The sequence below is a fragment of the Aulostomus chinensis genome, chromosome 3, assembly GCF_037954235.1.
Source record: "Aulostomus chinensis isolate RoL2024-O1b breed Wild chromosome 3, RoL_Achi_v1.0, whole genome shotgun sequence".
In the NCBI taxonomy this organism is placed as follows: domain Eukaryota; kingdom Metazoa; phylum Chordata; class Actinopteri; order Syngnathiformes; family Aulostomidae; genus Aulostomus; species Aulostomus chinensis.
Window position 1 is genome coordinate 12646692 of NC_141322.1, and position 138563 is coordinate 12785254.

At 42.8% G+C, this 138563-nt stretch overlaps 14 protein-coding genes and 2 non-coding genes across 29 annotated transcripts in view; 9 read left to right on the forward strand and 7 right to left on the reverse strand.

The window, feature by feature from the left end:
* The window catches only part of pcsk1 (proprotein convertase subtilisin/kexin type 1), a 13372-nt gene extending 11324 nt beyond the window's left edge, over positions 1-2048 (forward strand). The window contains exon 14 of the mRNA XM_086198735.1: positions 31-2048. Within this exon, the coding sequence (XP_086054861.1) occupies positions 31-453 (423 nt within the window). The 3' untranslated portion in view covers positions 454-2048. The remainder of the gene's footprint in view (positions 1-30) is intronic.
* Positions 2049-3520: 1472 nt separating this feature from the next.
* On the forward strand, positions 3521-7525 carry LOC147267714 (globoside alpha-1,3-N-acetylgalactosaminyltransferase 1-like). The gene is made up of 3 exons (XM_086198738.1): positions 3521-3775; positions 4847-4909; positions 6175-7525. The coding sequence occupies exons 1-3, from the start codon at positions 3742-3744 to the stop codon at positions 7146-7148; spliced, it is 1071 nt and encodes a 356-aa protein (XP_086054864.1). The 5' UTR covers positions 3521-3741; the 3' UTR covers positions 7149-7525.
* A 4346-nt stretch (positions 7526-11871) lies between these two features.
* On the forward strand, positions 11872-28081 carry ell2 (elongation factor for RNA polymerase II 2). The gene is made up of 12 exons (XM_086198736.1): positions 11872-12227; positions 15113-15160; positions 16736-16860; positions 16967-17130; positions 19652-19911; positions 20178-20302; positions 20389-20461; positions 20534-21239; positions 22518-22590; positions 23392-23563; positions 23892-23936; positions 24029-28081. Exons 1-12 carry the CDS (start codon positions 12096-12098, stop codon positions 24143-24145), a joined length of 2040 nt encoding a protein of 679 aa, XP_086054862.1. The 5' UTR covers positions 11872-12095; the 3' UTR covers positions 24146-28081.
* Positions 28082-29333: 1252 nt separating this feature from the next.
* Positions 29334-34952, forward strand: glrx (glutaredoxin (thioltransferase)). Its single transcript, XM_086198753.1, has 3 exons — positions 29334-29643; positions 30188-30317; positions 33604-34952. Exons 1-2 carry the CDS (start codon positions 29437-29439, stop codon positions 30299-30301), a joined length of 321 nt encoding a protein of 106 aa, XP_086054879.1. The 5' UTR covers positions 29334-29436; the 3' UTR covers positions 30302-30317; positions 33604-34952.
* rhobtb3 (Rho related BTB domain containing 3) lies at positions 31248-61218 on the reverse strand. The gene is made up of 13 exons (XM_086198737.1): positions 60656-61218; positions 59943-60174; positions 59045-59237; positions 55630-55787; positions 54863-54971; positions 52674-52869; positions 52402-52598; positions 46161-46270; positions 41288-41393; positions 40614-40787; positions 35801-35967; positions 35588-35684; positions 31248-33744 (listed from the first exon to the last, which is right to left on the reverse strand). Coding segments are annotated over exons 1-13 (1860 nt in total). The 5' UTR covers positions 60658-61218; the 3' UTR covers positions 31248-33625.
* Positions 60815-70295, forward strand: nudt2 (nudix (nucleoside diphosphate linked moiety X)-type motif 2). Of its 9 annotated transcripts, none has more exons than XM_086198745.1 (3): positions 60815-61034; positions 69333-69463; positions 69541-70295. In XM_086198745.1, exons 2-3 carry the CDS (start codon positions 69334-69336, stop codon positions 69861-69863), a joined length of 453 nt encoding a protein of 150 aa, XP_086054871.1. In that variant the 5' UTR covers positions 60815-61034; position 69333; the 3' UTR covers positions 69864-70295. The 9 variants fall into 9 exon arrangements, with proteins under 9 accessions (XP_086054871.1, XP_086054873.1, XP_086054874.1 ...); XM_086198747.1 differs by lacking the exon at positions 60815-61034 and adding an exon at positions 61271-61369; XM_086198748.1 differs by lacking the exon at positions 60815-61034 and adding an exon at positions 68063-68162.
* On the reverse strand, positions 63995-66570 carry rfesd (Rieske (Fe-S) domain containing). 2 transcript variants are annotated; one of them, XM_086198752.1, is made up of 4 exons: positions 66422-66480; positions 65301-65446; positions 65035-65069; positions 63995-64766 (listed from the first exon to the last, which is right to left on the reverse strand). In XM_086198752.1, exons 2-4 carry the CDS (start codon positions 65440-65442, stop codon positions 64479-64481), a joined length of 465 nt encoding a protein of 154 aa, XP_086054878.1. In that variant the 5' UTR covers positions 65443-65446; positions 66422-66480; the 3' UTR covers positions 63995-64478. The 2 variants fall into 2 exon arrangements, with proteins under 2 accessions (XP_086054878.1, XP_086054877.1); XM_086198751.1 differs by having other exon boundaries at positions 63997-64766; positions 65301-65455; positions 66422-66570.
* A 2036-nt stretch (positions 70296-72331) lies between the features above and the next one.
* On the reverse strand, positions 72332-85262 carry ube2r2 (ubiquitin-conjugating enzyme E2R 2). Of its 2 annotated transcripts, XM_086198750.1 has the most exons (7): positions 84992-85262; positions 84597-84683; positions 84121-84310; positions 79637-79723; positions 79302-79399; positions 78667-78801; positions 72332-76973 (listed from the first exon to the last, which is right to left on the reverse strand). In XM_086198750.1, the coding sequence occupies exons 3-7, from the start codon at positions 84295-84297 to the stop codon at positions 76688-76690; spliced, it is 783 nt and encodes a 260-aa protein (XP_086054876.1). In that variant the 5' UTR covers positions 84298-84310; positions 84597-84683; positions 84992-85262; the 3' UTR covers positions 72332-76687. The 2 variants fall into 2 exon arrangements, with proteins under 2 accessions (XP_086054876.1, XP_086054875.1); XM_086198749.1 differs by having other exon boundaries at positions 72396-76973; positions 84597-85216.
* Positions 85263-86585: 1323 nt separating this feature from the next.
* Positions 86586-96000, forward strand: ubap1 (ubiquitin associated protein 1). Its single transcript, XM_086198754.1, has 7 exons — positions 86586-86758; positions 89448-89496; positions 89616-89740; positions 90728-91534; positions 91646-91804; positions 92756-92857; positions 93001-96000. The coding sequence occupies exons 2-7, from the start codon at positions 89457-89459 to the stop codon at positions 93139-93141; spliced, it is 1374 nt and encodes a 457-aa protein (XP_086054880.1). The 5' UTR covers positions 86586-86758; positions 89448-89456; the 3' UTR covers positions 93142-96000.
* Positions 96001-96733: 733 nt separating this feature from the next.
* Positions 96734-108099, forward strand: dcaf12 (DDB1 and CUL4 associated factor 12). Of its 2 annotated transcripts, none has more exons than XM_086198760.1 (9): positions 96734-97155; positions 101008-101298; positions 102116-102394; positions 102729-102789; positions 102909-103102; positions 103549-103614; positions 104503-104665; positions 105816-105994; positions 106137-108095. In XM_086198760.1, exons 1-9 carry the CDS (start codon positions 97096-97098, stop codon positions 106293-106295), a joined length of 1452 nt encoding a protein of 483 aa, XP_086054886.1. In that variant the 5' UTR covers positions 96734-97095; the 3' UTR covers positions 106296-108095. The 2 variants fall into 2 exon arrangements, with proteins under 2 accessions (XP_086054886.1, XP_086054885.1); XM_086198759.1 differs by lacking the exon at positions 96734-97155 and adding an exon at positions 99430-99552 and having other exon boundaries at positions 106137-108099.
* A 174-nt stretch (positions 108100-108273) lies between these two features.
* ubap2a (ubiquitin associated protein 2a) lies at positions 108274-119852 on the forward strand. 2 transcript variants are annotated; one of them, XM_086198756.1, is made up of 27 exons: positions 108275-108427; positions 110413-110550; positions 111428-111505; positions 111727-111837; positions 112437-112599; positions 112738-112818; positions 112899-112962; positions 113085-113182; positions 113344-113402; positions 113497-113567; positions 113759-113942; positions 114026-114296; positions 114393-114694; positions 114822-115054; positions 115185-115467; positions 115801-115840; positions 115938-116112; positions 116512-116557; positions 116763-117078; positions 117219-117310; positions 117534-117584; positions 117688-117781; positions 117858-118274; positions 118385-118489; positions 118562-118629; positions 118724-118915; positions 119068-119851. In XM_086198756.1, the coding sequence occupies exons 2-27, from the start codon at positions 110455-110457 to the stop codon at positions 119161-119163; spliced, it is 3786 nt and encodes a 1261-aa protein (XP_086054882.1). In that variant the 5' UTR covers positions 108275-108427; positions 110413-110454; the 3' UTR covers positions 119164-119851. The 2 variants fall into 2 exon arrangements, with proteins under 2 accessions (XP_086054881.1, XP_086054882.1); XM_086198755.1 differs by having other exon boundaries at positions 108274-108427; positions 118385-118629; positions 119068-119852.
* Positions 119853-120515: 663 nt separating this feature from the next.
* Positions 120516-127650, reverse strand: nop56 (NOP56 ribonucleoprotein homolog). Its single transcript, XM_086198757.1, has 12 exons — positions 127537-127650; positions 126796-126885; positions 126599-126713; positions 125903-126067; positions 125519-125717; positions 124234-124421; positions 123786-123937; positions 123500-123600; positions 122673-122821; positions 122336-122457; positions 121975-122094; positions 120516-121030 (listed from the first exon to the last, which is right to left on the reverse strand). Exons 1-12 carry the CDS (start codon positions 127537-127539, stop codon positions 120713-120715), a joined length of 1722 nt encoding a protein of 573 aa, XP_086054883.1. The 5' UTR covers positions 127540-127650; the 3' UTR covers positions 120516-120712.
* On the reverse strand, positions 122176-122242 carry LOC147267725 (small nucleolar RNA SNORD57). The gene has a single exon (XR_015112337.1). It is a non-coding gene; the product is annotated as a small nucleolar RNA SNORD57 (small nucleolar RNA).
* On the reverse strand, positions 124015-124134 carry LOC147267726 (small nucleolar RNA SNORA26). The gene has a single exon (XR_015112338.1). It is a non-coding gene; the product is annotated as a small nucleolar RNA SNORA26 (small nucleolar RNA).
* Positions 127651-129409: 1759 nt separating the features above from the next.
* Positions 129410-131576, forward strand: mlnl (motilin-like). Of its 2 annotated transcripts, none has more exons than XM_086200647.1 (5): positions 129410-129562; positions 130051-130171; positions 130956-131057; positions 131231-131336; positions 131451-131576. In XM_086200647.1, exons 2-5 carry the CDS (start codon positions 130052-130054, stop codon positions 131456-131458), a joined length of 336 nt encoding a protein of 111 aa, XP_086056773.1. In that variant the 5' UTR covers positions 129410-129562; position 130051; the 3' UTR covers positions 131459-131576. The 2 variants fall into 2 exon arrangements, with proteins under 2 accessions (XP_086056773.1, XP_086056774.1); XM_086200648.1 differs by having other exon boundaries at positions 129426-129553.
* Positions 131577-132049: 473 nt separating this feature from the next.
* The window catches only part of LOC147267728 (retinol dehydrogenase 12), a 9470-nt gene continuing 2956 nt past the window's right edge, over positions 132050-138563 (reverse strand). The window contains exons 2-6 of the mRNA XM_086198761.1: positions 136630-136869; positions 135741-135830; positions 135417-135605; positions 134868-134977; positions 132050-132679 (exon numbers count right to left, since the gene is read on the reverse strand). Coding sequence (XP_086054887.1) covers positions 132500-132679; positions 134868-134977; positions 135417-135605; positions 135741-135830; positions 136630-136869 — 809 coding nt within the window. The 3' untranslated portion in view covers positions 132050-132499. The remainder of the gene's footprint in view (positions 132680-134867; positions 134978-135416; positions 135606-135740; positions 135831-136629; positions 136870-138563) is intronic.

Consider the following 138563-nt stretch of genomic DNA (forward strand, 5'->3'; position numbering starts at 1 on the left):
TGTCTGATGTCTGTGTGTCTGGTGATGCAGGAGCCCACTCAGGCTCATCCACATCCAAAGACTGAGACTGCACAAGCCTCTGCTCCCTCTGAGCCAGAGAAGGAACCCCTAAAGCCCTCAAACTCCCCCCACTCCCCCACGCTGGCCTTGCTGCGCCTCCTACAGACGGCCTTTAACAGGCAGACCCCAGTCCTACAGCGACCCGCATCTATAGCCAGGGCCTCGACTGCCTGGAGGAAGGAGCAGCCAGGCAGGAGTCTCTCTCCCCCTGCAACAAAACTCCCCCCGCAGAAGCTGTACCAAGCTCTGGACCTGATCAACAAGTACAGAGGCCCTGAGGACAGTGTCTACAGTGACTATAGCGATGGCTTCTACAGCACCAAGCCATACAGGCACCGAGATGACCGTCTGCTGCAGGCCCTGTTCCAGATGATAGAGGATGACCTGAAGTAGAGAGGAGAGGGGAGGAGAGGAAAGGAGAGGAGAGGATAGGAGAGGAGAGATAGGAATCATAGTTACATGTTGGTTTGGAAAAAGAAAAAAAAACAAGGCTGAAAAGGAGGAGTGGAGGAAAAAAATCAAGAAAAGGAACTTTTCCCACTCAGTTCTCTTTAGTTCCCCCAAATGCTGCATATCTGATAGCCTACCCTCATTAGCCAGTTATCATAAACACTTCACAAATGAATTCATCCACGGGAGTCTGCACGAGTCTCAAAGCAGTTAAAGCAGTTAAACCCTAAGGAAGGAGAGGTCTCCTTTCTCTCCTGTCTCCACTGTGTCCCCGTGCATGTCACCGTTTGTAATTATACTATTAAAGACAATGATTGTAGCATGGTTTTAAAAAGAAAAAATCCTATTTCTAATCATACTTTACATTCCTCATATGTCCTTCATATAATTTTCATTGGGTTTCACACTCTTTGTGACATTTAGATCCATTATTTTAGATAAATTTACACTCTTTGAGACCTTTAGGGGGCAAATTTATCCAAAATAGTCCGTTAATTGGAGTTCTCTTACACTAAAACAAAGACTGCCCCGCTATCTGACAAGTTTGAACTGTGTTGACAGATGATTTATTCTCAGGGTGTCAACAAAGCTCAGTCTTCTAAGTATTAAGAGAAACAGCATATAGAATATGAGAGATATTATTTACGCTAACAATATGCAAATGAGACTATTGGAGAAGAAAACTTAACCAACCTCTGTTTCAGTAAAAAGGAGGACAGAAGGAGCACTGGGAAGTCTTTCACCAAGCGAGAGGGGAAAAATAAAAAACACAAATAAATGTTTTTCGTGTGCAATTTGTTTAATTTTGTATAAGTACAATGCTGCATTAAATGAAATATTTTTCTAAGAATCCTCATAGTTTATGGAAATAATATATTCAGTATCAAATATCCCTCGACGACTACAAAGTTATAACTCTACCGATGAACACTGCCAAATCCTTTTCCATCAAGCTTCTGTGTATTTCAAGGAAGGTGCAAATGGCTGATATGTTGTTTGTTCATCATTTGTAACATGTCAACTATAATATTATCAAGCATTGATATTTGCAACAGAAACAGGTTTTGGGTATTATTTATTAGGTATTATTGGACCTATCGTGCTTTGGAAGCCAATCTCTGTAGAATAGAAGCTCTGCACTGCAACCCTCCAGCACATTCATCATCTTGAACGCCTTAATTGATGTACGCTGTAAGAAATGTGCATATTCATCTTTACGTGAAGTAGGTCCTTTTACAAATGCTTGTGTTAGTGTTTCTTTCCTGTGAATCCTCCATGCAGAGTCTCTATCCTCCAGGGTGGAACCGCTCCTCTGCCAACAAGGTGACAGGGAAAGATGATGTTTCGATGGGGAAAAAAGCTTCACGCGCACCCTGTAATTTATCCATTCGTCAGTGTAGCTGCCTGTGCTCTTCTCTTTATGTTTTGGACTGATATTCCAATTCAGAGTTGTTTACACAAACCAATATTATGTTGCATTTTCTTGTATGGCTATACATATAAGAGATTTATCGTAATAAACTGCAAAGTGACCTCTGGAGTCTGTTTGATTCTCTATCGGTTGGTAGTTGACTTTAGTGTGACCGGCTCTGTTAGAATGATAAAAATGTAACTTGTAATGTTTTTTAGAGATTTCTCTGAGCTGAAACAGACCATATTTCGATCACGCAGTAGTAAACATCCATAGATCTGTGAGAGAACACATTACGTTTATTCAGCCATTCTCAATATTTACTAAAATCAACTATTTTGATTGATAGTTGAAGTATTTCAACATACCGAATGAATGGCGATGACAGTTCCTCTTGATTTTAGTGATGCCCTGACTTCCCAGCCTATCCCAGCAGCTACATGCGAGAGGCAGGGTTCACCCTGGACAGGTCACCAGTCCATCTCAGGGCCAACACATAGAGACAGACAACCATTCACACTCACAGTCACACCTACGGTCAATTTAGAGTATCAATCAGCCTCGTCCCCTCTTGATGTCTTTGGACTGTGGGAGGAAGCTGGAGTACCAGAGAGAACCCACACAGGAACAGGGAGAACATGCAGACTCCACACAGAAAGATCCTGTGATGGAGCCGGGACTCGAACCTGGAACCTTCTTGCTGTGAGGCGACAGTGCGAACCGTGAACCATGAACCGTGCAGCCTTAGTGAAATTACTTGTCATTGAAATTCATTCTTAGTACCTAGAGAATGAATACTTTCAGTTCATCCTTGACTCTGCATGAACATTTATCTGCATTCCTGAGTCACAATGAAGTGAGGCAGCGGAATAAAGATAAAAATGAATGAATAAGAAATACATTTACAGTATGCACTTTTTTGGGTGAAAGTATGAATTTATTGGTATGTAAAATATCTATGTTGTTGTTCTCAGACTGCCTGCACAAGTGTATAAAAAGTCCTCTAATGACATATAATGAGACAAAATAGAATTTTGACTTGAAAAGAATTCAACACCACTGTTTGTTTTTTTCAAATGAGAGCTTCAATTACATATTGTTCAGGAACAACGTGAGGTAGATGCTGTTATATTCTTATATAATTCACAAATTATGTATTTGTCAATATGTCTTGACTTGTTTGTTTGAATTCTTTGTACTTAAGATTACTTCAAAATATTAAGCAAGGAATTATATTATTTGGATAGATATTTCTTTCTGTGGAGTGCCTTTATGTTTAGTGATGCCTCGCAATGGAAGTTTCCATTGTATTTTCTATTGAGTGCCTCCACCTTGTGGACAGAAAAATAACAACACCCTGCTGACAAATAAAACAAAAAACAATTGTTTTATAATTCAGCTTTACGTCTCTCTACGTCCTACTTTGTGTTTGTTAATCTACTTCTTTCTTCACGGTTTATATAACTTTATCTTCTTTTTTCATTCCCTTCTCTTGATCCTACTCTCCACATTCACCTCCTCCAAATTCCCCAAACATCTGGTTACTTTGGTTTGGCCCCAGAACTGAATACTGCACGAGCTCGGGGTGGGGGAGAGAAGAAAAGGGAAGAGGAGGGAGTGGAAAATATTTGATTTTAAAAAAAGAAAAACATGGAAAAGGAAGAGAAAGAGGGAGCAACATAAAAAAAATTATAACCATTGACAGAAAACTGAGTTTACCAGCAAATTTCAGCAGGACAGTGAGGGAGGTAAAGATAGTTTTGGCCAAACTAGTAGCCTCAGACAAAGATTTGTGTGTTTATCCAGCAGAAGGTCACAGTATGGCGCTGTTCCCATTCTGCAAGACATACGCAGGTCAGTACAACCTCAGCCACAGCTCCACTACTTCTTCTCGTGTCATAGCTGGTTGTTTACTCGCCATTGATCTGTCACTGCAGTACTTGTACATGCTCAGTTAAAGCAGTTGCCTTTACGACAAAGAGAGTTAAGCAGCGTGAGGTTCAAACACTGTTCTCTGAAATTTGCGTAATGGGAATGAGTTATTGAAAACGTGTCGAGGAACACGACTTGAGTTCCTGATTAATTCAAGACATGGTTCGCGTTCATCTTTAATCTTTTGGCTGGTTCGTGAAAAAAAAAAAAACACAGACATGCATGCTTATTCCAAACCACCTAAATTACAACAGAATATTAACAATCCGACCTCACAAAGGGATTGAAACATGAACTTTTGTAGGCTGGTGAAAAATGCATGGTTTTTCGATAGTTGTGCATATACTGTACAAAGATGTGTGTATCTCCCTCAACTGGTTTGTGCAAACGAGACCATACACTCACAATATGAAGACAAACATCTACATTCACTCACTTCTGCTTCTACGTATCTGAAACCAGTTTTTCTATGTTTCCCTTAAAACCACTCGCACATTTGTCGTGGTTTTCCTGAGTTCCGTTGCTCAGCTGTCACTGCATTCATTTCAAGTATCATTTATTTCTCATCTCGGTTATTTTACCACCTCGAAAATCAGACTCGACTTTGGTTGAGTGTTATGTGATTATCTTTTTTTTTTTTCTTTTTTTTTTAAAGGAATCACAGTCTTGAGTTCTTGGTATAAACTAACGCTGAAAGCATCATGACACCGTTTAGCCTGTAAAAGTCATGGAAGTCATATGTAGTGCTCCAAAGCAAAGTGTCACTATCATTCATGCAGTCACCGGTTGCTGCAGTTCCTTTCATTCACAGAACATTCTTTTCATTCCAGTAAGCTTCACACTGTCTGCATAAAGTTCTGCAACTATCACTTTCTGTACCTTTTTTGCAGTCACCTCTGTGTAAATATTCTAAATATTCTGTGTGTGCGTGCGTGCGTGCGTGCGTGCGTGCGTGTGTGTGTGTGTGTGTGTGTGTGTGTGTCTCCCAAACAGGGGCAGTCAGAGTGACCAGAATACAGCTGGTCCTGTACTGTTTTATACTGATTCTTATCATATGTAAGTGCACAAAAGAATTTGTTCACTTTATTTGCCAAAGACACATAAAGTTGTGTTGTTTGTGACAAAGTGTGTTGAATAGATCTTTGCTGTTCTAGTTCAAAGGTCACCTCAGCTGTTTCCTACCTTCAGCACATCAAATAGCACCAGATTATTATTATTAATATACAGTATTTCCTCAAAAATATTTCAAACATACAATTACTTTTTTTTTTTTAGCTAATTGTGAAACTAATGACATGACTCTTCCAAAAGGTTATGCTGCAAACAGAAAAATGCTTCCTGAAACACCACCAGAATTTCACATGTGCCAAACACATGTGCCTCCGAAGAGCCGAAAACATGTCTTTTGCCATTCAACTCACAAATGTTTTTTTCTGCTGCATCTTCTTTGTGACTCCAGAATGCAAAAAAAAAGAAGAAGAAGAAGAAGAAGAAGAAGAAGCCAGCCATATACATTTAGCTTGAAAGAAATGGGGCTTTGTGGCCACAAAACAGAACAAAAAGCAGCAAATGGTTAAAATGTTTTTGTTGTTGTTGTTGTTTTTTGGTCAAATGGAAGTGTGTGGATTACTGAGCTTGGATATGCTGTATATCGGACGTTCTGCTTGGGAGTTTGTAAAATGAAACTTGGATGGATGCAGGCATGTTAGCCGTCAGTGGCCTCTGGCCTCAAGCTAAACATACGTGGTGGACTCTTTCTGCATTCCTGAGTCCCAAGAGAGGTGCAAGAAAAAAAAAGTCTTTGTGAGCATAAGACACCTAGTTCAATACGTGAATGGCAAAATACACTTTTTGCTTCTTTTTTTTTTTTAAGTTTCTAACTCATTTTTGCACATCCTTCCCCTCTAAAGTCATGAGCCAAACTCAGAGAATATTGAAGGAACTCTGGTTGAATGCTCCCCAAAAATATACTTAATACAAGGGCAAGGTTTTGATCCCAAACTTATCTTTGTATTCTCACATCGTCCCACTCATCAATGAGCACTCGGCCCCACCTAGTGGTAGGGGCTGAACTTGAAGATAGTTGTGTTAAAAAGTTAAAAACAGACGCCATAACTCCAGCCTCGTATGATCTGACAAAGCGGCATTTGGGATTCAACAAGAGCTGAAAGCTGCCCTTCAAGTTTTCAAAAACAAGAGCCCCACATGTGGGAACATCTATTTTTACATGTAAACAAAACAGGGAATTTTTGTGGCATTTTTTTTGTTAGGGAAAAATGGTTTACGTTGAAAGTGTAAAATTGTATGTTTTCTGTCCTCAGACATCCTGCATGGACGTAAAGCAAGTGTGAGTGTTAGGTCACCACGTCCGAAACACCCATACTTTCACTCCGTGGAAACGACCACGGAGAGCAACAGAGTCGACCTACTGGATGTGAGGGCGGCAGCAGCAGCTTCACAAGCTCCTTTAGAGACACCTTGGGGTGCTCCTTTGGTGTGGGGTGACACCCTAAACTCAGCTTGGCGTAAAGCTGAATTTGCACAGCAAGGAATCCGGATAGGCCTCCTAGCTCTTGTGGTGGGAACGTATGCCAGGTTTGTGCGAACTTTCCTCACTTCAGCGGAAACTTTCTTCCTCCCTGGGCAAATGGTCACATACTACATTCTCACTGATAATCCTCATTCTGTGGATCCCTCGATCCAGCTTGGGGCTGACCGGCAGCTGAAGTTGGTTCCTATTGCAGAGCTGCCCGGGTGGGAAAGGTTGGCCTACCGCCGCATGGTTCTGCTCGCTGACGCTATCCGAGACCCAATCAGCAGCGAGGTCGAATACATCTTCTGTGCTGACATTGACCAGGAGTTTTTGGCCACTGTGGGAGAAGAAATCCTTGGGGACCTGGTGGCTACATTGCACCCAGAGCTCTATGGAATGCCCCGAACTGCTTTTCCTTATGAAGTTGAAGAAGTGTCCTCAGCTTGTGTGGAGGAGGATGAAGGCGACTACTACTACACCTCTGAGTTTTACGGCGGGCTGGTTACTGAGATGTACAGCCTGGCTCGTGCTTGTTCAGTGCTTATTCAGAGGGACCAGGCTAATGGTGTAATGGCCAGAGGACTTGAGGAGAGCTACTTGAACCGATACCTGATCAATCACAGGCCCACATGCGTTCTATCACCAGAATACAACTGGTTTAACTCGGGCTTGGCTGTGGATGTGCCCGTGATGAGGCTGGTCTCTTTGGGTAGGCAATGTGAGGCTTTGGACATGCAAAAAAGAGAGCAGCACAAATGTTGAACGGATGGACTGGAGGTTTGTGTGTTCCTGAGGGACAGCTGTGTCGGGGTTACATTTTTCTCGGGAGGGCTCCTAAAACATCAACGAGATGAAAGGAAGGAAAACATGAGGAGAAATGACAGGTTTGCATTGTCTGTATTCAATTTGCACTTTTTGAAATTGCCAATAAATGAAGGCTGCAATCACGCAGAGCCATGCTGCACAATCTGGTCTCAATTAAAGGCCCATTTGTGTGAACAGTGTTTCCGAGCGCTGACTATCTCTCCGTAACCAGACACAAAAAAGAAAAAAAATAGAATGACCTGTCTCTTTAAATGAAGCACTGTCCTCTCCATTAATGTCAGCCTGGAAGATACTGCTCCAGCGGCTTTGTGGTCAGCTGCGATAAGAGTCAACAGTGTAAGTGCACACTTTCACTGCAGTGGCCAATCATTAACTGGAAGTGCTGCTGTTTCAAGGTCTTTAAATGCCAGGTGGGTGGTGCATACAACATGATGCTGTTTCTCCAAGCTTCACATGTGCAGTAGCAGCCAGGTTTCAGCAAAAACAAATACTGTTTTGAAACTTAACCTGAATAAATCTTCCATTAAAATGTTACCTGCCCCATAGTTGAGGTAAAGAAGAAGGGTGTTTAAGTGAATCTGCTTCTTTCTCTTTCTCCCTCTTACAAACACGCTCTCACGTTCACCCTATGCTTCCCTTCCTTTTAATGGGAGGGTTAAACAGCAGCAGATGGTTCTTTCTCACTGCCAACAGAATGTTTCCTCAGGGCCAGATCGCCACGTGGAGTAAAGTTGGTGGTGAACTTCAGCTAATTCTAAGTAGCTAATTTCCATATTGTTGCCAAAAGACAGGTCTAATTATCACCGCTCGCCATACCCCACGCAGACTACCTGATCCATGCTGACTGCCCTCTTTTCATTCCATAATGCAAAGCAGTTTAAAGAATTATTGCTTTAATCCCTGTCATGTGTTTACAACAGTATAACACAGAGGAAGAGAATAGAAACCTTTAACATACATGTTGAAATGCACTGTTTCCAAGACTGATTACTACAGGTCAAAGAGGTCAAGGAGGTCAAAGAGGTAGGTAAAAACAGAATAAAGGACGAAGTGAAATGCTTATGATTCATAAAGCAATTTCATACATGAGGTTGTATTGAGGAGACAAAGTCAATTCTAGAAAAAACAAACAAACAGCTGTCCCAGATTTGTTGTATTTTGTTGGTCTTATCAACCTTGTTTTAAAGCAACAATCCCTAAAATTACTGTTACACCAGCCAACGCTCTGTCAACAAGCTGCAACACTGAAATCAATGCTGATAGATGAAGGTAATTCTGAGCTGCTCAAATAAAACTATGAGTCCCTTCAGTTATCATATCATTTTTAATGCAACTTACTGGTAGCGTGTGCCACCCATAATGAGATATATGTTGTTGTTTTTTTTATTGTGCGTGTCTCTCAGTTCGAGACATCACAAGAAAAACTGAACTAATTTTAAGTGGTGGAGGGTTGGAGCCTGTGTCGAGACAGAACCCATTAATTTGTAGGTGGATCCGTTTAACGTCACCAAAATGCCATTTATTAGTTTATTGCTTATTTATTAGTCATATCATGGCTAAACATGCTGACACTATGTGAGTCTGACCTTTCAGCAGCTAATCTAAAATGTTAAGCTGGTAAATGGGTCATTTATGGAGGACTAAAGCAAAGCCAATTTATTGCCCAATACGTATTTAATCTCACTTTAGGTACCTTTATGGTGCAGCCATATTGTTAGGTCTGTTTTAAACAAAACACTGAGAAAGTTTATTCCATACTTGGCCTGCATGTCTAGCAGGAGAACATGTGCCAGTAACTTGTTCGTGGCACCAAAAAGAAGCACAAGCAAGTAAAATGATTCTATTTTACCCGGAAATAAGTCCTGGATGCTTCTGAGCATGAGGACTACTTGGCAGTTTCATCCTGCATGTGTTTAGCACTGGAGGAGCATCTGGATAAAATCCAACTCAGGATGTTGCTGCAGGGCAACATTTCTGGCTAATGAGCTGCTGCTCCACCGCTGAGCATGCTCACTAGCCTCAATGGCAGGTCACTTACAGGTAGAGTGTTCCTGATGATGGTGCAGTTACTCAGTGGAAGGGAGGTGACAATGATTCCCCCTCACTTTAAACACTGTGTGCTATTACCTTCCATTGCTGCAACACAAATGCATGTTAAATGTCCATAATCAATATGATAAAAATGCATTAATGTAAACTACAAATGCTTATGTCACAGCATTTGTAGGAAAAAGTCTTTAGAAAATGACTATCCAGCTCTGCAGCATCCCTCGGCTTTACATTTAGTTGTTCAGCTGCAACTCTGCTGTTTGGGTTGATTCTCATGGAGTACCAGTAATTTTTGGCTGCAGGAAACAATGACCGTTAGTGAGTAGCTGGTGAACATAGTGGAGTATTTATCAGATAAAAAGCTGGCTGGTGGGGGCAGGAACATGACTTTTGATGTGTAAATAAACAACTTTGTTCTGAAAGGCAGCTTAAATAATGCCTGCCTTGTTATAACTTCTTAAATAATCTGCTCATCTAGTTCCCATTTCTAGTGTTTCAGTTATGCTCCAATTAATTTTCTTAAATAAGCATCTAATTTCAACCCAGCTCCACTTAAAGTGACCCAGCTTTGAACTTGGGCTAAATGCGTTCAATCAGTACGTCTTCACTTCAGTATGAAAAACAGTGTATGAAGTAACATGCTAGCTGTGTAAAAAAAGGGTCCAGTGTTTACAATTCAACTGTATATGAATGTAAAAGTATATGAGAAGGTATAAAACGTCAGTGCAATTGGCTTTAATTTCTTCTCTTCAAAGAAAACATCAGAATATATGATCGAATACTACATTCACCAAAGATAACTTAAATTACCTGTTAAGCAACAAAGTGTGCATTAAAGAATATTTTATTCATATAAAAACCATTCACCTGAAGGACTCGACAAGGAAAAAAATGTCTGTAGTCGGCGCATGGGTGGCACCACTTGTCTGCATTATTAGCAACATAGTGGGAGATCACATGAGAGATGAATCTGATTCGGAGAAGAAAACATCAACTTTGAATGAGAACTCTTTGATCTTTTAAGAAAAAGAGCGATTCATCGCTGTTCCTGATTTTAGATTCCGAGATCAAAACATATAAATATGTGGTTCTGATAAGCCTGGCCAAATAGTACTTTTACGATTGATGATTAACATCTCGAGTCTCTCAGATCAATTAGAAGAAATCTCTAGATATAATAAAGTGATTATCAAAACATGAGAGGAATTATTAAAAAAAAAAACCCCAAAAACATTGGATGTTGAATAACTGTGCTTGCCACACTTTCAGAGTAACTAACTGTATCTTCTATGTGGCAACCCAGCAAAACAAGCAAGCAAGACCTTTTCATTTAAATTACCCATAGTCCTCTTGGATTTAATGCTTAACCTTAAACAAAGACTGTGTAATTTTAACTTCTTTTTTGCTCTTTAAGCTTCCATCAGGTGACACCTTTAATGCTTCTGTAAACACAAAAGCTCTAAAACCCATGAGAAATACCCCCCCCCCCGAATCTTTTATGTGATTGTTTGCATAGTAGCCAACCTGTCAGACAAACCAGAGCACCTCCGGAATTAAACACTCAACATTAGCATGCATTCAAACAAAGAGCAAATGCAATTCAGGTAACGCAGGTCTCTGAGGCAATACTGTCGAGATCCTGCACCGCTGATGTTCCTGGTTGTAGCCGACAATCTCAATTTATATTGCCTGACTGTAAAAATTGACTTCTTATCCTCACAGCATTGCTTAGCTCGTTTGTGTTTGTGTTGTTATTTTGAGAAAGAAGGCAAAAAAGGGCAACCTGCCCATGTGGCCAAAGTATTTCTTATGTAGGGAGATAAAAACAATCCTACAACACAGAGACTCCAAAAAGTTAATAAGTAAATATTAGGGGGAAGAGTATTAGAGCCACGTTACGATTAGCCTAGTAATTAATGTAATTGCTCTTAAATGGTGGGAACACAAGTGTGTGTTTATGTGTCAGGGGAATGGGTGGGGTGAAGATCCAGGGTAATCTGCTGGATTCACAAGGGCCACTTCACGCCCCGCCTGAGGCTGTGCCACACCAAAACATGCTAGCCTAATCACTAGGTCAAGCGGACTGACACTGGGAGATAGTGAAGGTGCAACTCACTGCGGGACTCATTATGTTCATGTATTGAATGAATGTATTCCAACGAATGACACACAAGGTGACAATGTGTGGGGAATAAAAAAAAAATACAACATCTAATGGATTCATGCATAAACAAGATATTTTACAGAAGAGTTGAAGATTATGTTTACATGTATTATTACTAAACTGTCTTTACACAAAAGTGAGTTGACGCTATGGTATAGCCTACAAAAGCCACCTTCAACAGTTTCAGCAGCTAGAAATAGTTTTACCATGTCAGCAGAATGGTGCTGGCAGAGGCAGGTTTGCCAAGAGGTAACAGTGTGTGTGTGTGTGTGTGTGTGTGTGTGTGTGTGTGTGTGTGTGTAAGTTTAAGAGAGTCTATAGGCTCATACATTAACTAGATGGGAGGTATTTGTTGTAAAATAAAGCTTTATAAAGACTTATGGCCCTGGGTTCTACAGGTTTATCGGGCTCAGTTGTGGAAATAAGGCCCTCTTTGTAAGCCCAGTTATTTTTTAAGCGCTGTAGCATTTGCTTTATTAAAAGTTCAGCTACTATGATAGACCAGTGTGGTTAGAAAGAGAAACGTAACAAGCTAGCGGGTCAGGACCAATCCACGGTAGACAGCCCTGTCAGCAGCAGCTGTAGTCCCTCCCCGGGCCGGAGAGAGCACAGGGGAGCTGGGCTGCTAAAGGTGTCAGCCTCAGAGGGACGATGGTGGAGGGCTGGTAAAGATGGCGGCGCTCTCCGAGGATGGGAGGTACGGATTAAATTGTGGCCAACAGAGCGCTGATAGAGTCACCGTTTTACACGTCAAATTGACAGAGACAGCACTGAGAGCGATAGAGAGCTACCAAAATTGCATGGTGAGTAAAACTCCTTTTTATTTCTTTTAAAATTAGTCAAGAACTGCCAGGCTGACACCAGTTATGTTAGCTGGTGAGCCCGACTGCCACGCATAGCTAAAGCTACAAAGTTAGCTAAGCTGTTGATGGACCAGATTTCAGGCTTTTTTTTTTTTAAATAATATTGCTCATGTGCCATTAAATTAACCAACACAGTCAGATAAATGAAGATTTGGACTTGTGCTCTGACCAGGTTTTATGAACTGACAAATGCTGTTTAACCTACAAACCCTGCTGGTAAACTAAGGTACTCTGGCTAGCTATCGTTAGCACTTGTGTGGTTTGAACCGTCTGTGCTGTGCTGGCCAGCCAAGTCCATTTTTTTTTCTTGCCAAACTAACGTTACTTTGACCAAATTAGGAAAGTGGTAATGCCATGTCCACGAAGACATCCGTCATCTGAGAATAAAATCAATGAAACTTTAAAACTCGATTATTACAGTCTTTAAACGTGACCCTTAAAACTTTATGCTGGTAACTTGTTAGCTGACAAACACGAAGTTTAATTCGATAGGTTGTGGTAGCGCTATCAGCTTGAAGGATACGAAATGAGACAAATTTTACTTCATTGACTTTATTTACCAGCTTAACCGTATGTTCGTAAATTTCTACCTCGTCTATTATCTAAATAAAAAACAAAGAAAAACACGGAGGAGAAACGAAGCTAAAAGCCTGCTAACTTAAGCTCTCAAGTTAATCATAAAATGTCAACGTACTCATTCTAGCTAGGTGCTGTAGCTGTTGAAACCCGTCCCCTGGGGTTTACATAGACAAACATTTGATTCTTAGTGTTTTTATGGATTAATTGATCCATATTGGCCAGTAGTTACATGTACATGTTGGCTAGTAGCAGTTCTTTCAGACTAACAAAGATATGTGGAGAAATACCGGTTGTGTGGTTCAAATTACCCTGTATTTACATACTTCGCTTGCAGTGAACTACTTTATGAAATGGTCTAATGTTACCTCAGACATGGCCACTACTAGTTAATGAGAAGCTGTGGAAACTTGGTGTCCTGATAGGGTGCAGGCAGCATACCTGAGGAGATTAAATATAACTTGTTAATCTTGTTGAGGTGCTGCACAGGTGAGCTAATCTGGAGCCTCCTCTGCAGGTTTGAGTTGTGGAGGCCAAGTAACCTGACCTCAACTCTGCCAACAACGAGGCTGTTACGTAACACCTGGGCCTAGGTCTCCAGTAAAGGCTGAGTTAGCTTAGCATTGAGCTTAAGTGTCCAGGGGAAAACACTTTTAATGGCACATGTTTGCGTACATATGATCACTATGGATCGTCTCTGTCTTTGGTGAGAAATGAAGGTCAAAGCCGTTATTAAATCGCCTAATGAAAAATTAGTTTGGATCTGACAGCTGGCAAACAATCATCAGTAAGTTGAAGGAATTCTTTTGTGACGGCCTATGCTACAACCTTTTTGGATGTGGTAATGTTGTCCTGCACGCTGCATTGAAGGGCTTGCCATCTCTTGCTGACTGGGCAGCCAAAACTGCCTGCTTTTTGTTTCTCTCCCTCTCGGTAATGTGTGTTGTAGCTGAACCAGTCATCGAACTATGGAGGCTGGCTATCTTTGTCTTTTTGTGGTGATGTGAAATGTGATCAGAACTGTGTGTGTGTGTGTGTGTGTGTGGTGGGGGAGGGAATCAGTCAGTCAGTGGCTTGGGAGTAGCCTAGCTTTTAACAACCATGACATGGTTCTTTTTAGACTCGTTTAAAATTCACATTTTCTCCATTCCTTTGCATTCTTCATCTCATTTCGTGTATGATTTGGCAGTTTTATCTTCACATGCCAGAATGTCGAGAAACTGTTTAATAAAGTAACACGAAACACACATTCCCCTCAAATTGACGCAACATTGTAGAAATCTATAATCAAGCCAACTGGTTCTTCAGTTGGCTTCAGCTGTGTAAGAAAGCACACAGCACTGTGCTCTCCTGTCCTCTGCATATTTGTGGTTGACAACTCTGTTTCAAGAAACTACTTACACAAACCTGCAAATCTACACAAAACAAACATGTTTCCGAAATAACCTCTGTAACATGCTCCCTGTATGTGAGTTGGGTCCAAATTAAACTACTTGTGTACACACGTGTAGCATTTAAGTGTATCTATCAGTAACACCTTCATGAAATGAAACAGTTTGTCAAGTACTCTGTGTGTTTTATAGCACTCGGTATTGCATGGAGGCAACCGTAGCTTCTTTTTTCACAATGCAGAATCTTCAGGGGTTGTTTATTGGGTTTGATTTGGGCACTATGAATACAGATTGTTGACTAGTTTGAGAGGTCTTATTGGTGCAGTGGGACCCTCAGGCTCTGGAACTTGTGTAACCAAATGTATCAAGTGTCTTTGAAATAGTATAACATGTCTTGCAAGATCCTTTTTTTTTTTTTTTAATTTTATTATGTGTTGCTGGTCTCTGCCCTGCAAGACTAGAAGTTCTAAAAACATTTACATTATAGGGCTGCACAATGAATTGAAATTGCAATATGACCTGCAAATTTCAAATTGCAGGAAGGCAAAATATTCATTCAAGTGTGTCAAAATGCCCTTTTTAAATCTAACATTTTGAGGCTGCCTACTCATGACGTTCTACAAATTTAGTGGAACATCTTTGTTTGATACAGATTCCCACAAATATCGCACATTAACATTTGAATGGGTTTTTCAATGGAAATTACATAAAGTTAACATTTCCTTGAATACTGCAAATTGTATTGCAATCAGTATCAGTCAGAATAATTGGAATTAGATATTTTTCCAAATGGTGCTGGCCTCTTACATTCTTGTGATGTTGATCAATGTTAACCTTTTTGTTTTTCTTCCTTTTCAGAATGTACCCTCTTTGCGGCCAACGATACAATTCAAGGGACTCCAAGGGGTAAGGACTACTTTCCAAATTCTGATGAGAAATGAATAAGAATGTAGTGTAATGTTTCAAGTTAATCGCAGCAAGTCTAATTTCTAATATTAATAAAAACTAATCGAACTATTTTAATTGAGTGTTTTTATGTGCAAAGTGTAATCATTATTTGTGAAGAATCATGCCCCACACACATGACCTCGAACCAAGAAGGCTACTGATTTGATCACTTTCTGATTTAGTTAATCCACACTGATACTGCTCAGGTCCTGATGATCATGCATGATCAGTTGTGTTTTTTGGTTGAGTAAACGGATTATAAATTTATTGGAGTATAAGATTCAGTACTAAATATAGTATGAAATAGGCTAGAAGATATCATCTTAAGGTCTTTCGTCATTCGTCAGTTCAGTTAATTCCATAACTCCCTACTTAAACAGAAAATTGAACTGGACAAAATGTTATGTTATAGAAAAATATACAAAAGTAGTATGCTCACACTTCCCCTACGAAAAAGTTTTGTCCTGCCTTAAGAACTGTTTGTCATGTTAGAATGTGGTGGACCTTTAAATTTTGTAATTGCATGTGTAGTTGTCAGAGGTGGCTTTGCTATAGTAGTTGATCAATTATTTATTTAAAAAAAAAAAAACAACCTCTCCTTAAATGTTTACTCAAATAGTGCCCAAACACTGATGCACTGCTCAAAGTCCAGGATAGGCATGACACAAATACAGTGTTTGTCATTGTCAAGGAGGAGTCCTTCTCATGAACACATTTTTAGGATGCTACGTCATTGCATTCAGCTGAAGGACTCTTCCAATATCTGTCCGCTTTAATGTTCTCAGGGAAATAAACACCCAGCGATGAATATATTTTCCTTTTGGTGTAATACATTTTGATCTTGGAGATGAAAAGGTTGATACTGCAGGAGTTATTGCATGAGGGTGAAATTCAGATCCCTGTTTTCATTGGATAGTAAAACGGCACTGCCACCATAGATTTTGGAGTGCTTGTATTTATGTACATTTGCACACACAAACACAAGTGAATTAATGTACTTAAACAAAATCAACTGCTGTGTGTTCTCTGAATGGCAGGAAGGAGTCCAACTTAGCCTCTAACGCAGGGTTTCCCAAAGGGGTCCTCCCAGATGTGTAATAATAAGAATGGAAGACTAATAATACAAATAAAAAAAACACTGTTAATCCTTCTTCATGCTGTTCCTTTTCTGTGAGTTTAAAATGCTCTGTAAAGGTGTAGGGTCCCTTCTTCTGTTCAGATGGATGAGGCAGCAGATGAAGGATTTCAGGCCATTGGTCATGCACTGCATGGCTGGATTAATCACCAATATTATGTTCTGCATGGTGGTTTCCATCACTTCATTCACTTGAATCATTGACCTGTAGTGTAATTAAATATATTATAAAACCACCCTTAAGGATCAGTTTTGGCCCTCCTAAAGGAAAACTTTTGGACACCCCTGTTCTAGCTCCTTTTGACGGCTCAGTGCAGGGGTATTGTGTCACTCTAACACCAGTCTGCATAGAAGTGCACAAGTTAAGTTGTACCCATTTGTTTGTGAATATTTTTCAGCGTATTAAAATTCCCAAGACAGATTCCTCCTCAGACACCTCCCACAGCTTTGATTTCTACCTGTCTAATGTGGGCAAGGACAACCCTCAGGGAAGCTTTGAGTGCATCCATCAGTATGTGTCGAGGTATGGCACTCACCGGTCAACTGAATCGCTCTCTGTTAGCACACGTTGCTCCCAGTAACTCTCCCTTTCCTCACATCTCTGTCTTATACTCCCTCATTGCCTCCAGCTCAGGGGCCTCACACTTGGCGTTGTTGGCGACGGTACAGGACAAAGTCACAGTTTGTGCCACTAATGACTCCTACCAGGTGACCCGGGAGCGCATGACCCAGGCTGTAGAGGACACGCGAGAACGCGGGACCAAAGTCATCAAACCTGGGGGCCAGTACAGAGGTTAGTTAAACCATCAGACGTGAGCATCTCCCACAGCATGGCCGGCATGGCTCAGGGGTAGAGTGGCCGTCTAGCAACCGAAGGGTCGCTGGTTCGATTCTTGACTCAGGTCACCATGTCGACGTGTCCTTGAGCAAGATACTGGACCCATAATTGCTCCTGATGAGTAGGTTGGTGCCTTGCATGGTAGCCTCCACCATCAGTGTGTGAGTGTGTGTGTGTGTGTGTGTGTGTGTGTGTGTGTTAATGGGTGAATGAGATGACACTGTAAAGCGCTTTGAGTGCCGCTAAGGTAGAAAAGCGCTATATAAAATTGAGTCCATTTACCATTTACAGTCACATGCCAGGTTTGATCTCTGCACACAGATACATTTTTAGGGGCTGATTAGGTGAAAGCTGACTCCATTCAAAGTCATCACTGCTACTGACTAAGCCGTTCTGAATTCTCACTCTTTTTCAGATTAATAGTCTGACACAGATACGATACAGAAGTCTGTTCTGAGATGTCTCAGAACATGGCATCTGAATTCTTTTCATGTCTCCCTCATATAGCATGAACTTTAACACATAAAGACAAGTGTCTTTTGTTCAAGGCACCAGTCACTCCCTGGATTTGATTCAGACTGTACAGTGAAAGTAATCTTTGATAATCTAATTTGGCTCGTCACTCTCTCTAGACTCACTAATGTCTTATTCAACGCAACACATGTAGGACAACAAAACAGCTCTCTGATGTAATGTTTCACACTAAGTTTGCTCCTCTCTAGCCTCACACTAATATAGTAATAAACTAGAAGGGCTCTGCCAAGGCCAATGTAAAAAAAAAAAAAAAAGGAGTTTAAGGTGCAGCTCTGCCCTGAAATATAATGGGTTCTTCTGCAGCCCGTGTGGCACAACTCCACACAATAATGTTTAAATCAGCCTGGTGTAATTTTGCCTACAGCCAGCCAGAGAGACACAATATCAGTGCAACTGTCATCCAGAGTGCGTCCATTATAATCAGTTAGATCTGCTGTACTGATCATGGGAGTTGTGGCCTCTCATGAGCCTTACACAGGAGATCTTTTTTTGTCGTTTTCCTTCAACGTGCAGCAGCACAGCCCCCTGGGCTTGTAAGAGGAAAGATGACGGTGTATACAGAACTCAATAGAAAATGAACGTGATGTTTATGAATTATTAAAATAGCTGATGATATCTGTAAAATATTGTCAATGCGAACAGCAGAACTCTTGAGTATCCTGATTAAAAACTCCTCAGAGCACACAGAACAGATGGAGCTGGTGTAGGAGGTAAAACAAACCTGTGCCTGCAACAGGATGGGTCGCGGAGGTGCTTGGTGCAGTTCAAGAGTCAGCCCTTGTCCAACACTACATGAAACAGCTTTACAAGTCAAGCTCACACCCAAATCTGCAAAATCAGCTTCACAACTCCCTTGGCCTGTTTGTCTGGGCCCTGGGGATGGATTTGCATTCGTTGGCCCAGATAGAAACCGTGAAACGAGAGGAGCACCAGTGAAAGGGGATGGGACAGACGCTCATAGCAGCTGGTTTGGCGTTAACACCCTATTAACTCATGCAAAAGGGGCCTTTAGTTTCTTTGTTTCACAGGCTGGTGATAGCATAAAGTTACAGTCTGTCACTGGTAGTTTTTCCTCAGCTCGTTTGCAGAGAGCTGCACAATTCTCGTTACTGATAGAAAGAATGCAGTGGAAATGAGCCAGTTGCATGTCGGTGTGCTAGTAAGTTGCTATACCCAGACAACAGAAACCGTTTAAGCTCACTTTGTTGCTAGTCTCTGCTTTTTGACCAGGAGGGAGGGGGGCATTTCCTTTCTCTTCCCCTCTTTAACCTTAATCTCATAAAGAGCTTTTAATTTCATAATGACTGAAGCAGTGTAGGCAAATGTTCAGGCACCCTGACCAAGCACATGGCTCAGCAGCATCACCTGGACATCACCATAGAGATCCATTTTCCCAATGACTTAATTAATACTAGTTATGGAATGTAATTTGAAGTTAACTAGAGGACAATTGAGTCCTTGCTTAAAAAAAGATGATTAGCACTACAATAAAAGAGTTGATGCCTTTTTTTTTTTATTCGTTAAACTGAAAAATGGGGAACCCGTCATAATGTCACCTCCTGTCGGTGTGTTTCATTTGTACTACTTCACGTTCTTAATAGTTTAGACTTTGTTCAATCACTCAGTGTTTCTAATGGCAGGCCACGCAGGGGTTGTGGCATCATGAATCCGGTGACACGGGTAATTTCTGCTTTATGAGCTTAGAGACGCCAAGCTGATGGGTGGGAGCTGACTCCACTCTTCCTTAGGCTCCCATTTCTATTTTCAGGGGGTGAGCATGATGTAAATATATTTGAGTTAAGTGTCACAAGGTCAGTTAAAGATCCCAACAGACTCTACTTGACTGCGAACTGAATGACAAATTTATCATGGTCCCAAGTAGCTTGCGTATGTCACTGCAGAGAATAGAAGGTGGTCAACGTTAAACACCTTTTGTCCCCAGGAAAGCAAGTACATATCCGGAAGCCAGCGCTATCAGCCCCAGAAGTGGTCCCAGAGCGCAAGCGATCCACTCCCATCAACCCAGCCAACACTATCCGCAAGTGCCTTTCCAACAACCCCGTATCCCAGCGGCCGTTCCGGGACCGCATCGTTCACCTTCTGGCGCTGAGGTCCTACAAAAAGCTGGAGGTACTTGCCCGTTTGCAGCGGGATGGAATCAACCAGAAGGACCGCAACTCCTTGGGGACCACCCTGCAACAGGTAGTGTGAAGTGCCTCGCAGTGTTGTTAGAGCAATAAAAGAGGTGTGACCCAGTGTTTAGTATTCACACAAGGTTCATTAAACACAAGTCCAGCAATAATAACTGTGTTCAACACCTGTGTTCCCATCTCAGAATTACCCAGAGGTTTCCAAATTTGATTTGCGTGTACAGATGTTTGGCCACCACAGGAAATGTGTAGTTTCTTAACATTTTGTGTATGTTTCATGTCGTCATCATAGTTTAATTTTGAAAGTGTGTGTGACAGGTGGCAAACATGAACCCCAAAGACAACACATATTCATTGAAGGACTTCATTTATCGTGATGTCCAGCGTGACTGGCCTGGTTATTCTGAAGATGAGAAGACCCAGGTTGATCGGATCCTTGCTCGGTACTACAATTGGTCTTTAAGCATGGTTAAATTTGATATGTTCAGTCTTGTCACATTCTCTGCTGACAGTTTTCTTTCTTTAACAGCAAACTAGGTCTTCCCACTGAGGCCCTCTCATCAAGCATTTCTCCCAAAGACAGCATCCCCTCGTCCCCATTGGTAACTACACACACACACGCACACACACAAGCTAGTCAACAACTGTCCCCTAAAATCTGTTTTTCCTTTCAGAAGCGCCAGCCAGATTTTGACTTCATAGATCCACTGGCGCCAAAGAAAGCCCGCATCTCCCACCTCAGTAATCGAGGGCCTTTATTATCCTCCTCCTCTGACCGCCGAGAGGATGAGGGCAGCCCCAGCTCTAAAAGCTCGTCCTTACCCTCCAATGTCACCTTTGGCCCTCCCAGCCATCTCCCGATTTCATCTCACCCTCCTGCACCCTCTCACCAGCAGCCCAGCCCAGCCTCCAGCTCCAACTCACCCAGCACCCCGGAGGGCTGTGGCACACAGGACCTGCCCATGGACCAGAGTTCCTCCTGCAGAGACCCTTCCCCAAGTCCCTTCTCTTCTGATAGGACCCTGCAGGAGCGCTATCGTCATCCCATCCCAGTCCCCAGACCAGCTGCTTCCCCCAGCCCTCCTCCTCTTCCTCCTCCTCCTCCTCCCCCTCCTCCTCCTCCTTGCACATCACTTACAGTTACCTCCACTGTCATCAGCAGCCCTCCCTCTTCCAGTAGTGCCAACAAGAAGTCTAAGAAGAAATCCAAAAAGCACAAAGATAAGGAGCGGGAGAGGGACAAAGGGAAACGAACAGAAAGAGTCATCAGTAGTCCTCCCCACGTAAAAGAGCAGGCTGAAGAGAGTCATAAATCTAAGAAGAGGCAGAGCGTGGATGAGAAGAGAGACATCATCGACAAGAATCCTCAGAAAGATCAAGGTGGGTCTTTGTCCTGTTGATCATCTTTATCAATGATTTGACCATAGCAGTATTTCTCCCATCACAAGTTTCATCCCATGTTTACATAAAAAGAACTCCTGCGTCTTCCTCATGTCACATTTCACCTAGGTGTACCAGATTTGTCCAAGCTTGTGTCAACTCTAGATGGTCAAACAAGTTATTCAGTGTCCTAACCTAAAGCCAACAGGAAGTCCTCCATTTTGAATTTAGTTTTCCTTTATTGCCAGTTATTGATGTCATATCTCGACAAACATGTCCTACAATCCAATTGTGAAGATAAGTTGTGAAGCTTCTGATCTGTTATTAAAGGTTGTGTCTACGGCGAGGCAGACAAACGACATGATTCACAATGAAACATGTGCTTGCTCTTGTGGTTTGAACCATCTGTGGTGCTCGGGGTCATTTGCATGTTTCACCATGAAAGATGTAGTTGTAACATGAGTGTACATAATTCAATAGTTCAATCTCACAACCCCAAAATGACTCTTACCAACCAATGGGATTCTGAATATGCTGGCGGCCCGCTTGATGCATGTCACTGAGCCATAAATGTAGGTCTTCAAGGATGTCAAATTGTCCATAAATTACATGGAAATAATACATTTGAATCTCTGTTTTGCACATTATATCTATTAAGAAAAGATCAACTCTGAGTCGTGGTTGCTCGAATAATAAATAATGATTGGGAAGTATTAATGTAGGCCGTGGTGCAGCGTGAAACTGACGTCTACTGATGTGTGTCATCATTTTTCAGCACAAGTGGCTTCACATGTAATGTTCAGGTGCATCGTTTAGCGTAGTAACACGTTTAAGAAGTGACCAGAGCTCTGCACGTTTGTGGTGATCGTGAAGCATCATTGCGGATACAAGATGTACATTATTTTGTTTTGGGTCAGTCAGGTCGATGTATTAGTTCAGTCTTGATTTAATGAGCCAGGAAGGGTATAAAAAAGTGGATGTTTCTTTAGTGTCTGAAAACAATCCTAGCAGCATCTGAAGCATCCACTCTTTCCTTTGACCATCAGGGGGCAACTCCACTGGTTGCAAGAAGAAGTCAGATGGTAGCTTTTGAGTCACATTGTCTTTTTAATGTTGTTATGATTTGCCACAGCTGCAACACTGGATATACAAATGAATATTTTGTGCATTTCAGAGTGCTGTTCAGTGTAGTCGTCCATCTCCATGGGAGTTTGTTTCTGTCTAATGTGAAGTTTCCGTGCAATATTGACATCTTAATATTTCACTATTTCTTCTCAGACTCCTCAGACAAAGAGAAGCCGGTCAAAGCTACTGAATTCTCATCCACAGCCGAGATGCCTGACTATGTAGTGTGAGTAAGCTTGATGCACAGAACCTTAACGGGCCTGTTATCCCACAGTACCACCATCTTTGTCTCTCCAATCTCTCTAATTTGAAGCAGATTCAAAACACAATCTTCTGTTCCCTCCTGTTCTGCCACATGACAGCGTAATTGAACCTGATTGGTTCTCAAGTGACACCTGAAAGTACAGTTACAAATAAGGAGACAAAAAATCTTCCCTTTTTAAAAAACAAAAAAACAAAAAAAACACCTCACACATTGTAAATAAATTGCCACAGAAAAGGGTCGGCTTTTGAAGCCACTGACATGAGTCCGGATTCAAGGTCCACAAACAGTGCTTAAGCACTATTGTAGAGGTGACTGAGTCTGTTTGACGTGAGCTGGAGGGAGACACAATGTCCTCAACCTTGGCCTGTACAATTGAAGATGATCTGTCTGTCTCCTGACAGATGTATTGGAGGGTGTATGATTGGTCAGGCCAGAAGGAGCTCCTCCCATATTAAAGTTTCTGATTGAGGTTTCTGTGAGGACACATGTGTTTCATTTGTACATTCTGGTATTTTTTTGCTGCACCAGAACTGTTTTGTTCTTTGCAAACCACTGCACTACTGCAAGGAATGTGTGGTCCACTTGACATCAGACACTGGATGTGAATCTGTTCTGTTTAAATCCCACCAACTTCTAAAAGATGTACAATGATTAAAGTAAGATAACGTTAAGCTCATGGTGGCGGGCTGGTTTTGGTCTTCACATGACACTGGAGCTTCATATGCCCACGTCCAATTCCACATCCGGCATCTGTGCTTACAGGAAGTACACGCCGTTGGTGTCCATGGACCAACGACAAGGCTACAAGGAAGACTTCAATGCAGAGTATGATGAGTACCGCCTGCTGCATGCCCGCGTGGAGAGCATCACTCGCCGCTTTACCCAGCTGGATACGCAGTGCCGGAAGCTGGCGCCTGGCACCAAAGAGCATCAGGTCACATGGAAACAATTAGTGGAACCGTACTGCTGTTTGAAATAGCTACATAGTTGTAGTTTCTTCTATACTGTACAATCCAAAAAGTGTCCATTTGTAGTACAGGACTCCTTCAGACAGCATGTGATCTTAAGAAAGTATCTTCTGTCACTGGAATTGTAACAGAACAGTGCTGGCCTCTGCTATGGTGGCAAGCTATCACATGAGAATGGCATCGGTTGAAGCGTGAGCCTTTGTCCTGTAACTATGGGAACATGATGGGTGTTGCCCAAGTGTTTAGACCTGATGAGGCATTTTCATTAAAACTCACCTTTGTCTTCATTTACAGAAGGTGCAAGAAGAAGTCTTGAAAGAATACAAAAAGATGAAACAAGTAAGTAGCTCCCCTTTGGATCGGCCATCTTGATTGACGCCATGTTTAAATCAGGAGCAGTCTGATATTGTCTGCATGCTTCATCTTTACAGCATAGCCCCAGCTACCATGAGGAGAAACAACGCTGTGAGTACCTGCACAACAAGTTGGCCCACATCAAGCGGCTAATAGCTGATTTTGACCAGCGCCGCGCCCAGACCTGGTGCTGAGAGCAGCCCACCGGGCCTCCTCCTACATCTTCACTCATCAGTGTTGTGAACCAGAAAGGGGGGGTGGGGGGGTGGGGGGCGTGTCCAACTGGCTCTTATTTATTAACACCCCGCAGTTGCTGCCTCCTCCTCCCTTCCTTGCCCTCTTCCCATTCGCCGCCTTCATTCCTTCCTTTTCCAATCTTTGATTCCACAGGCGTCATTGTTGCCTGTAAGCTTTAGAATCTCACTCTTCTCCCCATCTCTTTGCTTTCTCTCTCTTTTTTTTTTCTCAATGAGCTCCTGTGGAATTTCTTACCACTGGACCAGTGGAAGGGGCTACATGAGGTGTGAAGGGGTCACGGGGGAAAAAAAAACGTTCCACTCTTCTAACCTTTGAAGGACTTTATCTGGCAGGAAAAAGAACAACAGTATTTTTGAGCATAAGAGAAATATTAACATGTATTTAAGTAAAAAAAAAAAGAAAAAAAAGAGGGAGATCTATTTATTTTGGGACTCGTAGCGCTAAAGAGTCAGCAGATGATATATTAACTTTTGTTGAAAATGATGCAAAAAAAAAAATGACCGCGGGCCTTATGTGTTTTAACATTGTGAAGCTATTTTGCACGCAACATCCATATGTCATCTCACAGCGAAGATGTCTCTCCTGCTTCATTTCCTGTTTCCTACCCTGGACAGGAAGTGACATGAGCGGAGAGAGCAATGAGAAGCAACAACAATGTGTGCATGGATTGTTAATGTAGTTGTAATGGCCACGTGGGGTGTTAACTGAAGGAGTATGACCCCCGTTTAGTAGGGGCTGTATTCCCTGCACCAACGGTGGTTTATGTCCATGGTGCATTATGGGTGCCTTAAGGTGTTTACACTCAAACGTCAAGTTAGGCCGGCCCTTAGGGTCTATCAAAATGAACTACAACTGCCTGGGAACAGGCTGTGTGTGTGTGAGAGGACAGAGAGAGAGAGTGTGTGTGCGTGCGTGCTTGTGTGTGTGTGTGTGTGTGTGTGTGTGTGCGTGTGAGAGAGAGAGGGAGATAAGTGGAGGGAGGAAGGGATGTGAAGTCTGGAAGGTGTTACAAATGTGTGTGTGTGTGTGTATGGTGGTGCATCATGTGGAGTGAAAGGTAAAAAAAACAAACAAATGTGGAGGAAAAAAAAGTGACAAACTTGAAAAGAAAAAAAAAAAGCTGCTATAGTGTTTGACTAGCCAGAGTGTTCAGGATCCACCTGGCTGGAGTAACGGAATCTGATCCAGATTCAAGACATGTAAGACCTGAATTTTCCAGAGCGCTTCATCTCGAAACCTCGACGAGTCGGGGTCCTCTTCATCAGCTTCATCCAGCACCGAGTCTTTTTTCTGTTTAGAAAGGTCACCCACCAGAGGACAAACTTGTGTTACGATGTCAAAAGTATTTGATCACTTTGAGTTCTCTTGAGAGCATTTGAACGATTTAAGAGTAGATTTTTTTTTTTTCCCACATTGATGAGTATTGGTAGTATTCGATGAATGGATGAATGCGTTCTACGAAAAATATATTTTTGAGTCTTTATTTTAACAAGGGAAAAATTGTTTACAAAACCTGTGTTAGAATATCAGCCATTAAATGCTTCTCTGGTGCACTCTCATGGAGGAAGATTTCTGATTGGGATTAATTTGAGTTTGTATACTGGAACACACGGCTCATTCGCTGGAGAAGTCCAGTTGTGACTGGGTATGTGAAGAGGAACTTAGTCACTGTGCCTCTCGAGAGCAACTATCGAGGAGTTGGACATTTTTGTTCGCTACAAAAATGGTCTGAAAAGCTTATAGACAGTGAGGAAAATAATGCACACACACCCTGAAAATGGAAATTATAGCAAATATTGTCCAGGTCGTCTTTTGGTTGTGAATTCCTGCCAGAAAGTTGGTCTCTGCAGAAGGCCGGCTCTCCTGGTTGCAGGTGGGGGTGTGGGGGATCACAATCTACGTCACACATTTATGTGTGAGATTTCTCTCAAATGATATCGGACAGAAAATCAGCACTTTTATCTCGAAGGTGTCACAACAGTGACTACAAATGGGTCTGTGTTTGCTTTATTGTTCTGATCTGCTACAAAAGGGTTGATCAAGAGTCTTAAAGAGGAAGTGACGGTGTTAAATGTGCCCTGGCAGGATTTGGATAGTGGACAAACACTGAGAATCAAGTGAATTTTTGAGTGAAATCTGATCCCGCCCACCTGAAAATGTACAAGAGATTTCAATAAAAATCAACCTAGTTTTACCTGGACCGCTGTCTCGCTCCTCTTTATCCTTTCAGCTCCTCTCCAGCTGTCTGAAACCTCTGAAATGTGACCTCGTTATTCTTTCTACTTCTTCGTAAGCCAAGACCAACAGGTCCAGAGAGCGAAACCACTCCTCAGTCTGGTGGCTGGAATCTTTCTGGATCAACTCAACAGCAGAATCTTGTCTGCTGCCCTCATGATGAGACACCGCTGAAAGCTCAGCCTGGCTAAAGAAAGATGTGGTCCTTCATCGGTCTGTCTGTCGCTGTGCATGAGAGCCAGCATGAAAAGTTCAACAGAGCTTCACTCAAACGGTTAACTTTCATTGAAGTTTATTATAAACTATAAGACATCCGCCTCCCATTACATAGCTGTGTCGTTAGGTCTTGATTATTAGGTTTGAGGGATCATTGTGGAAGAAATATTGCATGACAATTTTTGATATTGTTAACTTGATACAGGTATTACTGTGTGTGTATATACAGTCTAGCCTGAAATTATTCATGCCCCCCTGACAAATTTTGACTTTGTTTTATTAAACCAGCAATTTTTTTCTTGATTGGAAATAACACAGGCGTCTCCCAGGAGATGGTGAACAAGTGGAATCGTGGTGGAAAACAAAGATTTCTCAGCTTTTATTTACATTTGAACAGAAAGTGGCATGTCCAAAATGATTCATCCCCTTTAAAGCCTTTCTTGGCTATCAAAGCAATCAAACGCGTCCTTTAATTGCATGTCTCCAGTGATAAGACATCTTTAGCGGTGATCTCCAACTCTTTCAGGTTGGAGGGTCTCCTTGCCATCACCCTGATCTTTAGTTTCCTCCACGATTGGATTCAAGTCAGAACTCTGGCTGAGCCGCTGCAAAACGTGTACGTTTTGTCCGCCAACCATTTCTTCACCGCTTCTGCTGTGTGTTTTGGGTCGACGTCGTGCTGAAACGTCCGCTGGAGCCCGAGGCCAAGTCTCTCTGCGGGCTGCTTGATGTTGTTGAGGATCTTGATGTCTTGCTCTGTTTTCTGGTGCTGTTTACAGTGATTAGGTTCCCTGGTCCATTGGCTTCAAAACATCCCCAAAGTATTTGGTTCCCACCGCCATGTTTGACAGAGGGGAAGGTGTTCTTAGGGTTGAAGGCTTCTCCTTTCCTACACCAAATGAAGGATGCATCATTGTGGCCAAACACTTCAATTGTTTCATCCGACCATAAAACAGGAGACCAGAAGTCTTCCTCTTTGTCCAGATGAGCATTTGCAAAGGCCAAGCGGGGTTTCGTGTGCCTTTACTGGAGAAGTGGCGTCCTCCATGGTCTGCGTCTGTGGAACCCAGCAGTGTCCAGTGTCTGTTGGACTGTTTGCTGTGAGACGTTGCCACCAGCAGAGTCACCAGGATGGCCTGGGAGGAATCCCCAGGCGAGGGTGTACAATGGCCGAAACACCCAATGATGCTAGGGGTCCATTGCTGATGAAGCGTCCATGTGGCTCTGGGCCGGGAGCGCCCTGTATTGGATGTTGTGTGGGTAGTAAGCAGTTGGTATGAGGGGGTGATTCTATCGGATTGGACGGAAGAAAGAGGAGGCTGCGCCGTGAGGGAAGCAAAGAGAGGCGAAGACAGAGAGGGGAATACCCAGTAAGGTCACCTCTCTTCCACTCTGACCACCAAACAAGAAGCTGTGCTGACGATTGGGGGATTGTACCATTTCGTCCTAGAAGCAATACTGAAATCGACAGAATTGTCATTGAGTAGCAACCCCCCCCCCCCCCCAAAAAAACCCAACTTACTTCCTGATATCAATTTCGGGCCCCAAAACCCTGAATCTGTCAGCCATTAGTGGAACTCGTTCTTCTGAGTCGCATGAGGAACGTTCATGAGTGGTTGAAGGTGGTTTGTTCTAGGACGTCAGGAGCCTCGTCTGCTATCGACTCAGGTCTGAGTCATTGGACACCACTCAACTGATGCCTTTGTTCATCAGGTTTTGCTTTCACACATCCACTGACCACTTGAAGCATTTAACACCGACCTAAACTCTTGTTTTAATTGCCCTGATTAAAAAAAGCACAATAGTTATTTAAAAATGATCCCAGAGGCTTTGGTGCATTTCTTCCTGCCGTGTGGAGTTAAGGCGGCGTTCACGTTGGTGACTGCAGGCGGCTGAAGCAGCAGATTGTCAGATGCCAGAAGGACGATGAGTGGAATTCTGTTTTTGTCTTTATGGGAATGATGTTCATAACTGATATGAGAATGGCAGGAAGTCCAAGAGTGCTGTTTTGTTTCTTTGCTCTTTATTCAGGAAGGAAGCCACTCAATGACTCGTATTATCTCAGGATCACAGGTTAATCATGTCATTGTCTCTGATAATTGAGGGTTTGGTGATTAAGAGTAAAACTGTCTCGTTATCTAAAGAAAAAAATGTCCTTGAAGTAATAGTGCAGCCCAAAGTGAGGCCCTGGGGCCATCATAAATACTTAAAATTTTAAAGTAACAAAAAAAATGTAGAAAATTATTGTTTAAGGTTCATGTTTTTGTAAAGTAAAATACTCCTTAAACAAGTAGAATCCTGAATATTTAATTATTTCTTCACAAGGTGATCAGACAGCAGGGTGACACTTCGCTTAGGGTGTGAGTCTACAGTGGAATGTGGACACCAGACATTGACCTTTAACCTGCAGCACAGCCTCCAGTTTGAGGTCTGGTTTGGTCATCCTGACTTACGAAGAAACACATAATAAATCAGACGCACACATAATTTGCGATTGCAACAAATAATGACAAACAGTCGTTCTTAGCTTCCATACATCAAGATACTAACGGTTGTTTTTTTTTTTTACAATGGTAGTAAAACAATATTTGTATTTACGTCATCCCGTCACATAGAGGGGGTTCTAACCGACGCGGGAGTCCTGCTGCCTCCAGTTCCAGGCCAACAGGAAATGATCAAAGGCAGCAGCATCCCCCTCTGTGGTCCAGACTCCTCCCCCCTCGTACCAGCTCTTCTTCGGTCTTCTCTTCTCTGTCCACCGACCGGCGGCGCAATCATGGCGCAACAGTTTGTGCAAACCAAGATCAAAGGAGACAAAGTGGTGCTGTTCATCAAGCCCACGTGTTCCTACTGCGTCATGGCTAAGGACGTGTTGTCCCGGTACAAGTTCAAACCCGGACACCTCGAGTGTATTGACATCAGTCAGCGCAGCGACATGGGCAGCATGCAGGACTACTTCCTGGAGCTGACCGGAGCCCGCACGGTGAGACCACGCACACTCACCTCGTCACGCACAACAACACCGACGGAAGGTTAGCTTACGCAGTGAAAGCACCGGCGGCTGTGCAGGTGGTGCTAGCATCTAATAATGTAATAACCTCCTTCGGAAATGAAAATGACGCTTAACTATGAAAGAGGCACTGCGCATGCTCGTGACTCAGCAATTGTAGCGATTAAAGGAACGACGTGATTGAAGTATTTCCAGATGCTTGCCGGTTTACGGTGTGTCCCACAATGCCCGGAGCCTTAAATCTGCATTATTTATATATTACGCCTGTGTTTACTCTGCTTAGTCTTCTTGGTTATGCATAAAAATAATACAATCATTGATACATTTGAAATGCAGCATCACCTCGAATTTACAAACTTGAACTGCCATCAAATAACAAACAAGTAGTTTTCGCAATAACAATGTTTTACCAAATTGAATGAATAGCAGTAATGATAAACTAAAGGCATTTGTGCTCCTCTTTGCAAAATAGTTTTGAAGTAACTTCATACTTCTCTTCTCGGGTGTTTGCGCGCAGGTGCCACGTGTGTTCATCGGGGAGGAGTGTGTCGGAGGCGGCAGCGACGTAGCAGCTCTGCATGACAGCGGGAAACTGGAGGGGATGCTGCAGTCCATCGGGGCCCTGCAGTGACCCGCCAGACCTCCAGGTCGGTAGAGGACAAACACATCCTTGTACTTATATTTTTGTGAGGACTTTCATTGACTTAATACATCCCCTAGTCCCTCACCCTAAACTTAACCATCTCAACTGACTGCCTGACCCTAAACTTGACCCTAAAACCAAGTCTTGACCTTCAAACGGCCCTTTGATGATGTGAGGACCGGCTAACATGTCCTCACTCTGTTGGTCAAATGCGTATTCTAGTCCTCAATATGTAGCAAGTACAAGAACACACACACACACACACACACACACACTTCCTGTGCCTCAGTGCTCACTAGAAGTGTCTGACAGGCAAACACACACACACCAGTAAACAGAACTATCCCATAAACACATAAATGCATTGCTGAGACCAAAGAACTGGGCACACAACACCCAAGGCCCCGTAGGAGCGATTTCCTCCTCAGCTCACATCTGAAGCTACACAAGGTTTATTTCAGCTGCGCTCAAGAAACTCTGAATTCAGGGAGAAAAACTTGAAGGGTGTCTGACGTGGAAGTTACCGTCGGGAAAGTCTTCAGAGCTGTGGCTCGATGTCGCCTCATAAGAAATGGCGGCCTTCACCCTCTAATCTTAAGAACATAGTTGTTGTTCTGGAGCTCTGATGTCCAGATAGTCTTGAACACAGAATTTGAATCACATCTTTTTACTTGAAGCAGGAGTTCAACACGGCATTAATGAAGGCGCTGCGCAAACCAGAGCAGAAGCTCCATTCGTACGCAGCTGCTGTGAATTATCATGTGATTTTTGTTGATGAAGAGATAGTGTAGCTCAGCTGGTGTGCGTGTGTAGATGATTGTTCAATAATTAAATCTCCAACACCAGCTGTAGCTAACACCCGACTGTTACCGCGCATGCTGTACGTGGCTGAAATGACAATGGAGCCAGTCTACCTGCACACACACACACACAGTTCATTCAAAAACATGTCTTTATTTAAAGTCAGACGTCATGTGATCTACAGTTTGTACAGCAGGCTCCGAGGAGCCACATGTCTCTGGGAGGGACTTGGTTTTACACTCCAGTGTTTCAGCTGCTGACTCTGGTTTTCTTTCCATCAAGATTTCTTGGTGAACACACTTGTTGTGAGGGAGCAGGAATCTGTTGGCATTGTGGATAAAAGCCCAAACAATCGCCAACTGTTCAATGCACACTCATCACCAGGAGGAGGCAGCATATTAAAATGCACGGTAATGAACCACAGCAACGTCACTGAGTGTGGCGCTGCTCCTTAAATGTGGACAGTTGATCTGGTAGTTGCACCGACCACAGCACACAAAGAACTCCATCTTTGACTCAAGACTTGTGGGCTGGGACATCATTTTGATCTTTTCAATGGATGTACAAAAGTTCTGTGTGTGTGTGTGTGTATATATATTTTAGCTTGCTAAATTCAATAGCTTTCAACGCTGTTAGTTCCTCCCATTCTGTTGATAATTTTAGTTGACTTGTTGAATATTTTCAACTAAACTACTTAAATACAGAACCTTTTTAAAGGGATCATTTGTAAGTAAATCATTTCCACATCATTGTACACAAGCTAGTGCCGTCTATCCTGTAATGTCATCCAAGAAATGACACTTTTGTGAAGGACCTTTGGTTTACTAGAGGACTGCTGTGCCTCTACTCATGGAGTTACGGTAAACTACCAGCCACACTAAAAGGCTTTTCTGCTTCAATATGCTCATTCTTTCAACCATTAACACAACTTGTGATCATTTGATGAGAATCTGACATCAATTGACGAGCAAATTTCGTAGTTCACTCCAGCTCACGCCATGAAGTCAGCGTTTCATTGTTTCTTTCAACAGGAGCAGACGCAGCAACTCTCTGGTAATATGCTGCCCCCCCCAAACCACTTTGGTCTGTAGTGTGGATGATGAAGCACTAATGTGTTGTACCCTCAGTACCTTTACACTGGTATCACCTCTAAATCTGCTCCTTGTCCTATAAATCCAGCCTGCAGGGACCAGATAAATCTGCTACATACTGTTTTATTTCTCTCACAGCCGATGATATCTACAGTATGTCACTGTTGTTTTGTCTTCCTCAGTAATTATTCCATCTCTATGTCTCTCAGCTTCAAAGTAAATACCAGTGAAACAGTAGATTGTCAAACAAACTCACCCAGCCGTCCCCCACGAATGTAAAAAACCAAAACAAACGACACTATAGTTTACAAAAATAATTGCAGCACCAATAAATCATAATCTTATTATGATTAAAAAGAGGATAAAATAAATAACATATTCATCACCCAGAGGCATTGTGGTTTTAGTGTACCAACTTCTGTTCGGTTATGGATATTTCTCTTCTGTACACGCAAATGCTACAAAAGGCTTTAGCCAGAAACGGAGCGTTAATTATTGCAGCCAGTCGAGCTCATACGCTGTCAAATAAAATAACGATTATTGTTCTAGGTTTGGTGTTCAGAGCAGAGCGCTGGCTTTATGTCGTTTTTTTTTTATTTGAAGCCATTTGTGAATGGGAGTACAACGGCCTTGTTTGACACAGACGATGAGCAGAGTGAATCGTCATGTGCTAATAAAACCAGCTGCATTCTACATCTGAACGAATCTAATAAATCTGTGCAAAGGAATTAGAATGAAATTGGTCCTGCCGGTAAGCATCGCTGAGTCTCTGTTAGATTACAGATGGAAATAGGAGCGGTACCACCACGCCTCCCAGGTTCTCTGGTAATGTAGGTCGCTGCTCAGCCTAAATACTAATGGAGCCACCTCGATGCTGGAGCTGTTTCAGTAGAGAACCCATGAGTGAACGCTGGCTCACGTAGTCCACGCTTTACTGTGTCCACATACATCCTGACGTCAGGCGGCGAGTAGAGAAGAAAGTCAGAGTTTCCACCTGAAGTCATTTTATTGGATCTTTCCAGCACACCAGAGGTCTGGTTTCCAGCAGACTGGGGCTGATATATCACCATTTTGTGTCACTGTTCATCCTTGAAAGACATTTTCCACTGAACCTTCGGACCAGCAGTCTTGTTCTTTTCCTAGTTTGTGTTGCCCAAGATGGAAATAGTCATTATGCAAGAGAGGACGCACAGTCGTTCCTCTGGGGTAAGAGAGGTGTGTCCTAGCGGTGATGACGCTGTCCTGTGGGAGTCTTTGGGAGGTTTTCTCTGCACCAGTCAGAGTCACACCAGCAGGACAGGCTACAAAACACTTTGTCTCTTTCTGTCCTCGTGTGTTGATCACCCATCTTTCTCTCTTTGTCTTTTTTCCCCTGGACTCCCACTGCTCTCCCCACAGGGACTTGGCGTCCAGGTGGGGGTCACATGACTATGCAGCGGGACTTACGCAGTTTGCGTCGCCGCTGCTGGTACTCGCTGAGCTCCTGCAGGTAACCTCTGGATGGCCACCGGAGCCTCTCCACCTGCTCCCGCTCCTCCTCTGGAACACACACATGAACACAGTCAAGGCATGTTTACCGCACGTGGCACATGATCACACACACACACACACACACACACACACACACACTACAAATTCCTGGATATCTGCCATCAACACGGCTGAAATAGCTGATAGGAATCTGTTTAATCTGCTACGTTGTAATCTATTACTAGCTGCCACTGCCTTATTTTGGCCTCTGACTTTAGCTTGTGCCCTTCAATACCCGTCCAATGAGCTGCATGACTAATGATGATAATAAAAATGCTACGGCTACTAACCACACCGGTTTCCCTGTCTCCTCTTTTGTTAATTCAGCTACTTTCATGACTAACAGTGACAACAACCAGCCAGAAGTGTAACGCTCCTCATATACATCAGCAGGATTTCCTCTGATGGGTTGACTGACAGGTCACAGGCTTGCTGGTGTAAAAAGGCTTTCCACTCACTGTCCACACTAATAATCTGTGTACTGATGATTTGTATGAAGAAAGGAAAAAGTTCCTTTTTGTTTGTTCTTTTTTACAGCCTGGCAGTACGAGAAGGTTCTCTCCTACAGACTGAGGTCAATCTCCCAAATTTTGTTTCTAAAAGTAGTTATAATTAAGACTTTTTTTTTTTTTAAAAGCCTGCATTGAGGCCAAATAGATTCATTTCTCAAAAACAAATACAATCTCTTATGAGGACATGATGCATCCAGCTGGCCAGACTACTGCTCTCTCTGAAGTTCAGTGATTTGTTATTGTCTGGTAGCAGGGAGAGTTCCAGTAACTCTGATGAAAGTTAGCGGAGGGGTGGATTACAGGCCATGCAAGAGTCATGTTGGAGCAGATCCAATCTTGAAAGAGCGGGTGACAAATTTCATTCTTTTTTTTTGCTGACAAATGTGAAAGATTTCTAACTTTCTCAGGAAACACACTTGCACAGGAGTAACGTTCAACTGCCACAGTGATTCCAGTGTGGAAAAGGTCCCATGTGTAAGAATTAGTCCAGCTTTGAATTTAAAGATGGCAGCCCCTCCCCCCACTCTTCTACCAGGAAACACTACGGCAGCTTGCAGGGTCATTCATAAAACGCTAATTGTTTCCAGCACCGCCAGCAAAATAAGGAAGGACGGAGCAGAACACTCCACTAAGGGACTGGAGCTGGAATGGCTCGTGTCCAGCAGAGGAGGACGTGAGACGCTCCATAGAGGGCCAGTAAAAAATACATTAGGTCTGTAAATCATGCAAAGCTGCTCTAATGGAGTCCCAGAATAAAAACAAATGGAGGTGTGCGTGTGTCTGTGAGTGTGATGGACGCATGGACTGGAGTGTCTCTGTTTCAATTCCCAGAGGAGGACAAATCTAGGTGGTGGAAGTGAAGATCATGACCACCACCTGTGCAGTACCATACTGAGGTACAGAGGTTGTCACAGGTGTTTAACAGCCAAGTTGGACCTCTAAACTCATAAAAAATGGTCAAGTGAAGAGAGATTATGTACTTTTTAAGTAAAAAAAAAAGTAACGGTAGTATTTGTTTTCACATCCCCACTGACAAATGGACACCTTAAAAACACCTCATGACTTCGGCAAACTGGCAGCTAACTGCTTCACAAGGAAACTAAACTGGCATTCACAGCACTTTTCTGACTAAGACGTAATCTAACCTACTTAGAATGAGCAGAGAAACAGCCTGGAGGCTCTGTGACTCTGTAATTACTTTAAAAAGTCTGCAGTGTTCAGCCCCATGAAATCAGTACTAGTACAGTGTTGCTATCAATCTATGCGGCAGCTTTACTTTGCACAACCACTCATACAGCTTTATTTAAATGCAGCCGTTAATTTCAAATGTCCACGCTGACCTGAGAGCTCCAGGAAGTCCGGCTTGTGACTGAAGATCAGGTAGTTATTGGCGATGAAGTGGAGGAGCCACACATAGAGCTGCTCGGCGTTGTGGCACTGAGTCAGCAGAGAGGGAGGGATTAGTTTTTCCACAACACATGGCGTACGGTTAGCTTTTACAACATGAGCCATTTATTGGCTGATAAACGAAGACGTAACAAAGTATCTCTGACCTTCGCTCGGCGGAGAAGTCGAACCACGCTGATGCCGGTGGACGCCAGCTCTCTGCTGGGCATGCTCTGAAGGTAGGCACACACACACACCTCACACAGGTGCTGCAGCCGTTTCACCTGGTACATCTCAGCGCAGACCAGCACGGCCATGGCCTGCAGCACACTGGCTGGAAACACCAACACACACAAGCTGCTTATTGAGTCTGTATAGTTACGGAGATTCTCAATTTAGAGAGGAAAAGGTGGGAAGGTTCCCAAGATCCAAATCTTCATGAATGTTTAAAAATGTACATTTGATCAAAACAATGCTATGATTGTCATTCATACTTCAAACATCCTTTGAAGAATTTTCCTCCTTTTGCAACAGTCAATAACTCATATATAATCTCTAAACGCAGATGAACATGGTGGAGCTACTAGCAACTTTGCTGACGGAGACTTCAGACTGACGACTGGGAGTCATTTGTCGCTTGCAGTTGTTTAGTATTGATTACTGATAATAGTGTCTTGTTTAGTTATCTTGAGTTAACGGAGCCTGTGACGAGAGATCAGCGGTGCCATGCAGTAGACGTCATGCTTCACAGGTGTGTGGTGGGGGTCACCATGCATGGTGGGGTCAGGCTGACAGTCTCGCGATACTAATGTTGATAGCAGAGACGAGTTGTCTTCTCATCTTTTGCGACCATAAGACAAGGTTTTAATGATGCATCAGCACATTTGTGCCTTGCCACGGTCGTGACGGGGACCTGGACTCAGACGCCGTCGAGTGAACCAGAGCGCTACGTAACGATCCTGTGACTTCAAGGAGATGGAGACCATTTTAGAAATACGGACATTCTTGCCTTTAGTATGCAACAAATGTGCTGTGACTCCTATTATGTAATGTCAGGGTGATGACTACACCTCCTCGTGATGTAACTGACTCCAGTCATTTACGTCAGTCAAACACCACCTTCTTCACCGTCCTATATGCACTGATTCCCTGTCTATTTCTCAGGCAAGTTTGATTCCATCTCCGCTGAGATGCAGGTTTTTAATTCTCTATCCTGAGAACAACAATCAACAGCAGCAGTATTTCCCCGTCATGCCTGCAATATTTATCGGACCGAAATCATGCGACGCCTTTGAATCCTGCTTAATATTTGTTCACTGGCGGGGTGACCTTGCTTTGACCTTGAGTGCTTACATAAGAGCGCCGCGGCTGCAGCCTGTAAAGCCGTTTCATGGCTTCCAAAGACTCAACATGCAACTGTAAGTCTTTGGACCTACGCTGGATCTTACGACTTGTTGGTTGAAGTTTTCTCTTTTTTTTTCTCAAAAGCAGCAAGCTGTCAGTAATGAGCAGGGAATAGTTTAGAGCTGATTATTCAGGGCCTTTACATCATCCCCTCAGCACGGTAAAATATGACTCTTTCAAATCTATCCAGTGACATAAATCAGCTGCTCCTTCTGAATCTCTAATCATCTGAAGATGTGAGACTCCAGAGGACTGCAGTTGTGATATGTGGATGTCATGAAAATACTCGCACACACTGATAGTGGTGCAAAGCCCTCTAGCTGCATTAAGCAATTTCTACCACTAGAGGGCAGAAAGGCTAAAAAAAGGAGTTTCAGTATGTGTTCTTCCATCACTGTCTTGATTTTGCAGACGGAGCAGCAGCTCATGAGCAGCAGCTGCCAAACATTCTGTCTGAAGAGGAATTATCTGAATTGAAAAGGAGCTGAATGCAGACGGACAGCCTCATCTTCCTCCTTACAGTGCTAATACACTCAAAGATTAAACTTTACAGGTGTAGAAGACACCAGAGAGAATTAACAGCACTAATTACAGTGACAGAGTGACAGAACAACAACAACAACAACAACAACAACACATTGGGGGCCTGTGATCTGGCGCCGGTAAAAGCAGATGAAGCAGAGATGCCACGGGTAGATTTTGTCATCACTAAATCTAATTTTCATTTTTAGCTTGGCGCTGTTCTTTGCGCGCCTCCAGGGACTGACACAGGCAGCATGTCGCAGTCACACAGATGGCTGATGGGACTTGTCATCTGTGTTTGTGTTTTAGGCTGCGTTCAGTGAGCGAGGCCTCCAGGAAAACACTGCTGTACCTCTTGTCAAGTGTGCTTTGAGTTGGGACTGCAGCGCTACATTAAAGCTATATCAAAGGATAACCCCGCTGTCCTCCTAAAATAGACTAAGACTGGAAATACTGCTTGTCACAATGACCTTGATTGTTGACCTATGACCTACAGCATTTTTAAGGTAATCTTTTTGGTGGATTTGGAGAAATTCCCTGAGACAGACAGACTGATGGATAACCCCAAAACACGTAGCTAACAGTTGAATTGATTATTGAATTCTGTAAAGCTAATAAAGCCTGCGTGGTGCATGTTTACAGATAAATAATCCCAGCTGGCTTCAGATGCCTTTAAGGGTAAAGCAAAGACTGTAACCTACTGGGAATGTCTTGAACTCAAAAATATTGTTTCCTATGAGCTTTAATGATTGATGTGTCATCCACAGGATTCACGGATGAAGTTAAAGTTGGTTGCCACAAGTTGATTGTTGGGCATTTAGCACGAATAGCATATTAGCTAATCATCAGGTGAAAATGAAGAGCAAACTCAGTAATTGTCACAGGCTTCCCAGAGCAGCTTAATTTTAACATTCGCGTACTGGGTAGAAAAATCTGGACAAGAAAACATTTCATTCATCATTGTCATGCTTTTCAAAGCATCAAACAGAATAATAATACCATTTTAATTAACAAAACATATTATAAATTGGTCAGAAATCAAATAGGGGGGAAAAAAATCAAAAGCTAATGAGAAAAGGTTGCACGACTTAGTTATGACATCTGCACATCCAAAATTAGATTTCTTTAGAGGATTAACACCAACCCTCTAAAAATCCAATATCTTAATTCGCTTAAAGCTGAAATTTTTCAGACTTCATAGGATTTATGTCAAATGCAAGCAAATCATGCATTCATACATTTGCATATTTCAATTATGCCAATAAGGAAATGTTGTAGGAGTTGGTTATGTTAAGAATTGAGTTTCTGGACATCAAACATAGACTTGACCTCTCACATCACCTTTCTAAATTAACTACAATCCAACTTAGAACCATTTCCACTTTTTGGCAATTAACTGCCTCATTATGCTAATTACTCAAATTCCCCAACGTGTTACTCTGGGCAACCAAGCTTAAGCTCATTTGCTAAGCCTGTAGACGACATTTTAATCATACAAGTTCATAGGAAACAACATTTGCTGGGTTTCATATGGGCCTTGTAGGGGTTCAGCTGCCAAGAATGAGATTAGTTTTTGAAAATACGGAATATTATGAGTGTGTGCTGTCATCAGACTTGCTATTAATAGTGAAAAAACACAGATTAAACATATCAGAAAACAAGGTGTTCAGCAAAAAAAAGAAATGTTTTACAGTACACTTTGCCTCCTCCTATAAATATCCTGGCTTTGCCTTCAATGAAAACCAGAGTTTTTCACAAGAAAGAAAGGCACTGGCAGAGTCAGCAGGAGGAGAGTTAAGGTCAGGGATGAGTAAAATGAGAGTTCGTACTAATCCTATTAATTCATTTATTTTTTTAAAAACTTTCAAAACTCTATGAGCCCATGGTTGGCTCAGTTTTATATTGAGCTGCAGGCGCAAGGGGTTGGGGGAGTGTAAGTCGGAGACCAGCCGTGAAGTCAGAGGGCGACTATTGAGGGAGGCGCGGGGTGCGAGACGTCTTGTGAAGCAAAGATATGAAGCGGTTCATTCATGTAAATTGGAAAAAGATCGACCGAAAAGATCTTTAACTGGGACTGAGCTCGCCATATTCTGAGCTGTCCAACATATTTTCTGACTTACATATAACTTTTAGGAATAATTTGCAGTGTAGTATAAATAAAAACAACAAACAGAAAAGTACCAAAGATCAATAACGTTGCCTTCTCAAAATGATCGCTTGAGTCAATTTTTTCAACATTTTCAGAAAAAAAAAAACTGGAGAGAAAACATCATAAGGGTCTGAATAAGGCAAAAAAAAAAAATCATTTTTGTCAAAAAATGATTTAGGTAGTTATTTTAAGAACGTGACGATAAGGAATAATGGAGGGAGGAGATGAGGAGGAAGTCCAAACTCAGAAGGTAACACTGCAGAGCCGTAACGCTTCATTTTAAGACAGGGCAAAGGCCTCGTGTTCTCAGTTTGGATGTGGTGCTTTACTGCCGGCCATGACAGGAGGCAGATTTTAAGCTAATTATAAAGAAACGCATCTATGTTATCGTGGAAGGTGAATTTCATTTTGCATTTGTTTTGGGACAACTTATTTGAGAGAGAACCTGGATCAGTTCAGGTTGTCTGAAGTTCATATGTTGATTTGGCTTTTTGGGAAGTTCTTTTTTCCTTTTAGCAACATTTATAGAAAATGCATAGCAACTAAAACAGAAAACATAATCTCCAATATAGTGGGATACTTATGGTATGTTCATTACGTAAAATTGCTTTTTTTTCTGTCAAAATATTTTGCTTTTGAATTTATAGAGGTGTTTACTATGTTTAGTCATTTTGTCTTCCTTGCTACTGATATTTTCTGGTGTCTTGTAAGCTCACGCGGGCTGGACACCATTATGGTTTATGACACTCAAATAAGAACACTGATCAGTCCGTATTGTTCAATGAATGTTAAGTCTTGCATCAGTTTTGAATTAAATGAACCACCTGAGATAATGATGACGAGCGTGCGTGTGTGTGCATCTGTGTGTGTGTGTGTGTATGTGTGCGTGCGTGCGGTTAACCCACCCGGACAGCAGGAGTCAGTGTAGAGGTACTCCAGGAAGGACAGGAAGGTATCTGATGAGACACCATGGATGGGCACCACTCGACTCCGAGCTTCAGCATACTTTCCACTAAACATGGCTGCCATGACGTCACAGCGTGCTACCAGCACTGCTCGGTGGGCCGGCAAAACACTCCCTAGAACCCACATGGTCAAATCAATACGTAAATGTGGATATTAGCATCTGAGGGGGGAGCATAATGCACAAGAGTGTAAACAAGTTAGAACCAGTGTTGAATCTTGAGTGGTAATGACAGAATGAATCATTTACAAAAAGTAATACAGTTCAAATATCAAATCTCCTGTTTGCTTCATTGCAGAGGAAAGCAGGCTAAAAGTGGCTCAGTATTACTTGAGTTATGAGTAACGATCCGTCATAATGAGTCGTTTAAAAGAACAGGAAAGGCCATGTCAAGCCTCAACAAGAGTCCTGACAGCTCTTTTGACTCCCCATGATGCAAAGAGAAACAAACATTGATAAAGAAAAGCTGTGGTGCATCATTTCTTGACGTTTGACCACTTAAAGACTCACAATTAATTGCAGCCCATCCTTCAGATCGTTATTCTAGAATTGGATGAGCAGAACGATCAATTCTAATAACATGTGACCTTCCTCTGCTGATCAGCATCAACCCACCTTGTACCATGAAGATGACGTCCGAGTACAGAGGGGAATTGAAGAGGTTGACCAGAGTCTGAGGGCCAAGCTGAGCTGCCCGTGCACTTGGGGTGTCTCTGGGGCCCTGCACGCACGCACGCACACACACACACACACGCACACACACACACACACACACACACACACACACACACACACACACACACACACACACCCCCTTTGTTTAGCAATAATGGAAGCGACCTGTCATTGACATAATGACGTTATCTTGAAGGAATCTGCCAGCTTTTAGGGAAATTCACTTACTGTCCATCATTTTTAGTTCCAGACAATCTGATGGATGCCGTTCTCTCCTCTCTGTGTGTATCACAGAGCTCCAGACCCCCACTGGATGGCTGAGTGCTAGTTAGCTTAGCTACAATGGACACTAGCAGTAGGGCATGGTAGCATATCGTCTCAGAAGTAATCAAAATTACTTTTCTCTAAAATGGTATTTGATTGCATTATTAGAACTGCGGCACGGTGGTACAGTGGTCAGCACTGTAGCCTCACAGCAAGAAGTTTCCGGGTTCGAGTCCTGGCTCCAGCACGGGGTCTTTCTGTGTGAGTCTGCATGTTCTCCCTGTTCCTGTGTGGGTTCTCTCTGGTACTCCAGCTTCCTCCCACAGTCCAAAGACATCAAGAGAGGACGAGGCTGATTGATACTCTAAATTGACCGTAGGTGTGACTGTGAGTGTGAATGGTTGTCTGTCTCTATGTGTTGGTCCTGTGATGGACTGGTGACCTGTCCAGGGTGAACCCTGCCTCTCGCCCGTAGCTGCTGGGATAGGCTCCAGCCCCCCACGACCCTTAACTGGATAAGTGGTAGAAAATGGATGTACTAGAACTAAAGTTGTTTAACATTCACTGTAAAAAAACAAAACAACCACAACATGAAAATAATGATGTTGTGTTATTTAGAGTCAGATAAGCAGCCAGAGCTACTTTTCCTCCCTCATCATAAGTAGGGATCGGTATCATTGGGATTTTCTCAGTATTGATATCGATACTGATGCTGATTATCGATACTGCGCTCTACAGTTCAGTGCAGAGAGTAAAGACTTGATATGAAAAACTGCAGCAAAAAAAAAATAAAATCAGTTATTGTATTTTCGCTGCAAACTGGGCAGAAAAATAGTTTGAATTACAGCTATACGACACTGGCTAATCAGTGTTCCTTTAACAAACTATCATGGGTGGGGCGGGATGTTTTCCGTAGAATATTCATTGAATTTTTCATACAAATTTCTTGACGGCTTTTCTTAGATTTGTTGGTGCTGCAGTGCACGTAAACTTATGTGGCATGCTTAGTTACAGTGCTCCCAGTCTGCGGAATGCTTTCCCTGACCACCTAAGGGCACCGCGGACTGTGGAGTCTTTTAAAAAGGCCTAAAAGCCTTTCTTTTTAGAAAAGCATTTGCCTAGGACACAAATGAAATTTGTTTGTTTTAATTCAGTAGGCCTATAGGCAACCTCGCTCTGCCCTAGTTTTTAGCTGTTTTTATTGTGATGTTGTTTTTACACTCTTTTTTTTGCAATGTAGCACTTCAAGATCATTTGTTTGATATGAAGTGCATTATAAATTCCATTTATTATTATTAGTGGGGTGGTTTTCCAATCGAGGGCAGTAATGAATTTGCACTGAGAATCGCTTGTATTTGCAAGAGAAACATGAGGAGATGACAACAGCAGCCGTCCAGGGGTGTTTTCAGGTGCGGGGGGGGCGCGATGGCTGAGTTTACAAGATATCGTGTTAATGGGGCGACAACAAGGTTAGCCATAATAGAGTTTTCTCAAAGAAAACTAAAACAGCGCGACATGGCAGCAACATTTAGGATGCCAAGCTGATGATGATGATGATGAGAGCTGGAAAAAAAGATGCACTAAGAGGTCATCAGTCTCCTCTCCTGCTGTCTGTAACCACTTTTAGGATGTTACTGCATTTTATTCATTGGTTGAAGTCACAATAAAACTCAGGTACATAGTCGTCCTTTTCTGACAAGACATTGGAACAATTAATGTCATGACATAGCGACTAAAAACAGCTCTGTTTGTCAAGAAGGTTCCTGATACCTCAGCACGACCCAATCATGTACCGGTACCAATCAATACAGGTCCTTGGCACCCATCTCAACAAAACTAAATATTTGTTTAAAGCTACAAAAGCAACTGCCGCTTCTCATCATGGAAAATCAAGACTTGGATCCTGAACCGTTTAAATGAGAACAAACACAGAGGAGGAACTGCAGGCTTCAGAAGCTGAGAGAGCAAGATGGGATGAGAGGAAAGATAAAACTTTGTTGAGCCCCATCGGGAACATCTCACAATTTTCAAGTAATTTCACAGTGAATGTTAACACAACTCTAGTTCTCGTAATGTAAAGACTGTTTTGCAGAATTGTGTGACTTTTGAAACAGCATGCTACCACACCCAACCACTAACGTTCACAGCTGCAAAGCTAACAACCCATCAGTTTTTGGGGGGGGGTCTAGAGTTCTGTAATCCATGCAGAGAAAAGAGAAGGGTATCTGACTTCTTGTCTAACAGTAAAAAGTTAGCATGTTCCTATCAGTAACTTTGGTAACTTTGCTATGGAACACACCCCAGGACTTGTCGGCCCTCGGCAGGGCCCTCCGGAGGCGAGGGGGTGTATAGTGATAAATGGCTTAATGAGCCGGCTGTGTTCTGTCTGTGCTCTCTCACCAAATCATAACGACATGATAGGATCTTCTTAACCATGCTCTGGGACATGAAGACAGAGGAGCTGCTTTATATTAACATGTGACACTAATACTCAGCCTAACAAATGACCAGGGACCTACAGAACGACGTATGCAGACCAGTGACCAGCCTTCGGCGTCCCATCTTGTGAGGTGGGGTGTCATTGAACTCCCAAGCTCCTAAACTTAACCCTCACAACCCCCTGCCCAACAACGCCAACCCTGAAACCAAGTATTCACCTTCAAACAGCTTTTTAAAAAAATAACCAGACTCCGCAAGTGTGGTGGGTTCTCAGTTCTTGGATCCCACAAATGCAGTAAAACAAGCACACGCACGCACACACACACACACACACACACACAGGTTTAGAGAGAGAGAAATCCAAAGAGAAGGACACAGTGGGTTAGTGCCTGAGCCTGATGTCAGGTACTAGTTACCAGAACAATTGGCATTCAGTGCATTTATCCCACCTTCCCCTGGAATACAAATGGCCCCTCTGCCAGTCTTGTTTAACGCAACCCAAACACAGCAGAACTGCAGTGCCAAGAACATGATGGAACTGAAAACAAACCAGACGCCAGATCTTCATCCTTAAAGCTGCTCATTATCAACCAAATCATTTCCTTTGAAGCCCTTTAATAATTGATGCGCTGTTATTTGCACATACAGTACATGTAACAGCAGCAGTCTGAGAAGGGTGTGCGTCTGTGTGTTTATGCGCACACGTGTGTTAAATCCGCTAACGGGTAGTGTCAAAGAATCCCATCACCATGACATGACCTTTCATGTCAAGTGCAGCATAAAGACACAAGACATTTTCTCGTTCTGCTGCAGAGGTCGTGTTTCTCCATCGCAAGGATCCTCCTCCGTCCTCCAGAGGCTGTAGAAGAGAGTCTCTCCTCACACTGGAGGAACACACATTTGGAACAGACTAGCAAGTGTGCAGGTGCTCAGCATTACACGCCACAAAATGTAGGAAAAGAAGACATAATCACTGAGAACAAATGTACAGTAGGTGTGTTTTTGACTTATGACACTGAAGGCATCATTTTAAGTCACTTCACGGTTGACCGTGCTTTACAAATTAATATTTCTTCACTGATATTACCTTAACATTTTTTAATAAATCAAAAATACTAGGAAACTCCAAAATGACATTACACACTGCTACATTGCTGTTTAGCACATAATGTTCCTTTGACATTACATACACAGAAGATTGTGAAAGATTTACTGATATACAATCCATCCATTTTCTTCTGCTTCCTCTTAGATCTTATACATTTGGTACAGTTGATTTCCATCCATCCTTGTTCTGCAGTTTATCCTGTTCAGGGTCGCGGTGGGGCTGGAGCCTATCCCAGCAGCCCTTGCGCGAGAGGTGGGGTTCACCCTGGACAGGTCACCAGTCCATCACAGGACCAACACACTAACACATAGAGTCAGACAACCATTCACACTCACAGTCACACCTACGGTCAATTTAGAGTATCAATCAGCCTCGTCCTCTATTGATGTCTTTGGACTGTGGGAGGAAGCTGGAGTACCAGAGAGAACCCACACAGGAACAGGGAGAACATGCAGACTCCACACAGAAAGATCCTGTGATGGAGCCGGGGATGGAGAACTATCAGCACCTGTATCCATCTTCTTGGATCTTTTTAAATGAATAAAACGCAAATGTGAGATGCCCTTGAGGTGTGTGTTGAGATCAAACCCACATCAGCGTGTCTCTTCATGTTTGCTGATTAATTTCATGGCTGATGTCCAGTGTGTGAACTCCTCTTGTGTTTTTTGCTTCTTTGAGAGTATCCCTTGTTTATGTTCTGCTAATTCCCACGGTATCTGGGAGGTGATTACCGGGAGTAATTATGTAAATATGCTAATTATAGCCACATTATTGCTGTGCTGTTTCTAAAGAAGGTTGTACTAATTAGGATGCTGCAAGTTTCAAACTCAAAGAACATGTGTTTGTTCCAAAAAAGAACAAATTTCACATATTAAAGACACTTAACCTTTAATTTGGGGAGCATACGCAGCATCTAGGATTATGTATTCTTTATATGAAGGGAGTGTGGAGAGAGGTGTGGGGTGTGAGAGGAGGAGTGATTTTGAAGATCGATAAGCTTACCCTGTCTCTGCCAATGAGCGATCGTATGCGGTCCATAAGCTGAGCTACAGCCAGCGAGTTCTTCAGCTTCTCTTCCAGGGCCTCCTGGAGGTGCTCCCACTCCCACGCCCCTACAAAATATCCACAAACACACGGATTCTGTGGACCCACAATAGCACAGTTCAGTGAAACAGTCTGTTTCTTTTTTTCTAGCTGCCACTGTTCTCAGGCCTCCCACACACACACACACACACCTTACCCAACATTCAGGGTCTGTTTATGTAATCTACGGTGGTTATGGGTGGGACGCACATTCCAAGAACATAAGGAACCCAAAGACCTCTAAAGAACACACCAGCAGCCATGATAACTCCTGCTGCGGCTCAGCTTACATCCTCTGTCATAATTCCATTTCTGTTCTTGTTATTGATGAATGTTTAGCCGGTTGTTCCCCAATTAGATACAATCAAATACATCAGTGTTACTTAATACATTTTTTAAAGATCAGTTCATATTTTCATAATCAAATTCACAGCTTTATTTTATTTTAACTACAAATTAAAGATGTAGTATTTGTAAATATAACAATGTACACAGTAAAAAAATAATGAATACTTCACCTATAAAAAAATATTTATTGGTAAATTAATTCCACTTAAACATAATATTGGATCGTGAACCAAATAGTGCTAGTTCATATAAAACTATCAATATACTGTATGAGTATGAATGATTTAAAAGAATTAATTATGACATAACTTAATTCATGAACATAATATCACTTATCACTCTGTGTAAATATCACACAAACACTGTAATGTGTCTTTAAGGGGACGCATGTCCATATAGAGTAAAATGATGACCTCATGTCTGAATGAGGTCATCTGCTTCAGGCACACGCATGCACGCATGCACACACGCACACACGGACACACACAGAGTAAAAGGACACTGCCTCAGCAAGCTCCTGGAAGTTGGCCAATAAAAAGAAAGCAGGCTTTTAGCGGCTGGTGGAGACGAGAATTTTTTTTTTTTCCCTTTCAGACAGAGAGGAACTGAGGGAATTCATTAGAGGGCAGTTTTTTTCTGTCTCACCTGATGACATTGACAATAGGCTGCTACAGTTTAGAGAGAGCGAGAGAGAGAGAATAAATACTTGAAATCACCATCTAAAATTTAGGACGTCAGATTTTTGCACGATATTAATGAATGCTATTGAGCCCACAATATCAAAAGAAAACCGTCTCCTCTGCATTGCCTTTCAAGAGTCAACTCCTTTACATAATCCAGCACAGGCCTGCAGCATGATTGGGGTGCTGCACTCCGTCTCATCGGAATATAAACAGACTGTTGAGGGAAACAGGGAGTTGAACTGAGCAGGATTCAGCTCATCAATAGTTCATAATGGCGATATTGCAGCTGATAGAGGGATCACCTCAACATGGAGTCAGGTAGTAACACCTCACGTCTGATACCTCAAAGGAAGGAGAGAACAGCTGAGGCCGCTGGGCACGATAGAACAGAACTGCGTGTTCGTACAGATTTTAAATGTTCAAGTTTTAAATGGTTATATCTCACATCCGCATGAACACATGAACGTTCAAAAATCGTATCCATAATCACCCATTATGTTATTTCTACCGTGTGAGGGAAACGAGAGAGCAGGGAGGCTGATGGCTGGTATATAGTACTGCTATGATGTATTTACAAAATTGCTGAAAGTGAATGAACATTTATCTCACTCTTCAATGCAAAATAAAAATACCTGCCGTCACTGTGCACGTTTTGCTGAAGTACTCTATTCAAGTAGAATCTTGGGGTATTTGTACTCTAGGAGTCTTATTTTGTGTGGCAGTCTTGACTCTGCTACTTCCTTCTAACATTTTCAAAACAGTTCCTTCACTTTCGTTTAAACAACATTGTATTTCTTTTCCAGCATCAAGTCAACCAAACGGATGCTGGAGCAGTAACACAAGCAAAGGTTACATGCATCTACATCTCATCATCTTCATCATCATCATCTTCATCATCTAAACCTCCTAGTTCCAGGCCAAATGTCCTGAAGCGTATTCTAATGTTGATCAGAATATTTTGAATTCTGTTGCTGACACTGAAAACTAATTTGCACATCTGAGCTGATGTTCTTAATTCATTATATAATATCATATCAATATGACATGAAGTTAAAAGGGCCATTTTTTATTTTTATATAGAGCCTGTGCCTTTTTACTTTTGCTTGAGAAGACGAGTTCAGTCAGTACTTTTCGTTTTACCAATTAAAAGTGCCAATTTTTAAACAAGTCTCTGTATCTTCTTCTACCTAATGTGTAAATTTTGCCATCTCTGCTTAATAACCATAATTTATTTTAATTTAAAATAAATCAAATACATACATGTCCACCGGTTTTCTGTAAAACTGAGAGAAAAAAAACAAAAAATATTTTTTTATCTCCTTGTTTCTGTGAGAAAATTAATAAGTCAATGACATAAATGAATAAAAATAACATAACTAATAAAAAAAACAAAGACACATTGTCAGTGCTCAGTGCAGATGTTTGTTTTCCTCAGCCTGGTATGATTATTATCTACAGAATCTCAATAATCAGCAGATTGATTAATCAGTTTATCTTTAAACGAGTTATTACTCATCGTCAAACGGAGTCATTAAAGCGTTGTTAAATGTGACACAATGTAATTCCTCTGTGCACATCTGAACATGTAACACACACACACACACACACACACACACAGAAACAGCAGCCCATTGACATCTGCAGCACACGACAGCGAGAGACACGGTCTCACAGTGTTAACATCACACTAGCAAGGTCACTGTCAACACTCACACTCTCAAACCCAGAATACTGTGGAATTACAGCATGAGAGTGTTTTCTCCCCCAGACACATGGTAGTGTTATGGTAATGTGTTCTGCTAAGCTGGTGAAATGATTTACTGAGAAAGTACAGCATGTTGATGGTTTACCATGAATGAACATCAAACAGTGCCCCCCCCCCCGGCTGAACGTTGCCTTTGGCAAAGAAAGACACATTCACATCTGATTAGCTGACTCAACTAAACAAACACACACCCACACGTATACAGACATATGAGGTGCGGTCATTGGACCTTCCATGCTGAAGGTCAACAGTTATGCTTCACACAAGACCTAACATGCTCTCCTTGCAGTAGTTTATGGACACATGCCATTCAAATCTTCCTTAGTGCTGCACACACAGTCACATTTTCAGCTTTTTCACAACTTTCATCTCCCATCTTCCTACTCTCTTACATGAAAAAACCCACTCAAGCTTGTATATGCTTGACGATATACTCTGCAGCATTTGCCTTTTACCGCTAGCTTATTCTTATTCACACAGTCACTCGCAGAGACTCCGTCAAACCCCGTAATCTTCTTTCCTTCTCCCTTCATCAGCACACATGCATGCCAAGCTTCTGTTTCCGCCTCTAATGTAATACAGCTTGTGTGTGTGTGTATGTGTGTGTGTGTGTGTGTGTGTGTGTTCATTAAGTGCAGCTCACACACATATGTGTATGTGAATGGCTATGAATCACATGTTAGCACAGCTTGATTCTTGCACAACATGCAGCAGACTCTGATGCTGCAACCTAACATGCAGCAAGCGGAGCACTGCAGATTCAAAGCTGAGAAGATTTTCATTTTGCTGCTGAAGTGGCAGAGAATATCACACGCCTGTTAGAGTAGGCTTTGTGTGGGGAAGGGGATGCACCGCTGCAGAGTAAAGCGGGTGGCCCATTTTGCAGCTTTGGTTGTGTTTTATTCCTGTATTCCTGTTCATTCTACATGACAGGGCCCATCATTTGTTGGTATAAATACAAAACCTCTTTAACAGGCTACAGCATCAAATTCTATCAACAAATGTTGTTTGCTGTCAAGATGATTTAGGTCTAATTTCTACCGAGACGTGCCTCAGTGTAGAACCCACCCTGATGTCCGTGCTGCATGAGTACAGATTAGGGAAACATGAGAGGGCTGAACCAAGCAGGATCCCAATTTCACACAAACAAAGATTGGGTCCTGCTTCACCTGCTATCAAGCCCTTTTAATTTGACTGTTCTCTGTTCCTCAGCATAATGGAACATTGGACTCGACCCAATAGCAGGCATGCTGCCCTGCGCTGCCAGGGGACATGAATCATCACATCTAAATCGCTAGAAACAGAGGGACCATGCCGGACGTCAGTCTGGATCTATTTAAACTGCAGTAGTAGTGGACAGAGTGTGTCTAAGGTGGAAACGGCACGCGTCGGGCCGAGCTGGAGCTGGTGATAAATCAGAGATAAATACAAGTCAACAAGCACTTTGTAGCTGGAGATAATGATTGATGATGGGAGCCAAAGTGATCCACCCCTGCTAAATAAATGCTGATTTGAGAATTTCAACAAGAATGATGATTCATATGGATTACAATGTGTAAATTGTTACCGAGATTTCTTTTAAGTATTGTTATTCAAATAAGGTAAATACTACATCCAGTGAAATAAAAACAAGTATTTTTTACAATAACTTTCAAGTAAACACAGTAGTAATCTGAAAGGAATTTACTGAGGACTAAAAGAGAAGGAGAAAAAGAAGTAATTTCATTCAAGAAAAGCAGAAACCTGCTACTACACTTTTTTTTAGCATTTCCTTATTGGCATGTAGACTTTACTTGAGAATACGCTCTGATATGTTTATTAGGAATTTATGTGTTAAAGTTATCACCGCATTTTTTTTAAAGTAAATCTCATTCTGCATTTCTTTCAGTGCATCCCGGCTGAGTCAAGATGCTTTACAGTGTGTGTGCGCGCACCGAGCCGTCGAATGCTACACATGGCTGCAGCTGTTTATGTCACCCACAAGTCTCATAAACACGAAGCCTGATCAATACATTAGTTAATATTAGTATCAAGCATTTGTAATACAGTTTTGTGGTGGTGTTAATCACAGCTCCCTGCAAGTAAACCATGGACATGTTTGTGTGAGTGAATAGAAAAAAATAGAGTGATAATAAATGCAAGCGCTGTGAAATTGGCTGTTTTGTTTCATGGTAAATTGTGTCACGCCTCATTTTTCATTTCCATTTTTGCATAGAAGGATTGACAAGCTCTAAAACACATGTTTGTGTAGGCCAATTTTAATGTGTGTGCTCTGAATCATTCATGACAAAAGCCAATAAAATAACTGCTGTGATTGACATGTGACCCTGCTGTGACCTGCGTTAATATGTCGATAAACTCTCCTTCCTCCTCCTGAAGGATCAAGCTGGCAGGCACGAGGAGACAGACAGACGGGTTTACAGACAGACAGGTTTAATCCCCCCCCCCCACCCCCTGAAATATATAAATATATCAATGTTCTGGGTCCAAAAAGAAGTCAACGAAGGTTAACAAACTGGACTGAACATGTTTACATCATGGTTCGAGTCGAGGACCGGGTAGCTACACGTCTCCAGTCAAAGTTCCTTTTCTTCAATCTAACATCAGGCTGAGGTACACACCTTCTTGTTTTACTTGCTTCATTCATAAAAAGCATTTTACATGTGAGAAAGGCTTTCCTGTGGTGTTGAAACATTGACAAGTAAACACTGGCCTTTGTTTCAGAGGCAGTATTCTGTTCTCTGCTTCTTTTTTTTTTGGCACTTCCTGTGGAACTGATCCTGATGCCAAACATTGAACTTGGACAACTTCATTTTGATGACACTTCAATATTTTAATAAGTGGGGGAGGGGTGTTCTGCTCTCTGGATTCCTTGCTGTGGATGTGGAATTTGGATTGCTTCAACTTACAGTAAAGAAATCATTTAATACCATTTAAATTCACATGCTTATCCCACAAACATAGAAGCAGCATTTTTTTCAGTTATATTCTCTGACAACCACTGGAATATTTGTATTGTTCCATTTAATTTGATGTAATTGTTTTGTTTGTGCAGCCGGGCATTTTTTAAAAGACCACACTGACCTGACAGAGATTGTTGTGGTTTAAAAACTGGATGCAAAATGAAAATGAACATTTGGTGCTAACATGCTCCCCTCCTCACCAAATTCTTGCAAAATTAGCCGACATTCCCATCAGCTTCAGCTTCACTTTGTGTTTAGTACATTATAGCATTGCTGCGTATGTTAGCACCTAAACCCTCCTCAGAATCAGAGGTGCTGGTGTGGCTCATGCCAAAGCTTCCAGGATCTGATTGTGTCTTGTGGGATCATACATGTGTTGTGTGAGTTTTTGGGTGATTTACCTCTGTAAATGAACATGAGCGTCTCCCACAAGCACATACACAGGAGGGGGTCCTTCACCACCAAACGAGAGAGGCGTCCAGTCAGGTGTCCCTCTGATCGTGGCATGTCATCAATAATCCCCCCGTCCCAGGTGGAAAGCAGTGAGTGGGGGCCCCCATCCCGCTCTCTACAAACACACCGCGACTGTGGGCGTTCCCTGTCAAACCAGAGAGGTGAGCTCTTGCTGGATACAGACTCAGAGGAGCTCAGCTGGGTGGAATCTGCTTCCTACCTGGTCTTTGGCCCCAGCAGCAGCTGTCTGAAGTACGGGCTGACAGCACACAGCACAGCCGCGTGTGCCCACCCTAGTTCTTTCCCAGAGTCGCCAGCATAGAATGCCACGTCGGCGAACTGCACGCCACGCTCCAACAACCACTGCATGTCCTGGGAGAAGCTCGACTCCTCTACTCGGATAGGAGGGAGCCGTGCTGAGGGGAGGAAGAGGTGAAAAGGGTAGAGAGGGGAAGATAACGAGGATTAGTGCTGAAAATGAGCAATCTGAGCTGCTATGTTGTTTGACCCAAATTCAAACGATCAAAATCCACCAGATTTCTTCCAACCAAAGTCTCCCAGCGGAGTTGGAATTCACAGTTTTTTTCTGAATCTATCTTGTCTACTGGTTAGTTCCTTTTTTGTGTAAACTACTGAGAAGGAAAAGAGGATTCTCTGTGTTGTCGAAATGCAGATGGAAAGACCAACAAGATCTTTAAGTCAAGAAATGAGAGGCAAGAATGTACAAATGAGACGCTGCCACACGGCGTTCTGCTCAGTTGTACTGTGGATTTCTCGCTTCTCTTCATCTCAAGGGACAGACACCATAAATTGACATGAACTTGTTTTGTTCTGGTCATAAAATTAACATCAGTTGGCGACAAAATTCTCTCAGAAGATAGGGTGAAGCTTTGCAATTCATGGTCTTATTGTATTTCTATTCATTCACTCACACCCTCTGTGTCCGTAAACCTTAATCTTTTTTTTACAGCTGTTTAGATTTGGCTGCGTAAACAGAACCGCCGCCGAATCAGCGTAGATCCCGAGTCACACACCACGAGTACATAGCTTACAATAAATCCACCTGCTTCAGTTTTCTACCAGGGTTTAGTGATGTCAGTCATTGCATCAGATTAGACACACTCTTGCATCCTGGCCAGATTAACATGCAACACTAGTTTGTTCTCTGAGTTAAACATTTTCAGGTGTTTCACTTGCTGAGTATAAAGTGTGGCTAGAGATCCTTCACCGTCTTACACCATTCGCCGTTCTTCAAAATAAAATGACAATTTGTTTGGGGATTTTCTAAGACGCATACCGTATATTGCATTATGAATATGTATGTGTTTTAGTGGAACCACACACCCCTTAGTTTTTTTAGGTTAATTAAATATTATGTATATTTGCACTTGTTCCAATTTTCAACAATGTTTAATTTCTAATTAAATAAAACAGATATGAAATGGGCCATTAACAGAAAGTTAAGTACTCCTCACACAATCCTACATTCAAACTCCCTGAAGCTTTTCGTTGGTGGCAACAGCTGTGCAGTTGTCTTTTGAAACGTTGAAGCTTATGGAAATAATTAGCATGTTTCTATGCTGGTGGCTTCCCAACCCCGTTCCTGGGTGTGTCTGAGTCCATGTGTTGAGAGTTCTAACTTCTTTTCATGAGGATTCCTTTGTTCCGACACTCTGACATCACTCTCGCTAAAATACATTTGAAGCTTATCATCTCATTTGCGTGTGGTTGTACAGTTCTACTCACCATACGGACAAATGTGTCAGCAGGAATGCAAACAAACCCCAAGTGTATTTATTTCATCTTCAAGAGGTGAAACAAACTAGAAATCTGAGTGAATCACCAACCTTATCAATATGTTATTAGATATTTACACGATATTTCAGTTTACAAGCTGCAGAGAACAACTGCAGTGTGTGGTGTTCATGTCAAATACCTACACTAATTAAGAAAATGTGATTACAGATAAGCTTAATGAGTAATCCCTTCTAATCCCACAACAACAATTACTGAGCTGCCTCAGAACGAGGCACTAAACACCGAGTTGCTGCTGCTGCTGCTGTCTGGTGATGAAAAGAGCTCAGTCTAAAACTGATCCTGATATCATTGAGTAAGTCGTCTATCTCACTCTTGGTCTCTCTTCTTATTACCAGTTTGGAACAGAGAATATTGATCTTGATAAAATCTTTGTGCTCAGCCTTTTTTTAATGGCTATGTAAGTTCAAGAAGAGACAAATCCATTCAGCACACCGAACGTCCTCGTCGCACAATGAAAAAGATTTGTAAAGAAACAATAATTGCTTGTATAACAATGAAACTGAAACAACACCTACATCAGAATGAGAGCGGTTAACGCTCATGAATGCCATTGAAATAAATAGTTTGACTCCAGTATAGTATTGCTCTGACCTGGTTGTTCCAAGTGAGGGGGACGAAGCTCGCTCACTTTGTTTCCCCGCCTCTTCTCTGGTCTCTCTTTTGCTTTGTGCTTCAGACACTGAATCATGAAGTACTCCAGCTGAACAATACACAACAAACACGTTAGTTCACAAATAGTCTTGTTACATCATCAGTTCTGATCTTCAGAAACAATTTCCCCCAGAAGACTGACGTCTGCTCCTTTAGCAGCCTCAAATACAGTTTATCCTCTTGAATCGACAGCTGCACAGCACATCCTTGACGATACGCAACGCAATGACATCACTGCGTTCTCTAAGCCCTTTAGCTGCCTTGTACCCCCCATGCTGCATGACTTGTTGGTGATTCCCGAGTTAAGAAAAAGGGATTTTTAACTTCTGGAGAGTAACAACTAGTAACAAACAAAACTGTCCAAAGTGCCCAAGAACAAAATCCATCACACTGACCGGTATGATCGACGTCTTCTTCATCGAGCCATATGCTCAGTAACACACATACATGTTGATTTGAGCTAAAAATAACAAATTCCAACACTTCTGATCTGGCACCAGTGAAAATGAGGGATTTCAACTGAATGCGGCAGGTGCTCACGTTGATGACTTCAGCTAATAATACGTCACTGGTGTTGTCTGACTTCTGGTGTCACCAAGAATGAATGCAGGCGAGGAAAATGTATTCATGAGGTAAGATGCCTGCTGTAACAGTGAGTGCCAGCTTGAAAAGAGCATGTATGTGCGTGTGTGTGTGCTCTCCCTCACCACACTGCCAAAGTAGCGACCCACAAACACATGGTTGAGAGAGGGCAGCTCCAGGTAGGTGGCCCCCAGGTCCCGAGACAGCTGCAGACCTTCACTGTGAGGCACACAGCTGCTCCAGTCCGACGCACAGAGTGGACACGTACAGGGAGGACCTTCATCTGAGTGGAGGGAGGACAGGATATATTCATACTACAACTGCACAAACACAGTATGTGCAGTAATATGAGGAGTACTAATCCAGGCTTTGACCAAATCAGTGGCACGGGGACGACTTAAACACTCTTGCAATACATGATTTTATTAGGTGATAAAATAATCTAACAGACACAGAAATAACCTGCCACATACACTCTCAAGCACAATAGTTTGGTACATGTCAATGTCCACACCAGACAGAACAGAGGGTTAGTGCCTAAAAATGAAACCTGTCCAATCGAGCAGACCAGGACCGTCAATACTTTATGTATCATCTACTGTATATCATAGTCGTGATAAAGCGTAAGCTTTGTTTTCCCCCTGGTTTTGAAGGCACTTTACAGTAAACACATTCAGAACTTTCCAGACAGTTCCTGCTATATTGGCCCTCACCCACAAAGCCATTACATCCACATAACAGATGATTATGAAAAATTGAAATGTGTTCATATTTTGTGAGGGAACCAACAGTCGCCCCTACAACACTGAGCTATTTGTTCAAAAATGTTGTGATTATTGATACATTGCCCAGCCCTGCTGCTTCTTATATTAAACTGCGTTCTAACTTTAACTCATGAACACTCTGGTTTCATCATATATTAATAAATGTCAATCAACATGGAAAAATATATCATGATCACATTTGTTTCGCAAACATCATCATCATCCTCCTCCTCAGGCTCTAATATCAAACCTCATTATAAATGCTCATCTTCTACCAGTAGAAAACTCCATCAGAACACAGTTAGCAAATAAGATTTAGTTTGTGGTGGATGAATTTGATAAAAATGGTAGAACTTATGTTGATAACCATTTTGATGGATTTGATCCAGAATTTGATCCAGACCTGTTGCTGTCATATTGCTTCGCTGGGGGTGAGAATTCTCAGGAGACGTTTAAAAAAAAAAAAAAAAGTCAATTAACTAATAATAAAAAAAAAATCTAAAAAAAATCACCCACTTAAAAAATAAGCTTGCAGGACAGGAGATAAGTAAATGCTCATGATATGATATCCATCAATGTTACCAGAGTAAAACCTGAAAACTGTACATCACTGCAACCCCAGCAGCCATATTGGATTATTGATTTTTACACAATCTTGACTATCTCTCACATGCTTTGATGGATTTGGCGCTGCTGGCTGTTGCAGATAACTGACTATGACTAGTTTCTTACAGCCTGACCGTGCAGAAAGTAAAAAAGCAACTAAAAGTTGAACACAGAAAACACATCCAGATGTCTCAACCACATGAGGTTCTATGGTTTGGTCTCGCCCTTCCTCCTAATTCCTCGAGTCTATCTCGTAGGAGCAGGGGGAGAGAAGATGTTGATGTCTTTGTGTGTAATATTTGCACTGGTATGACACTGGGACCAGAGAGACATGATCGGAGGTAGAAATAGAGGGATAAAGGCTTCAGACGGAGTGAAAAGAGGAGAAAAGAGTCAGAGAGAAAGAGCAGGACATACAGCTAAGTGCTACAGCGCTGGATAAATCACATCGCTACAGGCATGACATGGAGACAGAGCTATATATGAGTAAGAGAGGGACAGAATGAAAATGGGTGTGTATGTGTGTGTGCATCTGGCAGGCGGTGACTTGGCATATCAGCGTTAGGTTTGTGTGCACGAGTGTGTGTGTCTGTGTGTGTGCCCTTGGATAAATCTGTCTGTGCTCCTGGTTTAATGGCTTCGTTAATGCACGTACAGCCACGCACTCTCTCTCTCTCTCCTCTCTCCGCCACAGCTGTGCCGTCGGTGGTCTACGATGTGCAGCAGGAAGCGCTCTGAGCTCAGCCAACATTCTGTGCAGTCATGAGGGGATAGTGTGAAATACTCACGGCAGCCACAAACACAAACAAAGGCTCTGTGGTTGTACAGCGACCCTCTGCTTCCTCCTCCCTGAGAGCGAAAGTTGACTTAGGCTGTGATCACTCTGCAGCGCTGCTCTGACAGCATCTCAAAGAATGTTGAGCAGCAAAGCTAAAAATACAACCAACTACATTTGATGGGCTTGTTTACAGAATCTAGATTCAATAAGGGTCAGTGTGTCTGCAAGCACACACACACACACACACGCGCGTACGCGCACACGAACACAAAGACTCCAGGTGCAGATATACACATGTACGTTCATTCCTGATGTCTCCAGCTGCCTCTACTGCCCAGGTGCTCTCTGGCAGCGACTGTACACGCTCTCTTCAGCCTAGGAGCTTTATAATAACTCTAAAAGATAAACCTAACATCACGTTTGGTGCGTCTGTTAGTGCCCTTAAGTAGATTTTTCAGGTACCTGTGCTTAATTGATTACTTATTTGTCTGACAACTTTTTACTTTTAACTCAAATATCTGTTCTTTCTACTCCTAAAATTTTAAAAAACACACAGTAGCTTTGATGCAGGACCGACAAAAAAAAAACAAGACGAGGAGTTTCCTTTAAAGGAGCTCGCGCTCTAGGTGGCAGTAAAGCACGTAAACATTGCTTGCAAACACGTATAAAGGAAATACTGAACATTGTAGGGCCAAAAAATCCCCCTTCAAACTTTTTTTTCTTTGATTTGGACAAAAAATGTTCTTAAGATATGAAAGATCCCTATGAATTGATCATTTTTCAGTTTGACGTGAGTTGAGTTAAAATAGAACTGAAGGAACAGTGGTACACAGACAAAATGCATTTGAACAACACAATGTGTTTGCTTTGGCAGACGGCCCACCCTTTGGTTTGAGTTTTGCTGTGCCAAGAGGAGAAGTTTGAGCACCCCTGGTGTAAAGGCAGGAGAAGATGTTACAAACATTGTTCAGAAAGGGAAGAAGTGTGTGATGTCTGTGTCATGTCAGGACAGGGGTGGTCCACTGACATAAAGAAAGTGTCAAAAAAACTTGATACTTTTTACTTTTGAGTACACTAAGAGCCTCTACTTCTTTACTTTAACTCGTGCAAACAGGCTGAATGAGCTGATACCTCAAATTTTACCAGACGGTGAACGTGTGTATGTTTGCCTCCTATCCTCATGCTGGACAGCAGGTTCTCCTGACCAGGCAACCTAGAGGAGATTAAACCCGAGCAAAACACACTGGAGGACACCAGGCTCAGACAGGGAACCAAGATTAATTAACCAATAAACCACTGAAACTCTATTTGTTGCACAAACTGCTAAAAGAACCATCAGTTGTCTAAACCTTGTGCACGTCAATTAAAACCACAGAACAAAGCGGTACCCACCATTCAGCCGGGCCCCTACAGCGACCAGGATGACCGGCACGCCCCAGTGCCTCAGGAGTGGGCGGAGCCTAGGGGCATAACCATTCCTGACCTGCTGGAAGGCCAGCTTGTCTGTGACTGAATATTTAATAACCAGAATGTCCGCCTGCTCAAGAACTTTACGCACGCTGGCCCAATCACTGTCCAACAGGTCCTGGAGGAAGAGCCAGAAAAGGATAGGAAATGAGAAAGGAGAGACGCATGAGGAAAACAACACACAGATCCTCAGATAACCCCCAGCCTTCCCCTCAGTGTCTCCCTCAGTATAAATTCCTCCATGTGGCCCTTGGGACTTTACCCTCAAGGACCTGTGAGGCTGGCTAATTCAACTCATTAGGAAGGCAAAACACTTGAGAAAGCCTGGAGCTGAGAGCTTGCAGCCATTTGAATAAAGACCGGACAAGAAACATAGAATTAAACTGACAGACAGACATGCTTCGACAGCCCTATGAAACACTTCATCATTTCATACGCTATTAAGAACAAAAGTTCTTTCATCATTTCTTTTTTTTGTGCACTGCACTTTCAAAGAACGTGCTCCTAAGAATAGAGATGTTCTTATGAACCTGCAATCAGCACTGGAAGGCAAGCAGCCTTGAGATTGGAAATGTTTGTCTTGTGAGAAGCGAGTGTGAATATTCTAGTACATTTACACACAATTGTATGGTATGTTTCACCATGAACCTGGCCTGCCCTTAACCTTTCTGTGCAAGTCTCATCTAATTCATCATCACACAGGCATTTAAATCATGGCCAGCATGAGAGATTAAATTAGTTTTAAAGGTCACTTCAATCTGCACATGGATAAATGAATAAAACATATCAGAGCGTTGATTATTCCTCTGAATCCGTCTCTTACCCAGCTGGGACAGTCCTGGACCACCACAGTGACATCTCCAAACACACGTGAGCTGTACTCCATAAAAGCCGGGTTGTGCCGGCTGCTTTCCAGGTCACAGGGTCCCACCATTGCCCCGTGACCCAGGTAGCTCCACAGCAGGCCTCCCTGCAGCTGCCCCTGGCCCATGATCTCTTCCCCGGGGCCCACCCCACCAGGACACTCGCTGCCCAGCGCCACAATATGAATGGACCTGCAAGACAGACAATGCCGGGTGTGAGTGAATGGAGGCTAATCCAGATGTGAGAAAGGAGACGCCTCATTTCTCCAGAGGTGCAGGAGAGGGGCAACTCTCTCATCTGGAAGGGAAGAATAAGAGCGACCCCGGTCCTTTCTTCCAGAGGCGAATGAGACCAGGCACCTCTCTCCAGATGTGAAGGAACAAAAGGCAACCCTTTTCCTGGAGAGGTGAAGCACCCCCTCTCCTCCAGGGGTGAAGGAGGGTATCCACCTCATTCTTCCAGAGGTGAAGAAAAGGAGGCGCCTCTCTCCTCCACTCCATCATTGTGTCAGTGAAAATGACTAAGAAGAAGCTTGGTGAGGCCCTTGTTACACCTGACTAAGCTTCAGTGTAATTAGATTTATCAAGCCAGACCATGAAGGCATGCAGCCCTACCCGGAGCCCCTTCTCCTCCAAAGCCCTTAATGAGTTGCAGCCTCAGAGAGCAACTTACATCGTGGTCACCGCGGTGTTGTTCCGCTGCTCTACGCTATAGAGCCCGTCTCCCTCACGGCGTGTTTACACGCCAGTCTGCAGTCAGCTTTTCCGCAATGAGCCGCGGCTCCGCTCCGCCGTTAATCCCTCTCATCGGTGGCTGGTCCCAGTGGAGCCCGGCTGCTACTGCTGCTGCTGCTGCTGCTGCTAGAGAGTTTCGTAATAACTCGCATTTCCGCGTCTGGTTATTCATTCATAAAAGCGGAGCTCGACACCGTCCCGACCGCAGAGCAGAGGCGCACCGGAGAGCCCGTGCAGCCAGCCGGCGGAGCAGCAGAGTGTGAAGCACCAGCGCCCATGAGCAGCCGATGCGCTAACGACTAACAAGTTGTCGGCAGGTAGGAAACACCACTAACGACGGGGAGCGACGGGCAGCCTCGCGCCTTCGGGTCCGAGCCACAGGAATGACGTCGGCGGAGAAGACAAAAGTAAAAAAAAAAAACAACAAAAAAAACCATCTGTAGCCCGGGGGGGAGAGAGAGAGAGAGAGAGAGAGAGAGAGAGAGAGAGAGAGAGAGAGAGAGGCGGACTGAACCCGGGTGCTCGCGCTTGCCTGACTCAGCATCACGCACGCGGACATAAACACGTAGAAGCGCGCTAACACACACAAACACTTGTGCTCGTGTCGACGTGCAGGACATGACGACCCGTGTGTGTCCACTGGAGCAGTTGGGCAAGTCGTTTTATTGTTTTTAATTTCTCAACAATTCCGTATCGGACATGTGCTGCAACGACTGTAACAACTTCTATCCCTTTGTCTCTGACTCACATTTATACGAACGCACTCGGAAAAATAACTAAAGGGCACGAGCATGTGCTTAGCCATAATGAGAGCTAGCTAGGAGTCGATTTGCAGATCAAGTCAAGACAACATGAAACATTTAAACTGGCTTCGGGAGAATAAAACAACAAGAAAAGAAAAACTCCGAGCTTCTTTTTTTTTTCCTCCCAGAAGCTTGAGTGCAGGATGTTTAATCAGCCTCTTATGTCACTCACATCAAAGGATAAATAATGCAAAAACAATTTGAGTGCCCTGCTAAACATGTTGTCTCCCTGCTGTGAATTATGTGCTCCAGTCTTGCTAAGCAGCTCCCCTGCTCTTTATCTTGACACACAGCCCTCCACTTGACCTATTGCAAATGGCCACCTGTGCATAACACACCCCGACTTTATTCTCAGTTGGGCTGCATAATCAAATTTTAATAATTAATGTGCAGTAACTCTGAGTGCTTCTCACCCCCCTGTATTTCTCGATTGTATTCTAAGTGTCACAGAGGCGGAAACCTTCAGATTATGTTGTGAGATTGCTGGAGGGCTGTTTAAATCATTCTTGCTCAGAGCATCATAGCCCCCAGCCTTGGTGTTGTCAACCGTGTTTGTAGTCCTATTGGGCAAATCATTGCTTTAGTCTGCAAACAAAGACAGAATGTCATGTAATTCTTGCTATCTCTGCAAATTATAATTGTATTTTCAATTTAGCAATGCTGAAATTGGACAGCTAACAGCAGAGGGTTGACAGATAATGAGGGTAGAGAAGGATGGGTGTTGACATGCTCTGAACCAGGTAGATCAGTGCTCATTTGCATTCAAGCCCCCAACAAGACCTGCTGTCCTTTGTGTTCTGACAAAATAACCCTGGTGATGTCATCAAGGTTGTCATGTCAGTTTGAGAAGACGTGTTACAAACTCGGCATGATGGCTGTGACAGATACCTGCTTGACCTGAATAAGAAATTCAGGATGTCCACTCTCGGCTGTTTGTGTTTTCATCGTTCTTTTTTTTCCATCCATTTTCTACTGCTTATCCTGTTAAGGGTCATGGGGGGGCTGCAGCCTATCCCAGCAGCCTTCAGGTGAGAGGCAAGGTTCACCCTGGACAGGTCACCAGTCCATCACAGGGCCAACACATAGAGACAGACAACCATTCACACTCACAGTCACACCTACGGTCAATTTAGAGTATCAATCAGCCTCGTCCCCTCTTGATGTCTTTGGACTGTGGGAGGAAGCTGGAGTACCAGAGAGAACCCACACAGGAACAGGGAGAACATGGAGACTTAGCACAATGACTGACACTGAATGGGCAGGTTAGTATTCTCCATATTCTCCATTCTCGTACGCATTTTTAAGGGCTTCAATGCCAGATCATTTCAGTGTATGTCATGCAAGAGATACGATAAAAAAATTGTTTTTACATTTAAGGTGGCTTGATTTACACAGACTCACAGGCACGCATGAACTCATCTTGCTGTTTCCTTGGAGGTTTCTCTTGAACAAGCCCTTGCTCACTTGCTCTCGTAACTCCTGTCCAGTCAGCCTGGAGAAAAGCTGCCATCTTGATGCATCAGAGTTTTTTTTTTTTTAACCTGAAGTCATTTGCTGTGATGCAGCCCTGTGATGACATGTACTCTGTGGGGTTCAGAGACACTTGGGTAACCAGGTGAGAGTAATTTCAGCATATGATGCTTGAGTTTATGGGCAGCAGCTTAATTGGCTTAAAGGGTGGGCCGGCTCTGAGAAGAGCCACGTATTAACCATGGACATGCACGCATATGCGTGCAAAAAAGGTTTGTTCCTGTACTAACACAATTAGCACTGAACTTCTATTCAAAACAGCCTTTGCCTTCATTATTAAAAGAAATGCTAACTAGCAGTGGGTTCGTCTCAGCCTCCTAATCAACACACAGAGGAAAGAAAGATATCCATCTTCTTGTCTGGCTCTGGGAAGGATGGTGATTAAGCTTTTATTCCCCCCAAAAAACCTGGCATCACAGGAAGTAAAACCTGATGGCCATTTTTTTAAACTCCTGACATCTACTGTGCACCTTTTGAATCAGTAAAATCTTTGCGAGCATGAATGACTGACATTTACAAAAAGTATGCAGTAGATGTTCGGAGCAAGGAGTTATAAGTCATCAGGCTATGCTTTATGCCTGTAAGACTAAATTAAGGGTTTCCTGTCAAATATCATGAATAGGTCACAGTATCTGTGGACTTCGAAGCAACCTGAACTTGCAGTCAGAGCTTGCAGAAGGACCTCATGAGGGGGAGACGCAGTGAGCAGGACTACAGTGCCAATTAGTGCAGCTCTACTGTCAGTACAACTTTTAACATCTAAGGGGATTTAATGTTCCTTCCCTCCTAGTTAGAGAAGATGTTTTTTGCAAGTGGGCAAGAAATATGTCACAAAAAAAAAACCCTAAACGCTCGAATCAATGCGACCTAATACCTATACTTTTATATGTTGTCTTAAAGAATGAGCAAATTGTGGTATGATCTTTATACTTAACACTAATGATTTTTCACTTAGGACATCATCGATCGGGGAAAATCTCTTTATCTTATTGATTTAGTCACTGTGTGCATAATACATGAGGAGTACAGAGAAACACCAGCTAGTCAGAATCAGAAACATTTCCTTTATATGAATTGTATTTGTGAACTTGAAATTCAAACATAACTGCCAGTTTATTAGGTAGACTTTGATAACTATAGTGAAGGTTGGATATATTGAATCCCTGTTGTCGTGTACTGCAGTACCTCTGTCTAAGTGTACCTAATAAATTGACATGTGAGTGTAAATGTCACAAAAAATGGTGAAACATCATCATCATGTAAAAAGTTAGTCATTCACATTTAAAGTCCTATAAAAAAAAGCATGCTCTTATAGCTTCAATTAGTATTATACATATTTAAAAGCCATCTGGTTAGTTGAGGTAGAAGACTGTGAGTCAGTTAACATCTAATATCCTCTCTGAGATGTAGACTGTGTTGCATCCACCATCAAGATGTTTTCTTGTCAGCAGCTTCAGCCTGGGCTCTTGCTTCTTTGCCGTTTTCTCCTTGGAAGAAATCTGACTCGATCCAGCCGGGATCCGCTGAGAGCTTGACATAGACATCCCCGTTGGTCTCCGTGACTACGTGGATCCTCTGCTTTACACCTTTAGAGTACCATCTGGGCACAGCTGGGCTTTTGGTGGGGTCAGTGCCCTTGTATATGCCTTCCCCTTTGTTTAGTGAGATCTTGTACTTGTGCTTGGGACAAACTATGCACAGCTTGCCATCAAATTCCTGTTGTGTGTCAAAGGAAAGCAGGCAGACAACCTTATGTGGGATATGTAGGACATTTAGGACACCAAATCCCTTCAGCTAATCTTATTAGCATTACATTATATAATTAATGCATGTTTGTTATTAATTACAGTATCCCTCAGCCCTTTAGTTGCCTGTAAGTATTTTATATTAGAGTCTGAGCGAGAGGAAAAGTATAAGCCAGTATTTTAAACTTGAAATTGGTGTTTTCTCTTTGAGTCACTCACAACCTAAATGTAAAGCTCACCTCAATGTCTCCATTCTGCAGTTCTCCCCCGGCATCTGTAGAATCAGTGTATTGCAGAATAAGCACATTTACCTTTAGCTGACTGAACACACTAAAGAGGTGCTATATGCTAAAATGTCCCTTGGATAACAAAGAAACGCAGCCAAGTGTTAAATGCCCCATGAGAATTTGTGTTAGCAGTATCTTTCCTTTGAACTGACACGTATATTTACAGTGCTGTTGTTATAGATCATATACGAGTTTGGCACTGCAAGAACTGTACTCACGGTAACAGTAAGAGTCCATAGCATGGAAGCCTCCCTGGTGGTAGATGATCAGTACATCCCGACCCTCCAGTGTTCTGAAAGTGCGCTTTGCTTTAATCAGTTCTTCTTTCTTCCCCACAAAATGAGCTGTCTGCTCCTCCATGGCTCTGTGAACACTCAAGTGAAAGCATAAGCCATATTTATTTTATTTTTTTAATAGAACTGCAGTTCTTCAGATGAACAATTTGTTTTACAGTATCTCATCTGCCATCAGTTCCATAACTGAGTGACATTTCTGGGTGAGAACTCGAGCCTAAATCTTTACTACACATGAAAGTGTGGCTTTTGGTTTTGTCACAGGGATTATTGTGTTGGAGCCTCCCATCACAGTTGTCATCTTAAATTAAGTCCAAAACACCTCCATAACATTCAGGCTTGAGAATCCAAGCCAAAGACATGCCTTGGCACCGATTTAGCTCTGTTCCAAACAGCAGTACCAGTCCCACAATGTGTCTCATCATCATGGAAATTAACAAGACCATCAATCAATATTTAATCCGTCAGTAGATTAAAAGGTGGAATTATATCTACCAAAGGATTAAAGGGTTTTTATGGTTGTTTCACTTCAGTACACAGTCACAGCATGTGACCTACATGACAACACAAGTAAGTTAAAAGAAAATGACATCAAACATACAGCACATTTTGCTGTCATCGCTCCATCCCCAGCCAAAGATCATCTCCATGTGTAATCTCCATGACAGTGAGACGCAGGGGAGACTGACCCCGGGTGTGATTCATGTATAGCGTAGTGGAATAATGAGCTCTTCAGTGCAGGCTGAGTAAGCACAGCGGTCGCAGTGAAAGTCACATGTCCTGGTGCCTCTGGCTAAACCACACACGGCTATCTATATATACTATGACGGAAGGAGCTACAGAATAGCAATATTATGATTTATGTAAAAAAAAATAACACATTCCTAAGGTTAGCCTCTAAAGTCTAATTTGTACAATTCCTTTAAGGGTAAATTATGTTTATACAGCATCTCTGTCCATCTCAGGGTTTAATACATGTTATTTATTATGAATTTATTCTTGCTAGAGAAGAAGAGAACACACTGCATCCCTATTTTGGGCTTTACCTTGGAATTCAGCAGTAGCGTCCTCACTGTCACGATGAAGAACTCGAATGCTGACAACTCGTTGCGTTGGAAGGAGGTCCTGCATTTGTTATCTTTAGACTCAAAGTGTCCGCAGTTAGCTCATGTACATTGGGTACGTCCTTATCTGTCTCCTACATGTGCAGCAGTTTTGTGAAATATTTATTTCTCAGTTCTTCCACCAAGCATGATCATGACCTTAATAGAATATTGAAGTATTACTATGTTTGATGTTTAGAAATGTGATCCACCTCAGGAACCAGCACATTCCATTTTTGGATAATCCATTTCCTCTCTTTTCTTAAAAAAAAAAAGGAAAAAAAAGGCCTTTGTTCTCATGAGTTCACCGAGTTCACTTTTACAGTGCCCAAATAACATTCTGACAGTTATGGAAGCGCTCAACCACAGTCGCTCAGTCTGCTGGCCCCTAAGCAACCATTAATCGCTTTGCTCAAGGGCATCTAGTGGGGTAATGACCCTGCACTTTTTAATCTCTCACAAAATGCATTTAACAGCTACAGTGGGTTTTTTGAGTTGATTTTTGATACAGAGCATGTGATGTGTTAACAAATTACGATAGATTAATTATCACTCAGTAATCCATTGCTTTGATCTAATTATTTTGATTGGCATTATTATTATCATCAGTAGTCATAGTATTAATTGTAGTAGTCCCAGATACAACAACACTGAATCAATGTTAATATAGCAACAGAACTATCAGTGAATCAATAATTTTGAAACGTTGACTTTTCATCAGGTTTGCACCCTGAAATAACATTCTTATAATGATGAAAATTAGACAAAGATGGATCAGCCTCAACAGTGAAACCACAGACAGGCGTCTACAACACCCTTGCAAACAAAGTGCACCCCCTCACGCTTATGTATACCCAGAGGAACATGACGAAGAGTATAAGACAGCTATTGACCCCAGGTGCCAATCGGGTTGAGCATCTTTGGGATGTGTCAGAACAAATCTGATCCTTCAAGACTCCCTGTTGATTGAATTTGCTCTGACGCAGCATGGGGACAGGATGTCAGGCAGTTTTCTTCAGAATTTGAGATATGTTACATTCAATTCTTTCATTCTTTTTCCATTTCCATCATTCAACACTTGAAAGAGTCCTACTCGCCAGAGGAGCAATGCAAGTAATCAAAAAGCAGTACTAATTCGAAGTTCTCAATTCAACATCAAAAAAAGAGAATTATTACTGAGGATTCAACGTTTGTCTTTTCAACATTGAAAGCAAGCTAAGATCATCATCGTTAATTCAAAATTATTTAGCCTTGAATATCCAACCTCAACCAAAGTATTTAATTGATATCAACTTGATTTCTGGGGTAGTACCAATGGGAGTTGTAGTCGTAGTAATGTAGCTGAAGTAATAGAAGTAGTAATTGTACTTTAGCTTCCCCATTTCGTTCAAATGATGTATATTTTACCTACCTGTTCACTACAATTCACTGCTTCTAAGCACTCTAGCTCGATGAGACCAATAAGGCTAAATCTGATTTGTTATTCACTATAAACCAAACGCGTCTAACACGGAGCCTTTTCTGAATTTTGATTTTTATTTGATTCGGCTTGACGCAAGTAGCGTCAAAAGCACTCGTACACTACAAAGAGGAACTGTTTATGTCTTCCCCCATGGGTGACACACCGGACCAATTTGTCGTTGCACCGCTGTACTCTCGACTCTGGCTTCCGGTGGGAAACTAAGTACGCTCAGTAATTCTTGTCTCAATAAGCTGTAAGTTTCCCAGATAGTTTGGCGATAATTAGCTCATACCCGTAATCTGTGCGGACAGCAGAGTTAGAACTGCGAACATTTTCGTGGATAAGAAACAGTTATAGTGAAAAACAAATACGTCCTGTCACCCCCAAGCTAATACCTGTACAAACCCAGAGCTAACTACGCAGCTAGCATGTTGGCAATACTTTGCTCAAGTAAACACTGTTCCAGTATGATATAGTCGTGTAGAACTGGAAAACACTGACGCAGAATCAGCCGTAAAGGCTGCAGTATGTGATTTTCTGTGTTGAGTCTCCGCGTTCTCCCTGCGCCTGCGTGGGTTCTTTCTGGTACTCCTGTGTCCTTCCACAGTCCAAAGACATCAAGAAGGGATTAGGCTAATTGAAACTCTAAATAAGTGTTTCTCAACCCTGGTCCTGGGGACCCACTGCCCTGCATGTTTTAGATGGGTCCCTCTTCCAACACACCTGATTCAAATTATCATGGTTCTGCAGAGCTGGATGATGAGCTTATCATTTGAATCAGGTGTGTTGGAAGAGGGAAACATCTAAAACATGCACGGCGGTGGGTCCGCAGGACCAGGGTTGAGAAACACTGCTCTAAATTGCGTGGCTGTGGCTGTGAGTGGTTGTCTTTCCATATATGTTGGCCCTGTGGTGGGCTGGCAACCTGTCCAGGGTGAACCCCACCTCATGTCTGAAGGCTGCTGGGATAGGCTCCAGCCCCCCGCAACCCTTAACAGGAAAAGTGGTAGAAAATGGATGGATGGATGGACTCACGGATGGCCTCGTGTCAGTCAAAGCTATTTAAAGGGAGCCCTGAATTTCCTAATTTTGAATCCCAGTCTATGGACTGGTAAAGTCATTTGGTCTATTAATGCTGAAGAGGAAAATTCCAGATTACTTGTCATATCAGCGTCCTCACTTTACCTGTCAGTCATACTTCTTTAACTTAGTTTGAATTTTAACTTGCCTCTTAAGGTTCTTTCATGGTTGTTTATAAGTAGTCATTAAAGTGACATTATTTTGACAGTAACAGGTTCAGGTAAAGTTATTTCTGCCAATGAAAACATGAATGGACAGGTGTCTCTTTCTGATACTGTTTACTCTGTATCTCAACACAAATTCCCTGAGCAGGATGATGGTGCTGCGTGCCTGTGGCTTCATAGTGTTCCGTCGTCTCATGAACCGTGTTCCTCCTCAAGACAACATCGAGTACCTCCTCCTACAGACCTCGTATGGCGAACACCACTGGACTCCACCCAAAGGTATGAAACTGGAAATATATGAATCTACAGTGCCTATTTTAAAATGTCCTTTTCCCTCCTAACTGATGCCCCATCAGGTCATGTGGACCCAGGTGAGGATGACCTCACCACAGCTCTTAGAGAGACCAAGGAGGAGGCTGGGCTCGGAGCAGAGCACCTGCAGGTGATTGAGGGCTTTGTGCAGGAACTTCACTATGAGGTGCGAGGCAGACCTAAGGAGGTGTTGTACTGGCTGGCTGAGCTGAGAGACCCAGGCGTTGCAGTGACCTTGTCTGAGGAACACCAGAACTACCGTTGGGCCCATCTGGAGGATGCCTGCACTCTGGCTCAATATAAAGACTTGCAGGATACACTGAGAGCAGCACACCGACACTTAGAGGCTCAGCAGGACAGGCAGTGACACGGGACTGACAGGATGATTTAGAAAAGGAAGAACTATCATTAAGGAGGTGACTATATTCTCTGGTGCAATGAGTGCGTCGATATGTGAAAGTCATTGCAAGGTAATGAATGGCCATGGTGATTTGCTTGCTTCAGTTTCGTCCTTCCCTCCTGCATGCTTTGTCCTGTTCTGAGAGGACTGACCTCAACCTGTGGAGGTGCCGAAGCTCCAAGGATTCCTCTAATGCAGGACCTGCACATTTTAAAATACTGTTTATTCTTGTGATTACCGTAATAAGGCTGCATGTTTCAGAGTAAATACTGTTTGTCTTTCTTCAGGAGATTTTGTCCCTACGATACAATGTTCAGTGAAGGCTGCAGGTTTTGTGGATTTTATTTTATCCCCTAATTGACATATACAAATATGGGTTCTTAAAGAATCATGGCACTCTGTTGGGAAACATTTGTCACCACCCAGACAACAAGACGCTCATCTCTCCACTGAATCAGTAAGCTGAGACTCACTCAGACCGGCTGGCTGCTAGTGAGCTTAGTACAACGACTGGCAGTGGATGGGAAGTTTTAGCATACTTCTGTAAAAAAGAAACCAAGTTATGTACTGTACATTTTTCTCCAAACCTGTCTTTTCCTGTATCAATAGAAGTATGTTTGTGTAACATTAGTTATGAAGTAACACTTTAAAAATTTGAGTAACTGTTATTTCAGAATCAGATACCTACTCAGCACCACTTCCCTGACTTGGCACAGTGACTGAACACAGTACCTCAAAACTTTGGCCAACAAAATGTTTGACTTCCACAAGTGCAACTGCTGCTACTAATCATGGCTGATATTGTAAGAGAGAATACTCAAAAAGAAGACCCTGATCTACACAATATGCAGAGGACAAACGGCAGGTTTGGAAGCTGTTTTGGCAAGAAGGAGCAATGCAAACACTTTCAACCCACTACCATTCATGGTAGTGCGCTAACTAGCACTCAGTTTGTGGCGGGTCTCAGCTCCCTTTGCACGTACATCTTGTCTGGCTCTTGGGAGGATGGTGACAAATAGTTCATTGTAGTTATCAAAGTCCTATAAGATACAGAAGCACTATTGCCTTTTTAGATGTCAATGAAATGTTGATTTGGTGCACTAAACTGAGGAGAAAACGTGTTGCTACTTTCATGTGTGGAATTTAAATCCACGTGACAAATGAATAAAAAAACAACAATCTGTTTCTAATCCTGTCTACATCAGTCAGCAGTGTCCCTCAGATGTTTGGTATGTTTTGTTCCCCTTCTTGATATTTTGTCAATTTTTGGACACACATTTTTAAAATCTTGAAGTTTTAATGGAGAACTCTAACTCATTAGGTTGACGTAAATAAATTGCAGACAGCAAAAGCTGCCACAGGGTGGGGACAAAAGTAAGATGATACATTCACAACAAGAGAGGAGACAGCACTCACCTCACATGACCTGCCAGCTCAGTACCAGCTGTTGGCTGGTCTCCATGTAAAGGATTTAATACATTCTCAGCTTGTTTTGAAATGTGACGGAGATATTTTCATGAACAGGCAGCATGGACACTGCTGAGCATCTTGCTTTATCATACCATCCATCCGTCCATTTTCTTCCTCTTATCCTGTTAAGGGTCATGGGGGGGCTGGAGCCTATCCCAGTAGCTTTCGGGCGAGAGGCGGGGTTCACCCTGGACGGGTCACCAGTCCATCACAGGGCCAACACATAGAGACAGACAACCATTCACACTCACAGTCACACCTACGGTCAATTTAGAGTATCAATCAGCCTCGTCCCCTCTTGATGTCTTTGGACTGTGGGAGGAAGCTGGAGTACCAGAGAGAACCCACACAGGAACAGGGAGAACATGGAGACTCCACACAGAAAGATCCTGTGATGGAGCCAGGACGCAAACCCAGAACCTTCTGTGAGGCCACAGTGTGAACCACTGCATCACCGTGCCGCCTGCTTCATCATACATCAAACTAATTTGAACAAAAAAATTACATGTATCTTCATTTAATTTAAAACTTCATTTTTATATTGGAACAACTATATTTAGTGTGGAAGAAAAATTTAAATGTATGATTTTCTTTTGTTTTCCACGTCATAACAAACCAAAACCATCTGCTTGACGAGATGATAATGTTGCAGTTTTCTGTGAGTTGACCAGGGAAGCCAATAAATTGTGATACCATTAATAATAATGTTGCTGTTACCGATATGTCCTTGATATTCCACACCTTTTCACAACAGATTTCATGCCCTTAGCCACAAAATCCATATCAAAATCTAGCAGCATTCCACTACAAATAATGAGCTATGTGGTTTTAGCTAAAAGAAAAATAAATTAAGTCAATCAGTATTAGGAAAAACGGGTTTGTCTGTCTATATTAGTTACTAAATATACACTCATATGTAAGCATTTGTGAAGCAAATTGCCATTACTTTTTGCAGAATTGCTTTTGTCATCAAGTTTGAACCATTTGATAATCAATACAACTAATAAGACAAGGAATTAGTGGAAAAAATAAGGTGAATAGCAGGTTTCGATGACATACTGTTTTATTTTGAATGATTTTCCAATTTAACCACAACAACTATGTGTCTCCACTTGTGTATCACTCCTAATTTTACTCCCAAAACCAACATGTGTTGTTAGTTTCAGATTATGTTGGCTTTGCAACAGATTTTAAAGCTATATTGCAAACAAACCCAACAATGTATTTTTTTTTTATTATTATTTTTTTTTTACAATAGAATCTTTATGAGTGACTTTTGCATCCTCACAAACACAAAATGATGAAGAAAGTAAATGAATCAAAGTGGGAACTGACAAGTACAGCATTGACATTGATCGGTGTGGACACTGAATTGAAAAAGTGTGGGCACACAAGCCAGTTCATCGCGTGTGTGACCACGTCGGCTCACACTTTAAAAAAAATACATTTGTGCGCACACGCGCGCGCACGTTGACGTGGACGAAAAGAACTAAAAGACTTCATTAAGTTTTTGTTTGCAACAGTGCGGAATAACTTCGCAGCATTCATTTTTTTCAGTGAGTCATTTCTTAGGTTGAGTCTGGGAATCTCCTCATTGTTCAGAGATGACAATCGTTGCAGGCTCTTTTCTCCACCTGACCTCAGTATGAAAACAAGTTAGAAAAAGTGAAGTATTTTAAGATTGAAAAGCATTAATCTGACCACTGACTTGCTACCACACAGGCTACACTACAGCTAAACTTTGCTAAATAACAGACCCAATGCTGATTACTGCTTCCTAAATTTGAGGTGGGCAGCTAAAACTTTTTAAACTTTAAAGCAATCATTCAACATTTTGGGAAATGTGCTTATTTGCTTTCCTGCTGTGAGTTCAATGAAACTTCTGATTATACTCTCATATGTATTTGTTAAATGTGAAGCTACTGCCATTTGCTTAGCTTAAACTCGGTGCTTAATAGGAACAGTTTACTGCAGAATCCTTCAAACGTGGACATAAAATAAATTTCAGTTTCAGTCGATAAAGTTTTAGATGAGCACAAGAAAGTTATCTAATTTTTACAAGAAGACGAGTGTTTCACTTAGCTTCCGTTTGCAGAGCAAGCAAAGCTAAACACACAGTGGCTCATGAAAACGTCCATCGAAGTGGACAAGCAAAGCAGTGACGTCCTTATAATCATGTCTGAGGTTTAAAAATATGCTCAACTAAGTCCTGTACTCTCAGAACTGGGCAGTCTCCAGTGTCTCGCAGTACAAGAGCATACTTGTGAGCATGAGAAAGTTTCCCTGTTGTATTTTTTGCTCATATCAATTTCGGGGCACTGTAGTACATTACAAAACTGCCAGTAACATCATAAATGGTCGTCTTTGCGCTCTCGCTTTTGTTCCTATAAAACGGTATCAAATAGAGAGTCTGGTATTGTTTTTGTTGTTTTGGGATGGATCCAGGTGAGCCTTTCTGCTAAGCTAAACAAAGTGGCTTCATATTTAACACACACATGAGATTAATACTTTCCATTACTCTATGTTTCTATATGATAAAAGATGAGAAAAAGAAAAGATGGGGTACAGAGAAGTCTGGCGTTGATCCACTTCCTGTTGTGCCTGGATATCAAATCCCTTAAGATCCTGTTTAGGAGTGGATGTCCTCTTGCCTTTAGTCTCACCCCATCCTCAGCTGACTCAATCCGCAGGTCTCCAAAGCATAGGAAGCTTGTTTAAAATCTAAACAAGTGTCTCTTAAGAGTTTATTCAAACAACTTGGACATCCTCTTCATGCATCCATTGCGCTTTAAGTCTTTAAAATAAGCTGTTGCCCAGGACTTGATTTCCTCGGATTAGAATCCATCTTGTCCGTTTGTGTCCAACAGTCATAACCATAAACCCAGCTCCAATGTGTGAGTTCATGGTTGACTTAATGCCATAAAAGTAATATCAGTAACAATAGTGTGTTCAAAGTTTAATACTTAGGAGGATCTTTTTCAAGAAGTCACATCCTCTGCAAGTTCAGGCCTCCTGAAACATCACTAGAGCCCAGCGCAAACATGTTTCCTCAACTGAACAAAGTCCAAAAGGTCATTTGAGCAAACTCACTGGAGTGACAGAAGTCTGCAGCGACTCCAGAGAGACAGGAACGAGAGAGAGCCATAGACTAGTACATGGAATAACACACACACTCATACAACAGGCAATCTGTGTCATATTCATTCAAATGCAAATGTATAGCTATAAGCTGCATGTTGATTTTCATCCTGGATGCTGATAAGACTCACTCTGGATGCCGTGTAGCGCAGGAGTTTTTCACTAAATTGCAAGAGTTGGAGTCATAGCGCAAAAAAAAGGTAACATTTTCACATCTATTGAAGCGTCGTGTGTGAAGAGAGAGACATGAATTCAGATCAGGACCAACAGCAGCAGTCAGTCATACACGTGTAAACACCCTGGTGACGGGATTGAAGACGCTCATGTCACTCTGCCCTCTAGCAACACCAGTGCCACAGAAATGAAGAAACAAAATGGAGGTGAGGAGCAGTCCGTGTGTTCAATTTCTCTTTGACTGGTTTGTCTCTCTCAGTGAAAGTCTATTGAGGCCCTGAGGTTTGCGAGGCAGAGAGAGGCGTAGGAGGTGGCACGTTCAACCCCCCGCCCTAATGAGTTCGCTTTGAGGGATCACGATGGACTCTTGTGAAATTGGGTCCAAAGGGGGGGTGGAGTCACGGCAGAGCCTGGGTTTGAGAATTCTAAGCTGATTGCATCAAAGTCGACCCGACAGGCGTGAGGAACGATATTCTGCCACGGGACAGGGACAGGAGGAGCCGGCGAGCCCATCTGGTTCATGAGCAGGACAGCAAACAGACAATCTGCAGCATCCCAGACACACATGACCGGCGACAGAATGTCAACCAAATCAAAACACAAACAAACAAAAACAAGAAAAGACCATGTGGACAGAGCCAACGTTTCAACACAAAACCATACAATCTGACGTGGACTAGCCAGAGCTAGCTGACCACTGACAGTGAGGTTCAAGAGACCACCACCAGGACAAAGTGTTTTCATCATTTATCAAATGACAACATTTGCTTTCTTGGCTGATTTAATATAAAAAAATGCATTGCTTTGAAATGCTAAACATCATATTTGTGGGAGTGATCACAACTGAAATACTGATATATCTGAAGGGACATTTCACAAAAATGTGTTTTCGCCACATTTCCAGCACAAACGACCATAACAGTTTCTGCTGTTTATGTCTGAAGGTTTTAAGGATATTTTGGAAAGCAGCCATATTTCTCTGTTTGATTGTAGAGTGATGCCTCTCCTACAGGAGCATACTGCATTCACCAGAGGGGGAAAAAAAATCCCTGTTTTTCTTCATTATATGATATGTTTTCATGAAAACATGGTTTTATTAATTTCTGTGGGAAAAAAACCCTGCCTGAATAACAACAAAATAAGAGTCTGCATGGAAGAAGAACCGCCAATCAGCCTAAATATCACCGTACTTCAACTGTTAGGGTATCTTAGGTCAGACCTGATTAGCAACATTAGCCTCTCCATCAAGCAGGGACTGAAAGGTTCTCACTGGAGTCCCAACAGTTTTTCTTTACAACTGTATCTAATTAATATTAAGGCAAATGCCCAAATATATTTTTATGTCTTATATATTACATAATTATGTATTACTTATGTCATTCATTCAGAAAATGAGTAATTTGGGTTTCTTAGGTGAATGCAGTAACTAAAGCTTAAAGACCAACAATCTGAAGACAACCCTCCTCTAATGACAAGAGCAGTCCAACGGATTGACACTGACTGAACGATACGGAAACTCTGCTGCTTCATACTTGACAAGCTCAACTTCACAGCTGCAACCAACGTCTTGCATGTATATGGGGAGGTGGTGGCATGAACACAAGCATCAGCCTTCTGTGAGATGCAGCTCTACAGAACTGCCACTAGAAATACGTGAAATAGAAGCTACACACACGGCGGTGCAGTCAAACGCTGCTGGAATAGTTTCTGCACGACATTTGCAGCCGGACAGAGTGCAAGCTGTAATTAAGGCAAACGGTGGAAATTCTGACTTTCAGTTAATTCAGTGCCAACAAACCTTGAACTGAAACCACGTGTAAAAGTATGGGAGAAGTATTTTTTTGACCAATCATTTGTTCAATAAATGATGAAAAGTTTTTGGCAGTTGACTTTTGACCCCACTGTACGCACGCATACAAACACACACACACTCACACACACACTGAAAATTGTAACGTGACATGTAAAAAGAAGGAGGTCGGTGGGGGGAGTTGGCATCATCCAGATCATCATGAGTCTTCATTGCCAGAGTCATCCTGGTTGTCGTAACGTCTGGTGGACGTCCCACCGTCCTCCACGGCGCTCATCCCCCCGGCTTCCCCTATGGACTCCATCTCGCTCTCATCTTCTTCGTCATCTTCCTCCTCCATGTCGTCATCATAGAGGTCATCGTAGAGAAGGTCTGAACTGCTGTCCTGGGAGGGAACCCTGGTCTGGACGCAGTACTCCGCCAATGTGGTTGGCACCTTGACGCCATCGCGCTCAGCCTCTGCAGCTGTTGACATCACCTGTTTCCTGTTGCCAAATAAATTCACTAAGTTTAGTGTCATGGTTCTTTAAAGCTTCCATATCCATATTTTCCCCCCAAAAAACATATTTCACTCTGTTTTTTCTTCTCCTTCTTTTTTTCGATATTTTTATTGTAATTTTATTCTATTTTCTGTCGTATGATTTGCCCTCTGATTTTATTCTCGTCGACATTCTCCTTAGTCATGATTTAATGTTCTTTAATACATATTTAATGTTCTTCTCTCTTTGTAAAAATAATTGCATACAAATAAACCTTCATCTTATCATAAAATAATTGGATATGAGTCTTTTATAAACTTGTAGGTGTAAAATATGAACGTCCTGTCCACTGCCACTCCTCTAGCTTTAGTACTGGAAATAATATTGATTTGGTGTCACTTTAACAGAAATTTATTGATGGTCCCTAAGTGGTGCCTGTAGTTACAGAGCCGGTGTTCAGAGGTCTATAAACCATTCTCCGAATCCCAACACTGGGTGAAACCAAGCGGCAGACACCACTGGACCAGGTGAATGTCAAATATCAGATCTAAGACTAACTCCGCCTCTGTGATGTCATTTTATTTTAAAGCAGTGATCCACATCATGAAACCACGAGCAGGCCTGACAACAGAGGTGCCGGACTCAGAGAAAACCAGAGAGGCAGCAGACCCCCTCCCACTGGACCATGAGCTGTCTACAGGCACAATTTCAAAACATTTAAGAAGAGCCCATAAGATTACCATGTTTTTCTTTATCATCTCTTGAGCAAAGATGATGAGAGTTGAGCCTAACTGGCCCGATAAATATATCAGCTCAACGGATCGATAACAGGCCGATATTACTTTGCATGCTGATGATGAGATGATACTATTAAAAATTCTCAGAGGGCGGATAAATCTCCTGAGCATTGTTGCTGTCCAACATCCCTTTTTTACTGACACACACTTCACGCTCCACCTGAGTGTGTGTGTCTGGGAGACTGTTGTTAAATTCAGTTGCTGTTGGACAGCTTTTACTGCAAATACGGTAATACAAACCATCAGGAATTTATCTTGTCACTGGTAAACATTTCAACCTCAGTTTAAACTCAACAGAGCGTTTGCTGATAAATACCCAGCGGTTACTTCAACCTACTGGTAAATCTGATGGTATGACGCTGGGAGAAATACAGACAGACCTGTTCAATGCTCTACGATCCATCGGTACAGACGTGGTAAACAGTGCAGATATAATTGTAAAATTGAAATACGGGACTTTTAGGAACACATTGGACTGGAGAATTATTCTCTAGTCAGTCCTGTACTGGTTAAAAGAAAAAAGGAGCAGCTCTTTCACAACTTTACACAGAAGGTGGCTTAACTATAAATATCAGTCGCCCACATATGAGACTAGAACAACTGAAACTGAATCCTTCTTCCCTAGAAATAGATTACTTGATGATTTTTAAGATTGATTTATTTCATTGGCTCACATGTGGGTGACATGACGCCACATATCAGGTTCATCAGACTGGCAGCGTAGCTCAGGTGTATTACTTCTACTGTGAGAGGGTGAGAAGGGACAGAGGGTGGGCGAGACGGTTCTGAACAGTCATATAATGCACCAAACAACCAGTGGAACTTCATTCTTTTATAGTATTGATGAGTATAAAAAATTTGAATGTAGTTATTCTAGTTTTTTAGAGTCAGTCGTGTGTTACCTGATTATCTCAGCGTACTCCTTGTCCTTGCCTTTGCTGTCCCTCCATTTGCGAAACATGACAGACGCGTCCACATTAGCCGGAGAAAAGGTGTTGGGCTCATTGAGCAGAGAGATGACACTGAGCAGGATGGTCCTAATGAAAGAATACACACACACACACACACACACACACACACACACACACACAATAATGAGGAGACTCCAATGTCGGATTCTGTTGATGAATAAAAAGAAAAGCTCTCCTTTGCCGTTTTGAAACTACAGTAGAACTTCATCCTGGCTCGGCTCAGGCGGAGCAGTTACGTCACCTCTCTCCCTTGTGGCTCAATTACACAAGAGACACAGACTCTGCTCGGGTGTTCACTCTCTACAAGTTTCCTCTCAAGCAGGAGACATGTTGACACGCTACATTTACTACAAAGCTTCTTTGGAGGTATCGCAGAGAAAACGAATAGCTGAAATAAGGCACTGCTAATTTTGGATGTGGAACATTTGGCTTATTCTACATTTATTCAGTATGTACATCACATGAGCTATCATGTGTTTGACTGTGGTCCTTGGATAGACAGGCCAGGCTAGTATACTTGCAGCTTTCATGGCCTGTCAATGTTGCAGTCAGATAAGAGTGATTACCTGACATTCTGGGTGGGGTTCCACCTTTCGGAGGGCAGCTCACCGCTCTGAGGGTCATCAACTGGTGGATGCAGGATGGAGATGCAAACATCGCCATTCTGGAGGGAGATATTACAACTGCGAGTAACCCAGACCGATACACACACACACACCTCAGCCCCCAGTGTGTCATTCAGCCCACACAGGCAAAGCTAGCGCAGAAAAAATAAATAAAACTCTATCAGAAAAAAAATCAAGTGCAGGTGCTCCTCTATGATCCATTTCATGAATATGCAGTCATATAAATACCAAGAAGGCATCCTGACATCTTTTCCTAATGTTAAAGCATCAGTTACCTCATAGATGTTGGGGTGCCACATCTTGGTGAGGAAGCGGAAGGTTGGCGGCGAGTACGGGTAGTCAACTGGGAACTTGATGTGAGCCTGAAAGACACGATGGACACGTTTACAGCGTGACTCTGGCTGGGTCATCCTACAATGCCCACGTTGCTGGTGGGATGGTCTTTACAGTTACACCACTTCTGCATCATCATCTTCCTCATCTATGTTGAAGAAACCTTTCGCATTATCTTTGTCATGGAATCATATAAAACCACAAGAATATTCCCTCCCTGTTCTACGTCTCCAAGAAAAACAACTGACGCACGGCAGCATTTGACGGGCTGTAACTTGAGTTGATTTTCAGAGGAAAAATAGTTACTCTTTAATGTACTGTTTTCATTCATGCACATTCCATTAAGAGGCAGCCGGTCAGCTGGTCTCAGATCTGGTGACAGTCTGTTTAGAGCAGCATGGTTGGAGCTGCAGCAGGAGGATGACAGCACTAGCTATTAATATTTACAGATGGATTGACAGTATACCAATGAAACTGACAGGAAACGTGCGAGGACACATTTTTCATCTGTGTTTGAGAAAATTTAAAAAAAAAAGTTTTTAGTGATCCCTGTGGTAAATGTTAAAGTCTCACTGTAGTGTTGCGGTAAAATGTGTCCTCCTGGCTAACTGGCCTCTTAAGCTAAATAATAATTCTTCTCCAATAAAGTCATTTCCTTTTCACTCATTAAAAGTCATTTTCAGTCAGAACTAGAACTGTGTAGAACAGGTTTAAAAAATGTTGCAGTTATCTGGGTGAAAGGTTTGTAGGCTTTTGTGTGTGTGTGTGTGTGTGTGTGTGTGTGTGTGTGTGTGTGTGTGTGTGTGTGTGTGTGTGTGTGTGTGTGTGTGTAAAACGCCACCCTGACTCTCTCTGACCTGCTCTCACCCAGATAGGACTATCACTACTCCAGCCTCGGGACATCAACCACACAAATGTCATAACACCCTGCCAGGAGTTCCAAACCTCCAAGCTTCCATCCTAGGAAAGTCGGGGACGCCTTTATAGCACAGGGAACAGACAAAAACAAACGGAGGAGACAGCTGCAGAAACACACACCATGCTGTAGACTTTACATGCACCATGAGATGAGCCTTTTTCATTCACTCTGTCTTACCAACGCTGCCCTTTAACGCAGGTCAGTTACACAATCAGCTGCAACTGGAAACTCCAAATGGCCTGTGAATGGGTTAACTACCTCCACCAGTGAGGTCGTGTTTTCAGTGGTGTTCGTTTGTCTGTCAGCAGAATTACACTAAAACTATGAGGTGGATTTTCACCAAACATGGTGGAAGTTTGCACAACAGGCTGAGGACGAATCCATTACATTTTGGGACAGAGTAGTTGTACTTCTACCTGGTTCTACCTTTGATGTACTTTTCCTAGTGGGTTGAGCAGTTCCATCTCAAATTTGGTCAAAAACACCTGAAGCACTCAGGGAGGGCCTACTGGGAAGTCTGTGAGTTTTCGCTAAACGGCGTTACCATGGCGAGGGGGCCACTTTTGATTTTTCAAACCAGGAGAGGAAACCATTTTACCTGGACTTGACATGGTCAGACTGTTTCCAAAATTCTTGTGTCTGATGAGACCCAACCTGGGGACGTCTTCAAGCTGAATTGGGTCATAGCGCCACCAAGTGGATACATTAAGCACACTCAAAAGCATGCATGAGTCTGCTCCTTCACACAAAAATCGAAGTATTATCTGGTTTCTCCTCACTCTTACTCAATGGAGCAGCTGCACACTGATATAGACACTCATTGCTGCCAGCAGCTTTAGCTGGGGCCCGAGCATGAACGTGCCAGGGGCCGCTGGCTCACCTCAGTGGAGGTTAGCACTCTCTAGTTTAGGGGTGTCTGCTAACCATGTGAAAGACAAGACATCTGCCCTGGATGTAAACACTCACATCTAATGTAGAAGAATATGGATGAAGAATTCCTTCTAAGTTCACCCTGGAATTCAAGGTTTGTGTGTGTGTGTGTGGCTTCTCTGGTATCTGTATGCTGAAGTCATTAGAAACAAACTTGTGATACTGAGATATAAAAATCGCATTTGTTTGAATAACTTACGTAAAATACTAGGATATGTAACTGTTAATGTAAACAACAACAGATAACGTCAACACCTTCTCCCTATCATTTTCTCCGTCCCGCTCCATCATCCCCCCCGACTTGAACCCAGGCTCTCGATGTGGTGCACTTTGGCGAAGTTTCACTGAATAAGTAACATGAAGATGAGTGTCATCATGCTCTTCTCTTTTACTCTTTCTCTGTGTGAGGTGCCATTTATATCATGGCTAAAAATACCCATCTGAGGCATAGCCATCATACAGCGAGGGGGTTGGATGAGGAGAGAGGAGGGACAGGGAAGAAAAGTGTCAGAGAAATACAGGGTTTGCCAAGAAGACTGCAATTCCAAAGGAAAAAAGTACGGACATTCTAATAAGACTCAGTTTGATTTGACATTTTATGTGACGGTCACTAAATCACCTGTATTCTTCTAAAGGACTGCAAAAGCACAAGACAAATTAAGGAAAAAACCCCATACACATCTTAGGAAGTTGTTGAGCTTCCATGAGCTGCCAGAGCAGCTTTAGTGATCAGTGAATCCTGACTTAGATTAAACGTGACTCGACTGGAGGGACCAACATTATTCTTCAAAACACGTCCCCCCATTTGGTGTTAGTGGAACAGACCCTTGAGTGACACCCCCTCCCCCCTCAGAAATGACTCCAGTACTGGCTGAAAACATCAGATTGGTATTCGTGATTATGCAAGAGCACTATGTTAAAACCACAGAAATAATTAGCCCTAAAACAGAACCCTGCTGCATCCCAGGTAACTCGGGTCTCCTGATTGGAGTTTGATTCTTCTTCACTGCTCTATAACAGCAAGGGAAGAAGAATTGATTTCTGGTTTGTATTATTAGTCAAGAAGAGTTCGTGAAATGTTAGCGACATGGCAATATTCAATATCAGCACTAACACAGTAGCGATTTGTGTGGTATCAAGGCTGCAGTTTGGAGGGAGACTGTCAAAGTAGATAATAAACAAAGTTCTCTGGCTTCCTTTTCTGGATGTATTTGTTCATGTTTTATCTTCCATACAAGGTTAGCAATATTTATACAAGGGTTGTGTAAAAAAAGAATTAATCAGGATGTTGAAAGTTATGATTAAAAGTTCTGCTATCAATATTTCCTCTTTTATAAGTGTAAAGTCATTTTAACCTTGTAAACCAGCACACAGGTAATAGTTTACTTGCATTCTGTGTTTATTAAATTCAAACATGTTTATTACTTGCAGGTTAGTTTACTGTAACTCTCTACTTTCTGGTCTATCAAAGAATAGTCAGTCAATAACAGTTAACGCAAAATTCTGCCGCACGAGATGATTTTGAAAGTATTTTATTAGCCTGTTATACATGGCCTTGCACCAGACTACCTCTCAGTGCTGCTGCTGGTTCATGAACCAGGAGGATCCTTCGGTTCTTCTGGGACTCAAAGATTTGGGGAAACTGAGCCATTATGATCCAACGTGCTGGAGTAACCTTCCAGAGAATCTGAGAGGAGCTGAAAGTATTGATAGTTTTTAGTCTGACTTTTATGTAGCTTTTTGTGTTAATGTCACTGTATCATTACTTATTTTAATTATTTTCTTTATTATCTATATTATTCCTAGTATTTCGCTGTCGATTATATTGATTTACTCAATCAAGATTTTATTCTAATCTATTTATCTTAGTAGTACTTCATTATTGCTTTGTAGTGTCTTGTATTATTCTTTTTCTGTCTTAATAATGCCTTGTTAAGTTTTGTCTTTTGATTCATGCCTTCGCTTTTTAGGTTACGGTGTGGATTTGTCTCAGTCCACTTTTTAACATCCTACCTTTTAATCAAACATTCATAAGGCAAATATAAATAAAGTTTGATTGAATAAAGAAGACTGAGATGGAAAAGTGTAGGGGTCAACTTTGCATGTATCAAAATACCACAAATATCAAAAGGTGACCCTGTAGACTCTCTGGGTATTTCAGTTAGCGGCACCGTGAACACTGACATGTTTTAAAGTATAAAATTTATATCAAATCTCTTTTCGACCCAAAGTATTGAAACATAATATGGAGGTCCTTCCTAATATAAACCTCTAACATAATAGGGGTTAAAACAAATACATTATGTTATTTATTGGTGTCAGTTGAATTATATCAGCTGATAGCAAGATCGGGTATCAGAATCAAGATCAGGGAAGGCAAACTCGTATGGGAACATCTCTTAAACCGTTCCTCAGGTTTTCCTTGAACGTGTTGTTGATGTTTCTGTGTAATATACTGCTGCTACATCTAGGGAAGGTTAACAAATGTGCAGTGTGTCATTCTCCAAACATGTTGCTTTGTTTGAAGAATTCTTAATCCAGAAATGTAAGACTTTTTTTCTGTAAGTCTTGGCCCACCTTAAAATATCCGCCCTCATACAGGGTGTTTGGGGGTCCGAAGATGGCCACCTCCCAGTTGTAGAGGTCAGACTCCTCCACCAAAGTGATGCGGAAGCCCTCCACTGGCTGTTCCTGCAGGGACTTCAACTCCATCATCAAGGCCTTCTGGGAGCTTGGGGTCGCCTGGTGGGCCATGTTGATCCCACGTCTGACAGCAGTGGACACAGATCAGGTGAGGGGACGGACACAATACTGTCACTACGTCTTACATCCTGTGATGATAGTTGAATGGATGTCGAGCAGCGATAGCTACAATCTCATGTTGTTAGCACTGGCGTGACTCTTTCTGGAACGTGCTATTGACAAAAGAAGCAACCTGAATGGATCACAAGCTGGCTGCTCAAATGTAAAGTATTCCAACACATGCAGTAAATGTAGCCTGCCAGGCTAGCTTAGGTCACTGGTTGAAAGCAAAGTTAATGTAAAGTGTTTACCTGAGTCTCCTTGCTGTGTTGTGTGTATTGGTGTCGTTACAGCTGACCAGTGGAGGGCAAACTCATTGGCTGTCCATGTTGGCCTGGCTACCTTGACAAAGACACGGGGACAGGAGCAGTGGATGTTCTGCTGATGCCTACGGTTGATCCTCGTGTTGTGTTTCCAGAATTCTTTGTGTGTCAGTGTTGACAGTTTACATGGAGCTAGGATCAGTCTAAGTCACCGTCTCCAGTGGCTCATTCTTGGGCTCAGATGCGGAAAGTCGCCCCCCGTGACATCGCTCCGTGCTGCGGGTTCGGTCCGGACAGGCGCTCAGCTGATCCCTGCTTGTTTGTGTTTGTTTATCTGCTCTCTGGCAGTCTCAACTTCTCCACACGTCAGCTAAACCCCTTACCGAGCAACTTCCTTCAAATGTAGCAGCGTCTCTGCTCCGGTGCGGTGGCAGCGTCCGAGGCGGAGAATTTCAAGCCCACGCTCGTGAAAAGGAGAGTAAGTGAGAGGTTTACACTCACGAATTACAGTGATTTTGATCGATTTTTATTTTCCTCCTATCGATGCTTCCGGCTATCATTGCGCGTGTCTGCAGAACGTAACGGACGTACGGCCTCTGAACGTGACTTCGTGCGCGCACTCGATGCTACAAAAAAAAGAAAAAAAAAAAAAAGGAAAAGTTGACCAGTTTCAAATGTGTTCCACGCAGCGATGGACAAAGAACACGACAGAGTTTTTGAGGCAGAGGTAAAAACTCATGGTCAAAGTGGAAGTGTTTTTATTTTCAGTGAAACAGAATTTTACCCCTCTCTCTCTCTCTCTCTCTCTCCATATATACGCGCGTGTGTGTGTGTATTTATGTATGTCCATTCGTTTTGAATAATTAGGTATTTAGGTATTTTCACTTTAACTTTTACTTCATCTCAAGCATTTTTTTAATGAAATTCTTTCATTTGGAGAGGACTAATGCTTTTATTGGGAGTATAAATATTTTGACTCAAGTACTGGGGTTGTGTACTTTGTCCACCACTGCCTCTATATCTTCTACTATGCTTCTACTACTATATCTATGTGCTCCCATTTGTATCACATTGTCAAAAATGATACATAATTATGTGCTTTGAATTGAAATTGTAAACAATGTAGGCCTTTATTATGATGGTGCCAAGTTTGCCCCTTCATGGAGAAGGTCATTTGCTTTCGTCAGTATCAGTTCCGATAACAATGAGTGGGTTATCTGAATAGATTAGTTGTCTTCACCCAGTCCGAGGTTAACTGATTGCATATTGATTTGCAAATCAAGTGCCCCTCTGTGCGGTCATTTAAAAAAAAAAAAAGCATTCTACAGATGTTTTATTTCTGATAAAACACTGCTAAAGTCTAAGTCTAGAATTGTCTATAACTGACTGTTATTTCATTTTAGACAAACAATGTAATACTGAATTTTAGTTGCTATGTCACGGAGTATCAAGAGTCAATTTTGTCATATACCAGAACATTTTAAAAAGTAATAAGTGATTCATATATATATATATATATATATATATAATTGTTGAAGGGGTCCTGACAAATGCATGCAAGGTGAGCATGAACAATAATGTGAGGAAATGTAATGTTGAACCTAATAAAATTTTCATCCTGAATCAGGATCCTGTCATTTTTCCAAACTTTGTTAGTTCTGGTTCTTTAATGGAAAATAAAACTTAGTCGTCACTTGTTAATTTCGACAAACTTTATTTACAAAAGCTGAATTCCAACATACATTTAGATTTGTCTTTGACTTTTAGGCTTTGAAGGCAAACATATTTTCACGGACCTCATCTTAGCCTACAGTAACATTGTGTGTGTGCTACTTCTCTTTTTTCGGGAAATGTAAGTAGATCTAATTGAATTCCTTTCTTGGGAAGGTGTTTTCTCCCGTAAAACCAGTATTGCTAGGCCACTGACTCACACCTGGAAGCTGTGTTGCGAGGTTCTGACGTCATTGCGCTGAGTGACGTCAGACAGGAACCAGTGGAAGGGAGTTTGACAAATCAAGATGGCGTCTCACGCAGAGGCAGGAAAGAGATTTCTGTATAAATAAAACTCATTCGGAGGTTTGTTTAATTTGAAGCAGTTCCTCAACAAGAAGTCATTTGGGTTTCGCAGGAACAAGACGGAGCAGATATAGGTGAGACAAGTCTGTGTCTGCACGCTTTCTCAGTTTTGTTTCGGGGCGGTGGCAGCAGTCTGTCCTATCCAACCAAATAACGTCAGTCAGGCCACTGGTAAAGCTAGGAGGTATAGCATGGAACCACCTTAGCTTTCCAGAACATTAGCTTGAGGATTGTTGGCGAATCTTTTTAATTGCCCTCAATATCACTGTAACGCTAAATTTTTGGGCAACGCAAAGTTGTAAATATGGGTTGTTGCTTTGAGTTGGACTGACGAAAGGTGGAGTAGCCTAGCTTGTTGCTATTTATCGTTCTCATAACTTCTGCTACACTAGCCAAAAGAATGTGTCGTACCTCCGTGTTTGTGAGCCTACGTTTTCTGATAGCCTTTGACTTTTTCTTTTAAATAATAACTCAAACGATATCGACTTACAGTCAATGCGATTCTTACGTCGCCGTTTTAAGTCAGAGGCAATGTAGCTTCTCTTAAGTTAGCCTAATGAAAGCTAGTTAAACTGTCCCATCACCAAACTGGTAAATTTATAACTTGCTAAATTGGATTACTTGTCATCTAATTGTATTCGGTACAAAGTTGTTTCACTAACCACTAAGTACAGGAACTTAAGTGGGGTTTGTGTTGTCAATGTCATTTATTTCTAAGAGTTCCTAGATGTTGGATAACTAAACGAGGTAGTTTTAAACGCCTTAGAAATCTGACACACAGATGACTCCTGATCAGGATGTTCTCTCTGATCATGTGTTGCCAGTGCTGGAAATTATACAAGTAATACATTTTTTTTGAAGCACTTGTATCTAATTTGAATATTTCCATGTTACAATTTATCTTTCATCAATGCCAGATGGAAATATTTGACTTTCTTCTCCACAATATTTATTTGACAGTTGCAAGCTATTTTAGATGTATTTTTTTCACAATACACAATTTAACAAGTTTTCAAAATAAAACACATTGTTAACCCGTGTTTTTTTGGCTTTGGATGCTTTATCAAGAGCAGAGTATGGCTGAGTCATATTTCAAATGCCTGAATTATTGACAGCTCCATCAAGTAGTGATGTTATAATTTCTTTAGTGATTTAATGTAAATAAATAATCTGAATCTTTCAAATGTGCTGCTGATTATTTAAGATTAGATACCAAGTATAAAAGTTATATTTATAGGCAATTCATTGAAAAAAAACAACCTCAAGCTGGCAAAATTATGTTTTTCTCCCAGTTTCTGAAAGTTTAAAGTATATCTATGACTGCTGCGTATTCATACCACAATTAATTGTATCGACAAAAACTAAATCAAGCATTTTCTTAATTGTGGTTAAGACATCAAAAGAAATGTGAAATTTATGAATGTTGTACTACGGTATTTTGATAAGTTGTTTATTATGACTGTTTTATAAGTAACTTGTTGCCAGTCTATATAACCTGGCGACTGTCATGTGAATACAAGATCAGTAACCTCTTGCCAAGTTTTCTATCCCACACATTCTTGCGAAAATTATGTTTTCTTTAGCTCTCAAGATGTTAAATTTCCTTCCCTGGCTATTTAGAATCATAGCTGTGACCCTATTGTGTTTTGGCTGGGTAGCACAGAGTTGGCTTAGGTGAGGTGGTTATATATTGAATATTGATGAGATGTGATTAAAGCCTGCTAGTGAAGCTGAATATACATAGCTGAATGTGTAATGTGAGTAGTCCTTGCAAACTGATGATTTTGCAGTGAGTTATTTGATTCAGTCATCATTATGTGCCTGTGCTTGAAGCCATGGCATTTAATGCTGTTTCTAATACTTATATATATCTCTCTCATACCTTATTCATATTTTCCTTACACATTTCCATAGCTAACTCCTTCTGCAACTTTGAGAAAACCCCAGCAAAATATCTATATCTATATATATCTATAGCTATATATATGTATGTATATATGTGTATATATATATCTATATGTGTATATATATCTATATCTATATATGTGTGTGTGTGTGTGTGTGTGTGTGTGTGTGTGTGTGTGTGTATATATATATATAAATTTTAAAAATAAAAATGGCAGCTCTGAAAAAATCCCACCAAAACAACGGGAGCCCCTCAAACAATGGGCAGCTCAACAGACAAGAGGGTTTATTAAAATTGACAGACAATGTGAATATTTCGCTGGAATTTTCTAGTTTTAAATGTTCTTTATGGAGGATAATGTGTGGTCAGTTTGATACACAGTTGAAAGGAGGCATCACTTTTTCTACTCTAAATCACCACACAGATCAAAGTCCTTCCTTCTGTGAATGGGAACAGTGGCTTCTCTGTGCTGATCAACTCAGGCATTGTTGTGCAGCCTGACCAAATAACGGTTTATATGATGTAAGATTCAAAGCACCAGAACAAAGGCTGTGGAATGGTGGAAATTTATCATTTTGATATGTGGGGTCATTACACTGCCAGCGATGAGGTATCATGCTGTTATGCTTTGATTTAAACTGCTATGTGAAACAAAGTTTTAGCTCTGTGAAAGACCAATTGAAGCAGCACTGGTAACATTTGTATTGAGCTGTTAGCTGTAGTGTTGAATCATAGGAGGAAAATTGGTTTATGGCTTGTCAATCATCACCTATTTGTTAAATAAAAACCCTGGCACTCAGGGTTCTGTAACTCAGCGGTGAATTAGTAGTTTATGTTCATTTCTGTCTTTTTTTTAGAGTTTCTAAATGGCTGCAAGGAAGTCTGCATCAGATGCATACAACAATGGTGAGGGTCTATTTTAATACCTTTTTCTTTGACCATGCTGTCATTTGGAGGTTTGAGCAAAGTTTATGTTCAAGTTCTATCACCAATACACTCATTTTGATTGTTCTTGTATATAACAGGACCCATCAGTTACCTTGATGAAGTTCCCTTCAAGATCAATGAAAAGTTCCGGTGCCCAGCCAAAGTAGGGCTGCCTATCGGCTTCTGTCTGCCAGACTGTGGCTCTTTGTTGGTGGACACACAGGTAAGTCACATACAGTAAAGATGGCATTGATACTGAACTTGGTTTACTGTGGCTGTAGCCTATTTGCAAGTAAATGGTTAACATTTTATCAGTCACCCAGTATTTTACCATTGATTTGTTGTTGTTGTTTCACACTGAAAAACGCGTGTCAACATGGGTTTTTGTACCCGCATTTGCTCGGCCTTAGGGTGCATTCAAGCTTCCAGCAAACGCAGGTCTGAGTTCCCGCCGTGAGGGCTGCGTGCCTGTTTTTGTCTTTCGCACGTCATCGCGCTGGCAACGTCATCATTATATGTAAAAGTGCGCCGTGTCTCAAAATGCCAGTGATGTTCCCATAAATCACTGTGTTCTGTACGGTTCCAGAAATCTTCCACCGGATCTCCTCTTCACCGCGGATGGCGAGCAGCTCGCGGACTTCACGATCTTGCCAGTGCGCTGCCATGATCGATAAAAAGATGTGCAAGGTCGCGATACAAGTTGTATACAAACACGATCTGCTTGCACAGTTCACCTTAGGGTTCCCAATTGGTGGGAGTTCCCAAGCAGAGATTAATTCACCTAAGATCATACACATGTAAATTGTTTGAAAGAAAAGGAGTGAAATAGAGTCTCAGGGACATCAACAGGAAGACTGATCTTATGGCAGAGGCCAAAACTTGTGGTGAGGTGAGCGAGCAGCTCTCGCCTTTTTCACACTGCAGGCGAGCCGGGCCGAGCTGCTGAACACCCGGGTCGCTTGGCGAGTCAGTCGATGCCGAGTCGACCCTTTCAGAGTGCACAAACACCCGCGTTCACGATGCAGAGTAAAAGAGGTTTATGAGTTGCTTGCCGATTTTTTTTTTTTTTTTTTCAGCATTTGACAGGTGTGCTGATTTTGTGGCCTGTATGTAATGCAAAAGAGAAGAAGCCTCTGACAATAATTATCCCTATTTTCTTTACTCTTTGTGCCCACTTTTCCCATCATCCTCTTCTTCCTGTTCTCAACAGTATGACTTTTCTTTGGAGAAACGTAGTGTGCGCTGGGGCATTGAACTGGCCGAGGCCAGAGCAGCTGAGGCCAGAGCAGAAGAGGCAGCAGCCAAACAGGAGGCAGACAACAGAGAGTGTGTAACTCAGGACATTGATGGTGGTGGAGGAAAGAAAGCCCGGTCTACTGCAGAGGACCAGGACCCTCCACCACCAGCGATGAACCCTGTCCTGGCTGGATTGAGCCATAATGCTATCCTCACTCCACTGCCCGCACCCAGCCTGGGTCCCAGGAAAACCCAGCCGAGCACTCCTCAGCCACACAGCCTCAATCTAGCTGACTTTGAGCGGGAAGAGGACCCCTTTGACAAGCTGGAGCTCAAAACTTTGGACGATAAGGAGGAGCTCAGGAACATTCTCCAGAGCCAGCCCCAACCTCATCCTCCCCCTTCTGTGTCACCACCAGATGTCTCCCAGCTCGGCTCAGCTTCACGGGGCAACAGCCCGTCCCCTCCCACAACTACCACCAGCCTCACAGTCAAATCTGGCTTCACTCATAAACCAAATGGATTGGTTGCCCTGCTGGACATGGACAGGGTGGGGTATTCCGCGAGAGCGGGGTTAGATGCAGACGACCGGCCCTGTAACATCCGCTCTCTTACTTTTCCCAAACTCTCTGATTCTGGTGACCCTGAGCCAGTGAGGTACAGCCCAATCCCTGCTTCTCGACAGAACCTACCCAATGGCAGCCCACCAACCATACCCAAGACCCAAGTCACATTTGCGCCTGAGCCACCAAGCCACAATAAGTGTGGTACAGCAAAACCGGTGAGCATGAGAGTGTAAGGAAACAGCTGTGAAAATGAACCAGAGACGGTAAATGAGGAAGTCACATTACCTTGTTTTTATCCTTGATATTAACTCAAGTGTCTTCACTAGGCCAACCCAGGGTCTGGATCTGCTGGTTTGCCATGCGGGGGAGCCCTGCTCAGCATGACCCCCAGTGAGCGTCAGTGTGTGGAAACCTTAGTGGGCATGGGCTATTCTTATGAGGGTGTTTTACGGGCCATGCAGAGACAAGGGCAGAACGTGGAGCAGGTGAAACTCCCTCTCACATGAGTGCACAGATATTTGGCATGCTTAGAATGATCAGGGTGTGTTTTTTTTTTCTTATACCTGTATTATTGTGTTCAGTGGAGCATCAGTGTGATGTAATATAGCTACGTTTAAATAAAGGTGTTGTATTCACATCAGTCTGTCGTCCTTACAACTATGGCACTGGGTGAACGTCTGCGATACGATCTGCTAATGTGAAATGGTTGTAACTGTGTGCTCTGAAAGCTTTGTCACGTCTATTGTGTGCATCATTTTAATTATTAATTTAGAATTGTTTTATTAAGAGCATTTGATCTTCAAACAACTAAATCGTCATGACATTTGACATTTATAAGCAGAAAATAGGGAACCTGAGGTTTTAGAGTGCACCACAATATGGCATCGGCAGATATTGGTAATGATTATTATTTTTGTATCGGTCCATTTGGCGATATTTAACACCGACCCATATTTGCTCAGGTCTTCTTCGCTCATCATATGTTGTTGAGGAAACATTGAAGTAAATATCTTTCGTGGGCTTTTCCAAATGTTTGGAAAATAAAGAGAAGCAATACTTTTGCAAATTTACAATGTACTTGTAGTGTGAGTTTTAGAACTAACCGTTAACAACATTTGAACTTGTTGGACACATAATAGCAACATTGATAAATATCTATTATCGGACAAATCTGTTCTTAAATATCAGCATATCAGACATCTGCAAATATCCAATATGGAGCATCCCTGATGTTATTACATAATTTACAAGATATCTCACACGTAAGTGAATCCTGCAGAACATTTCATGATAAAACAGGTTATTGTGGGTTTTTTTAAATTTTAAATCATACTGGACACATCTTATTGGCCTCAATTTTAGTAGCTAATTGCAGCTTCTGTGATATTGTGCCCAAAGCAGAGACATGCTAAATATGTTTTTGCTGTTTGTCCAAGGTTCTGGACTACCTGTTTGTCCACGGACGCCTGTGTGACCGGGGCTTTGATGCGAGTGCAGTGGAGGAATGTTTAGAGATGTACCAGTGCTCGGAAGAAAAGGTGGGACGCGACGAGCTCCAAAATATTAGGAGTGCAAATCACTGGGCAGCTAGGAATCGTTGTTTAGTTTTCATATCTATTTTTTATAGTCTTTTCTAGATCTTTAACTTGGTAACATTTGTTTTTTTTGTCCACCTCAACAGGCCTTGCAGTTCCTTGAGCTAATGTCGAGATTTGGCGAGATGGGATTTGAGCGGGAGGCCATCAAAGAGGTGCTGCTGTTCCACAACAACGATCAGGACAAGGCTCTAGAGGACTTGATGGCTCGAGCCGCAGCGAGTTGAGCCAAGCTAAGCCGCCATCCAAAGCCCATCCCAGGGCTTGCCTCCCGCTACCACCCAACACAGCCCCTTCCCTTCTGCCTACCCCATCACACCATGCCCTGCCCTCGCCTTGGCTGTGGAAGGGACAGCTGGGAGACAACTATGTTTCTCTCTATGCTAAAACGTAAGACTGTGCCAAGAGTGGAGGGGGTCAAAGTGCAACAATACTTCACGGTGGTGTTTCTTTCTAATAAATCCTGGGGTTAGGTTCCAGGATTTGGTACTTCTAGGGTGTTCAAGAATGCGGAGAACGTCTGAGATAGGAAAGATGAACTGGAAGATTTGGGCAGTGGCATTATTGATGCCATTTTGATTTGCTTCCACTTGGAAGTGTTAATCTTGACTGCTGGTAAGGCTGCTGGTCTGAATGGAGAGGAGCTGGTGGCAGTCCCAGTTTGAACTTCTGAAATTCCTTAACAACTAAGCTGCCATCTTCCACTGCTCAGTGCAGACTTAGTAAATGATGGAGAGGATAAGAGGCCTTGGAGAGGCCTTCTTAAAGCTGAACAGAAACAGCATAAGTATAAAACCGAGAGGAAGAAAATCAAAGGCACTGCCGCCAGACAGAGAATCGACTCTAAAGAAGTGCCCTCTCTGCTCTGGTGCCCTGCACCTCGTTCTGTTTTCATTCTTGTCTGTTTTTCTGTTCATTTGGGCACTTTTTCACGTCAGTTATATCTTTCAATTTCTCTGCTTTTTGTTTTAGGATTTGCATTCTAAATCCTTTGTCATTATAGCTCAACACTTGTTATACTACTGCCCCCGTACGCTCTTTGACCTGCACTGGAATGGCCTGCTACATGAGCGGGAAGAGGAATAAATACAAAATCCCACACAGACACACAGGCACACACAGGATTCATGATCGTCAAGCTCTTCAAAACAGAACACCGACACTTTCATTAAATAATATAGATTGATAATGTAAGATATCTTACATAAGTGATGCTTTTAACTATGAATTGTTTGCAGACTGGAAACGAGTGAGTTGGAAAAAGTGAAACAAAATCTTCAGTGTAAGGTGTTTTTTTTGTTTTTGTTTTTACCGGCTCCATCACAGTGCAATAGAGACATTTCATATTGTGTAACTGTTGAGTGGCACTTTGAGCCTTAGTCATCGTTGGGAGAGATGAGAACGTCTTTAAGCCTTGCTGGAAAAATGTGGATGTAACTAGAAAAGATTTCAGTGATTTCTATCATTTATCCTGTCTTTGGATCTCATGACACAAAAATTCAGATTATTCGAACATTCTTTTGTTTGTTGAATTGTGTCCGTATGTATATTTTTCTCATGTCTAATAAGAAATGAGTAATCATCTTAACTGATGTTTGTCAGCATCTCTGTTGTCTTTAAAGTTGCAGATTTTCCACGGGCCAAAAGAATTTTTCCCCTGGGTTGATTGGGTTGAAATTTTTCAAATAAGATCATTCCCCTTCATCCCTTTACATATACTTCAACGCATTTCTGCTCATTTGCACTAGAAATGAAGACGGCAAAAATGCACATCAGTCTAATTTCTGCACATTGATGTTTAATGTGATTCAGAGAACTGGCACTTTGTTGGTGGTAGATCCAGTACTTCCTCTGGTCCACATATACAAAGTGTATCTTACAATTGTGGCCCACAATGTGTTTCAGAACAACCCTGGAATTAACACCTCCTATTGAACTGTAGTTTACCAAAGAATTTGACTTTAATGATATTGCTGACTCCTTGGGCACTGCTTGGAAAAATGATCATGTGACCAACATTGACTGATCTCATTGGTTTGCCTCCTTCACGTCACCAGTGGACATACGTAGTCACATGAAAACTGTTCCGCTGTGTGAGGAGCAGCCATAAGCGACATAGCAGGCTGGAAGCAAATGGAAGTAACACTTTGATCCTGACATCTGTTGTGTCCCTCTGACAGAAGAACAAATTTTGTACGGGAGAACATTTCATGTATGAGGCCCAGTATCTGTAGAACACACAGAAGTACTCAAAAAACACATGCGCACCTGTACTTGTAATGGCTGAGGCTCCCTTTCAGTCAGAAATGATGTAAAATAAGTGAAGCTAAAAGTTCAAATTGGTGGCTTTGTTCTTTTTTTTGCGGTTCACAAGGGTGCTCAGAATCATAGCTTACACACATCCTCGTGTCTACTTACATGACACACATCAACATAAATCTGTCTCTATCTGATTTACAGCGTCTGTTGTTATTAGTACAGTTGTTGTTGTTTTTTTAACATTTATTGTAGACTTTCACATGAGCCACATTTCCAAACTTCAGCCGGCACCGTGGTTGACATTACAGGCACAACCCTTCTAACCTACTTTTTTTTTTTTTTTAATTGCATTCCTTTTGATTTCTTGTCATTAATAAGGTAAAAGGTCTTCATACCTTACAGGCACATTAGTGGTATCACTACTGCAAGCAGGTGTCCACTAACCTCTCCACAGAAGCCACACAATTTGTCTTGAATTCAGTTCTGGATATAATCCATGAATCTCCCATGTTAAGACCAAGTTGTAGGGGGATGAAATGCCAGCATTTTGCTACTTAGGGGGTCAAGTTTGTATATCAGATCCTCATCTAAGTCACCACATAATGGAACACGGGGGCTCTAATAAACCTCACAAATAATCTTTACCTTATTAAAAGCTGCGTGAGCGGAGTTTTCTTTTCCAGGATCCCAAAATGTGATTTTTGTGATGTTAAATTTCATCTTCCTAGATTTGGAAGTTCCACACGATTAAATACGCATATAATTTCAGTCACAATGCTGTTGTTATTTTTGACTTTCATGACATTCAAAGCTCAATTTTCTAATAGTCATCATCTCTAGAATGGCCACAAGTGATTAAATATGTTGACGTGGAGCTGGTGAGGAAGCTCAACACTCCTGCTTTCTTTGTTTTTTTGTCTTCCACAGCAAATTCCCTGTATTTTTATTCTGTTTGTTCAGTCACAAGAAAGCAGCAACAAAGAGATGATTGTCCATCCAGGTATTGTCTGTAGCAACTGGAAACGTCCAATTGTGAGCTGGTCAGCAGACAAAGAAAAAAATTACATTCCACAAAAATGAGTCAATATTTGGCCTGCCAAAATAAATACACTATAAGGTATCAAACTCCAAAACAGTACACATTATTCATTCAATTTCCATTTATTTAAGACTGAATATATAATTATGTTACATAAATAAACAAGCAGACACACAAACTAAAATAACTTTTCTTTCTTAAACTTTCAAATAATAATAGAAGCATGTGGAAGGAGCGTAAATGTCTTTGAGACTTAGTCTACTGTGTATTTATACAATTGCAAGATATTGCAATTCAATATCGGGATTATTATGATTATCACCTCCATCTAAGTAATCTCATAAATCCACAATTATGTGCATGAAATTTGGAAGCTATTAAAATACATTAGAAATATTAACAGTTGTTTTTTAAATAATTCACGCTCCCAAAACTAAAATTAAAATCGTATAATCCTTCGAAAATTTCGTGAACGCGCACGCATGACGCTCGCGTTGACGTGCGGTGCGACCTTGTTTTTGTTGATGCTCGCGACTGCGGCTGCGCGCTGCCCAATGCTTTTGCCGTTGCTGACGCGACTCGTCAAGGAAGAAAAAATACTCCTTTGAATCCTCTGGTTTAGTTAACGACTCTCTAAAGTGAATAGGTTGAACGGCCTGAGTGTAGTTTTGTTTTAGAGGCTGGGAAGCGAGCTAACGATCAGAATTCAACGATAATCCCAGCCAGCGACGAACCAACCTCTCCCGTATGTGATCGCCCTTGCTTGTCATCGGACGCCGTTAGCTAGGGCCAAGAAACAACATCGTATATCTCCATTATATGATCCAGTGTCCAGCGTCACTTCTACCCTCCATGTGGGTGAGGGAATTGTGTGTGTCAGACTATGGCGAGAAAAACAGTTAGCAGGAAAAGGAAGGCAGGAGAGCCCAAGGACCAACAACAGGTAGGCGGAAACCGGTGCTGATCTAGCTTGCTCAACGAGCTAGCTAATCAGTCCTGTTAGCATGCTAACTAGCACAGCCCTAGCTGATTAAAGATATGTCAGGGGCAGACTGATGGGGACATTGTAATAAATTAAAACCTATGATATATTGATAATACAGCCATATAGAAATTACATCTATGGTCTTTGTATAAGTTTGCCAATTACAGCCTGTCTTTATTCTATAGTCAGTATCGGGTGATGTTAGCTTTGTCAACGGCTGTCTGGTAACACGGCAGCTAATGTTAGCCAAAGCTCCAGCTGATGTGGTAGGATGTGTATATCTCTTAAATCGTATTAACGTTTCAGCACCCTAAGGTCGTTAATGAAGGCAGTAAGATTGGGTTCAGGCCATCACACCAATCCACGTTCCAAAATGATTATCCTTGTTTAAACTGTTGTTTGTGTAGTAGCTGAATATTGGGTTATGATTTGATTGTTTAGCTAACGGTAACACGATCTAACGTTAAGTTCTACACATGGTAACCAAAGATCGGTTAGTCCTAATGAACTGACAGATTACAAGTCTGCTTTATCAGCATGAAGATCCTGCCTGTCCACTCAGCCCGTAACATCACGATGGAACCCCGCTGTGGTACAAGTAAATATGCCTTGATGAAGGGCTGGACGATAAGGCCAGACATGTTACACAATAAATTTGTTCAGGCGACATGGATAAACTCATCGGTAGTACATGTGAAATGAGTATTTCTTCCTAGTTAAGAGCTGAATTTTGCTTGAAAGTAAAAGTGGACCAAATGGTTGATAATAGCCTCAAATCCTCGTGGATAGAACAATTGCAAACATTTACAGTCCATGTCTCTACTCTAAAACAGAACAATTTTTATGAAATAACTTATATTGAGCATCAAAATATTTAAATGCGAAATCCTTTCTGTCTTTTCCTTGAAAAATAATGTAATGCAGAAACTCAAGTTCCATGGTGGGAAACGGCGTATGTCAAACGGCAGGGTTTAAGTACATTTTGAATTACGTAATTAAATTAAATATTGAAAAACTTGTAAGGTGCATGTAAAGTTCAGCTTTGTGATTAGATCACATACACTAGAAGTACTGTTAGTGATGTCATATACTTTATACTCTGAACAGCTGATTAAAGTGATCGTGAAATGTCTCCTGGTAGTTTATGTGAGCACTGTGCTAGAAACTGCTGATACTATCATGTGGTTTTTGACTTCTGGAATGTAATTTCTTAATTTTTGTGTAATCCAGCGGGTCGTATTGTTTCAAATGCTGAAGCAGGTTTGTTGTGTTTCCTGTGTGTTGGTGTGTCCCCGCAGCACAGTTAACAGTGTACAGTTTTTAGTCAGAGACTCTAAATCACAGAAGTTGAGGGACCTTTCTTTTCTACAGTGTCTTAATCCTTGGTGTCAGTCACTCCAAATGCTTTTTCTGCAGCTTCATGGCTCATTTGGATGACTTCGCCGCACCATTTTGCATGGATCAGGATTAATAGTGAATAGGGAAAAAGCATGGTGGTGGGTTTCAGATCCATGTCCACAAGAGCTGCTGTAGCACAGTGATAATCCAGGATAAAATCTGTGAACCAGATCGTGAACTCCTGGAGCGCTCCCTCCTCCTTTATTTTACTTTCATTGTAATGTCGATAAAGCCACTCATCTACCAGCAGCCCATTAGATTGTCTGATGCCATCTCACCCGGCCATTCTTGGTGGCTTTAATCACCGCTCCCACTAGGACACTGAAAGGCTACCAATATGTGAGCCATACCATGCACATACGTAAGACCCTAGATAAGGGTTATGGCCCAGTTTCTTTAGCTTATACTAGGTCACTCCCCCTCCCTCTGCTTTGATCAGCTGATCATAACATCATCCTACTCGCCTAAGGCTACATCCCTGCAGTGATGCGTGCAGAAAAAGAGGTGAGGACAGTTAAAAGCTGGACTCCATCTTGCATTGAGGCTCTCCAGGGTTCTTTGACTGCAGCACATGGGAGCTGTTTCTGGATTCAAGCACGGGTGTAGATGGGGAAGCATTCACAGTAGTAAAATACTGTATATGCTGTTTTGATTCTGTAATTCTATCAAACGCCTCATTTACAAATAGCTCTTTGTCCATATGCAATACAATTGGAAGCTTAGTTATTCCCATTAGACCCTCCACGATCTCCAAAACAGCTCCCTCTATTTTTTTTCCGTCCATTGTTTATCCTGTCTGTGTTGAAAAAATTTGAACTTCTGCTGCAGACATTGGATAGACCATGAAAAATGTGCCAGCTGAAACAAGCTAACAGGCTTTTGCTCTCTCTGCAGCTATGTCTGGTGCATGAGGGCGGTCGTATCAACTTCCGGGGGCATATTCCACACCAGACTTTTGTATGTGAAAGCTAGGTGTAAGCAGATCACTATATTCCCAAATAACAAACGCAGGTTCACCTAGTAGCTCAAAGGCATCCTTAATGGGAAAAATGGCGGGGGAGTTTACAGAATCTGCTGAAGAGAGGGGAAGAAAGGTCAATAAGAGAGTGAAGCAGGCCGTTAGTCAAGTTCAATCCCAGTACAAAAATTAGATCATGCAGAAGGTTCAGCAAAGCAGCCACAGGGGAGCGGTGGGGGCCTGCTTCCAGAGACCTGGCCAGGCGTTCAGTGTGATATAGTTCAAATACAGCCTTGTGCCATCGACCGCACTTATCCTCCATAATTGGGAGGTCCTGCTGTGGTTCTAGAGCCTCTCCAGTTTTGCGACCTCACTGGAAGGGTTTACTGATGCTGATCTTTTCCTGCTAGACAACATTTACAGCTACCTGGAGACGTTTGGTGGATTTCTTCTCTTCTTTTAACTCCGTGCGGGCTGTGATCCCCTCCAGCCAAAGTGGACACTTGCATGGTCGCGACCAAGGTCATACATTACTGATAGTGGATGTGAGAGACTCAGGGGGTTCCTTAACAATCACATTTCATGACTGGGCGTGGGCTTCGTGTTCAGTTCATGGTCTTGGTCTTACTCTTGCGGGATCTGAACCAGAACGTGACCTTGACCACCATGATTATATGGAGTCATGTGACAATGCACTGCTGGAGTTGAATGCAGCAAAGACCAAGGTCATTACCCCAGGAGGAAGCCCTCTAGGTTAAACCCAGTCATGAAATAATTTGTAGAATTTAAGACAATGGCAGAATTTATGCAAATTGAAGAGGAGGGGGAGATGCCGAACACTGATAACAGACTTGTGAGAGAGCTGACTCCAGTCTCCCTCTATGAATAATTTTATAGGTTTTTTTTGGGCAATAATACCTCTCATGAATAATTTTGATAAGCATTCTTATTGCCACTCTAAGACAATTTTCTATCATCGATATAATGATAATATAATACAAGTACATTGTTAGAATAAGCAATGATAATTGAATTCTTGGTATTCAGACATTGGCATTTGAAAAAAATAAAATAGTTAAAAGTGCTCTGTACTGAAGGGCTTAAAGTTCTGCACTTTCAGATTTCAATCTTTCACCCTGTTGTTCAAGGCTTAATTGTTATTGTTGGACATGTAAACGTTTACGTTGAAGTGAATATTCATATCAAGGTCAGCAAAAATGACATGTCCATGTATTGTAGGAAACTATTGTGAAAGGCGGGGAATGAAATGCTCATCGTCTGCTCAGTCTGGCTGTCTGTTTCTGTTTCTTTGCTTTTCATTTTGGAGAAGCTAATAAGGCTCTCCTTATTAACATAATTATGGATCATCTATAAATCTCAACTCCATCAAGAAAATGTGAAGGCTATTCTCTGAAAACATTCCGGAACTTGACCTTTGTTCCTTCTTTCCTCAGCTGGGCTGGTGTCAGGTACCACACAAGTGGAGCCGCATTTCTTCTTCATCACGTCATGCCCAGCAGTGGTGGTGCAGTCGGCGCTCGGTGGTCTGTGCCCTCCGGGGGCGGGAGTTCAGACCTCAGCAGCAGCATGAGTTGCGGCTCCAGCGGAGCCTGCGCGGTTTTGCCGCTGGCAGGCTCCCTGGGATCCTCAAAGAGAGGGAGTTCTCTCTGGGACGACTCAACAAGGTGTTTGCCTCACAGTGGCTCAACCATCGGCAGGTTGTGTGTGGGACCAAGTGCAACACGGTGAGATGTCGTTTCATTTTGCTTCAAACCTCCCTTAATTGTTTACAGTTTGTGACCTTATTGATCAGAAAATACAGTTTTCTTATCAATAACTGTGGTCTTGAAATCTTCCAGAGGGACTCACTCCCTATAAAAACTAAAAAAAATTTCCACAAAGTTAAACATTGTAATTCACAAATTTGCTGTTACTCCTGAAACACACCATGGCGTTCCATGACATGTAGCGTTAGCAAAGAAATGGTCATAGCGGTCAGTATTCATTGTAATCAACTGGTGCAACTGACCACCTTTTCTGTGTGTGAGACGCATTTCTAATTTTACATGGTAGGTCTATTTTTTTTTTCTCACTGGGCAACAAAGCGGTCCTGTAAGCATTTAAAATGACAGAATCTCCATAGAAACAGCTTGTTCTAAACACCTAGGCTGCTGAAAAACCCAGGTGCTCACCACTGATGTATTGTTCACATCTCTAATGGGTTTCAGGCATTACAAACTGTAGATTTGTACCTTTTGTAACAAATCTTTACTGTGTCAGTTACAAGAGTTACACAATAGATGGGAGCAAGGAGTTAGAAATAGCCACCAGGCTTTGCTCCCTGTCTGTGAGACTGAACTGAGGGATAAAAAAAATCCTATTGTTTGTAAGAACACATCAGTATAAGACCATTTCATGAAGGAGGCCTGCTGTTCAGAATAACTAATGCTGTGATTCTATTTCTGTTGGTTCTGTAAGGTGAAAAATGCACACTAATCTGTGTAGTGCTGGCTCAGTATAATAGTTTGTACCTTGTTATGTCCTCTCCTGCTTTACCCACAGCTTTTTGTAGCCGATGTCTTGACCGGGCAGATAACGCGCATTCCTATGCTGAAGGACAGGGAGTGTCATGGCGAGGGCTCAGGGGTGGTCGGAACAGTGGTGGCGGGGCGGCATTACAATTCCACTGGAAGCTCTCGTTCTCGGCTGGACCAGCAGGGCTGTGGGATCCACGCTATCGAGATCAATCCTTCCAGAACATTGCTAGCCACTGGAGGAGACAACCCCAACAGTCTGGCCATCTATCAGCTGCCCACGCTGGACCCTGTGTGTGTTGGAGACGTAAGTAGTTTTGATCTATTTTGATCAAGTTTCTGTTATCCAGCAATGTTGTGATCTTTCCAAAGTGTACTGACGTGTCCACATAGGTTGTCAAGTCATCATTAACTGGGCTGAAGGAAATCACTGTGTTGATTTATAAGAGCGAGAGCTGACCTGCATCTTCTCACAACTCTCCAACACTGGAAATAAATGAATCCATGCGATTTCTGTGATTGCCCTTCCTGACACAGGAAAAGAACAACATTGTCTCGATTTAAGTTGTGCGTCAGACTGAAGTAGTGAAGCTTGTGCGGGACCAGATTTGCTTTTACATAGTTGTCATTTGTATCTTAAGGTTGGTCACAATGATTGGATCTTCTCCATAGCGTGGATCAGCGACAGCATGGCGGTTTCTGGTGAGTTGTCTTTCTGGCACATCTGCACTCATTTTTCCGTCACGTTTCCAGATAACTCGTTGCCTTCATCAAATCAATAGTCTACAGTATCAATGCTGTATGTGTGTTGAAATTCTCAGGGTCCAGAGATGGCTCCATGGGTTTGTGGGAAGTGACGGAGGAGGTTATGAGCCAGGCAGAGCACAGTCAGAGTGAGGAGGCTATGCCCTCTTATGCCCACATCTCCCACCGTGCCCTCAAAGACATCCCAAAGGAGTACACCAACCCATACAACTGCAAAGTCCGCGCTCTGGCCTTCAACAACAACCACAAAGTAAGGGTCCCTTCATCCGGGCGCACCTGTCGTAGTTCCACTAAGCTTAAGTTCAGTTCCAATTGCTTATTTATCTTGAGTGTCAATATTTTCAATGCAAAATATCAAGGTTTAAAAACTAGTAGGTACAGCAAACTACCTCAGTGAAAATGTGACTAAAAGCTCCTAAACACAGTGAGCTGTTAGTCTCTTGAAATGAGAGCGAGCAGACATTGTCACACGCAACAAACTACATTTTTGACAAACTTAAGCTGTGCCAGCTAAACTCAGCCATACTTTCGACACAGAAAGATGTAATAGATGCTGATGGTCCCTTTTTAAAAGCCCTATATATTCGCACAAAGGTGATAGACGGGACCTGTGATCTGGGGTTTGCTCTGTCTGCCTCGGCACACCTGAGCTTCAGCCACTTACCTCCCCCTCCTGGTGTTGATTTTCTCTTTCAGGAGCTGGGTGCTGTTTCCTTGGATGGCTATTTCCACCTCTGGAAAGCTGAGCACAGTTTGTGCAAGGTAAGTTTACTATTTCACATATCATTAGCGTGTTTTAAATACCAGTTGTACCAATACTTTCTGATTTTCTGTAACTGTAATGTGACACAGGCTTCATACGGTACATGGATCTGGAAGAATTACCAAACTTAATTTTATTTGTCAATCTCAAGGCAAGGAAAAGTTTTGGGATTTTTTTTTAAACTTTATGATTTACTTTACTTTACGGGCTGCACGGTGGTGCAGTGGTCAGCACTGTGGCCTCACAGCAAGAAGGTTCCGGGTTCGAGTCCCGGCTCGGGCACGGGATCTTTCTGTGTGGAGTTTGCATGTTCTCCCCGTGTCTGCGTGGGTTTTCTCCGGGTACTCCGGCTTCCTCCCACCATCCAAACACATGCAATTTGGGACTAGGCTGATTGGATTCTCTAAATTGACCGTAGGCATGAATGTGAGTGTGAATGGTTGTCTGTCTCTATGTTGGCCCTGCGATTGACTGGCGACCTGTCCAGGGTGAACGCCGCCTCTTGCCCGTTGACGCTGGGATAGGCTCCAGCCTCCCCGCGACCCTTAATGTGTAGGAATAAGCGGAAGATGACGATGGATGGATTTACTTTACTGTATATTTACGTTGCATCAAACCAAATAGTTTGTCATCAATATAAGTTAAAAGAACGTTTTCTGAATTTTGACATGAATTTCTCTTTATTTTCTCATGCGTAAACACATATTTCAGGGAATTTGTGCCCAGGAAAGTTTCCTCAAATGTGTGAAAAAGTCATGGAAACATGCTCATAAAAATGTGTATGAACCCTGGAGACAGCTGGATTCAAACGAAGGATTTCTTCATAAATGATTTTTTTTTCGATCTTGGATGTTCTGACTTGGTTGCTGTGTGTCGTCTCCCTCCAGCTACTGTCCACCAAGCTGCCTCACTGCAAAGAAAACGTGTGTCTGGCATATGGACAGGACTGGTCTGTGTACGCCGTCGGTTCTCAGGCCCACGTCTCTTTTCTGGATCCAAGGCAGCCTATGCAAAGCATAAAGTCCGTTAATTCCAGAGAAAGAGGAAGTGGTGAGTGCTTTGTGCATTTCTTAAAAAAAAAACATTTCCAACAGGGTGTCACACAAAGTTCATTGTCTTGCTCCAAGGCTCCTCTGACAGAGAACGTTGTTCTACAATTCTACAGTTACATTTGGCAGACGCTTTTGTCTGTCTGACGTACAACATTGTAAAGTCAGCGATATCACATATTGGGTAACATTAGTATCCATTCTCTTTGAGCAGGGGTTTTCAAAGTCTGAGATGTGGCGCCTCCCCTCAGACAAACCTGGACACCTCCTTCTATTACTTCAAGTTTAGATGCCTCAAAAGGATCATGATTATAGTGTATCTCTTTAGCCAAGTTAGGCTAGTACTGCTAAATCTTTAGAGTACATCAAATACGTAAAGCAGGCTGTCTTGAGTCATTAATTAATTTTGGAGTCTTGGAAAGTTGGAAAAACTGTAAATTTCCCACACGGGAACTGTAACTCTTGCCATTGCAGAGATCTTCATGATGCCCTTTGATAACTTCATATTCCTTTACCTCCACTCGCTGGGCTTCCCCTGTAACTTTCTGGAACCCCCTCATGCAAACCCACCTCACACTCAGAAAACCTCTGACAGAGAGGATGTGCTAAAAGGTTAGAGTACAGTAAGTACTATCATATCTAGCTTCTTCATCCATGTCTCGGCCGGAGCAGCCCAATTTGTGTCCATCTGGGAACCTGGTCCGGTGCCAGTACTTCTGGACTTCATGCTGTTCTGTCAATACTTTGTTGGCATCTGCCAGTATTTTGAAGTCACAACTCCACAGAAGGAGCCTCTCACTGCTTCGTGCTGATTCTACTTGTACCCACTTTTTAAACGATTCTTTTATTTCGAGCAGTACAGCATTTTTTTTTATGACATAAATAACCTGCATACAACAAAAATTAATCAGGCAAATACTTTGAACAGGAGACATGCAGGTTCGATATTCAGATTAATGAATTAATTCATGCTTGAAAAGGAGTGGGAAGAAGAAAACTTATTTAATCCCACCCCTATCTGTCTACCATAATTTTAGTAGACAGCCACTGAAAATGAGCAGTTTATTTTTTCAAGATGAGGGAATATTCAGCGACATAGCGTGACGATAACTAGTACAGGATGATAATTCTCTGTCTGTCTGTCTTTGCAGGGATCCGTTCAGTAAGCTTCTATGAGCACATTGTGACGGTGGGTACTGGCCAAGGTTCTCTTCTCTTCTACGACATCCGAGCCCAGAGGTTCCTAGAGGACCCTCTGAATTCAGCCGGGGGTTACCGGAAGTGCCAAGGAGATGGCATCCTCAAGCTCACTACAGGGAAAGGCTGGCTGGTATGCAATCTTTTGTCTATTTGTATTGAGTAGTGAAAAATCATCATCGGTGCAACAGCGTTGTCGCCACAGATTGCATGCGTAGTCTTGTTCCCTCACCCGAAACCTCTCCCCCTCTCCTCTTACACTCTGTTCCTTTCAGAATCATGATGAGACATGGAGGAGTTACTTCTCGGACATTCATTCCTTCCCCAATGCTGTGTACACACACTGCTACGACGACTCTGGCACAAAGCTGTTTGTGGCAGGTGGACCCCTCTGTTCCGGCCTGCACGGAAACTACGCAGGACTGTGGAGCTAGCCTCTCTGTGCTTTCCATCGCTCTACCACGGCATCCTTGTTCAGATTTCTATCAAACCAAGTCCCTCCATCCCTTTTTTTTTTCCTCGAGCCCACTGACATAACTGTATTTGGTGTCCCCTCCTGCGCATTTAATATTTTGCATTCTGCTCTCACGGGGTCTCAGGAGCATGTTCTTGCCCCCCACCATATCACAGCTTTGAATATTGTCGTCGATCTTCATGTTCACATTTCACTTTCCTATCTCTTCAAGTATTCCTCTTCTCTTTCCACCAAAGTTTCTCAGTTTTTTAATATAAATATATATATAAAATGCATAAAATAGTCATTTTCAAGAGCTGTGAAGTCTGCCACTGAGGAACAGAGAGAGAAAATCATTAGGAATAAAGTTACAGAGGCTTTCATCATTTAAAACACTGACAGGGATTAGCCTGGTCTTTAGCTGGCTTGTTTTTGTCTGTGCGGATAGTGTTTCCTCTGTGATAAATGACAGTGTCTTTGTGAAATACTCATGGAAGTTCCTTTTCATTCTCTCACTGAAGTGGACGGCAATAAAAAAAAAAAAAAAGAAGCTGAGAGCTGAAGAAGGACTGAAGAGACGATTCCTTTTGACGGACTTAACGGGAGTGCAGTTTGACGTTTGGTAGAGAATATTTACTGGTTGGAACAGCCCGTCCTGTCCCACAACAATCACAGAAAACTTCTCCCCCCATCAGAATTGTATTGAAGACAGGCTTTCCAATCAAAATGGGACTCTGTGTTTATATGTTTCTTGCTCAGATGACGTGAAGGAGAAATAAGATTGAGAAATGCAGTGTTGATCTGTTATGAATTAATCCCAACAAATGCGTATTCTATTTTTGACTGCTGATACTCTGATTTGCTTTATCTGTATTTATTCCCCCCACCCCCCACTCACCCACCTCTCCTTTGCCCTTACTCATATGGTCAGGGGTGTTATTATCTACTTTTTTTTTTTTTTTTTTGAAGGATCTGTTTGTGCTTATGTTGCCGTTTTCTTTGATTGGAATTCATTCAGCGGATTTTTCACACTGGCAGTGTAACACTTGTCCATCTGTAAGTATCCCAGAAAATTTAACCTGAAATTTTCTGGTTTGGTAGCAAGTTGTCAAAAAGAGGTTTTTAAATAATAACTGGGATCAGTTCCCTGTGATTCTGCATCTCCTCCACAGGAGCAGGGGGGAAGATCTGTGGTAGCTCACTTTTATCCTCACAACCATCCAAGAAGGACACAAGGAGAACTCACATAGTTTTGTTTTGTTGTTTTTTTTTAACTCGACCCTGGAGTTTATGCTGCAGGCACATATGTTTGTCAAACTTTTTGTCTTTTTTTTCCCCTTTTTGGAGTGAGTGATTCTGCTCCTTTCCTTGTTTGGTAGAGGCAGGGTAGGCTTGAGTTATGTTTTTTGCCTTTCTCAAGTCTTTCTGTGAAAGACTGCCATAGGCGACCATACCTTTCCTTGTCTACATGGAACTTTTCACCAGTTTTCATGATAATGGCAGATTGAAAAAGAAGAAACCCCAATTACGACCACAAATTGAACAAATAACCAACACTTTTAGAAGTGTATTTTATATATAAATGTGTATATGTGTAAAATACACAGGGACAATTGCATACATTTTTATGTATATGTCTGAGGAAGTGTGTGGAGTGATGTGTCTATTTGGCGATGCCCTTTTTTTTATACACACCTCATGAATGTTTTTACAAGTGACTGAATCTGAGGATATTATGAGGAAAAAAAATCTGAAAAAAACACTATTAAATCTTTAAAGGAGTAAACAATAAAATTCAAATGTATATTGATGTGATGTTTATTTTTCATGGGAGCATATATTATTGAGTTGGGCCGCTGCTAATTTAGATTGTCACAAATGTGACTATAGCCAACGTGTACATATTAAAAGTACGTATACATTAAACACACAAGAAAACGTAGGTTCTAGGATATGTGTGTGTGTGTGTGTGTGTGTGTGTGTGTGTGTGTTTGTGTTTGCGAGGGTGAGCGTTGAACATCCAGTGTTGTGACCGGAGAGGAGCATCCACCGCGGTGTCGTAAATCACGTGACCACCTTGTCTGCTGCTGGCTGAGTGAAGCGTGTTAGCAGGTAATAAAAACACCAAATTTCTTGTCTTTTTCAAGTACACTTTCAATTTTTCAGCGAGCCTAGGCCGTGTTATCAGACGCTCTTCGCCAAAGTAGTTGCTGTATCGCTTTGTTGTTTTCCTTACGCGGAGCCGTCAGTGGTGTCTTTGCCAATTTTTCTGTTGTCTTGTTTCCCGGCGAGCAATGTCGGGATGGGGATTGTGCTCCGGTGCGAGCGAGGCCCTTCTCTTTTGATTTACAACAGCTTTGATTCTCGCTGCTTAGCCTTTCGTTGAGACGTCGAGGGCAAAAATGGTGTGATAGTCGCTGTCGTTAGATAACTGCTCAGCTCCATAAATACGTACAAGTCATCAGTGAGCTAGTTAACTTGGACCAGATTTAGGTAGCATCGGTTGCTAACATTAGCTTCAACCCGATGGCATCGTCTTTCAGAGGCTAGTGTCAGCGTAAGCGTTTGAGGTGGCTCGCTGAAGTTCATGCTAGCGTGGACAAAGGAGTTCCTATTACCAACAGCACAAAACATGTCAGTGATTTGTCGGGAATGGCATAGCCAGAATTTAATCTATTTCATTAATAATCACTTACACAGCCTTACGAATTACGTAGGCAACTGACTGGTTAGCACTGGCTCTCAACATCACTCCGCTTGCCGTCCTAACGTACAGGAGAGCTAAAGGCTAATTTGAATGTATGGATTTAATCTGATAACAGAGGTAAACGTGTGTTGAGACATGAACTGTACATGCAACTTCATTGGATTTTGACTTGACATTTCCTCAATAAATGGAAAAATGAATCTTTTGGATGATTTGTTATTGTGCACAGACCCGTCGGAATTCATGCGTGTGGTGTGCAAACATAAAATTTGTGATATGCAAGTTGCAATTGTTTCCCCTGAGGGATTTTTATACAAATATATTTATTTAAAAAAGCCTTAGTGGTCGCCACAAAGACAATTTTACAGAAGTCACATTTGAAGCATTTCCTTTGGCATTAGCTTTGTTCAGTCTGGCAGCCAATGGCGGGGCTACGTCTGGCTACGTCACTCGGGTAATGTAAACTGGATTGCCATTGTTCTCAGACATAAAAACAAATGGGTCAGTGGGGATATCTGGAGTTATCATTCTAGCTGCAGACAACCTTGTCAAATTGTGCTGCACAGTTTGCATTACGTGGCGTTTATGCATGATCAAATATTGAATGATGTACGCGTTTGTGCATTTTTAAGTGAACTAAAGCCCAGTGTGTACGTTGATGCAGTTTTTAAAAGTGATTCATATTTCGTACTGAAGAAGAACTGACTGCATGTAACTTCTTCTATTTTGCCAATTTATAGAACTGAATCATCAAATACGTGGAACAATTAAGCACTAACCAGATTTGTGAGTTTCAATTTATGTGATGTGGCGTGCATTGCTTGTGTTAACTATCTAGCCACAAGAGATGATGAAGAGTCAAGGTGTGCAGTGTTGTTCTACACCCCCCCCCCCCCACACACACACACACACACACACACACACATTCTCTCTCTGTGGTTACTCCATGTAAGTGGACACTGGGTCGTTCTCCCTCCTCGACCTAGATTTTAAGGAAAGGAAAAGCTGTTGCGTCACTAGCCCAACTGTGTGTCTTATGGCCTCCATAAGGCTGGTGCTCATGATTGTGCACTCAGGCTACTCTCATGACACATATTCCTTGTATTAAACATGAACTACCTTCACTGCGCTCATAGAAGGTGAAGCGCAAATGGCTTTGCTGTTGCAGAATGTGTTTTGGAACATATTTTGGGATTTAAAACCCACTAATCTCTATAAACAAATTCTGCATTCATACGTAGAAGAAACCAGATTAAACTATGAACTAAATGGGAAGTTTTGCAAGCCTTGCAATGTTGGCGGTTGCTCTAAGGAGCTACTCATGGTCAACATATCCTCAGACTTAGGAACTGCTGGTTGAGTTTTTCAATATGTCTTCTTTCTTTTGCAGATTTTTCTATTTTGTACATACAGAGTTTTGTATATACTGTATATGATGAGCTCGCTGGGCAGCGACAAGGCCCGGGGCCCTCGAGAAAAAGCGCTGCCTGCTGCCACTCCTGCATCACAACCACAGAAACAGATACAGGTGAGCCCCCACACCCCCACAAATATGAAAAGGTGTAATGAGAGCGTGCAGGACCTGTACATCTCACAACCCCAGGAGGTGAAACGCAGGTGACTTGATTACTGACAAAATCTCATTGCGTACTTAAGAATGGAAAGAAAGCTCTATTGTCCATCCATCCTGAAAAGGATTTTTGGTCTGGATTTGAACACACACACACACACACACACTTGATTATTAAAAAATAGTAAAAAGTAAAAATATCACTCAACATTCCTAAATATTATCTGTCAATTCTGATGATTAAAAGTTTGCATTTTTTTTTGTCATTAACTGTTCACTACCTTGTAATTATCACAATTGAAATGACAAAGCCTCTTTTAAAGTCTCAATTTTTCTCTTAAAATAATTAATGCAGGTAGTAATCACTAGTTGCAGTTTTTTCACTATTCCTTTTATTTATATCTATTGTGTTTTTTTCACTATTATTAACCATTGTGGACAACAATAGAGTAGAAGGATTTGTTAGTTAATTCAAGTATTATTTTATGGGTGTCTGTGCTTGTTTACCTCTTACTTTGCAGTGGGTGTACATTTAACTCATTTTCACCATCCTATCGTGCTCACTAGAACAGTTCTTACACCTACTGGAATGCCTACACGCTCTACCGTAAACCCTTGCATACATGGACAACAAAACACTGTGGGGGTTTTTCAAAGTGGAGGCTGCTCGACCTTAGTTATTCAGTAAAGTGTTCCACTGCTGTAGTTTTAACTTCTTTTTTTTTAAATGCTAAGTATCTAGCTCCCAAGTTTTATAAATAATCTCCATCTTATTTTTTTTTTTCCTTCTCTCAAACCAAAGTTTGAGTTATTTTTGTTGTTGTCTTGGTCACAGGCTACTGCTGAGCAAATCAGGCTCGCCCAGATGATCTATGACAAGAATGATGCTGACTTCGAGGACAAAGTGAATCAGGTGAGTAAGGTTTATGACGTTATTTCTGTTGAGTTTATCAGCCACGCTCATCTGTAACTGGACAAACAGAAATCTCAACAGTCATAGAAGATCTAGCCTAAGAAAATTTCAGATTTGATTTGATGAATGAAGCTCAGTGGCTCTGTGCTGTGGTGCAACGGTATTGTTGCAAGTTGCTCCGCCTTTGCACGTGTTTGTAATGTGCTTGTTGCTTTCCCCAGCTGATGGAGGTGACCGGCAAGAACCAGGACGAATGTATGGTAGCGCTTCATGACTGCAACGAGGATGTTAGCAGAGCCATCAACTTCCTCTTGGAGAGCACCTCAGACATGGTACAGAGCGCTCGGCATGTTGAGTGGGATGAGTTTTCCACTGTAGAATAACTGAATCGAGCTGTTGGACGAGGTGGTATTTTGCTGGGGTGGGGGGTGAGTTGTTTGCCCTACCAGCCCGACATGGCATTTGACTTGTTCTGAGCAAATCCTTATTAGCCTATTGGTATTAGAAGAGATGGTGCAGAGAGGCTACAGGGCAGACAGCCAGTCAGCAACACATGTTGTTTTTGTTTCATGGAACTCCAAAAATAGCAAATGGTTGGTCCTCCCCTTTATGAAGACATCTCTACTGTCATGGCCATAATAGCATGGCTCTGCTCAATCTGCTCTCCATGATCAAAGTGTCATAAACTAATTGTCACTGGGGTATTTTTATTATGCTGCAGTGGTGATGAGACTTGGTGTAGACCAACTATATAACTAAAGTAATATGGAAATGTACATATATAGAAAATTCTAGTTCATGCCCTGTCAGCGACTTGATGTTGGCTTGTAGCAACCTTGAGCTTCATGGCTTGTGCCTTTATTTCATTGCCATGTGTCATATTTAATTTATTCTTTCCCCCCTTGTGCTGCTGTTCCTGATTTGTGTTCAGACCTCTTGGGAGACTGTGGGAAAAAAGAAGCCACTTGTGAAGGACGGTCCATCAGAAAGCAAGGAGAACAAGGAGAACCGGGAGAAGAAAGGAGAGAGGGAGGCTAGCAAGGGTCGCGCCGCTGCCAACCGCAAGGGTAAAGGGGCCAGCCGCAGCCGACATGGTATGGACTCTAGACGGATCCTATACCTTAATCTAATCATGTTCAGAGTCATTTTTCTCTTACTTTTCAGTAACATTTTTGATCACATCATTCTATCACTAATGAAGCTTTTAATATTCTATGTTTGTACATACACAGTGCATACAGAGGAGAACGGGGTGGAGGTGACGCCAGTGGAAAGAGGTTCTGAGCGAGGTCGGAGGGGAAAAGGTGGCAGAGGTGAGCAAATGCACATCAAACAATTGAGTTCCAACACCTGATTGTTGGATACTATTGATTTTTGTGTGACTTTAACGCAGGATCTGGAGGTCGTGGCAGAGGTAGAGCACCAGCGGGAACCAGGTTCTCAGCCCAGGGCATGGGGTACGGCAACACCAAGACACAACCTCTCCCCCACTCACCACCTAATTATTCTCTCCTTTTATTCTTCAGTATGATGACTAGATATTTCTCTTCTTCATCTCTAACGCAAATGCCCTCCTCAGGACCTTTAACCCTGCGGACTACACCTCGGAGGCTGGGACAGGGACCACACAGACCGAGGCTTGGGACACGGTGGCCAACAACAATACAGATGGGACAGGTGAGCTGTGGGGAGCAGAGTCTTGACCTTGTGATAGCAGCTTGGTTTGCCTGCCAGCGCAGCAAAATTCTGCGCAGCCCATATTGGATGCACATCCCCAGTCATGTTTACCCAATTACTCTGCCTTGTTATTGTCTGACTCATTATTTGTTACCGTCTAGTTGCCTGGAGGAATACCTTGGAAGACTGGGCAGCTGAGGACTGGAATGAGGATGTTAGTGTGAGTTGACACAAAGACTATAGAGAATTCTGAATGTCACAGGAAAAGGTTTTGGTCTGCACTAAAAACTGCGTTGTCCCTTGTGGTCCTGCAGCTCTCTGAGACAAAAGTTTTCACCTCCTCATGTGCACCTGCTGCTGAGAACCACATCACACCTGGGCAAAGGTAGGTAACCCACATACAGGACAATTCATTTGTCAGTGAGTATGAAGTAGTTTCAAATTTTTTGCCAGAATGTTTTCATAGATATAAATGTATGAACTAAATTTTTATTGGCTATAAAGAATATTGGTACTACATGACTGATACCTTTTTAAATTGTTTTCCCGTTAACTTTTCTACCTTTTGTTTCTTAGTCTGGACCTTGCCTCTCTGCTGCAGAAGCCTGTGGTTGGAGGAAGAGAAGCACCTTCCCCCTCCTCCTCTCAGAGTCTGGTCTTCACAAACTCACACCATCACCAGCTGCCGCCACAGCAACAGCAGCAGCCACCACCTAGCCGCAATACGACCGGCGGCACAAGCTACGCACATGCTGCTCTGGTAAAACACAAATGCTATGTTCCTTTATCTTTCACACATAACAGATCTGAGTCCAAGACTGATGGTTACTCCTCCTCTGCCAGTCGTCCGTTCTGGGAGCTGGTTTTGGAGACCTGGGCCAAGCTAAGAGGACTCCACCCAGTGCTGGAGCTCAGATACTGGAACAACTGAAGGGTCCTGGCTTGGGTCCGCTGCCCTCATCCCAAGCTGCTCCTCCTGCCAGCACCCAAGGAAGCAACACCTCCATTGGCCGATTGCCAGGCCTGGGAGCACCTGCCCCGCTGCCCTCTTCCTCTAGCTGGGACATGAAGGCTTCCGAAGCCACCACCACCACACTGCCCTCCCAGTTCAGCCGTAAGTTAAACCAGTCACTGTGCAGTAAGGAAAAATCTGGTTATAATCCCGTTTGTGTGTTTACAGCTTTTGAAATCCTGTCGTGTGTCTCTCCAGGTGAGTTTGGCCTTCAGCCTGAGCCTTCTCTTGTGCTGAGCCAGCTGGTTCAGAGGCACACCAGCCCCTCCTTGCCTCTGCCACGTCAGCCCAGTCCTCCATCACAACAACAAGCACCCCCTTCTTCTGCCTCGCCTGCTCCCCAGCATGTGAGCACGCCAGCACAGTCAGGCACTGCGATGGCTGCTGGTGCTAAACCTCCTGCCCCTGGTGCAGGGCTGGACCCTCAGGGCGGCGGTACGCCACAGCAGCAGCGGGCACATCTTAAAGGCCAGAAACGAAGAATACCTCCAACTTCAAAGGTAGGAAATTGTCTGAAACCACTGACATTCATCCTTATGTTCAAGGCAAAGTTTTTCGTAAACTATTCTTTATATGACTGTAACTTTATTGCACTTTGACATCAAAAAGTTCTCTCTCTTGCGACAGATCCCCTCCACTGCGGTAGAGATGCCAGGCTCAGCTGACGTCCCTGGTCTAAACCTTCAATTTGGAGCGCTAGATTTTGGCTCGGAGTCTGCATTACCAGAGTTTGGTGTTGTGGACAAATGTGTCAGTGCAGCGTCCAGGGAGCCCACGGCGGCCGCGGCCTCGGCCCCAGCACCATCTGCACCCGGAGCAGGGACACAGAGCCAGACAAGCCTGTACTCCAAACCACTCAGGTACCTTACCTGCTGAGTAGCTACATCTCCATAGACACTAGGGGACTTGTATTCCAACAGTCTAAATAAAATATATTACCTTCATTTGTGCTTAAATATACTTATACTTCACTCTTTTGTTCTTTCTTAGCGAGTCACTGGGCAGCCCTCTCTCTGTCGCCCTCCCCCTGCCCCTCTCTTCATCTGAGCCAGTATATCACTCTTCCTCAGTGGCGCTTCCCAGTCTCACCCCCTCGTCATTAGGGACTGCCAGCTCCACCAACCCCCCCTCGTCCTCTCTGACCACATCCGCCACCTCTTCCTCTGTACCCTCCTCTCACTTCTCCACAGTAGGTGGAAGTTACGAAGCAACCATGCCCCCTCACACACGGCTGGCCTTCTCCCAGAGCAAAGACTCCTCGGGGCCAGTCATGGTGAGTAGTTCATGTAGGCTCCTTTTTTACTTTGTGTTGATGCAAAAACGTATCAATTTAAAAATGCCCTGAGCTAAATCCCATTTCTGCATGACACTGAAAATTAGCCAACTACTTGTTCACATCTTGTGACAATTTGCTCCAAGCTGCATGTCATGAGAAGTCAGGTTGTTGTTACAATTTAGATTTAGATTTCTTTTTTGAGTCAGTTATTCACATCTATGCTGAATGAAAGGTTTGTCTTGTTCATAATGTGTGTGTTTCGTACAGCTGAAGCTTTTGTCTTCACATGTTATCAGTTGTGATCACTCATATTTGCTTTCTTATCACCAGAACGGTCTAAATGGAATACTGACCTCTGCTGCTTTAGATAGTAAGTTGCTGGCTTCAGATTGATTTGTTCTGTTATTGGTAACACCTCTATTTATTATGGTACACATGTGTAAAGACTTGTGTTCCACTCCTCTCAGCTTCATCAGCATCCTCCACACCAAAGCCTGATTCACCGTCTCTGAACATCAACACCAACGGTGCTCCAGCCCCCTCCTCTCACTTATCCTCCAGCCTGCCTGCACAGAACTCTGCCACGCTATCCAGCCTGGCACAGGACATGCCCTCAGCCAGCCAGCTCAACTCACTCAACAGGTGGGACATGACACAACAGACCAGGAAGTAGCTCTTACTTGTAAAAAATTAATCATCCTTTGTGATCTTGTTAGAAAGAAGCAGGTGCGTTAACACATTTTATCACTTGACAAAAGCTTGCAAGCTGAAATGTTGAATTTGTGGTCTGGCTTCTGCTTCCTGATCGAGAACATTGAATAAATCGTCAAGAAATTCAACATTTTTAACCACCCATCAAGTTGTCTGTGAAAACATTTGTTTTTTGAGGTCTGTCACTCTGAAAAATACAATTGTATAAGATTAAGATATAGATCATAGCACCTTACTGGTTGTCAAGTCTCTGGTGGGTGCATGTAACTTCTGGTTTTCATCTTATACACAAACTACTTTTTGAGCATGTAGCATGTCTTTCTTCTGCAGCCATGCCAGCAGTCATTCCTCAGCTTTGGGCTCCAGCTCTCTCACTGTAAGTATATTCAAGCTGCTACCAGCATGATGTCAGATACACTCTGTTTGCTTATTTTCAGCCTGGTAGAAAATCAACTTCTAAAACATTGGCATACACTTTTTCATGGGCTACTGACATTCGTCCATTCTAAGTGATAGGTTTCTATCTTAATGGTTAACAAATGCGTGAAACGCATCTCCCCTCACTGTCCATCCTTCCTCAGTACACCAGTGTTGATAACGGCAGCGTGAGCTCTCTGGCTCCCTCGTCTGGCTCCTACACGTCATCACAGCCCTCAGCCTCAGCACTCCACTCAACCCACAACAGCAGCAACAGTAGCAGCATCAGCCACCTGGCCAGCATGTCCAACATGGCCAACAACATGAGCAGCACAGTTGGCGGTATCGCTGGCACCAGCGGACTTCACTCTGCTGCCACGGCCGTCACCAGCACAGTGCTGGGACTTGGCTCCAATGGAGCTACTGCCACGTCCAACCTCTCTGCTCCTCGGACCACACCCCTCCTCTCCTCCTCAACTGGTACACACAATTCAGACTGAGAGGGTTCATGTTCGATGGGTTTCCACTGACACTCCCTCTAGAAGGAATGTTGAATGGCTGTTGACTGTCACCTGTAGATAAAGCATTTGTGTAAATGTTGGTTGTTATTGTGTTGGCAGGTAAAGCTCCTCCTAACCTGTCCCAAGGAGTGCCTCCTCTACTGCCCAACCAGTATATCATGGGACCAGGAGGGCTGCTACCAGCATACCCAGTAAGTAGTCTGTCAGGAGTTAGCACAGTAATGTAGTTTGGCGTTTCCCGGCACTTCAGTTCAGACGTAGTAGTGTTGGTAATCAACATTAATCTACAACTACTCTGACATTCACGATCACCTTTTGTACAAGAAAGGATGAAGATAGTCTTCTTTTTACGAGATGTAATGTCTGTTTGTGTTGTTTGTGTAACTCACCTCACGTTTACTTGCGGTTTCACAGCAGATCTATGGCTACGAGGACCTCCATATGCTCCAGTCCAGACTGCCAATGGTGAGACCAACACCACACAGCTCTTGACTCAGAAAACCCCAGTCTTGAAGTATTTATGAGGGGCTTGTTAGGAAACTTTTCCTGATGTTTTTTGTCCCTTCAGCCCTCTTTGCAGGACTACTATGGAATCACATTCCCCGGCCCCACAGCGACTCTCTCTGGCAGAGACGGGAGCCTCGCCAACAACCCCTACTCAGGTAAAACTCCACCTGCCGACTGGTTGTAACTCAAATCCTCCAGCTTCTGGTCTCACTTAACATGCCCTTTTTCCAGGTGAAGTCACAAAGTTTGGCAGGAATGACTCCACCTCTCCGGCTCCGCCCACAAGCCTGGCGGCCCAGCAACCCCCACAGGGCCAGAGCCAAGGTCAGAACCAGGCCCAGCCTCAGCCTCCGCAGGCCCAGCCTCAGCCCCAGGGCCAGCCCCAGCACCACAACAGTCAGCAGGCCTTTCTGCCTCCAGGCTACAGCTACACAGGCCTGCCTTACTACGCTGGAGTGCATGGTGCTGTACCCAGTGCTGCTGCATTCCAGTATGGCCCCACTATGTTTGTTCCCCCCGGGGGCCCAGGACCAGCCTCAGCCAAGCAGCACAGCATGGGCCTCGGCCTGGGCAACCCATCAGCTAGTCCCTTCCAGCAGCAGACGCAGCAGCAGCCCAGCGGTTACAGCCAGCACACCTTCAGCTCAGGTCAGTGGAATCCACAGCCACCCTGGTAATGTTAACTGCAGACGGGAAGGATTTTATTGCATAGGAAAAAGTTTGTATTGTTTAAATTCCAAAGTTGCCATCCTGTCCAGGGTATGAGGAGCTGACTGCTGGCCCGGCAGGAGTGGACTACAGTAAAGGCTACAACTCCTCCTCTCAGGCACAAGCCAAATCTGCTGCTACAGGGCCGGGGAAGGGTACGCGCAACAATCGATTCACTGCGTCATTACTGTTTGATCATCTTTTAAAAATGTTTCTCTTTCTTCCAGGCGTCTCAGTGACATCCAGCAACTCGGGTGTGCCAGACATCAGTGGAAGTGTTTACAATAAAACCCAGGTGAGCCTCAGACACCTCCGCCCACCCACCCAGCCATCCGGTGGTCTTGCTGAAACTAATGAGTCCAATGTGCTTTGCCTCCACTTTCTTATAGTCTTTTGATAAGCAGGGTTTCCACACTGGGACCCCCCCTCCCTTCAGTCTGCCATCTGCGCTGGGGGGTCCAGGGCCTCTGAACCCTGGAGCAGCTCCTGGAGGTTATGCACCGGCCCCCTTCCTCCACATCCTGCCTCACCAGCAACCACACTCACAGCTGCTGCACCACCATCTCGCTCAGGACGGACAGGTAACACTGGAAGACAGACCGATGAAGTCATAGGTTTTAATCATCAGAGAGACGCAAGGATTTTAGTTTATATCTGTCAGTCTCAACATTGTCTGATTAATTCTTCAGCAGTTAATTTGATGTTGATCAGTTGGCTGTCCCTCTGTGTTCAGGGTGGTCCCAATCAGCGCGGACAGTCAAGCAGCCTGCAGCAGAAGAGCCAAGTCAACAAGTCGAGCTACGCCAGCTCCCCCTACTGGGCCAACTGAGGAGGCTACAACTACAACGCGTGTGTGCTGACATGGACCAACACCAACACACAGCATCACGCTCGTGCATCTGACTGGCAAAGCTATGGAGGGACAAACCATTTTATAACACAAGCTAAACACACACTACCACCCCTCCCCTTTGCTCTGTATATCCCCTTTTCAAATTTATGGCTGTTGTATGTAAAATATATTTATGTATGTATTTATACAGTATATATGTATTGGTAGGATATGAAATGTGCTTTTCTGCATTTTGTTTTTATTTTGAAGGGCATTTTATTTAAAAAAAAATGTGGAAAGATGAGAATGCTAATCCATGGAGATGAAGTTGGTGAATATACTTGAACACAAGCATCTTGTGATGTGGATTTCTTTTGTATGCATACATGAACTGAGAATGATGTACATAAATTCTACACATCATTTTCATGGCAAAGGCCTTTTTTATTTTAGAAGGACTGTTTTTGTAATTCTGGTCTCCCGCATCTGTGAATCCTTCTATTGAGGGTAACTTGAGTTGATAGCTTGAGTTTTTCTTTTTGCCCAGTTTCCCTCTGTCTGTCTCTCATTCCTCAACTCTTACTAGTGGGCTGGTGTTGCCAGCCAGGCCTTGATGTCATTTTAACATTGGTTTAGTCCTTATTGTCCAAATTAAAAGTTATGAACAGTTTGCGTGGGTCTTGCAGTGTGTTTATGATCAGTTTTTTTTTAGAGCTTTCAACATGCTTAGTCTGATCGGTGCCATTGGCAGGCTAAACTAAATCATTTACCACATTGGTGACTGCCTGCTGCTCCTGACAGTCCTGCCACTCCACAGCCAGCCTTGCTTAGTAACAGGACAGTAAATGAACCTCTGAACGCTGGCTCCTAACCTCAGAGCAGCTTCCTACTTATGGACCATCGTTGACGTTTGCTTGACCCTCATGTTGACTTAAAACTTTAGGGTAAGGCCAATAACGTTTTGAACACTGACTAAAAGTTATCCGATATTTGGTTTGAAAAATAACTGCTGCTTCCTTTGCTTCCAATTAGTTTCTTCAGTTGCTTCTATCATTAGTGATTTGAAATCAGTCATGTTGAAAATATCGTTTTAAAATTGACCGGTGATTTCTATTTGACTCGTTCTAATTTGGCATCTCAATTCCCAGAAATGCACTGGCCAAGTTTGCAAGTTTCAACTGGATATTCTGACCTAATTTTTTTTATAAACATCTCAGTAATGAGAAGGTGACTCCCAATCTATACCAAATAAAAACACCACTAACGTCACTGTTTGAGTGATGTGCACTAAGTATTAGACCTTTGAACTCCAGTAAAAAAAAAAAAAAAGACTAAGTGCTTCACTAAACTACAAAAAAAGTGTAAGACATTTATTTACATACGTACAAGAATTTTTTTTCGGAATAAAAGGCACAGTTACAAGCTTTTTGTTTGACCTGCTTCCAAGTACAGACTGCACAACATAAAGCTGCTTACAAACTAGAATAAAATGAGAAAAAAAACAAAAACTGTACAGAAAAAATGAGCCAGTCTTTGATCACATTACTCAGTCTACATTTTTCTTTTTCTTCTTTCTCTTCTCAGACACAGGCACTTCTGGGGTCTCGCCCACCACCTCTGTGTCCATGCTCTCAGCCTTTCGTTTCTTCTTCTTCTTGGCTGGCGTTTCAGTGTCCTCCGCTACAGCGGCAGCTTCCTCTGTCGGCCCCTCGGCTTCTTCTACCTTTTGCTTCTTCTTCTTCTTCTTGGCAGGAGTTTCCACTGCTCCGTTCTCTGCAGCTGGGGTCTCATCCTCCTGGACCTCCATCTCTTCAGCTGCTTTCTTTTTTTTCTTTTTCACCACGGGTGTGTCTCCGTTCTCCACCTTCAATAAGATGGAGGAGTTACTGGTCACATCCATTTTGAATTTTCAGACATTGTAGCATCATAACATTCAGGAATCTGCTTGAATGCGGACATTCCTAGTCAGCCTACATGCACTACAGCAGCATATAGCAGGTTGTTTTTTTTAAAGATAGCAGAAATCATTTTCGTAAGGCTGTGTACTGGTAGGAGTCTGGTAATAATGATAGGCCTCATAATACAGGGCACCACGAAATACTGCAATACAATAATCAAACGTTTCGGTAGTGGTTTGAGTATAATTGTAACACACCAGCCATTTGGGGTTGGGGCCAGTTTAATAAGTCAAGATTCAGCCATGGTTGGCACTATTCAGTTGGGCTGGTCATCAGGCAATATTGCTCTGCCTGTTGGAGTTAACAGCTAGGATCATCTAGGAGTTACGAGTTGAGACAGCAAAATGAACCACTGCCATGAATCTATACATGCAAACTAGTGATAGAAATCCATACAGATGAACAACCAATTTTGCCGTTTGAGTTCCACCTTTTTTCTCACAATCCTGCAACTGAGACATGTCAGTCTATTTGCTCCGATTGATTACTATGGCCATGGTGACTGCAGACTCAGACTATAGATCCTCTTCAAACATGGACGTCAATGCAGTCCATACTGATAAATAGGCAGAATTGTTCTTTTCAACGTTGCACCACGAGCAGACAAAAACGCCACTTGCTAGTCATTATCTAAACTTCTAAATGCCTGTCAAGCAATCAGCTGTACTTCAGGTTTAATGCAAGCGTCAGCGGTGTCTGACCCACTTCAGTGATCAAGTCCACTGTGTGGGACCAGCCAATGGTTCGGGGTCAGGCTGATATGGCATGTAGTACACTGAGACAAGACCACAAGTTGGGGTCAAACCTCAAATCAAAACATGCGCTGTCAGCAAACAGAATCCAGACTTGCCTCGGCTTCACCGTTGGCATCACCATTTTCTTGGAGTTCTTGCAACTTCTTCTCACGCTTCTTGCGTTTCTTTTCCTTTTTCTCCAGTTTGCGCTTGATCTCCGCTGTCACATCAGTGGCCTGAGACAAGAAGGGAAAATGACGGATGCGTCATTACATTCACAATGAAACCATCCGGATGTTCTGAGGAGGACAGGTGCTGCATCAGGCTCATTAAATCAGGTTTTGCCCTCAGTGAACTCAGGGGAGAAACGTCTCATCATTCACAGCTTTTAATGCATCGTAGGAGCGTTACAAAAAACCAAAGAAAAACAGTAACTAATACACTGGCTGTTAAGTTCCGGCTCGAATCGGTGCTCACCTCTTTCACTGCCTCCTTCATGACATCCACATTTTTCCGGGGCAAATCTCCAGTCTCGTAGAAAGACAAGCGCTCCTCCACCTGCTCTCGTAGTTTGTCACCAAACACGCTCGTGGGAATTTCTAACGGCAAACGACAACATCAATCAAAGCCGGCAGAAACCTTCTGTAAGATCAAGTGTCGCAGCAGCGACTTTGCTCAGGATACAGCTTATCAACATCAACCCGAGGGATGCATACTGTTGACGAAAAATATGAGCATCACTGCAAATCACGCCACACAAATGGACAGCAAGACTAACAATGATCCGACACGGCGGTTTCTAGAAAGGCCTCACCTGAGAAACAGTCGATGCGAGAGGCGATGGTGCACTTGTTGGCCAAATATCTGGAGATGCGGCCCTTGTTCTTGGCAGCAGCTCGTCCAATGAAGGTTGAGTGGAAGATCAGTCCATACTTGGGGGTGTTGCCGCGTGTTTTTAGAGCTCTGTGAGAGAATGCAGCTGCTTTCACATTCAGGAGGAAAGTTGCGGGACAGCCCTTTTACTAAACAGGCAGCATGGAACACAACTGAGAAATCAGGTCCAACACTCCTGCCTTTATCTGATTGTTGCAAGTTGGTTCAACAGGGACACAGCAGATCAATGAAAAAAGTTGCCATTGGTAGCCAGCTTGTTTTTTTTTTTTAAGGTTACATAAATACTTCTGAAAAAGCAACCACAACAGATTCAGAAGTGAAATTAAAAGCCAAGACGTCAATTAAAATGACATCAGTGGGCTCAGCCTTCTCTGCAGCAGGTTGAGCTTTTGGAACACTGCGCACGCAATGAGTCCAGATAAGGTTTGCGCCTCTCCAGCAAGCACCAGTCATAAATTTAGATCCAACACTCATAATTCCCTTGATGTTTTGTAATGTTCAAGGTGCCCACTAAAAAGACAGGTAAGGACACTTGGGTTCTTTCATATTTATGAGTGCCAGCTAGCACTTCCAGTTCTCTACCTCAGTGCTGCGAGTGGCTGCTCAGACTTTGGGGGGTGTGTGGGAGAGCGGGATCACACCAGAGAAGACAGGTGCATCTTCTCCAGTCACCCTGCTCTGCTCCTGCCCAGCCCTGCCATCACTGCAGCCACTTCAGTCCCCAGCAGGGAAGGGGTGCCCCAGTACCTGAACAGGGCCTTTTCAGCTCCTAGGATTTGGACGGTGGAGGCTGGGTACTTGGCCAGGTTGGTCAGACTGCCGGCATGGGAGATCAGACGTGCACCCACCTAAAGGAAGAGGCAATAGCATTGAGTCCGATGCCATCGGACAGCTCATCTTAAGAGTTCTTACAACACAGGTTTGACCATCAGCACCATGTGAGTTTCTCAGCACACAGCTTCAGGGGATTGACAGATTTTGGTAAACATCATTGGTCCAGCAAAAGACATGAAAATGAGATTGAAGTTCTCACCACTTCTCCGATTAAAGCGGCCAGGTTTGGAGCAACTTGACTCATCTTGGAGCGCAGATACTCCTGAAGCTCCAGCCGGTAGGCTGCCAGTGACACCACACGGTTGGAGAAGCGCTCTATGTTGATCAGGTCGATGGGAGAGATGTCCATACCTGTGGAAGACAAACATGGTGTCAGGCTTTTAACAGTTCTGTGTCCTAAAGAGACGCGCCATCTCCTTAAAACATAGGGTTGTTTCTCCCGACAGGATCCGCAGCGAGGGGGTGTGCCTTCACTACAGGTTTATGAGAGTGTTACTTTACCCCCCTGTGTTAGGCACCAAGGACAATCATCAGTCCAGGGTGGGCAAAAAAGGGGCACCATGTCATTTGAAACAGCTCAATTTTGAATCTACAAACTCCATGGTCTCTCCAAGAGCATTCTACACAGCATTAGTTCAGATGCTGACCCATGGAGGAGCGCGAGGCCTCAAGGATAGCCTGAGCCTTGGCGTTGTCCATCACCACCTCCTCCAGGCCCCCCAGGCTCTCCTCTGACAGCTCCTTCCTGTTACCGATGAGCTGAGCCAGGCGGCAGTACATGGAGTTTTCCGACACGATCTTGATCAGCTCTGGAAAGTGGTACCCGTACCATTCACTGAGGAGAGATGAGAAGCAAGATCGGTTCAGTTCTCACTCCCAACATGGCAGAGAAGAGAGAAAAGGGGCTGCAGTAGTTCTTCAGTTCAACTCTCCACTTTATATCATGAGTCGTTATTATATGGCCTGACTGGGACAGGATTTTGAGTCTAATACGGGTATTTGAGTGCGGAAAAGAAAGACAAAGACATAATGGGGCAGTGCATTTTTTTGCTGGACTAAAAAGAGACCCTGTCTATACTCATTGTGCACCAATTCTGTACTGATATGGCCATGTACAGGTGAAAGGCTAGATTACTTAAATACTGAACACTGTCATACATCACCATTTCAACAAAGGCCGAAATAAATTAGTAAAATAACTAAGGTGGAGGCACTGGAGCGCTCTCTGCTGGACCACCATATTACACCGTTCGAGAGTCACCATAGCGATGGTTCTTTTTGTTTAGTTTCGGGGGTTCTTTGTGCTGTAAAAAAAAAAAGTATAACGGCTCTTATCTGAAAACATAGGCAGAGATGATATATCAGTGAAAAGCTCATGTATTTGACCACCAATATATCGATGGACCTCATGATTTCGTACACTATGAGCATGCACATCATGCGGTTAATATTCCTGTAAAATGACACGACTGCGCCCCCTTGGACCACAAACAAATGAGCCCACTCGGACATCACCCAAAGGTTAAATACCACATGCTGAGATACACATTGGACTTTTTTCTGGAGCTTAGGCAGCCCAAGACAACACTTAAGATGCAACGGAGCACCATCGGGGAACAGGGTAGCAAAAAAGCAAAACCAAATCCACTACATGCTTGGTGAGTGAATTTAGTGGCTGTCTCACCCAACACTATGGCCTAACCAGACAACAGCTGGTGGGGGGTGTGTGTTGGGAGAGGTTTATGTACCTCCCCTTTCTATACAGACAGCTCTCTATGGTTCACCATCTGTGGTAAGCATGAGGAGGACACTTCAAACCTTAATGAGGTGTCAAGAGCACAGCAACACACATGCAGCCCCAATAACTTTGCAGTCGTAAAGTGGCACAAACCAATGACAAATCCATGAATAATTCCAGTAAAGGGATCCTACCGGACACGCATGGAGAAAGTATTGATGTCTTTGTCGAGCTGATCCAGCAGAGCGATTGACTGGATGATCATGTTGTCGGCCCTGTTGACGTTAAACTTGACTTTGGCTCTTGAGTAACTGTGACCCAGACCCAGCTGTGCCTTGGAGGCTGCCTGGGCCGTCAGACCCTTCACCAGCGAGTGAAAGTGCAGACGTACACCTGGAGGGGGGAAGGAAGAAAAGGAAATGGAAAGGGTTGGGTGATGTCAGAGCAGAGCAGTGGTAAAGCAGCAGGTGAGCAGCTGCTGTTCAGATTTTCAGTATGAACCTTCATGGGTTTCAGGATCACAAGAGCACATCACAACAGTGTCCCTCAGACGTCTTCTGGAGAAATCGTTTCCATACCTCTGGTGATCTCTGCCACCACGCCCCCCGTCTGGATGGAAATGTTGAATTCTTCTTGCAACGCAGCTCCAATTTTGGCATCTGAAACCCCCAAAACAGCTTTCTTCTTGGTAGAGAGAGGAAGGTTTGTCTCAAGGAACAACTTCAGGTCGGCATGAACCACACCTGCAAGTTGAGGAGACAACTCAGCTTTCTGCCAACATTTGACTGAAAAGTATCTCCTGCAGCAAAGATGGTTGTTGAATTTGGACCTTTGACATTCAGTTGGTAACAAAAACCAAAAAAACAACAACAAACAAATACAAAACAAAAGAGATCCCAGCTTTAAATCTGCCAGACATATTTGAGACCCAGCGAATTTCAGTCTAGATACAACTCTCCACTCAACTGCATTAATAAGGATGCCCACTAGATGTCGCCACATGGCATTTCCAGGACAGCAGTCTGGTCATGTGGCCATCTCCAAACCCCCAACAGGGAGGACTTCAGTCTTTAGATAGTTCTTTGCAAAAAAGCATAACCACCATTTGTACATTTTTTTTCAGTTTCTCTGTCAACAAATCAAAACAACGTATCCTCAGATGTTCAGGTTTGATATTAAGGTTGTCAGCACAGTGACTAAGTGGATTGACAGATTATGGAACATCATTACACCTGAGGGGGGTTTATGGATGCTTCAGTAGGAAAACTACTTGCCTTCGGAGATGGCGTTGATGTTCTCCAGGGCAGCCTGGGCAGACTTGAAGGGGAAGAAGGCAGCCAGGCTCACCATGCTGTTGAACTTCCCGATGCTCAGCACGCTTGCCTCAACCTGAGGAACACGTACACGCTGATATGAATTTAAGGATCCACGAAGATACTCGAGCAGAGAGCACAAAGAAGAGGAGGCCCACCTGAGGAAGCAGCATGCCGATCTCCTCCACCTCTTTGATGGCGAACAGCGCGTATCCGGACGCGTGCTCGAACAACACGTGCAACAGCACCTACCGAAAACGAGCCCATTACATTGATGTAAGACATCCGGTCACATTAATATTGAAAAATTATTTTACAAAAAACTATGTAAAAATATAAGTATTTGAATGCTAACAGTTCTGGTAACAACCGGCAACGTCTAAGTCTGGAGTTTTGCAAATCATGGGTGACGACAAATTGCGTTTAAATCAGACATGCCTAGTACAACTTGTTATTAGCGGTTATCATTAAGAAGAAAAAAAGTTACCACCGCCATCACGTAAACGTCCAAAACACGTGGTCATGATGTACCCACGTGTTGACGTGGGCCCGTGAGGACGTGAAGCTAACATATGCTAACTTAGCCAGTAATAGTACTGCAAACTGAAGAACAGCCATTAACGCAAAATAAAATGCGGATGTTTCGCAACAATGATATACAAAAAGGTGCACAGCTCCCATTAAAAGAAAGAAATGAACGAGTTTGACTTAAATGCGCAAACTCCGGCAAGTGTTAGCCACACGGGCGGCTAACTGCCCGACTCATGCAGGGCCTTGAACTAAATAGGAAATACAAACTTAAAAATGCTTTTACTACATATTTAGCATCGTCAATCTAAATTAAGCGTATATCGACTGTCCCAATTAATCTGCTCCCACACCTGCACCTCATGTCTTACCATGATTTGTGAATCTCTGCACAGACACGCCGAGCGTGTCTGCTCCTTGCTTCACTTCGGTGGAAAGACAGGACGAGTGGAAATAACCCTCCGCCGAACTGCCGCAAGCCAAATACCGCGATACCACCCACCCACGAACCTATCGCGAGATTTATAAAAGAGGCACACGCATCTGGGTACGCTATCTAGTGGATACTGTGTGGACAGCATTTGAGGGCAGTTTTCACTTTGTGTGCTTGTGAGGTGTTATGAAGACTAGACGAGGTCCTCCAACAGGAGCCAACGCCGCGCACAGATTTTTTCATGGCGATATGACGTCATCATATAGATTACACAGAAGGACGTGTTCTATATATTCAACGGCGTTTTAAAATTAGTCCTTCCAGTTTGTCGACCTCTTCCTTTCAGCACATTACATTTGTTTATATACCATCCATCCATCCATTTTCTCGTGCTTATCCTGTTAAGGATCACAGGGGGCTGGAGCCTATCCCAACAACTTTAAGGCAAAATGCGGTTTTCACGCCAGTCCATCTCAGCGCCAAAACATATAGACAGACCACCATTCACACTCACAGTCACACCTACAGTCAATTTAGAGTATCAGTCAGCCTCGTCCTCTCTTGATGTCTTTGGACTGTGGGAGGAAGCTGGAGTACCAGAGAGAACCCACACAGGAACAGGGAGAACATGCAGACTCCACACAGAAAGATCCCGGGACTCGAACCCGGAACCTTGTTGCTGTGAGACGACAGCGCTAACCACTGCACCACAGTGCTACCCTGTTTATATACCATTTTTCAGAAGAAAATTATATCTTTCATGCCATTATCTACAAAATGAGCTATAAGTTATTTTTCTGTAATTTAGTTCAACTTGACAAACCAAATGTAAATCATCAGTCCAGTGTAATTTAACAAAAATCGGTGGTCAGCACAAGACAAATCCACCTGACTATAGAAAACATTTTCTTGTTGTATTTGTACTTTCGCGACTCACGTGGTAGAAGTGCTGTTGGAAGTACTCCACTGATATCTTGCAATCGGCGCAGTATTTACAGACATGGCAAAACACCTTTTCTAGAGAGACAGATATGACCTGAACATGAAAAGCCCCAAATGAGGTCATAGAAAAATGCAGCGTCAATTAGTCAGGCGAGCTGGTGGTTCACTAAATACCACAGAAGAGAAAAAACACTGCACTTATGTACTTGAATCGCTGGTACAACCCAGGCAATATGTTTAATAGTCCACTTGTGAAAAGTATTCTGATGACCGTACAAACCTTAAAATTTCATCAGCATTTAGGAAAACAATCATCTTTAGAAACAAAAGCATCATTAAAGTTCCCCGGAGTCACAAGGTTTCTAAGGAGCAGATGCATGCAGGTGTGTTTGTGAGCAAGAATACATTACTGGCAGGTCATAAATGTCACATTTTGTTGCATATGACTCTAAAGTAGATAATTTATGGCTGACCTCTTTGGATGGAGACACAAAGACACACAAATGTGCGTATTTGAAGGCTGCTGAATTATTTTTGAAACATGTTGTTTACTTTGTTGACTTTTATACTTTCTTTCCGCGAACCTTTAGGGTTTGAATGATCTGTTCTAGCTCTAGACAGCTTACTGTGTTGTTGACTTGTAAAAATGTAAAGGTTACACATCATGAATACAACAAATGAGACTATCAAACATATTTAATGGAAATATAGCTTTATAGTCATGCACCAATGTGTCATTTAGTCAGTCTCCCTCTCAGCAGGATGAGCTCCCTGTCCTCATAAAAAAGTGAGATTCCTGAGAAGTGTGTGTGTTTCCAGGAGCCTAGATGGAAGCGCTTGAAGAAGCCTGTTGAGGAGCGGATGTGAGGGAGGACAGTAAAGAGCTTGGGGATCGGGAGAGGGCTTGATATAAAAGCTGAGTGGGACAAGCTGCCTCTCAGACCGGTGCAGCTCTGCTCATCTTAAAGAAGCACAACACTTCCTTAATCAACCGACCAAAGCAGACGCAGCACGTGAGTAAAGTACGTCTTCCTCCTCTCCCGCTCCTCATTACTCCTGTCTTTCGCTTTCCTCTTTCACATCCTCCCTCCATTCTTTATTGTTAGAGCTGTCTTGCTGTTCCAAGTATGGCTGATTGACTCCAGTTGCTTATCTCACTTAGAGTAGTTTGTTATTACTTCAAAGCACCCCCTCCTCTCTCTCTCTCCCTCCCTATCTACTATCTTTTTGTCAACCTCTCTTGCATAATAACATGGGAGTCTTTCTTATTGCTCCTTTTAAAGTTATTGCTTTAGGGCAAACATGCTGGCCGCACCTCATGTCAAATATTGAAGGTTGACCTATTTTAAGAGCTGTCTCTCTACAAAAAAACAACAACAACAACAACACCTTAACACTTCCTAAGTTTAAGTGCTGGCCTCAGTGCCACTCACCCCTGTCCATGTGGGAACCTTCCACACTGTATGTAAGCTAATGTACAGTATGTGTGAATGTGGCCACAACGGAGCAGAATGAGCATGCGTGGAGCAGTGGCGGCTTGTGTGGTGCTGGTGTGCCTGGTGGCGCTGCTGGCTGAGAGGACACAAGGACACATCACCTTCTTCAGCCCCAAGGAGATGATGCTGATGAAGGTAAGCCATTTGATTGGAAGCGCGCAGAAGGAGGGGGAAAGCTGAGCAATAATTGTTGGACTGACATTTTCATCAGGGGTTTGTCCTGTCGCTCTAATGCAGAGGCGCGAAGCCTTTTTCCTTTGGAGGGCCAAACTCAAGCGAACGGTGGTCTGTGGGCAAAAATCCAGCTCTCAAGATGCCTTTTGTCTGCGTACCACCGTCTCGACCTCTTCATTTTCTTTTTAACGTCGTAACATCAAACTCTATTGAATAAGGAAAAAAGGTTATATCATTGAAGACAACACAAAAGGAAAAAAAAAACATAAACAGAGTTTTAAATAACTCTCAATGTATTTATATACCTGTGTTATCAGTTATTATTATGATTAGTGTTATTATAATTCAATTATTTATTTTTTTTAATCTGGCGGGCCAAATCACGTCTCCAGGTAGCCCAAATTGGGCCCCTGGGCCACACTTTTAGGCAGTTCTGCTCTAGTGAATCACCACCAAGTTAATGTTGTGAACATTGTGGGAGTAGTTTGTCAGTGTTTCCTGGCCTTTTATAAACCAATGAGTAGACGGTTATGTAATAGTAACTGAACAGGAAGGTAGAAGGAACGAATTCACTCTCTTTTGTTTTGTTGTCCCAATATTGCCTGCAGCACCAAATCAGTGTAACCATGTCTGTTATTCATGAACAGAGTTGTTGACTGATAGCGTGCATGTGTGTGTGTGTGTGTGTGTGTGTGTGTGTGCGTGCGTGCATGTGTGTGTGCATGTGTGTGTGGCTGTGTTGAAGGAGCGAGAGGGCAGAAAGGACATGGAGCCTCGATCAGAGGACGGTCAGTTTGAAGAGGTGACTGTCCAGCAACTTCCTCCGGTGGATCATGGTGGAGATGTGGTGGGCGCACACACACACACACACACACACACACACACACACACACACACACACACACACACACACACACACACACACACACACATCACATCACGGTTATTGCATTTGCAAGTCATTATTTCTGGTTTGAACATTTGTGTTTGTTCGTGTGTGCGTGTGTGTGTGTCCGTTAGGATAAAACGGTGGAGATTGCGGTCCGCCTGTCACCCAAACAGCTAGATCATGTGGCTCCGGTGCTGGAGGAGATCATCCATGACATGGTGGAGGATCATCAGAAAGGTATATGATTGGTGATGGAAGAAGGGAGCGTTTCTGAGCAATGGCCTTGTGTGTACTCCTTTATTCTAAACACTGATTGATAATCAGCATGTTCTCTCACAATCTGCTCTGCAGCTAAATAGCGTGGCCCGACTCACAAGTGGATGACCGCTGTACAAATTCTTCACAAAGCACTGAATGCTCCCGAGGTTTATTGTGTTTTCATGAATCAGTTAATAAAGGGAAGTGATTGTCTACCATATCGGAGCCTCCGTTGCAATTTGTATTTCTGAAGAAGCTCATCAGTTTGAACTGCTCATGTGGTGTCAGCATCGCTCTAAAAAAAACAGCCCATCATCCATGTATAGGTGGATGGAACGCAGAATGATTAACCATCCAAGCATCCTCGTAACTAACAACCTTTGACCTTTTTTTTTAACCTCCACTGACAAGGAGGTTAATTGCCCCGTATATCTGTGAGCAGGATTATGCAAATATCCATTCTCATATCCATTCATTTCTCTGACAATATTGGGTGTATATTTTTGGAAAGATATGGAGATTTAAAATGCACCTTATAACCGATTATTTTAAAATAAATATTGTGGTGTAAAATACACGGGATAATGTTGTAAATAATTACCGAATGGCTCACCCTCCAGATCGCTTCACTTGTATTTAAACAAATTAAACAGGCACACAAAAAAAACAACAACAATTTAATATTTTCCAGATTATAGGAAGTGATTTGGATTTTTTTATTGTTTGATTTCAACAAAAGCATTTAGTGAAAGGATGATATTGCGAGAGCAAAATCCGGATATATATAACAATTTCAGTTGTGGATTTGCATTCACAAAGTGTCAAATAAAGTATAATTAATTTTTTTAATAAATATGAGGATTTTTCAATAGAGCATATTCAAGTTGTGTGTAATTTTGTATTAAAACGCAAGCACCAAGTATATACAAATTTGAAAGGCATGGTGTATTAGCAACAAAACATGGAAGTTTATAAATATATACAGTCAGAAACTTAATCTGATGAATTAAACCATCATTCAAATCCTCTCTTACTTTTATTGACTGAAAAACAAAATCACCATTCTGTAAATTTCATTCAACAACTTGAAGAAGATGGAATTTGACCCCTTTTTTTGTTTTCGAGCCTCCATTGGTGAGATGTCACAGCTTTGATGTCAGTCGCTCACAGAGCTCAAAGTCCTTGACTGCGAGGGCCGGGTCTCGAGCGAGAGGGGCGGGGAGGACGAGGGAGCAATCGCTGTCAAAGTACTTCCCGGTTATCCCCTCCGTTTCCTCTGCTACTGCACAGTAAATGGAGCTTACTGCCCCCTCCTCTGCTGACTGACGAGGGGACAAAGACAGCAGAGAGGAAACGTCAGACAACAGATGCAAACGAAGATGCGACCGGAACGCCGACGTCCTTTCTGACCTTGCGTGTGTTCAGTTGAACCAGCTGTTCTACATAGTTGTAACCCGTCACAGCTGCGCTACATGTGACATTGGCTCTTATCTTGATAGTGGTCCTTGACAACGGTATCAGCTAAACACATCAAGAGAAGCAGCTGCATTCCTCAACCTATTAGTCCGGTTACACTCACATCACGTTTTAGCGTCCTGTGTGTGCTGCAAAATTTAAGGGAATGTAATTAAAAGACATAATCAAAAGAAGGAAACACAAGGTTTAGCTGAACTTTGACCTTCTCAGAGTAAAATTCCTCATGCTGCTGGAAATGTATTCCCAATTTTGTCATAAATTTGAGCATGTGAATTCCAGTCTTAAAGCCAGAATTTTTTTTAGTGTAGTCATGGTGACCTTTGACCATCTACCCATCCATTTTCTGTCCCGCTTATATGTTAAGGGGGGTGGAGCCTATCCCAGCTGACATCGTGTGAGAGGTGGGTTCACCCTGGACGGGTCGCCAGTCCATCGCAGGGCCATCAGGAGCAATTAGGGGTTCAGTACCTTGCTCAGGGACACTTGGACATGGTCACCGGGGGAAGTGGGGATTGGACCAGTGACCCTTCGGTGGTTAGACGGCCACTCTACCTCTGAGCCGTGCCGCCCCTGACCTTTGACCATTAACCCCTAAAAACGATTTTCTTCATCTTTCATAATGTTTGAACAATATTTGAAAAAAAAAATGAACAAAACAAAAACCCTTAAGGCATTCCAGAGATGTTGTGTTCATGTGAGGTGACAGTGACCTTTGACAACCAAAACCTTTTTGGTTCAGCTTTGAGTTCAAGATAAGAGATAAGATAACCCTTTATTTGTCCCCCAGTGGGGAAATTGGCACTGTTACAGCAGCAGAAAAATGACACAGCAATAAATAGAAGGAACTACAATACACTACAGTAAAAAAAAACTAGAATGCACAATCATAAACTACAAACAGTTACTACGATAAAGATTAGCAGCAAGGATCAAGGAGATGTTTGTGCCACCTCCTGGTGTTCCTAAAGTACCGCTGTAACAAGACTGAGAGGAACAGAGAAACCCCCATAATGCTGCATTTCTGTTTTAGAACTTAAAGGGATAGTTCCCTTTTTTTTTTAAAGCCGAGTCCTATGTACTAATCTACCTACAGTATGATGATGTTGTTTGACAGCATTCTTGCTCAGAACAATTGCTGTTCCTTGTAAATGCTGAGCAGGAACACTGCCAATCACCATCATCAAGTAAGCAAGTAGCGAGTAGCAATTAAGTAAACAGGACTTAGCCTCTCTCTAAGTCCAAAATGAGTTCATTTGTTCTTTGATTAAGAGGTGGAAGACATGTGGAGGTGCTTTATTCAAGTAAAAGCAGAAATACCCTGATAAAAACAGTACTCTGGTAAAAGTAAACGCCTCATGTCAAAATTCTACTTAAGTAAATTAATTTATTATTGAGCTTACTTCTGTATCAAAACTAATAGTACACATTCTATATGATGTTCAATCCTGGTACGGTCAACCGGTTAAGTGGTTTCTGTATGTGTGTGTGCGTGTATGTGTGTGTGTGTGTGTGTGTGTGTGTGTGTGTGTGTGTGTGTGTGTGTGTGTGTGTGTGTGTGTGTGTGTGTGTGTGAGTGAGTAAGTAAGTGGTGCTGCCCTGATCTCTGATTGTGCCCTCTTGAAGTTGTCAGGCTTCAAATGTGAAGGTATATCATCCTCATCATGTCTTCTTTATAAAATTGTTCTCTTTAAATTAATTAATAATAGATAGTGTCAGATAAATGCAGTAGTACAAAGTATTCTAGTTCTAATTCTACTCAAGTACAGAACAGATCGCTCGACATTGCACTAAAGAACAGTATCACTTGAGTGAATAAACTCAAAGTCAGTTGAATTCAACTTAAATTGCAGTGCTAACTCCTCGAAAAAAATCTGTCACATGGGTGAATTCATAAATATTCATGATAATGATCCTGCCAAACCAGTCTCTCAGTGTACTATCTGTACCCAGTGAAATGACCCAGCGCATTTACATAACAGACGACAAGAAGTTATAATCTGCATGCGCAGAAGAAAAGCTGATCATGTGACTCACCTTGAAAAAAAGAGCTCCTATCAGGTTAAAAATACAACGGATCCAAAAAGGATAATGTCTCATCACTCCTGTCATGACGATACCAGGGTGGACGGAGTTTGCAGTGACACCTACATATATCACACACACACACACACACACACACACACACACACACACACCACATCACCGTTATTGCATTTGCAAGTCATTATTTCTCGAGCGCACACGAATTAACCAACCACCATGAAGAGAATAATATGGAGTATTTCGTGAAGATGAATGCTTACTTAATTTCAACACTCTTAGAGGAATATGTAGCTCAGTTTTCTATTTGCCAAAAGAATATATAATGATAAAAGTTGCTGAAAACATAAACATGACGTTTTAAAAGTAAATAACGAAAATAGTGGATTCAGTAGAAGAACCAGATTAAAATGAAAAAATATACATTTCCTCTCAGACTGACAGACGTCTTATATACCACTTTGAAATATACATCTATTCTCATGAAAGTCTACTCAGCCATATAAATGAACTTAACTCATAATAATCTGAATTAAAACCAACCTGTTCCCTGCAGACGGCGTGCTAGCTCATTGGTACAGATGATATTGTGCAGCTTAGTGTGGTTGTAGACCACATCCATGGAATATGTGAGATTCTCCCCATGAAAATGAGAAAAGTCCACCTGACCCCTCTTGTGGTTGACTGAGCTGACGGTGACGATGCGAGCCGGAGCTGAGCGCTTAATCAGGTCTGCAGAGAAACAAACAAACAAAAAAAAAAAACACGCTTAGGAAGGGAAAAGAGAAGACGGAGACTTGAGGACTGCAGTTACATAAACCGTACAGCTGTTCTTTTTTTTAATCACTATAACTCAATATAACGTACCCAGCAACAGACTGGTGAGAAGAAATGGTCCCAAGTGATTGGTGGCAAAAGAAGTGTCAAATCCATCTTTGGTTATCTGTCGAGGTAAACCTACAGGAGTGAAGGAATTTGATATGCCTTAGATTGTACACACAAATATTTCCTCACTTGCTGATTGAGTATTTCATGTAGAGCAACCTTTGGCAAGATTTCTACAAATATAATTTTAAAAAACTTGATTTGACTTTAGGGCAGCACGGCGGTGCAGTGGTTAGCACTGTCGCCTCACAGTAAGAAGGTTGATTGGATTCTTTACATTGACCGTAGGTGTGACTGTGAGTGTGAATGGTTGTCTGTCTCTTTGTGTTGGTCCTGTGATGGACTGGTGACCCGTCCAGGGTGAACCCCGCCTCTTGCTTGAAGGCAGCTGAGATAGGCTCCAGCCCCCCCGCCACCCTTAACAGGATAAGCAGTAGAGGATCGATGCCTTTGAATACATATTTAGGTGCTCAGAAGGAAATATACATTATACATTGTTATTCACATTTAAAAACAGGGGATGAGACAAAACAGTTTTGTACTTCAGGTATGCTTTTGAAAAAAATATTTCCTCAAGGAAACATTTGGTGCCTCAAAAGTGCAATATTGGTCATGAACCGACCAGCAGTGCAACTCTTGATGAACAAATTGCAGCCTAAGTGAACTGAGGAGTATGCAGTTGTCCCTCAAAAATATTTACATCCTTTTAGGTACAAGAGAACACACGTATATTTTTGTGTGTAGCATCTTACTAACATATGTGGCGAAGTAGAGTTTCTTGAGTTTCTAGCTTTGGAATCTTTAAAATCGGTCTAAAACAAAACTGCACAAACTTTCTCAACAAATGTCAAATTTTTGCTGATGGAAGCACCTGACACTGCGGCATTGTTGACGAGGATGTGAAGAGCTTTCTCCTCCTCCAGAATCTTCTGAGCAAATTCCCTGACAGAGTTCAGGGAGGACAGGTCCACCAGACGCAGGTGGACATCGGAGTTTCCTGTCTTCTCTTGGATTTCTTTAAGTGCTGCTGTCCCCAGGGACTCACTCCGACAGGCCAGGATGACATGGGCGCCACGGCGTGCAAAGTCCATGGCAATGTATTTACCAATCCCTGGCAGAGTAGAAGAGAGCAACTATCATTTTGTTGGCAATGCTAATCTACTGAATGTTGAGAAGTCTGAATGGAGTGTTACAGATGATTAGGAATAGCTTTAAAAGGCCATGTAGAGGAACATGGTACCATGACATTATACATGACTTGGTGAAACATGTCAGTTTTAGATTTTTAAGTGAGTAAAAAAAAGCGAAAATGGATGCCTGGGAGAAGCAGCAAACAGCAGCAAACATAAATGTGTTGGAGCTTTGTGCCGTGTTCCCGGTACTCAGGCAGTTTCTTCTGGCCCTGCAGAATCGGCATGTTCTGGTCCGGACGGACAACACCTCTACCGTGTATCATATCAACCATCAGGGGGGCATCAAGTCCAGGATGTGTAACTCCTCACATGGACAGTGCATATTCCAGGAGTGCAGCCCAACGCAGCAGATCTGCGGTGGTGGACATAATTCCGGGGAGGTGTGGCAGGGCAACAGTGGATCTTTTTGCCTCAGAGGCAGAAACTCAACTCATTGTCCCCTTTGGTTCCCACAGAAAAAGGGTCAGGACGCTCTGACTCATGCTTGGCCGGCCAGCCTGCTGAATGCCTTTCCTCCTTTCCTACTGATACTAGCAAATTTGGACAGAGTCCAGTATAGTGGACAGCATTCTTCTGGTGGCCCCATATTGGCTGGGAAGGGTGTGGTACCTGGAGTTGCTCGGGCTCCTAAATAGGATGCCATGGTGCCTCCCGGAGAGGCCGGACCTGTCTCAGGTGGGCAGGTATAGATGGCACCTGTATCAGGGTAGTCTGTGACTGTATGTGTGGCTGCTGAGAGCCTCTGTGGTCTATACTACCATCATGGGACTTAAATGTTGTGCTGAGGTCCTTCTGCCAACCCACTTTTGAACCACAGTCAGGCAGACCTGAAGTGGCTGTCTCTGAAGACTTAGCAGTCAGCCAGTCATGTATTCATGGCATACTGAGGGGTCTGGGGTCACTCTCTGGCCAAATCTAGCATTCCAGCCCAAGCGCTTGTCCTCCCCATCATGTCAACCAACCGCTTGAATTGGCTGCTTTCAGGCCCCCTGGCTCACCAGGGGAGTCAGTCAGGCCATCAGTCCTGTTGTGCCCGGTGCATTCGCCAGTATGTAGCAGTGACTGCTGACTTGAGTGACACTAACAACCTCTTTGTCTGTTACGGAGGTTGCAGAAAGGTGGACGCACCATCGAAGCAGAAGCTCTTGCATTGGGTTGTGGAGGTGATTATACATTCTTATAGGGCACAGGGGCTCCCTGTACCCAGGGATGCTAAGCGGCACTCTACCAGGACTATGGCTACATCCTGGGCTGCCATAAAAGGGGTGCCTCTACAGGACATTTGTCTTCATCATGCACCTTTGCCCGCTTCTACAGGGTGAATGTTGCCGCTCCCAATCCTGTGGTGACAGCTGTCTCGTCAACTACTTCAAGTCCCTGATTGGTGAGTGCTCCTTGTGACCTTTCGTGAATAAGTCACCCAGTGTGAAAGCACCACCTCTGGCGGTCAGTAGGAATGAAAGAGAACAAGTAACTCTTCTGGGTGACCGCCAGAGTTCTACGTCACTTGGATTTCTCTGCTGGCGAGAAGGTCTGGTAGGAACACATCCTCAGGTGACACCGGTATAGATATAGACTCTCTTGGGTCACCCAGGAGTCACAGGTGACTTTG

Bases quoted from the DNA above. Each gene is read 5' to 3' on its own strand.
- LOC147267714 (XM_086198738.1), top strand. From the start codon at position 3,742: ATGGCGCTGTTCCCATTCTGCAAGACATACGCAG. The intron at 3,776-4,846 runs GTCAGTACAACC...TCTCCCAAACAG, and splicing joins ATTCTGCAAGACATACGCAG to GGGCAGTCAGAGTGACCAGA. The intron at 4,910-6,174 runs GTAAGTGCACAA...TTCTGTCCTCAG, and splicing joins TATACTGATTCTTATCATAT to ACATCCTGCATGGACGTAAA.
- ell2 (XM_086198736.1), top strand. From the start codon at position 12,096: ATGGCGGCGCTCTCCGAGGATGGGAGGTACGGATTAAATTGTGGCCAA. The intron at 17,131-19,651 runs GTTAGTTAAACC...TTTTGTCCCCAG, and splicing joins ACCTGGGGGCCAGTACAGAG to GAAAGCAAGTACATATCCGG. The intron at 23,564-23,891 runs GTCACATGGAAA...CTTCATTTACAG, and splicing joins CTGGCACCAAAGAGCATCAG to AAGGTGCAAGAAGAAGTCTT.
- glrx (XM_086198753.1), top strand. From the start codon at position 29,437: ATGGCGCAACAGTTTGTGCAAACCAAGATCAAAGGAGACAAAGTGGTG. The intron at 29,644-30,187 runs GTGAGACCACGC...GTTTGCGCGCAG, and splicing joins AGCTGACCGGAGCCCGCACG to GTGCCACGTGTGTTCATCGG.
- rhobtb3 (XM_086198737.1), bottom strand. The intron at 54,972-55,629 runs GTGAGGGAGAGC...TGTATTGTTCAG, and splicing joins GTCGCTACTTTGGCAGTGTG to CTGGAGTACTTCATGATTCA. The intron at 52,599-52,673 runs GTAGGAAGCAGA...CTGGTTTGACAG, and splicing joins CTGCTGGGGCCAAAGACCAG to GGAACGCCCACAGTCGCGGT.
- rfesd (XM_086198752.1), bottom strand. From the start codon at position 65,442: ATGGAGGAGCAGACAGCTCATTTTGTGGGGAAGAAAGAAGAACTGATT. The intron at 65,070-65,300 runs GTGAGTACAGTT...CTGATTCTACAG, and splicing joins TATGGACTCTTACTGTTACC to ATGCCGGGGGAGAACTGCAG. The intron at 64,767-65,034 runs GTGAGCTTTACA...GACACACAACAG, and splicing joins TGCAGAATGGAGACATTGAG to GAATTTGATGGCAAGCTGTG.
- nudt2 (XM_086198739.1), top strand. From the start codon at position 68,889: ATGTCTGAAGGCTGCTGGGATAGGCTCCAGCCCCCCGCAACCCTTAAC. The intron at 69,128-69,332 runs GTCAGTCATACT...TTCCCTGAGCAG, and splicing joins TCAGCGTCCTCACTTTACCT to GATGATGGTGCTGCGTGCCT. The intron at 69,464-69,540 runs GTATGAAACTGG...ATGCCCCATCAG, and splicing joins CCACTGGACTCCACCCAAAG to GTCATGTGGACCCAGGTGAG.
- ube2r2 (XM_086198750.1), bottom strand. From the start codon at position 84,297: ATGGCCCACCAGGCGACCCCAAGCTCCCAGAAGGCCTTGATGATGGAG. The intron at 79,400-79,636 runs GTAACTGATGCT...ATCTCCCTCCAG, and splicing joins GGCACCCCAACATCTATGAG to AATGGCGATGTTTGCATCTC. The intron at 78,802-79,301 runs GTAATCACTCTT...TTCTTTCATTAG, and splicing joins AACCCCACCCAGAATGTCAG to GACCATCCTGCTCAGTGTCA.
- ubap1 (XM_086198754.1), top strand. From the start codon at position 89,457: ATGGCTGCAAGGAAGTCTGCATCAGATGCATACAACAATG. The intron at 89,497-89,615 runs GTGAGGGTCTAT...TGTATATAACAG, and splicing joins ATCAGATGCATACAACAATG to GACCCATCAGTTACCTTGAT. The intron at 91,535-91,645 runs GTGAGCATGAGA...TGTCTTCACTAG, and splicing joins AGTGTGGTACAGCAAAACCG to GCCAACCCAGGGTCTGGATC.
- dcaf12 (XM_086198759.1), top strand. From the start codon at position 99,445: ATGTGCCAGCTGAAACAAGCTAACAGGCTTTTGCTCTCTCTGCAGCTA. The intron at 102,395-102,728 runs GTAAGTAGTTTT...TTGTATCTTAAG, and splicing joins ACCCTGTGTGTGTTGGAGAC to GTTGGTCACAATGATTGGAT. The intron at 102,790-102,908 runs GTGAGTTGTCTT...TGAAATTCTCAG, and splicing joins CGACAGCATGGCGGTTTCTG to GGTCCAGAGATGGCTCCATG.
- ubap2a (XM_086198755.1), top strand. From the start codon at position 110,455: ATGATGAGCTCGCTGGGCAGCGACAAGGCCCGGGGCCCTCGAGAAAAA. The intron at 113,183-113,343 runs GTGAGCTGTGGG...GTTACCGTCTAG, and splicing joins CAACAATACAGATGGGACAG to TTGCCTGGAGGAATACCTTG. The intron at 118,275-118,384 runs GTCAGTGGAATC...CATCCTGTCCAG, and splicing joins CCAGCACACCTTCAGCTCAG to GGTATGAGGAGCTGACTGCT.
- nop56 (XM_086198757.1), bottom strand. The intron at 123,938-124,233 runs GTCAGCATCTGA...TGTCTTCCACAG, and splicing joins GGCCTCGCGCTCCTCCATGG to GTATGGACATCTCTCCCATC. The intron at 122,095-122,335 runs GTGAGCACCGAT...TTCTTGTCTCAG, and splicing joins TGAAGGAGGCAGTGAAAGAG to GCCACTGATGTGACAGCGGA.
- mlnl (XM_086200647.1), top strand. From the start codon at position 130,052: ATGAGCATGCGTGGAGCAGTGGCGGCTTGTGTGGTGCTGGTGTGCCTG. The intron at 130,172-130,955 runs GTAAGCCATTTG...GCTGTGTTGAAG, and splicing joins AGGAGATGATGCTGATGAAG to GAGCGAGAGGGCAGAAAGGA. The intron at 131,058-131,230 runs GTGGGCGCACAC...TGTGTCCGTTAG, and splicing joins TGGATCATGGTGGAGATGTG to GATAAAACGGTGGAGATTGC.